This window comes from Abrus precatorius, unplaced genomic scaffold, assembly GCF_003935025.1.
Source record: "Abrus precatorius isolate BTA unplaced genomic scaffold, Abrus_2018 Scaffold3, whole genome shotgun sequence".
In the NCBI taxonomy this organism is placed as follows: domain Eukaryota; kingdom Viridiplantae; phylum Streptophyta; class Magnoliopsida; order Fabales; family Fabaceae; genus Abrus; species Abrus precatorius.
This window is the reverse complement of record NW_020874373.1, coordinates 11,852,264-11,996,442: the sequence shown is the minus strand read 5'-3', so window position 1 is coordinate 11,996,442 and position 144,179 is coordinate 11,852,264. Positions and strand designations below refer to the sequence as shown.

Sequence of the window (144,179 nt, the reverse complement as noted above, 5' to 3'; positions counted from 1 at the left end):
GAGATATACACGGGCAGATACACGCCCGTGTATATGAGCGTGTATATCACTGGATGCAAAAGTCAAGCACAAAATCAAGCCAGAGATATAGACGGGCATATACACGCTCGTGTATATGAACGTGTATATCACTGGTGTTGTCAATTGAAAGGCATCATCTGAACCAGAGATGTACATGGCCGTGTACATGAGCGTGTACTTTTCAAAAAAACTTTGAAGGACATCCATTAGAAAATAGAGATGTACACAGCCAAAGTACATGACCGTGTACTTAGACGTATACTTTCACGTACGTCAGAGTTTAAACTTATGCGAGAAAATAAGCCCTAGGACGACTCCTATAAAAGGGAAAACTGGACACAGAATTAAGAAACAATGTTTTGAGGAGAAGAAAGACTCAGAGACGGCTGGAGGATGGGATCAAGCACTTTTATTCATCTCTTTTGTAATTTGAGTTTTAAGATGTTTAGGTTCTAATTCTCCTTTGAGTATCTAGACGTAATGAATCCTAATTGACCAAATTTTCTAGAATTCTTCTAATGCTGTTTCATGTTCTTTTCTCTTGAGTTTAATTGAGTAGTATCAATTTTCTTTTATCTTGTTTTCTTGTTTGAATTTGAGTAAAATTCTTGCATGAAATTAACATTGCTCAATTAAAAAGACTTAAATTTATTTCTAGAGATAGAAAGACGTAAGTTTTCTGTATTAGGATTAACCATAATTATGGAATTCATAATGAACTTAATGCAACCTAGGGGTATTAATTAAAGAAGAGATTCTGATTGATCAACTGATGGTTAGGAATCGTTATCCTTGAGAAAGGTATTGATTTAATTCAGAATCTCCAGCAGTGATAAGGGTTTAGAACTAAAATAGTTGAAAAAGAATTTCAGTTATTTGGACACTTAGGAGGATTTACATTCTAAATACTTGCCTATTTCCCTTGAATACCTTTAGTCATACTTTTTTTATAATTTATTATCATAAGAAATATGTTCTTTTCAATTTATTATTCTTTTAATTTTAGCAATTTTATCAACAAAATTTATTTTTCATATTCATCAACAATTGCGTAATTAAGGAAGTAATTCTTAATAATAGTCCCTGTGGATATGACACTTGGTACTCTATTTTTTACAATACTACCTTGACAGTGGGTACACTTGTCCAGTAATCGATTTTTACACACCACAGATCTAGATCTAAGTAGTATCTTTTCAAATATTACTCATATCTGAACTCCAGAAACCATGAAGTAGCTAGATTTAACCATTACAACGGATTGAAATCACTAAATCAATAGAAATGAAGAAGAAACAGCTATATTTATATAAATTACTGAGAATACATCAGGTTTAAAGATTTACATTCAATCCCATACAAGATTTAGCTGCTCATGACAACCATAGCAACAAGAATTGAGATACAAACAGAATAGAACATCAAAAACCGAGTATTCATACTCTTTTTCTATGCCTTGCGCTACTCTAGGCCTCTGGAAATGGTTTTGGAATAGTAACTTCCCTCTTGAACATAAAAGTCGCCTTTTATACTGGTCTGCTCGAACTTCTCTCGCTACAGCGAAAACTCCTCGTTATAGTAAGATATGGAGATAGAAATTAGGTTATTCTGTTTGCCTCTCTCTGCAGCTATGTTTCTCGCTACAGTGACACAATGGTCTCTCGCTATAGCGAAAATGTTCTCGCTGTAGCGAGAGGAGTACAAATTCACCTTCTTCTCAGTAAGCATTCTCGTTGCAGCGAGAAACTTTTAGAAGCTAACTTTTATGTAACTTCATGCTTCACATACTCCTTCTCTGACTTTTTCTAATCTTCTTCAACTTTAAATGATGTTTCTCTTTTGATTCCAGCTACAAAATAGATAAAAAAAAAAAGGGATCAAAACACTAAAATTGCATTCATTTCTAAAAAATATACAAGTATTTGTAAAAATTTCAAAGTTAAGGAGAATTTAACAAAATAATCCAACTTGTAACATGAAAAGTGCTCAAATCATTATTTCAAATCACTTATTTTATACAATTATCATGTACTGGCATGTATTCATAAGATTTTTTATTCAATGTTCCAAAATAGATGTCAAAGGATGCATTGACATCAGTAGCTGTGCACAAAAAATAAGCTATGGCTAGATTAAAAAAATTAAGGCTTTGTTTAGTGTGATGGTTTGTTTTAAGTTTTAAAAATTAAAATTAATTTTTAGTTTTAAATTAATGTAATTTTTAATATTAAATTTTAAACTTGATTTATATGAATTATTATAGTAATAATAAACTTATAACAACAATAATAATTATACAAGGAATTCACACCAATGATAGTAACAATTATATGAATTATCATAGTTAAAAATGATAAATATTGTAATAATAAAAACAATATAATAACAATTATATCAACATTTATAATAATACAAATTATATTAATAATGATGGTAATTGTGGTAATAATAATCAGTATGAGTAATAATTAACTAATGACGATAATAAATATTATATACATATTAAGAGGCGTAAGAGTTAGATGATACATTTTATTATTAAAAAATATTTTATTATTATTTTAAAAATTAATATAAAACAATTTTAAAATAAAGCTAAATATTAATTCAGCTTCATTTAGTCGAATATATTTTATTTTAAAATTTATATTAATAAAAAGTTATCATCATTCCAAATAAGACACAAGAGTAAGCAAATTTAAATAGGGTATCAATAAAACTACCATATATATGTTAAGAAAAATCCAAAAATTATAATTTACAGGAGCAACATATCCATATATTAAGAAAAATAAAATATTTGTGGAGGCAACTGCTCCTAAAAAGCTACTACATAGCTCGTTTCCTATATGTACGTATAAGTATAAATGTGTATTTGATAATTTTGTTGTAAGTGAAGAGTCCATATTTCCACTTCCATTTCAACGTTCTCAACAATTACATTTCATTGAGAAAAAAATGGGGAAGTGACATAAGTTTGGGCCTAAAGAAAGGTAAAGAAAAGCAGAAAAGGACAAAAGAAAAAGAAGTAGGATGAAACTTTGTCTTTGACGCCATAGGGCACGTAGGATTTTTCTATATTAATTGTTCAAAGTTAAAACAAAAAATTTAAATTTAAATATAATTTAAATAATTAAATTGATAACAAGAAAATAATTAAACTAAATCTCTGAATAAATATAAAAAACTAAATTTCAATAAAAATAGTTGGAAAATAGGTTTTAGGGTATTCTTTCTTATCATCCGAGAAAATCACTAAACACGTGTTTCAGTAAAAGCAAATGAGCACCCAAAAATCAAAACCATTTGTCACTGAAAATTTCAAACATACAACACCATTTGTCAATACGAGAAGTTGCCAATTTTGGTGACCAAAATCGTCAAAAGCTGACGAAAAGTTGAAAAAATCTTTCTGTAATTATTAATTTTGCGGCTGATAGAATACGGATATGTTTAGGTATAGCTTTCATTAGAATGAATTAATTTTCTATACATTGAAGGCATGTTATTAAATTAAAATATTTTTTTAATAAAAATGAAAATTTATATTATATAATTATTTTTAAATTTAATTTATTTAATTTTACAAAATTATTGTTGCTAATAAATGTTTTATTAGATTAAATTAAAGAGATATTTTTTAAATTAAGAATAAATTATCAAAAATTTTAAATTTTAAATTAAACTAAAAAATTAATTTCTCAACATATAAAAAGTCACGTGACACAATAATTTTTAAATATTTTTATTTAAGATAATTCTTAAAAATACATTCATTTAAGAGTGAACTCACAATGAATATACAGAAGCAAATTAGTTTTAAAAATATTAGTTTGTGTATTTGAGAATAATATATTAAAACACAGAAGAGTTTATATTGTTGAGATAGAATGATAAATTTATTTCTCAAGCATAAATATAATTTTTTTATTTTGTAAGCCCAACACATTAAATAAAAAATTTAACTTAAATATATTAATAGGAAAAAAATATTGTCACTTAATTATAAATTATTATATTTTTAAGAATGTAGAATAATTAATATATTTTAATTTACTATATTAAATGGGTTTCCATTGCAAAATAAATATGCTGCAATGAAAAAGGTGGAAAGGAATATAAAAAGAAGAGAAGAAAAAAATGAGGAAACTTTAAACTTGTTTAGATTAATAAAAAAAAAAGAAGTAAAAGAAATACAAGAGAGAAAATATTTTGACCCCTTATATAAAACTAGTGATTTTTCTGTATAAGAAACTGATATTATCAAATTAAAAATAAATTTAACCAAATTATACAATTATTTTATAATTTAATAAATTTTAAAATAGCGAATGTTGTAATTATTAATATAAACATTTACTATATTAAATAAAATGATTAATTTAAAATTAAAAACTCAATAGTAAAATTTTCAAAACTTATATTTATGTTAAAATAAAAAAAATGTTAACATATAAAAAAACACTTAGTATAACGAGAAAATAAATAACTCTTAAATTTAGTGTTGTTTATAAAATTTATATCAACGGAAGTGCGCGACCAAATTCATTTATTTTTTTACAAATTATAATGATTAATAATTCATCATTTATTTTATTGTAAGAAAAAAATTATATAATTAAATGATAAAATGAGCATCTACAAATTTTGCTAATAAATTGATCTAAAATTTTAGGTCGATGTGGTAATATTTTTTGGACTCCACTTGATTTTTATCGCTGCAGTTTTTCCTTCTGTCAAACAACTTATTAGTCGATCTTAATTTCTCATTTATCATCATCCTCTTACTTCCATGGAAACAAATGAAGCTTCGTCACTCTCGATCTCGACCTCAACCTCATTTTCTCAGTCTCTCCTCCAATCTTACTGTAACTTTGTCAATGCCAATCTCATTGTGAGTTTCCTTCGATTGTTATTGCATTTGGTTGCTATTAACTTCATTGTGAGATTTCAGTGAGCTGTGAAGGTAAACTTGAAATATCAATAATTATCAACAAGCCTTAAATTATTTAAAATAAAACTAAATGTGATGTAATATATTATTATTTATTTTTTCTTCCTTTTAAATTAAGAAATCTGAATGGAATTAATCAATCATTTTGTTCTTTCGTTATAAAATACCTAAAAAATTAGTTCTTTTATCATATTCACCAGGGGGGAAAGTTATTTAAAGAATTAAAAAGATAAAAAAACATAATATTTTTATTATTAACATAATAACTTTTTTTTTGGGATAAAATCTCTCTTTTTAATACATTAACTAATGCACCTAATAAGATGTAAGTTTGAAATTTGTTTATAAAGAAACTGTTCAGTAAAAATATTAGCTTCGTTATTACTGTCAATGTTCCCCAATTGAGTAAAAATTGCTTCTTAGCAAGCCTATTACAATCTAAATAAATAAAATAATTAAAAACTGTCCAAGGATTGTTTCAGTTCACGAGTACCAAATCTCGATGCTTTTGCGATCTGAAACGCAACATAGCCATAGGTGGCCAAAATTGACGCACCAAAGTACGTGGGTGTGAAGGAAGATGAAAACCTACATTTTCCAAGCGCACCGTTTTATCTTTGAAATAGGGCCAACGTTCTTCTTGCTCAGAGGAACGCTATTTTGTTAGAAATTCTTTTACATAAATTGATGTGACTGAACCTTCATTTGAGAAAAAGTTAAAAATCATGGAAGGAAAAAGATTATAACATTAAATAGTGATGATCTTGATCATTAACCAATCAGAAGTAAGTATGAATTTGTGTTCGTATTATTTAACCAAATTCTTTTGTAATAAGCTGAACGCACACTTATATTTTTGGAATTTTTTAAATTTAAGTTGAATTAAATTGATATATATTTTCTTGTGCCCTAACAGACTCATTGATCAGTGAGTATACCAGTGTTCTGCTTCTGCAACCGTACGTGCTCTTTCCCCCGCGTAGAGCATGAGACCCTATGACTAGTTTATTCATAGCAAAACGTTACAAAAGAAGGGATATTAAAGATAATGTCGCTTAATTAAGTTCAAGGAATAAGCATCTAATTTGGTAAAAAAATGCAAAATATTTAAAAATATATTTTATATAAATTGAAATTTGATGTAAGAAGCGGAAAGAGAATTAAAAAAAGAATTATCTGCTTTAAAGCTAAAAAATGTGGAAAAAAGTATATCCATCCATTGAGCGTAGTTATTCTCGTACCAGGAAATCAGAAGGCGTCAAATCGTGTCCAATGGAAAGTTAGTTCAGTGTATGGGCCAATGTCTTCAACTTGTGCTGGCTGCAACTTGCATGGCGGCAATATGTGCAAATTGATGGAGAGGCGACTAGGCATTTGGTACCCAAGTGGGGTTCATTATTATGATTTCTGATTTACTAGTGCTAACCAACTTCTTATTTCTTATTAGGAATTATTTTATTTTAGATCATTTTTTTATTTTTTTTATTTTTAAAGGTTTATTATGAAACAATAATTTTTTTAACTTATTTGAGAGTTTTATTTACTTATCCATCTCTTATTTTTACGCATTTAAATAATATTTTTATCTTATTTTAACCGTCCCTCGTTTAAATAGAGTGCGGAAGAATTTGTATTCTTTTTATTCTCCTTCATTTGTTGCCGTCAAAAGCGTTTGTGCTCAACCTAATGCTGTAGCTTTCTGATGGATATATCATGAAAAAAGTCATACACACATTCTAAATGAAATTAAATAGTTCAGCCTGAGTTTAAAATGTTATATAAATATCTTTTTTATCTTTTCCAAATAATTTTAGGAAAATAGCGATTATATGTTTTGAAAAAAATAATTTTCCGAATGTACACTAAATTTCATGGCTTCATAGAAACCTTTAAATTTCATATACAAAGTAACTATGCTTAAGAAGAATGTAGCTTCAAAACAAGGGCATCTCAGTGTTAGACTCATAGCCTCAGCCTGAGATCTTTTGCCCAAAAGCTGTTGCCCTTTCTCTCTTTCGCAGGGGTCTCTCTCACTCTGTGACTGTGAGTGCCCTATCCTTTTCTCTGTACTCTGCCAGGGCCAGCTTACTCATTTAGTCGGCTTGGCTCCTAAGCCTATACGTACTACTTGTCTGTAGCGTCGTTCGCATTCAAGTTTTCAGTGCAAAATATGTCATCATGAAAAAAAAAAAAAAAGGTAAGATTAAAAGGAATATATTAATATTTAACTCCGAGTTATTTGCCTTTAAATTCAAATATTTTTATAAACGTGTATTATTTTAAGGGCCTTGTTAATTGATATTTTAAGACACTAATTAAAAACAGTAAACTTACATTAAAATGTATAAAAATTATATGAAGAGTACTTATTGTATTTTCAATATTTTTTATTTTTTAACTAATGCTCTGACTTCTGAGTGCTAGAGCAACACATAGTTAATGGAAGGTCATGGACCCTTTATGAAAATGGGAAAGTAGAGTTAGAATTTGTCCAACAAATATGGAACCTAATATAGTCACAAAAGTCTAACATTTTTTTTTCCCTTTTTCAATCATTTTTGGACTTGAATACAAGGGATGAAAGATTTATGGACTGACTTTGTAAACATAATTGTTGTTCTTATTGGTAGTAGTATGTGAAAAAAGAAGAAAAAGTAAATCAAGAAAGGGGAAAAGTTTTAGTGGTGAACAATAATTTTAGTGATAGTGATAGTGATAGAAGGAGATAACTTAATATAACCTAATAAAGATCTTTGTATTTAACCAACCTGCTACTTGAAGAACTTAAAGTCAAACAAAAGCAAACTTATTTATCCAACAATTATCTTTGGATTGAGTTATTAAAATTAGAACTAGATTATACATCAATGATAAAACATTAACCCTAATTTAAACTAGTTTAGTTAGATAGACCCTTTTTTTTTTACACTATTAGTGCTATGTGTATGCTTTTTATAATGGTGCTATATATTATAGGTATTTGTGTTATGATTTATCTCTAGTTATATGAAAAAAAAAGTGAAAATTATTCGCTAAAAAATTACATGAGGCCAAATCTCAATGATATTATTATTTGTTTGGACGTGAAAAATGAAACAAAAAAATTGGATAGAAAGTGGGCAAGAAGAAGTGAGTACTTTTTAAAATTTTGTGAATTAAAAGAAAAAAAAAAGAAAAAGAGTATATGAGAAAGAAAAAACATTGTTTTGCCTTCTTGGTTGAATACACTAAAAAATGTTATTAATTATTAATTTAAATTTAAATCACTCTATTAATATAATTTGTTTAACAAAAATTAAGCTGTTGGTCTTTGCATTATGAGTTTATATTAACATTATGATATAGTATATTAATAAATATTTTGCTAATCTTATATATATATATATATATATATAATTTTAGTATACTTCATATTATTAAATAGTGTAAACTTTTAAATTCTACGTCATCATTCTATTTTGTTTTAAATTATATTAATGAAAATAACTTGAAGGCTTGATAATGTTTGTAATAATAAAAATTAAGGTGAAAATATCAACATTTTCTTACAAAGAAATTTCTATTCTCATAAGAAATAAAAAAAAATTGCCATATTTTACTTGTAAGGAATACAATGAGAATAAAGGCATTCCTTCGTTTGTTCTCTTGGTTTACTTTCCTCACGAACAAAAAATGTTTCTGGAGAAAAATGAATGAAACGTTAAAAAGAATTTAAGAAAATAAAAAAAAATTATATTTTAAAAAATAATATATATTATACTTTTATTTAGTGCAATGAATGTATATTTGTAAAAAAAATTATTTTTTTAGATGTTTAAACTCAATTTGAAAGAATAAAGTTAACAAATTATTTAGAAAAATCTTTTCAAAATAAATCACTTGATTTTTAATTAAAATAAATTTTAGAAGTGTCTAAACAAAACAGACATTCAAAACGGTGCAAAGGTGTGTACTATGAGAAATTTTGGTGTGGTTGAGCAGTGTCGTGACTTTATGTTATTTTATTGATAACATTTTCGCACCAAATTTCCAATTACACAGACTTTAGTCAACATGCAAATAATTATATGTGAAATGAATTTTAAAATGATGAAATCCCAAAGCTCTCAGATGTAACCATGCAACAGGTACGTGGTGCTCTTTATGCCACGACAACACCCTTATCTTTTCTCGTACCAAGGATAAAACTAATACTGTGACCAACGGATAAACATTTTTAAAACAATAAAAATTAACAATTAATTTCTATTTTGCTTTTCTTAAACGTAATCGAGTTAATCGATAGTTTCATTGGGTGTAATATAAAATACGTAACATCATGTAATTTTTGGATTCAAATGAAGTCAATGCACGTGGAGTAGAAAACTTATATCTGATGCTTTAAATTACACTTTCCCGTCGACACAGACCTCGCCTCATTCAAAAGCCTATTTTTTCTTTCCTTCAAGAAATCCTCAATAATTGTTTGTTGATTTTACTTTCTAACTTTGTTTTTCAATTACTTTCTTGTTTAATTTTTTCTTTTGTTTCTATTATATATAAACTACACTTAATTCCCCCATAGCGCGGATATATAAAATAATTGTTAATTATATATATATATATAAAATAATTTTATGATGTTATTTAGTCACAATTATTATTTTAGTGAATAATTTTTTATAATAATTATTTTCAAAGATATATTTATTATATAGTTTAATTAATTGATAACCTAGAAAAAATTACATTAATAATACATTACAATTGTACTCGTATTGTTTTATATTTATTTTTTGAAATGGTTATGAAGTTAATTTTGTAATATTAAAATACGTTAATTATATATGAAAGAAATATATTTAAAATGTTAATTTTTAAATTTTAAAACAAAAATTAATTTATATTATATTTAAATAAATATATACTAATTTTCTTATTATTCATTTAATTAACTAATTTTTATGTTGTAGTAAATATTTTAATTATTTTATTACAAACAAATATTTTATTTTTAATATTATAATTGCATTGTAATATTATATTTATATGTATGATAATTAAATAGTATATATTATAATTACAGAAAATATATAAAGAAGCGGATAAAATAGTAGTCAAAATAAATTATAAAAAATGCAAATCAAAATCAAAATTTAATTTTCTAAATTAAAGATTTGAATATATATACACTTTTCTGTGGGATGTTTATACTTTGGGGTTGTCCTCCTACTTTTGTAAATGTTGTGACAGTCTGACAGACTGATGGAAAGCACGCAACATTAATTAGAAGGTTAAATTTGAAAGTTTGTCCTTATACGTTGATGATGAAATTTTATAATTGTTTTTTAATAAAATATTCACAATACATTGTTTAGTATTATACTCACTTGTGCAGTTTTTTAATACATCTCAAGTTATTTTTAATAGAAGTTTAGTATTTATTAATTTTTTAATCTGTATTCTTATTTTCAAAAAAATAAATAAAAATAAAAGTAATATTATTTATAGGCTTTCTGATTAACACTTTTCTATTATTAGTAAAGTTCATTCAGTTTTAAATTTAAAATTTATTAGTATTATATATTGTATAAAGAAAAGATTAATTAAAAATAGTAAATCAATCAATTACAATTGATTTGAATGATAAGTGGTTTAGTATAATTTAAGTAAAATCTTAATTTGAGTCTTTATGTATAAAAAATATTTAATAATAAATTCACCTATTATATTTGACTTATATCATATTTAAATTAAATTAATAAAAAAATAAATTAAAATAAAAAAAGATAAAAATAATTTTTTTAAAAACTTGATGACTAAAAATAATAGACAAAAATAAAAATAAAAACAAGAATAAATAATGACAAAAAAGAATTAAAAAATTATTAAAACTTAACTATAAAATTTTTTTAGTTAAGATTCATCTGAAAGAATTTATAAACAAATTATTAAAAATAACTTACAATTTTTATGAATTATTTTTAACATATTTTAATAATTTCTATAATTAAATAAAATAATATGTTTTAAATTTATTTTAAAACAAATTCATATTAAATTTATAATAAAAATAATCATTTGAAAAAAATAGTTAATAAACGCGTACTAAACAATTGGAAACGGAAGAGGGTGCATTGATCGCAAAGCGGAGCCAGCTTGGGTGGTCGACGTCTTGCGAGCCGCGCTTGCAAAAGTGGGCCTTATGACGTCATCATGCATCCCTTCTATGACCTCACCACATCTATCCGCTCCCTTCCTTGCGTGCCACGTGGGATATTTTGATCCCTTGCTCGCATTATTTCACTCGCAGCGGCGCGTGCATGATACCTCATTTATGTTGCTCCTATTTTACACTCGCAAGATAGCCTTTGCATTGAATGCTCACCAAATTTGGATTCAAACTAGCCAATAAAAAGCCTTTATTTTTTTTGGGAAACATTTTTAATTAAAAATACAATCTTATTTTAGCAAGTGATGATGATTTTAAATACAATTAAAAATAGAATTTTAATTAAAAATGAAAAAAATATTCAAGAAATTTCATCTAAATTTTATATTTTACAAATGGGAAAGCATTCCCCCATTTAATAAAAATATGAAATGTAAAATGTAAACTCAATCTTTTCAAACTGATTCTTTTAAAATCAATTATTTTAAAATTAATTATATTAAAATTTAAAATAAACAGACCCTATCTATATCCTTTAAACCGAAGTTTGGATTCCTATTGCTGAACAAAACACAAAATTAGGCTCACCTGTTAGATGTATTTAATATCCTTATACTTTTAGTAATGTCCATCTTATTTCACCAAAGCTACGTTTAATGGGTTTAAATTTTAGAAGTCATACTTGACGTGTTCCAAAAACAGATTTAGGTTATACGTTTAATGATCCCAATGTGACTATTAAATTTATACTTTTTTAATAATAATATATTAATAGTTAATATTAAATTAAAATAATAATATTTGAAATACAATATTATTATATTAATTTACATCCATACATTTAATTTAAAAACACATTACAAAATACATTGTAATTTAAATTTTATATTTCTTAAATGTTATGATTTTAACGCAATATTAAGATTTAGTGTAAGAGAAAAGGTAGAGAGGCGCGTAGTGTCGGCTGGGAGTGGCATAACGCGATCCATATATGAATGTATCTGAAATCTCCATTACCTACTTACCTTTTCTTCCTTTTAACTTTTCCATTTGCCCAAACACAACACAACATCATTTTCTCTCTTCTTCCCGGAAACGCCCCTCCTTTTAATTTCCCCAAAAAATCAAAGACCCATTATTCTTCCTTCCATGTACAGGTGTTATCTTTAGCACCCACCCAACCCACAGTGTCGTACAACGTTGTTATCCTTTTGTCAGGCATGGACACCATCACCAACTCACTCCTCAGAAACACTACTACTACTACTACAACTAGGAGTAGCGTTCACCAAACAACGCCCACCAAAAAAGCCAAACCCAAGAAAAAACCCATCAAGGTTGTCTACATATCCAACCCCATGAAGATCAAGACCAGTGCCTCCGAGTTCAGAGCCCTCGTCCAAGAACTCACCGGCCAGGACGCCGAATCGCCGCCGGACCCTTCCCGTTTCCCCGCCGCCGGCGCTCTTCAGGTCGATTCCGATGACTCTTCTTTCAAAAATGATGAAAATGACCACCTTAAGTGCGTGGTGCCTCCCCCAGTGGATCCCACTATTTGTGAAGGCCAACCCTCTTCTATTGAGAGTTTTGAGCCTTTTGACGACGACGTCTTCACTCCTCAGATGATAGAGAACATTTCCGGTCTGTTTCCCGCAAGTGTATTCTATGAATCTCCCCATCTTGGTCAGTGGTGATGCAGTGTAATTATTAAGCTCAAGCTTAATTATTCTCTCCAAGGCAAGTTAATTATTATCTATGTATGTATGTATAGTTTATATATACATAGATAGATTGATAATTGCATTTAATTGTCAATTTCGGACCTATGTGAGGTATATTGCTTGTCTATATAAGTATTATATATGATAATTACTTTTTGCGACACAACTTGATGATTGATTAATTATTAACTGTACCTTATAAATGTTCAAATTGAATGTGTTTCTTATGTTTATTTGGTTGTCACGAAAATGATGACGAGGCAATGGATGGAATTTGGGGTGTGATAGGAGTTAAAGTTAATTGGTTCAGGAATGCGCATGCTTAGCTTGCTTGATCAGAACTCTTGCAGCAACTGCGGTTAGAGTGGTTTTGTTCTTTACTCTTATGGAGATAAATAAGTAACGGTTCTAGGTGCAAGAATTGATTGATTTGTTTTGGTAGTTGGACTTGAATTTATGTGAAAAAAAAAATGTGTGGATGGAGAAATGGGGACCCGAGTTATGAAAAAAACTTCAATGACCACTTATTTAGTACATTTAATGATTCAAATGTTAGAGCAGTGGTATTTGGATGGGAGAAAACCTCTTCCTGTTTACCTAACGAGAGTCCTTCTCCTTAATTAGGATTTTAATGAACGACATTATAGATTCACTTCCCTTATTTGAATATAAAAAAAAAAATAATAATGCCGTGTATAATATTTTATATTGTTTTTTCAATATACATATGCACATTTTAAAAATATAATTAGAGAGAGCGACAACTTTTTATTGTTTCATATGAAATATTTTGCTTATTAATTTTAGATAAACTTGATTTTATAAAATTAATTTTAATTAAATTTTGTTTGAGCATTAATTTATATTTAAAAGTATTTGTTGAAAAGTGATTTTGACATTACATTATTTGGACATCAATAAAAGCTACTTTTTAGATATATAATTCTAAAAAGTAACGTAATTTTTCTTATTTGATATCATTAGCATAGTAATATGATGTTGAGTTAAAAGAATATTTTTGTCTCTACTTACAGACAAAATTTTACTTAACGAAAAAGTAACAAAATATTACTTTCATGTTAAGGGAGTTAAAACCAAATCTCAAACCCATCCTTGATTTTTCCTAAAATTATTAAACAATACATGCATGCATAAATTTTGAAACAAAATACGTTGACTTTTCTAAACACCGAACAACACACAGCCAGACATTGCTGCAGTGGCTGTTTCTTTTCAAAGTTTTGTGAACACAGAACAACCTAATTGATGATTTAAATCGAAAGTTAGATCCTTATATATACAAATGTCTTATATTCCTTTCTTTCTTTTGCTAGCCTGATAAATATTGATACATTCTGTCACTACTTCAACAACATTTTCTGAAGTTATGTAACTTTTATCAAAACGGGAATCAATCATATATATATCTAGCTCCCAAGGACAATTAGAACTTTTGAATTTCTAATAAGCAATTAAGACAAATAGTCAATATATAAGACAACCAAGCTTTTTATATATGTGACTTCATAAAACAAAAAGTAGTTAATTAGTTCATTAAACATTATTGATATCTAATATGGGGATGAGAGAGGATATATAGTTATTAGATAGGGGCTAAAAAACTGCGTATGTTGGATATGAACCCTTATATAACTTGCATAGACACTGTAGAACCAGAATTAATCTACAGCCGGTATGGGCGTGTGGCCAGCTTTCCAACTTCCATATATCTATTTATAGAAAAGTTATTAGCAGTACCAACTAGGACTTCTGTAATTACTGTGGGAGGACATATGAGACAGTCACTTTAGATAATGAGACAACATGGGTTGAGAAAGACTTAATTATTCAGTTTCCTCTGAATATGATTATATAATAACACAAGGCCAAACATGGGAGAAAGCGAACCCAATATATGTTCATGAATATTCTTGTACAATATATATATATATATATAGCAAATTAATTTTTAATCGGTGTATGAACAACGAGTGTTGATCTGCATACCGATTTCATTGTTTCATGCAAATTAACTAAGACACCATGAGTATCATGAGAACTAATTGACGATATATATATATAGCAAATGACAATGGGTACGGTATTTGTTCGTGTGATTGTCTTGTTTTAACAGATTATCTGTTTCTTGATGTATGCATTTCTCTGAAATAGCGTACATTAATTTGAGAGATGTAAAGGAAAACACACTGATTTTGTTGTTGCACTCCTTTTCTGGAGAGGTATTGTACTGTTAGATAATAAAACTTCCAATATATATTAAAATATTTAATTAAATTAGTCATTTAGATACATCTTAATTTTTTCTCTTGAGTTTTTAAAATATATATTAATCGTTAAATTAAGTACATGTGACACTTTGACAACATAGGACGGGTTTCATTAAAAAGGTATTGGAAGTATGAGAGAAAAGGAAGTTCTATGCAACAAACGGATGCAAACGGGACCAATCAAAATTGAAGGACAAAACTCCGATTATTTCTTGCAACTTGCACTACTTATGGATCCTCAGTGCTAATGGTGGGGGCAAACCTTTTCTTCTCACTATCTCTCAACTTGCTCGGCTCATTATTCACTTTATCAGATTATATATTTCATGGTCATGTGAAAGGACTTTATGCGTCAGTTTCGTGGGGTGCTTCTTTTTCCGATTATTATGTCTTATAAGTGTTTTTTTAAGTATTATTTTTAATTAAAATTCATTTTTATTTTAATAATTTATAATAATATTAAATATAATTATTTTAAACTAAAATTCTAATTTAAATCAGTAAATCATATTATTTTTTCTGACAAATATGTGAAAGATGAACAAATACTATTATTTTTTCGGAAAAATCTCACCTGCCTATGTATTTTGGTAATTTCTTCTTATTTTTTTTTGGGGAGGGAGACACTAATATTTTATGTTTTTAATAATTGGAGAGAAACGGAAAAAACAAATGGTTACACATATTTTCATTCCCGTTGTGTATGTCTGTTGTGTTTAGTATGATCACTTTATATATAGGAAGACAATAGAATAAGAAAAGCATAGTTAGAAACATGAATTTAATTATGATCAAAATTCACAAATGACTGTTGAACTTTATAGACATAAAAAAATGATCAGGCAGTTTATTTAAAAAATATTTAACCCTTTCTACTATTATTGAACATATTATTTCCTAAATTTCACCCACAAAACCATATGCATGCTTTACATGATTGCACATTTTGCAAAAATTTAGGAATGAATTGTGTTTACAAATGAAGTATTAAATTTTAACGTGTGTTTATATAAAACTACAAAAAGGTGTCATATAATACATACACACATATAATTTAATTTTTATTACATAAAAATATATTAATAGAAATATATTTTTAGCTCTTAATATTAATTTTAGTACATATATATGACATCTGTTCTATAATATTGTGTATAAGTTATGTTATTTTGAACGAATGGATTTGAAATGTTAATTAAAGATTAAACCTTTCAGTTTATAATTTCATGTAAGTAGACGGCTATGAGCAAAAGATGATAAATCTTTTTAATGTCCTAAATAGAGCTTAACTATTAGATAATTACATTATTATTGGTTCTATTAGTTTTTCTTAATCTCCTTGGTGTGTGTATATGTATACAAGTATAGTCGAGTAAAAAATGTTCTTACATACTATTATGATAATAATAAAAATCGACCATCTTTATATTACTGCCAGAACTTGTTATTCTTAATATTATAAATGAAAATGATTTTCCCTTGATACACCTTATACCTAATCTTATACCTAATGTGTACGCACTCCCCCTAAATTTAATATACTTCAATTCATAAGTAGACATCATCATCTCATCTAAAGGGTACATTATAGGTTTTCAGTCACTTTAAAGCAATCTTTCCTAATTTAAGAAATTGGATTTTAGATATCAAGACTACAATATTCATAGTTTATATACCAAGACAACGTTAAAGACCAGTATCGGGTTGATAAATTGTAAGCGACAGAAAAAAAAAAAGAAGCCATAGAATGTCAAAAAACTTTCTTATATATATACCATGACAAATTAATCATACAAGTCAAAATTTGAGTTGTTCATTAGACTTCTCTTGGAGCATGTTGTTTTTGTTTCTTTTACGTGATATGAGTGGTAATAGAGAACAGGAATGGCTACTGAAAAACTCTTTAACACTAACTTTGCGATTATTTAGTATTTAGAAATATTTTTTATTCATGCGCATTATATTTTTTAAGAATTATATTTTTGTGAAAATCATAATTTTTAAGAATATTATAAATACATTTGATATGTTTAAAAAGATTATATATATATATATATATATATAATTTTAAAAAAATGTTTTTATTAAAAATATAATTAAACTTGAAATTTCATTTTCATGATTTTTTAAAAACATATCTATACGAACATTAAAATAAAAAATTCTGAAAAAACTTAAAAGATTTCTTTTCAGCTTAATCATCCAGTCAAGTCAATAAAATTTCTAATAAAGCATTAAGGTAAACCTAAGTTTACATACACCTAATTTTACAGCGACCATGCCATTAACGAGGAGGCTTAACAGCACAAGTTTGTAATATATTTTTAAATATGATTTAATTATTAATTAACATTTATTAAAAATTATAAAAATATAACAATAATTATTAAATTAAGTTAAAAAAATAAGGTGACTTACATATAATTTTTTAATTTTTAATAAAATTTAACTAATAATTAAATATCATAAATTGTGTTATTGACCAATTTTTCTTTGTATCGTTGAAGAGTGGATGGATTACCGACTACCGTTAAAGTGTATGAGGGGGAATTGGTGGAAGCTCGGTCAAAAAACCAAGAAGGTATATCTTATATCTTAAGGTAAACATTTGGATCTAGTTCAAATTAATCCCAATTTCTTGGGAAAATTTTGAATCTAGATTGGCTGAGTAACATACAAATCTTAAGTATAATTCACTTTGTAATTTATTATTATTAAATTTAAATCTTCAAGTATATTTGCATTTATATATAATGTTAGGCAAATAGCTAAATTTCTTACTATTAATCTACTCCTAGATTAGGGTAATTTTAAAAAATTATTTAATGATTTAAAATATTTTAATAACTTTTGGATAAACTTCTTCCTTTGAACTACCTTTAGAGAGTAAGTTAGCCTTATTTTTAAATATAATATCAATATTTGAATGTTGGATTTCACTTGCAAATGTTTAGTATTACAAGCTTTAAGCAATAAATGTCTAGTCTTTAGTATTAGGGTGAGAATCGAATCCTTCTATTATTTGAATTTTAAAAAATTGATACTGTATATATGATATTATTATAATTTTTTATCTTTTATTTCTTTTTTAAAATTTTGGTGTATATGTTTCAAAAATACAAATTCAAATAACAAAAATAATTTTTTGTTTTCCTAGATGTTATATTAAAATATTGTCCTTTAAAGTTTTTTTATCCAAAACTTAATTTCGGTTGTACCTAGATTTTTTTTGCACAAAGTGAGGATATTTACTAAACTATTTAAGAATCACCACATTGTGATGTGACAAAAAAGTTTTATGTAATTAATCATTTAATATAAAGTGATAAAGTATAAGGGACTTATAGTTAGTCCTATTTATATAAACCGAATTTTAAACTTTTTACCCGTGTTTCTTCTGGATTGCTTGCGTACTTCGAGGGCCTTTTGACATTGTTTAGAATTTGTAACCAAAAAAAAAAGTTGAATGTGATTGTGTGCTGCTCACTCAAAGTTAATGTCCATTCTTTCTAAAAAAGAAAAATTCGATTCTGAACATAAACATTTCTCTCAAATAGGACTATAGGAGTAGCACACTACACGACTTTTTGTCATGGGATTTGACATTGACCTTCAATTCGGTTCAATTTTCTATGAACGCGACAAATCCGCCAAAATTCTTGATTTTACCCTCAAAAGTTTCAGGAAAGTGTCTCTGGTGTCCTCGTGATCTGGTTGTTCTGCACAATGTTTATAAGTGATGAATGGATTTGTCCAAGTTACTGTAGAGGATAAATAATTTTATTTTATATAGATACATGAAGTTAAAATACTAAATTAAATATTATATCAATTTTTATCTAATTTTCAAAAATAAAACTTACATAAAATAGAATTATTTACCGGTAGTCCAAATCAATCAAATCCCAGATGAATATGTTCCAAAGAGAAGGAAAACCTGATAACGGTGAGATAACCTGATGGTCCCAGAAAAAGAAATAGGAAGAAGAATGATAGGAATATTGCAGAGTAAACTGCACTGTGGGAAAACATTTAATTTAAATACACAGATAATAAAATTATAATTTTTATAATGATTAATATAAAAATTATATCTATAGTATATTATTGTTGATGGGTAATGTAAAATATTTTATACTAACAATATACTAAAACAAAACTTAGAAAAAAAAACTAATAAATGGGCATTGGTACGGCAGATACAGTTTAAGGTTATGTTATCTGAGTCTCCGAAGTGAGAAACAAGGATTTGAAATTATTTTTGTTTTATAAAAGGAAAAAACAAATAATGCAGATGGTCTTTTGGATGGTTTTCCTATTGTCAGTTGCTACTAATGTCAAGATTCAAGAATCTGACAAATCTGACTAAAATGACAGTCACGGGAAGACATGATCATGAAAGCATATGCATTTGGTCATGGGGCGTGGATGAGTGATCTTACACGGAACCAAAACCAAATCCCTCTTGTTCCTCGTAATTTGTCTTATTTCTTTTCTCTTTACTTAAAATTTGACATTTTATTAAAAAATTAAAAATAAATTTGACTTTAGGTTTTTAATTTTTTTAACAGCTTTCATTACCATAAATCTTAATTTTTTGAAAACGACCTTCATTATCACTTTATGATGATAAATGTGGTATAAATTTAGTAATTTAATTATTTAAATATAAGATTTGAAAAATATATACTAAAATATAATTTTTAAAAAAAAATTAAAAATTATCACCAATTTAGATAACCCATTTTTAAAAATTAAAATTGACGACGTAAAAATTTGTCATCTATATTAAAATAAAGTGAAAGCAAGTAATCTTTGAACATCTCCGGTGGACAATGACTCATTTTAAGTTAAGTTTATCATTAAGATACCTTAGTAAAGTGAGATTTAACCGTTGGAGACGTGATGTGGTATAAAAATATAAGAAACTAAATCTATTACAATCAAGCAATTGTTGCTAACCCAGATAAGTGGGCCAACCTAGTTTATATTGGAATAAAATTGCAGAATAATTATAAATAAATAAATTTTGATGAGGCATAAAATATGAGATAGTAATTCGTAAAACCTATTTAAATAACTTTTTAGAATTATATGATTGAAAATGAGAGTTTCTTTTGTAAAAAAGTAAACAAAATAAGTTTTTATGGGTTACGAATTTTAAATATAAAATTGAAACAACTTTAAAGAATTATACCATGAATAATTACTTATTCATGATTATAACTCCGAATCAACATCTATTCAACAATTACTTTTACAGCCAAAAGGTTTCCCTTTTGAAATTAACAAACAAATCATACCCCAACCAAATAGAATTATTACCCTGAAATCTATTCATATGATAAATAATGTCGGGAAAAGAAGTTAACAACACTGAGTATTGTTCATAGAACATAAAGTTGGCAATACCATAAAAGTTGGGTAAACACTAAGTAGATCACTCCTCACCAAAGCGAGACTCTTTCGAAGAAAATTTCAATTTTTGGATAAACTTCAGACACTATAATCTTCTCTATTCACATATTTTCCCTTCTTCCCTTGTTTTTAAATGTTAAGATAAACTTCACTGTAATGCCCTCCATCCCTCACGTGAGGGGCATTATTATTTTTTGTACCCATATTTTCAAAATTAAAACCATGCCTATTATCAGTCAATAGCCATGTTGTACTTTAGCCAAAAAAACAAGATCATGTGTGTAAAGTAGCCAAGAATCGTTGAGTATAAGGCAGGTAACTTCACCTATGACATGAAACAGGTAATGTGTTATGAATGATTGCTACCAAGAAAAAGGTTAAATTAGAGAATGGACAAGAATTGAAGACAAATTAATCTTTTATGTTCATCTTACATTTTCTCGACCTCTGCAGTTCTAAAATAATGTTTCGTTTTAGCTGTTTATAAGAAAAAAATTGACAATCCATGTTATTTCCCATCATGTTAAGAGATTAAGAGACTTTTTTTTGCGTAAAATTAATTGTGGTAAAAATTTATTAGCTGCTTGGTGAGTTTAAGTTAAGCATACGTGTTAACAATATAAAAAATTGCTGATTTTAGTGGCGATTAAATTTTTTAATTAGCAGCAGCGATTTATACTTGCCTCTAAATCATTTTTCAATGGTTAAGAAATTAACGTTAAAATTGAAAAATTAAATAATGGTGGTTTTATGAGACTATTAAAAAAAATCTTACAGCTTTTTAATAAGAGTTAGTCAATTATAAATCACCAATATTTAAAAAAAAATAAATTAAAGAGATATTAGTAGAAATTCAAAACTACCTCTAAATTTTGAGAAAATTTTTATAAAAAGATTGTGGCTGTTTTGAACTACTGCTAAGTTTTGAAAATGTTTAGAATGATTGGTAGTAGTTAGATATCTACCAGTAATTTACATGACTTTCGTGGCAGTTTTGAATTGCTACTAAATTTTAGAATAAAAAATAATAATTTTAATATGATTGTTGTGGTTACGACATTGAGATTTTATATTATAAAATTCATAAATAACATGATTGATTTATGCAATGAAAGTATCTGGTATGAAGAATGAAATTAAGTTTATGGAGATATTTTTACAAAATTGAATTTGCACCACAGCTTAAAGTTTGTAAAAAAATTGGTGGGAGAATAATTAATTACAGTAAACAAATGGTGCGAATTTAAAATAAAAAAGCATAAAAACTCAATTAATGGTGGTTCAATAATGACTGAAGCTAAACTCCTTAATTTTTCTAACGGTTATTAAAATTGACGTTAAATGTTTTTTTTTAAGTATTTTCTTGATGATTATTGGAACCATCATTAATGAACTGACTCTAAATGCTACAATTCTTGTAGTGGAAAGAATTATGTATTCTATTGTATAAACTAATAAGAGTAAAAAATAAAATTAGCACAAAACTCAATTAGTGGCGATTCAATAATAACTGACATTAAACTTCTTAATTTTACCAACAGTTATTAAAAATGATGTTAAATGTTCTTTTTTGACTATTTTCTTGGTGATTATTAGAACAGTTATTAATGAACAGACTCTAGATGCTACAAATTTTGTAGTAAAAAGAGTTATGTATTCGACTATACAAATTAATATAGATTAGTTGAATACTGAACATAAATGATACCTTTCAAAGATATTAGACATTACATGAAATGTGGGGATTTGTCCTTTCGTTGTGAATTCTCAAGATATTTAAGAAAGTTTTTAATTACGTGTAATTCAGAGTAAAGATTGTAATTAATTAAAGAACATAAAGATAAAATACTCGAAATAAATATAAAAAAAGTGTAAATAAATATAATGGTTAAAATTGTAAAAGAAATAAGTAAAAATGAAAGTAAAATACAAAAAAAATATAAAAATAAATTATAATATGTTTGATTGATTAGTCATTCGATATTTTCTTCAATATATACAAATGCAGCTTATATAGTAAATGCAAAACAACTATTTCGCCTGAAAAATTACTAGCTATGTTTCTATCCCATTACCATACTTGAAGCACATAGTGCTGATTTGCTTAGTCAATAGCCTTAGGCATTAATTAATCATCTTCTGCTAACTTTCATTTTCAATCAATGAAATTGCTTCAAGTACGATAGTTAGATAGTAAAGAGTTGTGATGCACACATTTATGTAAAATTAAAGATAAATTTAAAATATCTCCTCAATATGATCAAGCCATATGGGTCATTAATAAACAAGTATTTTATGAAAAATAAAAAGACATTAAGTGAACGGGCTAGTTACTTGAAGTAAGTAAAATCAATAAAAATTAAAAACATGGTAAATATTCACTAGAAAGAGAGGGAAAAAATGGCAGAGACCCACAAAATCTCTAGTTTCTTACGATTGTCCGCATCCAGCAACGCTTCCATATATGCATAAAATTAACTTGCAGACAAATAAGTGAGTAATTGAGTGGACAATTATGAGCTTAGGTCAGTGACTCTTTTGCTCATATATTCTTTAATTTACTTCTTTGAAAATTCCTTGTCAGAGATGGACTAATAAATATTTAGAACAACTGAATCTCCTGCAAAGCAAACAGAATGCTACTCCGATTCAGCAATGAAGCAGTGATGGTATCCAACAGCATCTGTTGTCCCAACAATAAACGCTAGTAATCACAGATTCAAAGCTGTAGCTGAATCCTTACACATGACACAGACAGTGCTTGCTAAATATGGATTAAAAACAAAGCTCATTCAACCAAACAGTTGGGAGAACAACAACCGCAGTCAAAACTCCAAACAAGTCCAAATGGAAACTGCCCCAATTAAGGTTGTCTCCTTCCATGACGATAAATTCCACTATGACAGATAGTTTAGAATGGTAAAATAGAGTGATTGCTAAAGGAAACAAAAGAAATGGAAACAACGTAGCATATAATTCAGTATATAAAATAATCTGCCACAAAGATTAAAAAACATTAATGTCAGCAAACACTGATTATTAAAACCACCAATGTATGTATGGACCACTGCATTAAAACATTATAGTTTATATATCAGCTTTCTTTCTCACTCCTATTATTAGGAATTTATATGAAACAACAATAAATGGATAAAAATCATCTTATAATTTTGGTAGATTTCATTAGGATCTTAATATGTAAAATAAAAAGATCAAAGAGAAGGATGAACCTACAACATCTAGGAACATGTTGAAGAATTAGAATGAACATCTAGCATTAGTCAAACAGAATTTGAGATCCAGAGTCAAATCCTAGAACCGAAAAGAGGAAATAAAACAAAGATAATGAGGCATGAAAAATTTTAGGGAAACAAAGGTCCAGTTGACACTTCATTTTCCCAAGTAACGAGAACTATTCAACAATGTGAATTTGATTTGCATAAACAAGGAAGCATAGTAAGTGTTAGGATTTGTTTATTTTTCATTCAAATCAGCTTACAGTGAAAATCTGAGTATGAGAGCTTCAGGGGGGAAATATGAAGCAACTTTTTCGCAGTATACATTGCCTGATTAAATGTCTAGTTAGCTATATGAAGAAATATGGTATGGCTTAGACATTTATAGGTAAATAACAGTTTTAAGGGGCAGGGGATGAATCATATCTGTCAACAAAATTTCAATCCAAAAATCAACCTTTCGTTTCAACCCCTTGTATTTATTATTAAGTATTCAGCATAAGATATAAATAAATGTACCTATTTTATGTGACATTAAAGCAACATCCAATATTGTCCCCCGGCAATTGAACTTAAAATGCTTATTTAGCTCATGTACATATAAAATAGAATGTTCAGGTCTATGGCAACAAATATTATTGATTTGCTTAATGAAATATTAAATCGTTCAAGGAAAGATATTATTGATCTCCATTCTCGAAATACCATACTATTAAATATTGTTTGAGTTATGCTATATCCACAACCAACTGTTAATTCTTCATGAATTTGCATTTTGATAAAAACAGAGAAGAAAAGAAGAGAAAAGAAATTGTATATTATTTTTAATGAATTTATAAGAGGCTAATTAAACCCACATATACAAAACTACATATGAGAAAGAAAAATTATGAAATAAGAAAGTCACAATCATAATAATTACAAATAATGAAAGAATCTTCTAATAATGAAAACTTGTCAACACATTTGAATTGAAGCTTTCCCCTTTCTCCCACTACATTGATTGTCTTCTCGGGATCCTTGGTCGAAATTAACTAGTGATTTACAGATGGAAAAGAAGATTAACTCTTAGAAAATCCAACAAAGCTGAATGCTTGTAGAATCGATTCAAGATTTGGAGCAGCAGCAACAGCGTAAGAATCAATGGCCTCTGTGTCATGTATGAAAGAAAGAAATAAAAATAGTAGTCACAAGAAAAATATTTATAGTGTATTCCCACAGGTTATTGGGAAAAAGGAAGAGCCAAAAAAGCTATATTACACGCAATTTCTGCGTAGCTTAATGAGCACACCAAAACTATTGAAGGGAAAAAAGGAATCATCTACGTTCTCTATATAATTATTTCTTGGAAAGAAATCAAGGAACAATTCCTTAAATGGAGTTCCGTTACACTCAAAGGGGACACAAATCTTAGTTAAAATTGTAGATTTAAATTAGGGTAAAATATTTTTTTTTAACTCATTCTAATTTAAATTGATCTACAATTTTAAAAAAATTGGGACAGTTAGTGAATTATAATCATCGGTAAATGACCAAAGTTTAAAATTAAAAAAAATAATGAAAGAAAATCTAAAAAAATTGTTGATTAATTAAAAAAAAAACTAAAATAACGATTAGGGATATTTGTCGATGTGGCCAATGTTTTCAAAATTCAAACTATTTTTTCTCGTTACATGATGATGATGATGCAAGAGAAAGTTTATGATGTTAAGCTTTTGTAGTATTTTACCTAATAAAAGGCCGTATTAATTATTTTGTCTCCTTTTTTATTGAAAATTGCTTTGAGCCCTTAAGCCATGAATTGTTTGTCGTTTAAAATTAGTATTGATCAGAGCAAGAAGTCAAGAACAATATGAAATGGATAAGATTCATTTCTTGGTTGACAAATTTGCCTATTCTAGTTGTCACGTCCTGGGTTTTATAAACTACCTTTGCTTATAACCTAAGGGATGCAATGTTCTCTGCCGACCATGCAAGTTTTATTGCAGCTTTTATTCTTTATAAAAGTCCTATAATTTTGTTAATTTCTTTATACCACTTCCATCTACCTCATTGTCACAAAGCCAAAGAAAAAATAAAATAAAATGGGCCAATCTCTGCAGAAATTAGCTCCTGGTTCCACACCTTACTCTCATCTTATTCTTCAATGTTAGCTAACGATTGTGAAATACGATATTTTCTCATGCATGCAACTCTAGCTCATGATTTTGACTATGAAAATGCATGGATATGATGAAAGCAACCTTGATTATTTTACGGATTAAACAATAATTACATACGTCCGTGTTATTGTAATTTCTAATAACACGTTCATCTTTTATTAGGCGGTTTCTTGTTTTGTCTCATGTAGTTTATACTACGCACCAGGTGCAAAGTTATGTTTCTTACATCAGTTTTAATTGTTCCCTTTTTCTGAAAATTTGTGGCAGGAACTGACGAGAAAAAACTTAAAGAACTTGAGCAAATTGTAGAAAAATTCTATGAAGATTATGTCAAAGAAGCCAATACTTTCGTAGATTTCTACCGTGCAGTATGCGAGATAGTCGAGTACGTACCATTTTCATATTAAAAGCTTGCCTAACTAATTAATTAAATAGTCAGCATACGTAAATTGACATGATTGTTATATCTATATATAAACACTAGTCCATCACAAATTTTGATTATGATTTGTCAGGGAACTCAATCACAGGCTTGGAAACACACAGATCACACTCCCAAAGATCGACAACCTGCAGAGGGAATTCGATGTAGGTGTATGTATATCTCTATCACAGTGAGAAATGTTTTAACAATTATGTTTTGTTTATTAAAATTGATTACAAATCACAGAATAGTAAATTTGTTGGAATGGGATGTGTAGGATAATCATCGAGGGAAGGGCAGGGCGCTGACAAAATCAGAATTTCAAGATATAATGAAAAATTTGGTGAAAGACTCAGGATTCACTGGAATAGGGGCAAAGGAAACATTGTTGTGTATCTTTGGTGTTCCATTGGCTACTCTCTTTATCAAAGATAGAGTGATGCCTCAGGCAATTCCCAATGAATTTTTCATTCCAGGCATCACTTCTCTCACGGTTTTCACTCTTGCTGCTCTTAACAAGATTTGATATACTGTCACCAACCTATAATTAATGTATTGGTTGTGCCCTTCAGGATTATTACTTTACTTTGTACTTTTGCAAGTGCATAACATTAATATATCTTTGTACTAATTTATCAGTTTTATCAACTTCCACTCATCTCTTTGCATATACATATAGCTATAGTCAACTTTCTAGCACTTGAAATAACGGGTTTTTTTTTCTACACTTCTGAGAAAGCAATTTTTTATTAGTTTTTTAAGGTTTACTTAAAGACACATGATAAGAATTTATTCATACACGAATTTTTTTTCTCTCGAGCACTTGAAATAACGGGTTTTTGTTTTTCCCTACACTTCTGAGAATGCAATTTTTTTTTTCAGTTTTTAAAGGTGTGTTTAAAGATATATAACAAGAACTAATGGATAGTAAATTTTTATTAAAAATTCATAGCATATCGCACAATTTAACTTATTAATAATGTTAAATATTATAACTTTCAATAATTTTTTTTATTGTTTTCCTTAAATATATAATATAAAAATTATTTTTTTAATGAATCACAATCTTTGTAAACTAGTTAATCTACCTTAGAATGTAAAAGTAAAACTAAAAATCCAAAATAACCAAAAACATACAAATCAAAGAAACGAAAAAAATAAAATCTAATTTAATTAGATTAGATTAGATTTGATAACGTCTTGTGTTTACAAGTTGTATGTTTGAATCTTTACTCAATTTCTTAAGAGGAAATTAATGTAAGTTTTTAATAAATACTTTTTGAAATTGGAGATTACTCTTACCACTACTGATTGCGATTTTGTATATGTTCACATTTCGCAATTTGAATATGAAATGAGATATTTCAAGCTTATTAGAACTGACTTATGGGATAAGATATTTGTTACTTAGAAATATCTTTTTATTATATTTGTCATGCATTTGAAGGTTTATTATTGTTTCTTAAAAATACAAAACTAAAATCGACGACTTCGTCCAATCTAAAATACATTAAGTTTGATTGAATTGCATTGGATTTGAAATTAAAATTTGTGTGAAAGGATTATATACAAATTGAGTATCAAATTTAAGGAGAACTCAAAATCCATATACACAGAGAAAAAATCTAATACTTAATCAGAAAAATAAAAAGTAAAAACATACTTATACAAAAAGCTAAGACGGATATAATTTTTTGGGTTTAAATACCAATTAACTAACAAAATAGTTTCTTCCTTACTGACAAGTGATAGCCATTTCTAGGATCTCAGAATAATAGAATTTAGGACTTTCCTCTCATCCAAAACACTATTGGAAAACACAATTCTATTTCTATGTAACCATAAAGACAACATTATACTTACTCAAAAAATTAACAATCATATCCCTTCTCTTTTACTATAACCAACATCAACTCAAGAAAGTAAATGAATTGATAAATCTGAAGGCAAAACCAGTGAGAATTCAAGCCAACGCGCAATAAAATACTATATTTGAGATAAAACTGAGCACGTTAAAAACAAATGAGTTGGAACTTCCTCCAAACCATGACAGAAGTAACAAGTTCTATCATCAATTTGAACACCATAATCAATCAGCAAATATTTATAAGGAAGTGTATTCAACAACAATTGCCAAGTAAATACCAGACACTTAAGAGGGACCTTTCCTCTCCACAGCCTTTGCAAGGTATCCTCCATACATTGATCTACACTATTAGGATCATCAAAAAGTTCAAATAACCATGAATACGCAATTGCATTGAATAATAACCTGAAGAATATGCCCTCCATACTCATTTATCTTCTTGTAGTACTTTAATAGAAACTCCATCTACAATCTCCAATAAAAAATTAAAGTTTGAAATCTCATGTTGAAAGAATTCTCTTCGCCAACTAACATCCCAGACCCACCTAGTGCTATCATGAAAACCATTCTCCAATACACAAGATTCAATATTTCTCACAACTGCAAACAATCGCAGAAATGTCTCACACAATTGCACCCGACCTACCTACTTATCTCTCCAAAAAAGAGTGTGCAAACCTGCACTCATACTTCTATCTAACTTCTCATCCAGCCATGAATTCCCTTGATGAATATTCTCTAGCAAACCACGCCACCACAAAGAACACATATTGTGGACTGATGGACGCTGAATATAAAAAGCTAATATGTCATACCTAGCTTCCAACACCCACACCTACAAAGAACTAAAACAATTAACATCTCGCCACAACCATTTATCAAGAAGTATCTAGTTAAATCACTGCACATTCCTAATGCCCAAGCCACCATTCTTCCGTGGTATACAAACCGTTTCCTATTTCACCCAGGGTATTTTAGATCCATCTTTAACATCCTTCCATAAAAAATTTCGTTGGATAGTGACAATCTCCTTTATTACCGACTTCAGCGCCTTAAAAAAGGATAGCGAGTACAATGACATAGAATTAAGAACGACAATAATCAAAGTTACCCTGGCTCCAATCGATAAATATCTATGCTTCCATGATGCCAATCTCTTTTTATGAGCCTTTAATACACCCTTCCATGCATTAGGCTTCCTCAGATTAACACCTAACTATAACCCGAAATACTTTAATGGAAAACTACCAATCTTACAATGTAGTAACTCTCTAATACACAACTTTTATGAAAGTTAATTTTCACAGTTGACATTAACTCAAAGCTACACAATACTGCTTTCAAAGTCCACAAGTTCTGAACCAAAGCCTTTCCCATAATCATTGTGTCATCTACAAACTGCAACAAAGAAATATTCAGTCCCCCTATCCCAATCTTCACACCAGAGAATAACCCACAAGCCATTGTCTTTCGCATAAGAACTCCTAACCCTTCCGCTGCCACAAGAAAAAGAAAAGGGACAAAAGGATCCCTCTGTTTTAGGCCCCGCCCAATATAAACCTCCAATGTAGGACAACCATTAATCAAAGCTGACAGGCTACCACCACACACACACAAGCTTCCATTCAACTGACCCATTTTTTTGAAAATCCAAAGCTACATAGCATAAACAAAAGATATCTCCACTCTACAAAATTATAAGCCTTCTTATAATCAAGCTTTAACACAAAACACCTCCTGTTATGCCTTCACACATAATCAACTGCCTCATTAGCCACAATCACACTATCTAACATGTTCCTTCCTAGGATAAAGGCTGATTGTTAAATCCAGAACCCTTTTCAACTTAGCTAGGAAATAATCTTATAAAGGCAACCTAATAATGAGATAGGCCAAAAATTAGATATCTGTTGTGGGCAAGACACTTTTGGCACAAGTGCTACAAAGTAAGATAATAAAAACTTAGGTAGTTTCCTATTTCTAAAAAATTCAGTAAGCATACTCATCACTTCTTCCTTGATCACTCACCAAAACCTCTTAATAAGCACAAAATTAAAACCATTAGGCCCCGGACTCTTATCTCCCTCACACTCCAAAATCATCCTCCCCACTTCCTCCTCTGAAAAAGCATGAATAATTCCCTCATTCTGTTGAACATGGACTCTTGGTAACTCATTAACATCAATAGTAGGTCGAAGCTGACCTCTACTACTAAAATGATCAGCAAAATAAGACATCACATCTAAAGACTTTTTATTGAGTAATTATAAATGATGAAAGAACGAGTAAATCTCTTCATTTTTTGTATGACTTCTTTAAAACCTTAACCCTTCCAATTAGGGATGTCTACTAACTTGTTTATTTTTGTTTGATGTTTAAAGTCATTGGTAGTTATCACAATTACTTCTCACACAATTGTCATGAGCAATTAGATTAATTTCTAATAGGTGTTAATGAATAATTTATTTCGTATAATTTTATATAAATAATATTTTCTTTATGAGAGGAATGTATTTTTTAAGATATGCATTTTTTCTTCAACAAACTTTTGTTTCTATTTAAGGAAAAGTGTATCTATTAAAAATTAATAAAAGAAGTTCTCAAATTGAGTCTTTAGAATATCGTTCTATAGAAATTATTTTCAACTACCGAGAATATCGTAATTTAATTATTTTAGTTTAAATAGTGTATAAGAGAATTTTATAAGACTTAAACTAAGAAGATTAATAAAATGAAAAGAAAGCAGCACAATTTTTAACACACAACTATTCGAGATGAACCAAGAACTTGTGATTCCACTTTTACATTCTTTACGTTCACTTTTAGTTCAACCCTCAGTCTCGGTCTCTCTATGATTGTTAATAATTCATATCAAAACTACTATTACTCAATGATCATGTAATGTTAATATTCTTTTCTCTAAATTATTATCCCTAATAGTCATGCAAGACAAAAAAAAGAGAAAAATATAAAGAGCTTATGAGTTTATTAATTTAATAATCAATTAAAAGAGAAAAAGTTTAATCCACTTAATTCTTTATCTTATTTTGTCTTATAGTTTCATTAATTATATATAGTACAATCGTCTACAATGCAATCAATTATGATATGTTAAGAGTGATCAATTCTAAACATATAAATATAAACACATTAGAGTAACACCAATATAAAAAGAAAATCGCAATTGTTATTAAACTGCAAGTTCACTTAAATTATGTAAAGGATTCATCATAACTTTAACTATGAATTTAGCTACTTATAATAAAATAAGAAGAGAAAAATATTGTAAAAAAAATCATATTCATTTGAAAAGGAATGCAAATCAAAGGAATCACAAGGGAAATGAGATAAGAAGATTTTTTATCCCCATAAGCGCTCTTAATTACTTGTTCAAACTCCAAAAGAATATCATTTGTCTTCACAAATTATCTCCACTAAACAGCTCTAAAAGTTGTCAAAAGTTGGCTAAAAAAGTGTTTCTAAGTGTCAAAGTGTGTCCACAAGGTTTCTTTTGACAGGCCTTAATTGTTTATTAAATAGAGTTCTCAAAACTCTTAAAAATCTTTAAATTTGAATTATCAGGCAATCAACACATTTGTGCATACCATCTAACATGATAAGTAATGTCATATTTCTTGTTAAACGTGACATTGTTTTTTATCAAAAATTTTTTAGTTGCGGCCAAAATAGTGAAATACTTTCTCAATTCACTTGTGATTTTCTTATACTAAACTATAGTATATAGTCATAAAATTAGTGTAAAATCCTTATCATATAAGAGTCAATTATATAAAAATAAGATATAAAAGCACACTAAAATATAGATTTATTTATTTTTTGGAGAAAAAAATTAGATTATTGTTTGTTTTTTTACTAGCATTTGCTTATATTTCCTTATAATTTCATGTTTCAGGAGTATCATTTATTCTAAATTCATAGGAAATGATTTCTCTAAAAGGATTAAAGGCTAAATAAAGTTTTATGGAGTTAGTGGGTTTTGTAGTTTCAAGAGAACATAGCTTAAGTGTTATTTTGAAAGAATTTGGGAATGAGAATATCATTTTGATGGATTAAATTTAATTGTTGCTTTCAAATGTTGTTTTAAGATATTCATACAGTGGATTATATGTTACAAAGCCTTTTCTTTTTTAATAATAAAAACCTATATCCACACAATATGTTTAATTAATAATATTATGCTTGGTGAGTGAGCTTGTTGATCGAGACATGGTCCTAAATATGAGTTTCGTGAACTAAGCTTGTTAGTTGAAGCATGGTCTCAAATATGTAATTTCATAGGTTTCCTTGACAATTAAGCCATGATTCCATTTGTGTAACTTGTGAGATTGAACTAAGGTTGTCCCGTCTCCAATTTTAATTTACTTAGTTCTTAGTTGCAAAAAAAATCCTGAAATTAAGTTGGCATTGTAAAAATAGTATTCAAAATAGGTAAAGTCTAGTTTTTCTTTATTTTCTTTGGAGGCTTTCTTTATTTGTGGTGTTTTCTTATTTTCCTAAGGCTTTCTCTAGACGTCTAAATGATAAGTAATTAACATTATTAAATTTACTTTGGGTGTTAAAGTAATTTTTAGAAAGGTACACATTTTTACTAATTAATATTTGGTATTTTGAGAGCAACACAATGCTAATACTTAATAAGTTTTTTTAAATAAATAAATTAATTTCATAGTGGTTATCAAGATAAATGTTACAAATATCTATTTAGCTAAAACACAATTTTGTAAGTACATATAAATAGTTGTTCTTACAAATAATTTGAATGATATTTCAGCAATAGAATATAACTTAGTTTCAAGAAGGGATTGAACTTGTGTGTATTTTAACACTTACAGGTAAAACACAATGAATAAAATGATAGAGATGACATTAGTATTAACTTTTAATATAATAAATGTTTAATATATTTAAGAAGTATTTAAAATATTTTTAATGAAAATATTATGCTTAAATGATGAATTAAGCATGTTTTTAGTACAAGTATCTCTATATAGGAAAAAATATAGTTATCTTATACATGGACAACCTTCAATATTTTAGTGTCCTTACTCATAAGATATTTTGGAATAAACTAAAATAAGTAATATACAAAAGTAACCTCTTAATGAATGTAAGCTAGATTCATCAATATCAAAATAAATAGTTTAATAAGCATAAATAGTCCGTCTAATAAAAATTGACTTTATTTAAAGACGATGGTTTTAAAAGATTTATTTTAATATTTTTACAAGTGTCAACTAAATAAATATTGACTCTATAATTCACACACTTAAATAATTTTTTTAATTTAATAAATACTTACTTCCTTAAATATTTAAAAATAAGTATTTTTCATTCTCTTATAAATTATTCTACTAGTTAAAATTCATTTTTGAGAAATGGGATCCATAGACCTTGATAAAAGAATGATGATTAATTTAACATATTAAAAAATATAAATAGCAAAAAATAAAATAAATACTCAAGTAAAATAATATTATTTATTTTATATTTAATAAATCAAAGTTTTCCTTAAAACTTATGAATTATATTTTTCATAATTTTATAGAAACATTACCATTATTATCATCAATTTATTGACTATTTACTTTGATAAATGCACGTACAATATGATGTTTTATACATTTTTTAAAAAATATTGGTTATTAAAGTACGTTGAAAGAGCATTTGATTAAAAGGAGAAGTTTAATTATAAAAGTCAATTAGAAGATAAAATTATAATTGTACCAAAGTTTTATATAGGCATATAAAATATAAGTATATAATTAAAATAAATAATAAAAAATGTAATTATAAAGAAGTGAGAAAGGATGGTATAATATGGATTGAACGAGATGATTGCTTTTTCAATGTGTCTATTGCGACTTCCAAATGTCTATTACGTACCATGCATTCTCTCTAAGTGACTTCTGTCTAAATATTTTACTCTTTCTAAATCATATCAATATAATAAAGATATTTTACATAAGAAAAAAACTTTTTAAATAAGTGATACTAGATACATGAGAGTTATGAGAGACATGCCTATGTTTTTCTTATGTACTAAAAATATCCTCTAACGGATAGTCGGAACTAATTCAGCTAATTCATGTGAGATATATCTAAATGAAATATATTTCTCTCAATTAATAACTACTTTATCTACTTTATTATTCGTTTTTCATTTTTTATTAGTCTTAATTAAAATACATATATTCTATATTTAATATTGTAAAATATTGAAATAAAGTAATATATAGATTGTCATACTCATGAATGTCATTTTAATTAATTTAAAATGATATATTTTAAAATTTGTCAAAGATTGACTGGTTAATAACACATTTTTTAGTATTTTTCATTCTCTTTATTATTAAAAAAATTGTGAGTATTACTAAATAAAAGATGTGATATAAATCACAATTTTCACTCTATAGTAAAAGCATGATGATTAAAAAAAGTGTGTAAAAAAATATTAATAAATCACATAATTTAAAAGAGGGAAACAAAGTCCTAACACAAATTCATTAGAAATATTTAAAATATAAGTTCACCATAAAATATGCATTAATTGCACAAAGATATATGTATTTATATTGAGTAGTGGATCTTATGAATTTTTGGTATGATAAGATAACGAAAGATAGCCTTGCAATTTTTATTTTTATTTTTGCTACAAAGGCCTTGCAAATTTTAATATAGGATTCTGGTCTATTATTATTATTATTATTAACAAGACTAATAAGTAAATAGACATGTTATATAAGCTAGAAATAGTTATACTAAAATTAGCTACTATATAATGAGTGACTTTATTTCATATTGACTATTTACTTTGATAAATGCACACGCATAATATAATGTCTTATAAACATTTTTTTGGGTCAAAATCGGTTGTCAGAATACGTTGGAAGAGCATGATTCGATGAAAAGGAAAAGTTTAATTATAAAATTCAATTAGAGGATAAAATTATAATTGTACCAAAGTTTTATTATATAAGCATATAAAATATAAATATCTAATTAAAATAAATAATACAAAATGTAATTATAAAGAAGTGAGAGAGGATGGTATATATGGATTGAATGAAATAATCACTGTTTTTTTGGGTCTCTCCATTGTCACTTGTAAAATCTCTATCACCGTTCTCTTTAAGTGATTTTTGTCTAAAATATTTTCTCTTTCTAAATCATATCAATACGGCGAAGATATTTTACATAAAAAAACTTCTAAATTGAAATGATAATAGATACATGAGAGCTGTAATAGACATTCCTATGTTTTTCTTATGTGCTAAAATATCCTTTAACTGATAGCCAGAAACTAATTCATGTAAGATATATAAATTTTATCTCTTTTAATAATTTTTTTAAATATATAATCTTGGGAGTTAAAAACATTGATTAAGGAAGACGATGGTATAAAATTTTCCCCTCAAATGGATGCTCCCAAAAAAGACAAAATATGTGCGGGTCAAGGACACTTCAATTTGCCATTGAGTCAACTATTACATGAATCAGAATTATTGAAAATTCATGGTTACTATCTATACTTTGTAATTGAAAAAAAAGAAAAAGAAAAAGAAAAAAGTTAAACCATTGTCAATGCATCAAATCGAGTAATAAAATACCAACGGCTTGACAGTGATTCCGCACATTAAACAAACACAAAATGAAAATTTTGTTAAATAGCCTAAGAATAGCATGCAAACACCATGATTTTAGCTCTCGTCTCCACATGTCTTGGTTCTTAGAGGTTGTAGGAAATGAAGGAGCCGCTCTCTCTCAATCGCCAAAAAAATAATTCAAACTTGGGTAGCAAAAACTACACCTCTGATCCATAGAGGCACAGACTTTTCAAGATTTCATTCATCAATATCACAACACACCTTCCTTAATTAATTACACGGTACATGCACCAAATTAGGGACGTGTCCTCTAACTCACTTTGCAAGTGACGGCTATCGGTAGTTTGACACAATTTGACGACATTGTAGCATGATCACGTCCCCTAACTCTTTGGAAACATGAGAAAACAAAAAAATGTTTACCACAAGATCAAAAGGTTTTCTTAGTTGGTAAAAAACAAAACACATCAAAATTGTTGTCTCCATCCCCTTCTTTACATGTTACACAAAAACATATTCTTCAAGGATGCAAAATATCATTCTTTGAATTCATTTCTTCATGTGGGGTGTCAATGATTTTTCTTAAACAAGTTCAAATGGAGAAAGGTTTGCAAATGTGAAGAGTATAAAGAAGGAAGAAGAAAGAGAGCAAAATGATTGGTAAAGATAGCGGTGTTTTGAAGGCATGGGAGGCAACAATGAGAAAGACGCATGCGGTTGCCAAGAAGCGTGCAAATAGCATATTTGGGACGATAACTCTAGCACATGTAGAAGAGGAAGAGAACAACCTCAACTACGATGATGATGATAACGATGAAAATGGAAATGAGATATATGACTTATACATTGAAGAGAAGGTGTTGCCAAATGGTGATTACTATACGGGGCAATGGGCAAATAACTTTCCACATGGGATGGGGAAATACCTATGGGTCGATGGGTGCATGTATGTTGGAGAATGGTTCAAAGGAAAAACTAAGGGAAAGGGTAGGTTTAGTTGGCCTTCAGGGGCTACTTATGAAGGGGATTTCAAGAGTGGTTTCATGGATGGGACCGGCACGTACACAGGGTGTAATGGGGAGACTTATAAGGGGCAATGGGTGATGAATTCGAAACAAGGTCATGGTTTGAAGAGTTATGTGAATGGAGATTGGTATGATGGGGAGTGGAAAAGGGATTTGCAAGATGGGCAAGGGAGGTATGAGTGGAAGGATGAGAGTCATTATGTTGGAGAATGGAGGAATGGGACTATTTGGGGTAAAGGGTCTTTTGTTTGGGCTAATGGGAAAATGTATGAAGGGTTTTGGGAAGATGGTTTGCCAAAAGGAAGTGGAACTTTCAAATGGCCCGATGGAAGTTTCTATGAGGGGAATTTTAGCAAAGATGGTAAGGATCAAAGTGGAACTTACCATCCATCTGAGTCATCAGAGGAGGGGAATTGTGAGTGGGATCCTCAAGAGTTGTACAACGAGTTAAGTGGGTATGTGGTTTGTCCTGGGGAGAAAGTTCAGGTTATGCCATCACAAAAGAGGCTTGCAGTTTGGAGGTCTACAAAGGGAGGGGATAGTAATAAGCCTAGGAGAATGTCAGTGGATGGGAGGGTGAGTGTTGCCGTGGAGAGGCCTAGTGATAGATTTCATTTATGGGATTGTGGGGAGGGTGATGTTAGTGGTGCTAGAACTCCTACAATGGGGACTGATCTAGATGATTGTTTGACGGGTTCACGTGTAGATGATCCAAATGAAATCCTATCTCAACTCCAACCTCTGAAAGCACCAAAGAAATCAAAGAGGCAGGGAGAGATCATATGCAAAGGGCACAAAAATTATGAGCTCATGCTTAATTTGCAACTGGGAATCAGGTGCGTGTATATATATATGTGTATTCGAATTTTTATAAAACTTTCCTAAGCTTTTCATCATTGTTAGATATCTAGATTTATTTACCTTCTGTCAATGTAATTTATGCTAATTAATTGCTCTGGTTATGTCGCTTATGCGCCAAAAATATTACATTATTCCATTAACTTTAAAAAACTAAATAGCATAAAGGCCAAAAAAAAAAAAAAAAAAACCCAAATGAAAGAGTTAAAATGACATATAGTGCGAGTCTACATATTTCATGTGACTCATACTAAAAGGAATGCTGACTAAAATTTGCTTTAATTTTGCTCTATTATTTCTTTTATCTTCTTGTCTGCCAAAACTGCATTTCATTATCTCTTAATTATATTAAGTCAAAGAGTGATACAACATCTCAAGTGTTAACCACCCCTCAACAGAAAGGAAACACGACTTCTATGGTTCATTCTGTTTCCTTCAAGAATAAATTGATATCCTCTTATTTATTTGAATTTAGTCATATATATTCTGCTCATCCAAGTTTACAGGTAATAACTGTAGTTGTCCCTCCCCTCCAAAAAAATTTGGGCTTTCTGTTTGCTTTTATTTTATTCTTGCCCATAACTTAATTCTGTTTCACATTTTATAATTTCTTGAACTTCATAGGCATTCGGTTGCAAGGCCTGCTCCCACAGCATCACTTGATCTTAAGCCTTCAGCTTTTGATCCCAAGGAGAAAGTGTGGACAAGATTTCCACCTGAAGGATCTAAATACACCCCACCACATCCATCGTGTGACTTCAAGTGGAAGGACTATTGCCCGGTAGTTTTTAGGTTAGCCCCATTAATAACTTAACCATTGTTGATTCTTGTCATGTCATATTATATAATTCATTCAATGAATACAACCCTTTTGGCATTAAGACTCTTGTTTTTCGCATTAAGTAGTCCTTTTGTGAAAAAGCTACTTATGGTTTCCTCATGCCATAATCCAAGTTTTTATAATACTATTGCATGTAGTCAATTAACCAAGTAACTAGTGAATACCATTAAGTAATAGGGGTTTCATAAACCAATATTGTAGTTAATATAACTTTGGATGAGTAGCATTTTCCTCAACCTAATTACATTGCACTCTGTCCTCAGAACACTTAGGAAGCTATTCAAGGTGGATCCAGCAGATTATATGTTATCCCTATGTGGAAATGAAGCCCTCCGTGAACTTTGCTCTCCTGGAAAAAGTGGAAGCTTCTTTTACTTGACCAATGACGATCGTTACATGATTAAGACAATGAAGAAAGCCGAAGTGAAAGTTAGTTCCCCGTTTGTCTTGATATATTTGAAATTTCTTAGGAATCATGACATGTTTCTTAAAAATTGGCAATCTGGTTTTATGTTACAGGTTCTCTTGAGAATGCTTCCATCCTATTACAATCATTTTAGAGACCATGAAAATACTCTAGTGACAAAGTATTATGGCCTGCATTGTGTAAAGTTAAATGGACCTATTCAGAGGAAGGTACATTTCCTATCCTGAGTGTCAACATATAAAATCCCATCTGAAAGAAATTTGTATGAAATAAGGAGGCCACTTTTTTTCTGCTCTAAAATTTTATTATTATAATTATTTTTGTATAAACTTTCAATTTTTTTTACATTAACTAGTGTTTATTCTTATGGGGAGATAGAAATTTCAAGGATGTTTTATAGTTTGAGTATAATACGCTTTTTAATGTTTGATTTTCTAGGTTCGATTTATCATAATGGGCAATCTCTTCTGTTCTGGGTATATCACCCATAGACGCTATGATTTGAAGGGTTCTTCGCTTGGCCGCACCTCAGATAAACCCGAGACAGAAATTAGTGAAACTACCATCCTTAAAGATCTTGATCTTAATTTTATATTTCGACTGGAAAAGTCTTGGTTTCAAGATTTTTGCAGGTAATAATGATTTTCATTCCTTAATTTGAAATTTTATATTTAAAAGTTCAATTAGGACAGGGAGTGCACATTTGATGAAAAAGTGAAGAATTATAATATTTGTAAAATTTTTAAAATAATGGTTTAAATCGTGATAAAATACATGCGTTCAACAAAGTTAAAATTCACTCTCTTCACTTTTTAATAATTGATTATAATTTTGTACTTTTTCTTTGAAGTGCTCTCTCTTTGAAGAAGCCTAATAATAGGGCTAAGTTTTGAACAACTGTGAATCAAATTAACTTTTGCAATTTTAATTTATTGTCTTATGTCAAATTAAACTAAGTATGTCAAGCACATATTTGTTCTCCAGACAAGTTGATAAGGACTGTGAGCTTCTGGAACAGGAGGGAATCATGGACTATAGTTTGCTGTTGGGAATTTATTTCAAGAATATATCACCAGATGGAGATATTATTCCTTCACAATCTCGGACTCCTACTGGTAATTTCTTATGATATATGAAGTAGTCTATAGCCTCAATGATTATGTGTGTGTGCATATATATATATATATGCACACTAGTGTGTGTGTGCTTTGAAAACTCAAAGAATCCTTTTGCTTTCCAACTTCAGGTGAATTAGGAAATGAACTCACTCCCCAAACTTCAAGTGAAGACACAGATCAACTTCCTTTTGATCCCTCCAGGTACAATGTCTTTCTAAAGTTGTTTTGGTTTAAGAGTATAATATTAGATGTGCGCAAATTTATGCTGCTTAGAAACACATACCATAACAAACTAGATTAATTAACCGAGACAATAAACATAGACTTCACATCTCACTCCCATGCAGCCGTGGATCAACATGCAATGAACGAACCTTACCACTAGTAACTCGGCTGTATAGTGGAAAATACACTTAGCACTTAACACTTAGCACTTGGCAAATTAGTCATGTTGTTAGCTACATAATATTTGTTATTAGTTTGTTCGTGTAAAAAGAGAAGAGAGGTCTTATGACCTGCAGCAATTAGTTCAAAAACAATTGAACCTTTTTTAATTACTATGCCATAGTTCACTATCTTTTGCTCCCTTTGGCTTTATCCCTTTTCCTGTCTCTAAGAATATGTTTTTTGTGAGTGAGATATTGGAGAAAATAGAAAAGAAAGAAAAGAAAGGATAATTTTTTGTTTCTATTATAAATATTATATAATTTAATAAATTTTTAAAATAAAAATAATAATAAAGTATCATAAACTTAATGTGTTGCTTTTCTATAAATATTATGTAACTCTTATAATTTAAAAATTATATATCCTCTCTTTCCTTCTGCTCTAAAGCCTCACTTCCAAAGAGCCCTAATGCATTTCTAATACTTAAGCCTAATGGTTACGGTAGCTTAGAATGTTAACTACACTAGCGGCAGCGGTAGCTTAGAATTTCAACTGCTTACTTTCTATACTTAGAATTTTTCTTTCAAATCAAGCACTTCCCCTCGATATTTTTCTTGCATAACTTTTTTCAGTTAAGGTATTATATTTTGATTTAGTTTGCAGTTAATAAGAATTGGACTATACAACATTTTTCAAGAAATCTAGATTTGTTTTATTCTATGGTACTCTCCATGTCTTCGTGAAAGCATACATAATCCTAAACCAGCATTCGGTGAAAATGATATTCACAAGAATTTATCATTCCAACAACACGAAAAGCACAAATCTTAATACGGTTTTCTATGCCTATTTGGGTATATGCAGTATCGTCCTGGGTAAAAATATGCCAGCAAAGATTGAAAGGACAGTTAGAAGAGGTGACCTCGAATTACAGCTTGTAGGAGACCCAATTGGAGAGTTCTATGATGTCGTGTTGACTTTTGGCATCATAGACATACTTCAAGACTATGACATTAGCAAGAAGCTTGAGCATGCTTACAAGTCCATTCAATATGACCCGACCTCAATATCAGCTGTTGATCCTAGACAATACTCAAGGCGTTTTCGTGATTTCATATTTAGAATATTTACTGAAGACTCTTGAAAGGTATTCGTGATTCTACATTTTCTTATTTGGATATAGCATGGTTACGAATATCCCATTCAGTGTTGGGTTGCTGCAACTTACACGTACCCCTCCTGATCTGACTTAGTACACTTACAAAATTTCAATATTGAGAAGGTTAATTTTGGTTATACAATTGAGATCCACATGACTTCGGGTTTTAATTCAAACCTTTTCTTTATTTTTCGTTCTTAAATCTTAATTACCTTCATACTTTGTATAACACAGTATATATAGTATGCGTGTACTTTGAACACAATGGTTATGGAGAATGCTGAAAGCAAGAGCGACTATGTATATGCATCTTGTACACATTTGCTAGAATAGAATACTGATCCTTATAAGTTTTTCTTTTCTAAGAGATGGAGAGAGGTGACATATGGAACTCCAACTTTTTTTATCAGATTGAGATGTATATAGGTGAATGGAAATGAATCAAATGCATTTGTTCACTTTTTCACTTTTCTCCTCCTCCTTGATGCCATCGGTTATCCCATTCACTGGATATAATACATTTGTCATTTAGTTCACGATTTCAATATCCGATCAAATTAATGGGAATCCATTCAAAGAATTAAGTTGCTTCTTCTACCGAGATAAAATTTCGTTTATAAACTTTCCTAATTTAGGTTAAGAGATCTATAATTTAACTATGGACTTGATTTTCGAATAACATTTCCACACTGGGTTATTGTCAAATCCATGAAAATACCATAGCTATTTTATGTGTTAAAAAAATTTTAAACATGTGAAATGATTTTTTTACTAAAAAATATTTTTAAAACATGTTGATAATATTAAATAATATAATTTATAGTAAAAAATTTATTATTTATTAATTGTTTAGTGTGCATATTCTTGAACACATTAAAAAAATTATCATAAAAAATGGTGTAAGGTATATTGATTCTGGAGTGATGGTTGGAGTAGGGGGATAGAGAAAATTATGAAAAGAACTCTTGCGGCTGGTATTATATCTGTCAAGTATGGCTTGCATCAAATTATGCAAAGGCGAAAGGTTGAATAGGGACTTGATGAATCAGTCATATTTATTTTGAGGATTTTAATAAAATAAAACCCAAAAAATTGGGTACCCCTAATTTTTAGGCTTCAAAAGAATGGGTTAGCAGAAACTTAATTTGGCAGGAATAGAAAATAAGAGGACAGGGTCGATCAGCTTGCTGTCCCAATAGAACAAAAGGACAAATCGGTTGGCTTTAGGATGCTGGAAAAGCCATTCTTTTTACAATTTTGTATATTAATACAATTTCATAAAAATGCTTTAGCTGAGACTGTATAAAATAATATAATTTTTTTTAGTATTTGACATATATAAATATATTTCTGAACATAAGCGTATTTTGATCGTAGACTCCACTACTATATATACATATGTCAAATAATGATTAAAGATTTAAATGAATATGATAAAGTGTATCTAAGTTACAATTTTACATTATAAAAAAAAAAAACACAAGAGAACATAAATAATAACGTAGTTATAAACATAAATTTATAACTATTTAAATGTGACGCATCAAATGTTCATCAAACAATTTGTAATTCCTTTGATGGAGTATATCATATTCTTCGCATACCAATTTACAAGCGTCATAATCACTTATGTATTTAATTCGAAAGCATTCTAACCCCACAATGTTTAGAAAATTCTGTCTGCACACGTTTGTTTCGTAAGGAATGGGGATATCCTTTCGACGTGTTTAAACTTAAAAATCACTTGTCTAAAGAAATTCCTTTGAGAGCTCTTAATATTTTCCTTTGCATCCGATTCTAGTCAAAAGTGATTTCAAAACAGGAAGCGAAAATCTCTTACAAATGCATTTTTGTATTATGTTTCATTAACAGCTTGTTATTCTCTTAATATTTTTTCATGATAAACTCTACGGTGTTCCTAAAAATGAAAAAATATTTTATATTATTATATATAAAAAACAATCATAATTATTAATTTTAGTAATAAAGTTAATAATAAATTTCAAAAAATATAAAAATTCTTTAATATTTTAGTATAATCTAAAAAAATATTTAATGTCTTTTTAAGTTTAAAAGTACTTTAGCAAACACGATAAAAAAATTATTTTATTTTAATATAAATTGAGAAATTACTAACAAACTAAATATATAACATTAATTACAACATGGAAGTATAAACTAACCGAAAATACTCGACCCATTAACTTTATGCCACACAACCACTTTTGGCATTTAGCCGTAATTGTCCTTTTATTGGTATTTGAAGAAGTTCTTCAACCACTAATTAAACCACGTCCACACCTTTTTTGGGTTGAAAAACTAGAGGAATATTACTTTCATTAGTATTTTTCAAAGAACTCAAATATATTTTTAATTTTTTTAAAATTTTAATTCTAATTGTTTCAAATTTTTTATATAATTTGTTTTTAAATTTTAAAATTAATATTTTCAATTTTTAATAATGATATGAAATGTAAAAATTGACATGTAATAATTGTTTTATTGATCATGTCATTATCAAGAATAAAAAATGATAATTTTTAAAAATTAAATAACAAACATAGAAAATATATTTAAATATTCTTTTTACATGTACAATTAAAAAAGATATGTTGGGTGCTTGTTTAATTCTCAAATGGCGTTTATAAATATTAAACATATCGCTCAAGTACGAAAGCCATGGGACCAGACCCTTTTTTAACTTCTCATGTGAATGTTAAACAATTAAAAGGTTTTATTAGCTTGAGCTCTTAATCTCTGTTCGTTAGAGTAGAAAGAAACGGAAGAAAATAATAAATAAATTAATAAATTTCTTTTTAAACTTTTGTTTTTAGAAGTCAATTTTTATTTAAATTACATAAAAATATTGTATTCATATTTTTACAATTTTTTAAAGTAAATGAAGATATAAAATATAATAAATATTTTATTTTTAAATATTTTTATTATTAAATAATTACACTAAATTTTAAATATTTAAGGAAATAAAATAAAAGTTAAATTAATTGAGGATGACAATAATATGTGGGTGCTCTAGGAGAATATAAGATTCATACCAAAATAAGTAAATTTTCAAATTTCTAAATTTTTTAATATTTGTTGCACGATATGTTTTTGAAAGCATCCTCTATTATTTTGAAGAGTTGATGCGGTGTAAAGTTTTATTGCATTTATATGTGTTAAATTAATTTGTTTAATAAAAAATTTTGCATTTAAATTTTACTGTGTACAATTTTTTTTAGCCTGTTATAATTTTAAATTGTTGGCGGGGAAATTAATTTTGTATTCTTTTATAGTTGAAAACATATTTTAATCTTTAGCTCTGAAATTTATAGTGTTTGTTTTACATTATTTGAATTCCTCAAACGTCTACAGATTTTTAAAAATGACGTTGAAAAAAAAAAGCAATTTAAAAACGTTTAATTTGTTTAAGTGCATCGTGGAAACCCTTAAAAGGTGACATCGTCGCGATTAAAAATGATATTAATAGTGTCAACCATTTTTCTTACAAATGACGGTGCTAATCAGAGAACAGTCCATTATCTTCTCACTCACAATTAAAAAAAACTTTGGTAATTTTGTCTTTATAGTGAATCTATTCTGTCATATCAAAACAAAAATATTACTTTAAATTATTTTCAAATGCAAATTAATTCATAAAAAATAAAAATAATTTTTATATAATTTATTTTATTAAAGTATAAAAATATAATAATTTTTTAAATAGAAATTTATTATCTTTTAATATTTAAAATTAATATAAAAAAATCCTTAAAAAATAAATGGAAGAGTCAAAGATGTGAAGCTCCCAAACTGAGCAGCCTTTGCGGTAAACCTCTAAAAACACAAGTCGTATATATCCAAAGCACTGCAGAACTTTTTGCCTCCACCATGTCAGTGTTACGTGTCTAATCTAACGGTTACCGGGAAATACCGGTCATTCCCGCGCGGTTTTTTCTATCAACAGAACTGGAAGTTGCCAGTTAAAGTTCAGCGCGCTTTTTATAGTTTTATTCTTCTTATGATGTCACCCAAAATTTCAAGATAAATTTAATGGAAAAAAATAGTCAAAAACTTCAAAATATAGCAATAAAAAATATGTGATCGACAGAGATTCTCTGATTGAAGACTCTTCTTTAGGGGAAACAATTCGGTGCATCCGATATCATCGTGTTTTGAGCTCCCCGGATACGGAGAATCATGATTCCTGCTTCTGCAATACTTATCCACTCAGTATTACAAAATTAAATTCTCACCTTTGAAATGGCATTTTTATAAGGTTAATTAATATATTACTTTTTAAGTTAGCATTCATCATATTTATATTTTTTTATTGAGATATCCTACTTTTTTTTATTTCATATATTATTTTCTATGGTAATATCAATAATTTCTAATAATGTAAAAAGATTTTATTAGAAGAAATTTCTTTCTAATAATTTTTTGCCATGAAAAAAATAATGTTTGATTATTGGTTAGAAAATAATGTTGACAGAAGAAGAAAACACATCTCTGTCTCTCAACATTAAGTACAAACCATACATACAATACTCTTACAATAACAAAATGAGAGAAGTACAATAAAAATAAGTCGGATTTTTAATAAGAAATAATACAAGCGTAATTAGCATTAATATAAAAAAGGTCAATATCATTAATTTTTTCTATATTTAATTAATAATCCATTCAGTGTAGGATTTTTTAAAATTTTTGTATGAATAAGTTATTTGCTTTGTTATCATTTAATTTTAAAAAACCTACCCAAAAATAAACGATGATCGTTAATACTTTATTATAAAGGTTATACATGTAATGTAAATAAATAGTTAATACTTTATTATAATGTGATTTGAAAAAAGATGATCGTTATTCAAATAGTTAGATAAATGATACTAGAAGATCGCATCTCATATTTAAAGAAAAAACCTTTTTAAAACAAAGAAATAAATAAATATATAAATAAATGTTAAAGAATTTAATTGATATATATTTTATATTATCATCCAATTATTAATTATCATATTGTTAAATTTATTAAATTTTATAATAACTAATTAAAAATTACATTTATGATATTTTCTAATCAATTAATAATGTAAAATTTTTATACTCAAATGCATGAAAATTATTTTTAATGATACTTTAGCAATATAAAATAATGAAACGGTATTTCTTTAAATCATAAATACAAAAAAAAAAAATCATATATTAATCACCCCTCGTGTTCTAATGGGGCTATTACAAAGTATGAATAGTCGGATACATTTTCAGTAGAAAAATTACTAGTAGGTTTATAAGAAGGGAAGCAACAACAAAAGAAATTGGAGCAATTAATAAAATTGGTGGGAAAGGAAAGACTCCCAGATCCGTGTTCCTCCATACACTTGTTTAGTTGAGAGTGAACATTCACATAAAAACAGTGTTGTGAAACTTCACTCTTTAAAGTAGATATTTTAATCTATATAATAAAGGTTGATGATGTATTTTTATTCTAAATGATTATTTTTTCCTTTATCTTTTATATGTGGGTAAAATTATTTTCATATTTAGTTAATTTTTAAAAAGAAATATTTACATTATTTATCACTGAGTGTATGAAACCGTTAGTATGAAATTATGTTAATTTACAAAATAATCTCAATTTTGAGTTTAGTTATGAAATTATATTAAATTTTCAAAGAATAAATTTGCAACTCAAATAAATAATTTGCTTTGTGTAAAAACTGCATGTAATTTAAATAAAAAGTTATACAACACTTAATCATAAATAAAAACAATAAATTTTCATATTGCTTGATCTTATTTAAAAATACATTTAATAAACATGAATTAAGGATAATTTATCATATATTTAATAACCTAAAATAAGTTTAATATGCCGAAGTTAAAAGGTTTACAACTATAAAAAGTATGAATTGTGTTAAATATAATATTGTGTTTAAAATTTATCTTTTTATACTAATAATATCAAATGTATTAAATATCTCAGGACACGTGAAATCAATTCGTAAATAATTGTTTCATCTTAACTTAATCACTGCTCAATAATCATACTCAAAAGACATAGTATCATGTCATTATATTAATTTGGAAGATTTGCATGAGTTGAAAAAAATGAATGATATGAAATATAATGTTTCATAAGTCTGAGAAATGTAATTTTTTTAATATATTTACATTAATAATCTTACTTAAAAAATAAGATCATATATTTTTAATGGGATTTATAAATTTTATTTAGTAATAACAAATTACATAAAAAGTATTATTAATTTAAAATGTTATTTTCTCAATCAGTCATAATTATGGAAATGTTTATGGATATGTGCAACATATGTTCATTGCTAAAAGTGGATTTATTGAATCCATAGGTTTAGTCTTCATTTACCACTAATCTCTGATTCCATGAACATTAGCAGCCATTATTCAGGATTTTCTAAACGCTAGCTAGCGAATAAACAATCGACTAGCTTTTTATTTTCTCCACATAAAGAATTTGAATTTGTTGGAATGAAAAGTAAAAAGGGCATAAATTCCGGTAACGGTAACGTGTGATGATCACGTACCTCCACCAAGACGGGAATCTTAACGTGTTCCCACACGCACTGTAAGGGATGCAGCTTGTAAGCATAGACCGCAGCACAGAGTAGAGAAACCCGGAGTGGCGCAGAGTGTGCACGCATTAACATCAGGTCCACAGACGAAGACGAGAGTGAGGTGAGGTGAAGTGAGAGTTGGTGGTGTATGTGAGTCAGGCTCTTCCTGACCTCTGCCTCTTCTACCCTTTATCTTCATTCTCACTCACCCACTCCATTCTACTTCTCTTCTCCACACACATACACACACTCTCCCTCTCTATGGCGTTGCACTCTGTGTCTTCCGTTTCTCAAGTGCTCCGTCTCTCCGAGCCATTCCCTTCCATCCATAGCTCTCACTTGCTTGTTCACTTCGCTCCTCTCCGCCGCAAACCTAAGCGTCGCAACCGTAGATTGACGGCGTTTCCCTCTCCCTCTTCCCTTCCTCATTCATCCGTCCAAGCCGTTCTTCACCACAATAACCGTCTCCATCATTCGCATGTGTCTCCTTCTTCCGATTCCAAGTCTCAGGTCTGGTTTCTTCGTGACAAATATTTTTCTTACTTCTGTTTTTTTTTTTTTATTATTATTGATTTTCCGTTTCGTGATGTGTTGTGTGAGGTCGTGGGTTGGAAGATAGAACGGTAGAAGAAACGCTAACTATCGAGTTCGTTACCGTTAATCACGTTAACATAACACTGTAAATTCTTAAAATGAATCTGGATTTTGTATTGTAGAGAGGTGAGTAAATGAAAATCACAAGTTGAACGCAGATGAAATGATTGTGAACAACAATATGTAACTTGATCATAGTGTCATACACCTTAACTATGCTTGATATATCCTTCTTTGCCGCTGGAGTCATACACCTAGAGTTGAATATCTTGTCATTAGGTTAGAACTATCCAATACACTATGACATTGATCTTTTAAGAAATTCCAATAATGTCGGAAGAAGGCAACAGTGCAGCTGCCTGGCCCTAGAGTTTGCCAATTATGAAGTTTTTTATACCTTATTAAGGAATGGATTCTACAATATCAGATTACCAAATTCATCTTTTATAAAAATGCATTGGAGGCCAAAATCATATCATATGTAGAATGATAACAAACTAATAATTGAGCGTGTCTTTTTAAACATTCACTTGTTTGTTTGTTCTTTCAATTTTGTTTGAATGATGCTTGAGCAAATTTACAACGGGACAAGTCTCATGCGATTTAAGTGTGATTCTCATTTAATTATTTCATTGAATATCTATAATTACCAAATGACTTTAGAGGCCATAATCCAATCCCTGCATAGAATGGTGGCTATTGGTTGTCTTTGATTGCGCCCTTGTTAGTTTGCTCTTTCAATTTTTTTATTTCTTTTTGGTCTTGAACCCTTGTTATTTGGAAGCTACACCGGACATTGACTAATCTGAGGCCAGCCAGGTGAATCCATTTAAGAGAGCCAAGCATCTTGCCAGTTGGACCAACAAGAATTGTTCCTCTGAAATATTTTTTAAATGATGCTTCAGCAATGAACAAGTGTCATCTGGTTTAAGTATGAGTTTCATTTAACTGTTATATGAAACTTCATAAATCCTAAATGAACTTGAATAGAAAATGTATTTTACATCTGTTTCTCATTGAATTTCTGTCCACAATTAGCACTTTGTGTTGCAATTAATTTAAGGGAACCCCATCGCACAAGCTTCCCACTATTCTTGGGTCTGATTTATTTTAGAAAATCATTTCTCAATGATTGTGGCATGTAATCTGCATGATAGCATATTGAGTGATTTCAGTCACTTGTTGGTCAGGTTGCAAACTTGGAGGACATTATATCAGAAAGAGGGGCCTGTGGTGTTGGATTCATTGCCAATTTAGAAAATAAGGCATCACATGAGATTGTTAAGGATGCTTTAAATGCTTTAAGTTGTATGGAACATCGTGGTGGCTGTGGAGCCGATAATGACTCTGGTGATGGTTCTGGACTGATGACTGCAGTTCCATGGGATCTATTTGACAATTGGGCCAACAAACAAGGGATTGCTTCCTTTGATAAGTTGCACACTGGTGTTGGAATGGTTTTCTTACCCAACGATGCACAACTTCTCAATGAAGCAAAGAAAGGTAATAATGTTCTTATTTTGAAGTTCTTGGCTGAGCTCCTAAAATGTCTTTATATTTCGAGGTTTCATTGAGATAAGCATGTTTAACTGTTTGTGATAAACTCTGTTGACTCCTGTTGCATCGTTCATACTGCATGATGCTCTCCCTTTTTTGTAAGGTAGTTTTTTTAATTCCTCATTGATCACTGTACCATTCTTTTACTTTGCTTAGTTATTAACATTCCATCCAAGCCTATGAACCACTAGCTTTGTAGAACTTGTAGCTTAAGCATATGTTTTAAATAAAACATTAAAGAAAACAAATGATAAGATTAAGTGCATTATAAAACCTTTGTTCTGTTCTTGTCATCATAGCTTGTACAGTAAAGTATATGCCATGTGATACTTCTTTTCTTTATCATGTAGCTAGCTTCATATTTCAGTTTCATTTTTATATTGAAGAGGAACTGAATTTCTCTAGGAGCTTTATTTTCCTTGTTAAAGATGTAGTTGTCTCAGACCCCATGTTTATCATGTGTGGTGCCTTGCTGTATCGTGTCATATTTCTTACAATATACTTAATAGTTCAGTTTGTTATGAATGTGTTAAAAAAGTTCAGTTCAAATCAACACCTTTTTTTTCTTTTTGAATTTTATCAGAAAAATAAATATTATAGTATTATACACAATGCACAAATGGAGGGGGGTGAGCACATATATCATTTCATTTCAACGATAAGTCTTGCTTTTAAACTTAGTAGTCTATAGTTAAATTTTTTTATCTGGAAATTATAATTTACAGCTGACTTGCTTTCTAGATTTTTTTAAGCACAAGGGTATTTATCATTTTAGTTTACAGAAATTGTATGTTCTAAGGAGGAATATAGTGACTTGGTTTTTCTATAGAGTTCCATTGGTAGAATTGTGAAGGGATTGGAGAGATCCTCTATTTTGTTGTCTTTGCTTGCTTTTAGAAACTGCATCATTTTTGTAGCTTTTGTAAGGAGAATATCTTATCGTTTTCTTCGTTATTCTTGTTACTAGCAAAATTTCTTCCATCATCTAGAAAAGCAAGAGAAAAGGTTGAAACTAGGGGTGTGAATGAGCTGAGATATTCATGAATTATTTGAGTTTGGTTCTTTAAAATGTTTGGTCAAGCTTATTTATTTAATTGAATGAACAAGTTCAAACTTAAAGTTAGAGTCAATTATTTAAATGAGTTAAGCCTAAGCTTTAGAAGATTAACATTAATAGCTTAAATATATATGTATACTTAAATAATTATAATTTTATTTATTGTATTTACTTGAAAATGAATTTTTTTATTGTTATCATCTTATATATACAGATAACATTACTTAATTTCAATATTTAAGAGTTTTATTTTAAACGAATGATTATAATTATTTTTTAAAGAAATCTACTATATTCATAGTAAAAGATTCTACTTTTTATCTCATGACATGTTTTTAAATTATATTTTATTATTATTTTACTTTACTTTTTAGCTTAAAAAAATCTATTAAATGCTAAATTAGTAAATAATATTTATTAAAAAATTTAATCAACCTAAACTCAAGCTTTTAATTTGACTCATTTAAATAAATTAGTCAAGTTTGAACATTCATTTTTCTCAACAAGTCAAGTTTGAAGTTTAAATACTTGGCTTGACTCGCTTATACTCCTAGCTGAAACCAAATATGAAAGGGTTTGATATATCCTAGCATAGTATAGGTTTTTGTCTATTAGGTCAATATGGTCAAATTGTAAATACTTTTAAGGATTGGGGTTAACATTTTCTTTAATAGAATACTTTAACTTTGGTTGCATAAAACATGTTTTGGGGTTAAGGTACAAAGGGTAAGAGAGAAGAGAAATGTCAAGACCCAAAAAAGGAGTTGTGACTAGTTTACAGGCTAAGTTAACTGAAGCACCACTTCGGGTATATTTTACACTCTAATACAGTAGTTTGTAATCTGACTTGTATTTTAATTTTTTGTTTAGTGATTGTAAATACTTTTCGGCAAGAAGGTCTTGAAGTTCTTGGTTGGAGGCCTGTCCCTGTAAATACTTCTGTAGTAGGTTATTATGCCAAGGAGACCATGCCTAATATACAACAGGTATTTGTTAAGATTGTGAAAGAAGAAAATGTTGATGACATTGAACGAGAACTGTACATCTGCCGGAAATTGATTGAAAAAGCAGTAAGCTCAGAAAGTTGGGGAAATGAGCTTTATTTCTGTTCTTTATCCAATCAAACCATAGTATACAAGGGGATGCTTCGCTCAGAAGTGCTTGGGTTATTTTATTCTGACCTTCAGAATGATATTTATAAGTCCCCATTTGCCATTTATCATCGAAGGTACAGCACAAATACTAGTCCCAGATGGCCTCTTGCACAACCAATGAGGCTTCTTGGTCATAATGGAGAGATTAACACCATACAGGTTGGGTTTTCTTTGACATTTAAAATATTTCCATGAAATTTTACTTTAGATGGATATATGAAATGGCCACATATTTGTGCAGGGGAACTTGAATTGGATGCAATCACGAGAACCATCATTAAGGTCATCTGTATGGCGAGGTCGTGAAAATGAAATTCGACCATATGGAAATCCAAAGGCATCAGACTCGGCAAATCTTGACAGTACTGCAGAAGTATGTCAATAACTGAATATAAAGCTATTAATTCCTTCAACTTGAGGGTCTTGATAGTGATTTCATTTTGGAATTATTTGTTGAAATTTGAAAATATATGATTCTCTTACTCATGGAGTTAGGGTTCCTGTACATGTAATGTAACCTTTGAAATGAGCTCTTTGAAATTACTTTTCTTCTGTTCTTTTTAATTTTTGGTTTGCTCTAGGAGAGTTTCTTATGCTTCTTTGTTTGTGTTACTATTTTTCCGCTTAGAAGTATTTCTTCTTTTATTAGAGTAAAAAAATACTGTTAAACAGAAAAATTGATAGTAAGAAACTGATGGTCCACACAACAATGGTTACTCTGAATAGATTTTCTCATAAGTTTTATTTGATCGACTCTTTCTCTTTAATCGATTTGTTTCCTACTTTAGGATATACAAGTACTTCAATTTTATTGTTTTTTCTAACCTTTGTTTTGAGATTATTTTTTGTTTTCACTATTATTATTATTATTCTTAGTTGTTATCAAATTCTCTTGACATGATTTGTGTTAATGGTCATGTTATATTTTAATATATATGATTTCCTATGGTTTAGTTATTGATAAGAAGTGGTCGCAGTCCTGAGGAAGCTATGATGATTCTTGTTCCAGAGGCTTACAAAAATCATCCAACTCTGACAATCAAATATCCTGAGGTATTTTTTTTTTGTGTAGCTGACATTTTATGAACATTTATGTATATCCCCAATGTCATGGATATAAATCCTTGCTTGTTATCTCATGTTTTGTCTTCTTCTTTGGTCTAAATAAGAGCATATTCTATCTCAAATTTTATATAAATTTTTACAGAAGTGATGTGTGGTTAGGGAACAACTTTGGTTGCTTGGAATATGAGCTTGTTTTCTTTTTAATTTTAAAAAAGGTGATTTTGTTCAGAGAGTGGTAAATTGTTAGTTTCTTTCTCTAAACGAAATAAGTTTGAAACTCACTTAATGACTGTGGCATGGTTTTGACTTTATGGAAGGGAAAAGTAGTAAGGACTGTTACAACAGTGAAGTGGTTAGTTAGAAGGGATCATTTACATAAATAGGGGGGATATAGAGGGAAGGATTTGGTAAGAGAATTAGAATATTTGTAAGGGGTAACCCTTTGTGAGAGGGAAACCCTTGAAGGAGAGTTCCATCTCCTATTCTCAGTTCAATAAAATTGTTCATCTTCTGTTTGTATTTATTAAATTTGAGCTTGGGTCTAACTCACCTCCAAAAGCTAGGGTATAAGGTAAGGATTGTTTTAGTCTTTATAAGCTCTACTTTAGCTATATCCGTATTTGATATGGAATCTCAACCCTAAAAGTTTCTCATTTTTCTTTTCTGCTTTCAAAATCAACAACCTTGATCATTTTTCTTTCTAAAAAACTGAATATCTTGATTTTTCAAATGTTCATCAACATTTGATAGTCAAGGATCTGATGAAGTAATGATTGTCAAACCTGAGTTAAATATAGTTTGATCTACCATTATGCAATTAAGTCATAACTGAATGCTGAGAAATAAAAGGACTGAGTAATTACTAGAATAGCTCATCTAGAGTTGTTAAGTGTTTGCATCTTTAAGATGAATGGTGTCAGCACTCACTTTTCATCCGTCCTATGCAAAATGCAAATTCTGTTGTTTTTTGCTTCTTATCTTTTATTTCTTACATTCTGAACTGTTTCTCTTCAATTTCTGCATGAAAGTGTCCTTAATGCTGTTTTTACTTCTTAGGCGGTTGACTTCTATGATTACTACAAGGGTCAGATGGAAGCTTGGGATGGACCAGCCTTGCTTTTGTTCAGGTATCAATACTAAAAGAAATCAAAAGGAACCCGATTGCTTGTTGGTATCACTCTACTGATTTATATGAGGTAGCTTTAATTTTAAGAATTTGAGCAGCAGTATTCAGCAAAGCTTGGTCATTAGAAGAAACTGATAGTGAAAACATAATTCAATTGTGCTAAATACTGTGTATGCCTGTGGTGTTTTAACCGGAAGGAAGGGGGTGAGAGGCCCAAGAAAAAGTTTCCAATGTGATTCTTGATTTACAGTTTCTTAATAACTCTTCTTTCATGAACTAATTGTTCTTGGTACATGTTTCACCCCCAATGTGATTCTTGATTTTTTTTATTGTCTTGGGCTAAAGTAAAATTTAAAGTAACTATTTTTATTCTCTTTTTGTACTACAATTTCGTTACACTATACAATTATTTACCATTGTTTCTGTATTGTTTAGAGAAAATCACTCTATTAATTTGAATTTAATTAATCATGGGCTACTCATTTTCCTTAGCAAACAGTTTTTTCATTGTTTAGTAAATGTACCTGTAGTAAATAGTATAATATATATATATATAATTTCTCCCAAAGTTCTCATTTTTTCTGTGATTGTTTGTAATCCAACTGATGTGCTACAGTGATGGGAAAACTGTTGGTGCATGCCTTGACCGTAATGGACTTCGACCTGCTAGATATTGGCGAACATCGGACAATATGGTCTATGTTGCCTCTGAGGTGAAGTCCCAAACTTTTTACCCTTGTTTATGAATACCATATAGTTGATTCAATGTTATATGATTTCACTGGTCACATGACAGTTCTACTTAATTGTCTGATTCCAGAACTTATAGGAGATGTCTTGGCTGCATTTTGACTTTGAAAAACTAAGATCTGATAAACTTTATTTTACTAAATCTTCTATTATCTCAGCTTGTGTTGTTTTGGTACATGAAAATGAAACTTTTAACTCTTTTAAGTCCCTTATGCTAGTTGCTTTGAAATTAGCTTAATATTAAGTGTTTAGAATTAAATAGACTGACATTCACCCAGATATGCATTCACAAGAACGGTATTTCAGATATTATTATCTGACCATTCTTTTCTTCTTTTCTTTGTGCACCCTCTGTGAATATGGTCTTACTTTACCTTTGCCTCTGATGTCTTTTTAATGGTCTTTACTTATAGTTCTGATGCCATTGATTCAGTTTCATGACTTCCAATAATTGTATTTAGGATATTTAATCTTTCTTGTCTCATTCACTTTTAGGTTGGTGTTGTTCCGGTAGATGAGTCAAAGGTTATCTTGAAAGGCCGATTAGGTCCAGGCATGATGATAACGGTTGATTTACCTGGCGGTCAGGTTTGTACTCCCCAACATATTCTTGTTTTGCTTGGTAGGCTCTAGAACACAGGCATATTATATTTTATAGCTTTTTATTCATACAAATTTGTTTTGATTTATTGATTTAAATATTTGTCCAACTTTGAATTTTTCTTTATTTGCTTCAGTGTTCCTTGTCCCCCAATGTGACATAAATTTGTTCATTGAATCACATAGTTTACTTGGAATTTCTCTGTAGAAAAACACATTGCCATCCCTTCCTTATGGCCTTTTCCATTCATACTGAAATTTTGTTAATGAAGATGAGTTTTCTTTCTTCTCTGTATTTGACCAAAAGTCTTTGGGTTCATAGCCCCTTTAAAAGAAGAGAGAAAATGTAGTCAAGAATAAAGGAAAATGGTTGTTGTAGCAGACATTGTAGGCAAAATTGTGGCATTTGGTGTGCTGTAGCTGTGCAACTCTGATGGGTTTCAGAAACCTTGTTTGAAGCTTTATTCACACAACTTGCACTGCTTTCTCATCTAATTCAACTCAAACCACCAACACCAATGCTCATTGGCATTGTTTCTGGTGAAGCTTAGGCATACACAGGCACTTCTCTTTTTTGTTTGCACTGTGTTATTTTGATTGTTTGCACATCCTCTACTCATTTTAGTTGTCACAAATTTTGTGTCTATCTGCCTGTGCATTGTCACTCACCCTCCAGTTTCTTTTTTTTTTTGTGTGTGCGTGTCCTAAGTCCTCATTCTGTTCTATTACTCACCACATCCCTTCTATATATTTGTTCTGTTCCTTTTTTTTTTTAACTTTGTTTGTCACCATTGAAGCAGTCCTGGATCACCCACTTGGAGGCTTATTCTTATTTAATTTCTTGATTTTTGTTGTTATTGACTTGTGTGTTTAGTTTAGCTTAAGAATGTGACTTTTGGTTATTAACTAATAAATGTATCTTTCACTTTATACCATTTTCCTTTGAATAGTATTCAATATAACATCATTTTTTCTTGTTGGGAGATGTTTGAATGACATAAAATTGATTTATATCACTATCAAGAAAGTAATAATATATGCCTGGCAAGGGTCATGGTCTGTGAATTTGAAATTGTGGTTGCTGATGCCTGAGTTCTTATTGACATTTTTGTTTATAATAATGTTTTATTTTTGCTGTCAAAGTATGTACTTTCTCATGGGATTATTTTACATTGCAAACATTTTATGTGGTAGGTCTTTGAGAATACAGAGGTTAAAAAACGAGTAGCCTTATCAAACCCATATGGGAATTGGGTCAAGGAAAATCTGCGGTCTTTGACACCTGGGAACTTCCTTTCAGCCTCTGTGATGGACAATGATGCAGTATTAAGACAACAACAGTGAGAGTTCTATGTAGATTTTACTGTTAGTTTTATCCATGATGAGTGTTTGTGTTTTTATGTTTTGTTTATAAATCCTATATAACCCATTGCTTTACTTATTGCTATTGCTTAAATATTCTATTTAGTTTTCTATTCCCTTTCTTGATTTTTGTGAGGATTATGAATTGCAGTTTTGGATGAACATTGTGATTTAAACAATGAAAGGTACTCTTTTTGGAGTTAAACATTCTTCTCTTGGAAGTGGTAAAAAGGATCCTTTTACATTTTTTCTCTTGTTTTTCAATATTGAGAGCTTGATTACCCAATTCAGAGTCTTGGTCAAGAATAAAATTCAGAAATCACGTAATGTGAAATTATAAGAAAGGGTGATTAAGTGGGTATTGTGACAAGAGACTTACTTTACTCAAAATCAAATTGGTTTTATGCCCAAGAGGTTTATCATGAAAGCAATATACTCATTATGATGTTTAATGAGGAAATACTGGAGTAAAAAATGATTTACATGTGGTCTTCATTGATTTGGAAAAGGTGTATGATTGGGTGCCAAGAGAGGTATCGTGGAAAGTCCTGGAGAAGGAAGTAATTTGTACTTTGTATTGCACATGTTCAAGCAATTAAATATATGTATGAGGGTGTCACAACTAGGGTGAGTTTAGGTTTCAGCATTGAGAAGAATTAAGAAGTCAATAATTTATCTATAAACATGATTTATAGTCGGGTACTGTGGCCAGGCTTGCTTCATTTAGCAAACTTCACTACGTGGGAAAAGGCTTGGTTATTGTTGTTCTTAATTTCACATTTTACTAGATTAACTTAAGTGGATTTGTCTGGTTCCATAAGTTGACATTGACTGTTCTATAAACTAATGTTCTATGGCATGTTGATGGGAAATTTTGTTTGCTTTTTATTCTTGCTGTATGACATCTTATATGGTTGTTATTTAACTTCTCTTTGGTGCTACCAGGGCATTTGGGTACTCCAGTGAAGATGTCCAAATGGTGATTGAGACTATGGCTTCTCAAGGAAAGGAGCCCACATTTTGCATGGGAGATGATATTCCATTGGCAGCGTTGTCTCAAAAACCTCACATGCTTTTTGATTATTTTAAGCAACGATTTGCACAGGTAAGCCAGAGTACTTTTCTACAATATATTCTGTAAAGTAATTTCCTCTGTTCTCTGACATAGTTTTGCTATGATACTGCCAAGTCACTTATCTGATTGCATCTAGACCATTTTCACTATAAAATGTGTTATTGTTTGTTCACAATTGCATGAGATACATGATGTTGGTGGTATTCATTGTATGCCACTGCTTAGGCTCTATGCATAACCCTATCTGTTTGTAAGTCTATATATCTCTGGACTCATGCACATATGGTTCATTTCTTTGTCAAATGGGCCCAGGCAATATATGCTTTCTTGCTCTCACAGACTATTACACTTTTTTTCTCATGCTTTCTTTGTACATTGGTTTGAGAAGGATCTATTGTCCTTTTGCTCCTTTCTTTTGTTTGAGGGTGCTGGGGGAACACAAAAATCTGTTTAGATGCAAGGTCCCTCTATTATTCATCAATTAAACCATGAGCAGTGTATGTTGAATGTTTCATCGATGATCTTATATTATTAATTGAAGAGTCACAAACATTGTGACTGAGATTTGGATGCCTTGGCATTTGGGTATAGTTTATGCAAAGAAGCATGTAGTGTAAAAAGATAATGACTGGTTGCATTTGCATGTATGCACATGTGTAGATGGCATGAACAAATTCTGATGTACTTTGTTGATGCAGCCTAGAAATTTATTTAGAATTATGATAAGAAGGAAAGGGGAAAGGGTTTGTGTGGGATGAGTCTGCCTATGTTATTTGAATTGACAAAATTTAATCCAATGTTGAAAAGAAACACCAGAAGATATCTTTTGAATATACTTTACTGAATATTGTTCTGTTCTGAACAAAGAGAGTGACTATTGAGATACTCCACTAAAATCTTGAACTGACTGGATTTGGTGGACTAAATTTAAGACTTTTGACTCACTATTGGATTACCCATAATTAATTAGACCCCAAATAAAGGTGGACTTTGCTAGGCTTCATTAACTTATCAAATACAGAAACCATAACTCTAGCAGCGATAGACTTTAAAATAAACAGTGACTTTCCTGTAATCAAATATGTGTAACACTTAAAATAACATTTATTTTTCTGCATCATTCTTAGATATAGTAAATCTCCAAATTATTGAGCAAGGTTTACTAGATCTGTTCAAAAGATAAGTCTTGCTTGCATCCTGTCTCTGTTGCTTGTTTATATTGATGGCAGATCCAAAAAATGTTGCTTGTTTATATTTTTGAAAATAATGCTAGGCATTGTTGTATGAGCTTTTGGTCTTAATTTTACTGTCCAATTTACTATTCTTGTTCATATTGGAATGTAAAACTCTTTATAATGTCTTTAATTCACTCTAACGCTATACTACCCCACTTTTATTCATTTTCAAAAGTACAGGTTACAAATCCTGCAATTGATCCTCTTCGAGAAGGATTGGTTATGTCTCTAGAAGTGAATATAGGGAAGCGAGGGAATATACTGGAAATTGGACCAGACAATGCTTCGCAGGTATTTTGGCATACATTTGTAATATTTAGTCTGTCATTGTCAAATAGCACCTGTGATTTTGTTTCCTTTTCCTCCTCACAAGATGATGTTGTGTTTTGGAGCAGGTTATATTATCCAGTCCAGTATTGAATGAAGGGGATCTTGAGTCATTACTAAAAGACTCCCACTTAAAATCTCAAGTATTACCCACATTTTTTGACATAACTAAGGGCATTGATGGTTCCCTCGAGAAAGCATTAAATAAGCTTTGTGAAGCTGCAGATGAAGCTGTTAGAAATGGTTCCCAGCTTCTTATTCTCTCAGACCGTTCAGAAGCACTGGTAAGGACCATCTAGTAGCACCTGTATCTTTCCAAAAATGTATTTGTTATATCTCTTTAGGGTAGAAGCAATAATTTGATTTGATTAGAGACCACGAAACCTGATATGCTCTTTTTTGCAATGATCATAGGTCTTCCTCATTTCTTAATTTAACTATCAATTCAAATTTGTTGAATTTGTGAACTACAGTGTTTTCTCACATGCATTATGGAGTTTTTTTTTTTTCTTTTTGATGAAAGACAAAAAAATATTAGGTGAAGTTATTTATTGATAGGAGAACCAGATGGCCTCCTTCTCCTTACAGTTACTAAAAATGTAAGCAAAGGAAAACAAACAAAATACGTTTGTAGAAAAGAGCTTTCGAATCTCTCTGCATGTCTACCAAATAAACTCGCTCCCAGAAATACCTTTTGAAAGATGCTTCCCTAAAGACCTAGATGATCTTTAACGCCAGAATGTGGAAGATGTACTTGGTGTAAGATACCACCTTGTGCTCTACAAAGGAAGTCACTTCCTTTGCCTTAGGGAACTAATCGTTCTGTGCCTTAGCATGCTTCTAATTGAGAAAAGCCTCTTCAATGCTTCAGCACCTTGATAAGGCCTCTATAGAGAATCAGATATAAGTAGCCTCTACACTTCACATAACTTGAAGCAGCATGCAGGTAGCACCTTCCTCCCTCACTCAACATTCCATGACTAGTCACTGTCATCTCTCATTAATACTTTCTGTCTTCTTAGCAGTGATAACAGCCATCTTTGACTGTTGAGACACACTACACCTTGGTTTGACACCTACCTAAATGATCTCTCCATGTCAAATGGTGGAGCCACGTGGTCACAACTCATCTTCTCCGACCTTCCTCCTATAAAATACACCCCAGTCCATCCCTGCATGCATTAGAAATACCATATGATACATATTTCCTCTCTTCATTCCAAACAGATTTTCCTTCTCCTTCATCCTTGATCATCACTTAAACACTATTATTCACTATTATTATCTGCAAACACAATCCCTTGCTGCTCCATGCACAAGAACCCCATTCTCTTCATCCTTTCCTTCTCCTTCACCTTAGAGCTCATTACTTCTAACTAAGCTATAACCTTCTATGACCTTGGCCCAGCTAATACCTCCCAAAACCTACCATTAGAGCTTCCTACTTGCTGCTTCACAAAGAAAGCTCTACTGATTTCACTTGAATGGCCTCAAAGATGTTTCAATCTCCTAGCCACTCTAATTGGCTATTTAAGATGTCCTACCCAATCATTGTTCATCTCTCTACCATTCACAGATGACTTTCTGTATCTACGTTTCCAAGGCACAAAGAATCTACTCTGAAACACTGTCTAGCTTTTCCCTACTCAAACTTAGAATAATAGTTTTATCTAGGAGAATGTGATCTTACTAGCGAGAATAAAGGGAATTGAATATCACATTATTGCACGGAGAAGTCCTGGAAATTCAATTTTTTACATTCTATTATTGGGTGAAATTCCATGTGTAACTGTATAACCTAGTCCTTTAGTGGAAGCCACATGAGATTTCACCTAATAAATAGAAAGGGTGTCAGAGTGTGTTTCCAACATTCCTTTTATTACATGAACCATTATTCTTTTGATCTGTCTTCATTGATTTTGCATTTATGATGAGAATGGATAATATTTGAAGCTGGTGATTAGCTGCCAACTATTGTCATTCTTTAAGATTGCATTTGTACAGTTCAATATTTAGTCAACTTTCACATGTAGGGTGTATATAGAGAGTGGAGATAATATTGACGATAAATGGATGATGGATGGTCAAGATTGCTTTGTTTGAATCTAAGAGTCAAGATTGCTTTGTTTGAATCTAAAAGTCAAGATTGCTTTGTTTGAATCTAAGTTTGACCATCCATTATGATTGTATGATCATGATTATCTCCTTTAATGAGAGCATGAACTCTGATACACTTCTTATTTAGTATATATTTGTGTGTTTGAGCTAATAATCCTTATTTTGGCCCTAGGAACCAACTCATCCTTCAATCCCAATACTTCTTGCTGTTGGTACAGTTCATCAGCATCTAATCCAGAATGGCCTGCGGACGTCAGCTTCAATTATAGCAGATACTGCTCAGTGCTTTAGCACTCACCAGTTTGCCTGTTTAATAGGATATGGTGCAAGGTTATTTAATGCCTCCACTTAAGTCTTTGTTAGCCTTGATGTTTTACTTTCTTGTTTCTTCCTTGCTTTAGGATTTGTGTTTGGTGATCTAATTTTCATTTATTTATTATTTTCTAATTCTGTGATAGGCCTAGTATAAATTAAAGATTTTTTCTGTTACCTTAGTTTGCTAGTTTATAATGCAGGTGTATTTTTATCCTTGTCAAGAAGCCATTTTCTCATTTAAACTTGAATAAATCTGAATTTCTTGTTTTCCGACTGAACAATTGTTTTCTGGTGTTATTGGAATCAATTCTACCTTGCATAAGTTGTTTGCAGTAATGGAAACTGAGAATCATGCCTAGTGAAAATCACTTACCTCTCTCTTCTTGAGCATAGCGTGATATGGCTGTTTTGTTTGGTTTAGTGCTGTGTGTCCATACTTGGCACTCGAGACATGTCGGCAGTGGCGTTTGAGTAATAAAACTGTAAATATGATGAGGAATGGAAAGATGCCTACTGTGTCGATTGAACAGGCACAAAAGAACTATTGCAAGGTTAGTACTAAACTTCAAACAACTTTTCAGACTTTATGCTTATGTGAATTGCACCTTCCCTTGGTACTCATAAAATGAGTAAGAGCAAATTATTGGTTACAAATCCTGGTCTGAACTGTATAAACCCAAAAGTTACCAAATGAACAAGTTCCATATTTTGGGAACTTGGAAGCCCAAAATAACGATGGGATCAAGTCATGAAAAATGCTTAACTTTGATTCCATGTTGAAATCAGTAGGAAAAGATGAAAAATTAAAATATGTGAAAAAATGTTCTATGAATCTGAATGATTGATATTATTATTAGGCAAAAGTGGAAAGTTTTTTTTTTTTGAAAATGTTATTAATGCACCTTCTCCCAGAATTTCCAATGCAGTCCAATGTAATTTCCAATAAAAACTTGTCATTTTTTATTCCTCAACCCCAGTGCTAGTTAGCAAGACCCTTATTATTATGACACTATCTGAGTTGACATTGCACAAATCTATTGTCTATTTTTTAGACTAATTATCTAGGTCAAATATGAGTGTAGTACAAGTAATACTAGCCTAACCCTGTAAGACTACTAACATAACAAGACTCAAAAAGCAAGATTTGTATATTCAAACTGACCTTTAAGTAATGTTTTTGTACCTCCTTCACTGTGTTTTTTTTTTCCCCTTGTTATTGAATCCTCTTCAATTTTTTTTTTAAAATATAACTAGTGATGAATGGTTTGTATTTTTGTCTGCATATCAGGCTGTAAAAGCAGGTCTTCTTAAAATTCTGTCCAAAATGGGCATTTCATTGCTTTCGAGGTACGTGATTTATGCATTAAAGTAGTTATAGAAGTAAAATAAAGCCAGAGAATGCTGTCATAATTTTTTTTCTAATAAATTGGTAGTTTGTCTAATGTTTTACTTAGTTTCTCTCTTAATTTATTCCTTACTGATGTTATGCTTTTGACAAATTAATTTGTCAATTCCTTGTATATAGTTACTGTGGTGCACAGATATTTGAAGTCTATGGATTAGGGCAGGAAGTTGTTGACCTTGCATTCAGAGGAAGTGTATCAAAAATTGGTGGATTAACTTTTGATGAGGTGAGGAACAATGCAGACTCAAGACTGTGAATAAAAATGATGTCCCAATACTCTAGTAGCAATAAGCTAGGACTGGCTCAGTGAGGAAAGAGAAAATATTGAATTGTATTACTGAGAATGAATAAGAACACAGTTTTGTACCCAATGTAGGACTGTTATCATACAATGCCAGAAATATTTGAGAGATTTTTGCTACTCTCCTACACAAGCTTTCCCACTCACAAATGAACAGAATGCAAGAGAGACGTTAAAAGAAATAAAAGGAAGGATTAAATGTTTTTGGTTCCTACATTTTTCAATTTTTGGTTCTAGTCACTTCAAATTTTGCTTTTGGTTTTGGTCTCTATATTTCTGAGTTGTGGGGATGTTGTTTTGGTCCTTTTCACTGACATGGTCCTGCAAAAAATTGCGTGACTATTTAGCCATGTCATCATGTTAAAGTCATTGGCGACCAAAACTGCTGAAATTAGAAAAATCAAGGACCAAAACCAAAATAAAAATTGTGTAGTCTAAAACCAAAAATTCACGATAATGTAGGGATTAAAAATATATTTAAGCCTTAACAGAAACTGCTCAGAGAATCTTATTACTGAAAATAATTCAGAAACTGTTAAGTACATTTATAGCCAAAAGCAGATGCGAGAATGAACCAAGTTCTGTATCAGTTACAGCAGCCACCTAACTGACTGATAACTGAAGTCTGATGCAGACTGTGATAGCTACTCAGTACTCATGCAGTAGCTACTCTAACAGCTAGACTTTATACTTACCTTTCACCTTCTCTGGGCTTATGACATCTTATGTATGTTAACACCATGGGTGCAGTTACACACTTTCTTTTGCACAAGAATTTGTCTTGCAATTAAGTTTCACTCTTGCTTCTGACATGATGCAGGTGGCAAGAGAGACTTTGTCTTTCTGGGTGAAGGCATTCTCTGAAGATACGGCTAAAAGGTTGGAAAATTTTGGATTTATACAGTTCAGACCTGGAGGTATGACTTTGCTGCTCTTTAAGATTGAAGGATCAGTTGATTCTTTGTTATGCTTTTAGAAAAAATTGAATGAATTTGATTTGCATTTTCAAAGGGGAGTATCATGCAAATAACCCAGAGATGTCAAAGTTGCTGCACAAAGCTGTTCGTCAAAAAAGTCAAAGTGCCTTTTCAGTTTATCAGCAGTATTTGGCTAATCGACCTGTGAATGTGAGTCTTGAAGATCCTATTTTCATACTGTTATAGATTTTATTACAGTTATGTGAGATATCTCTTGTTCATTTTAGGTTCTTCGTGACCTCCTTGAATTCAAAAGTAATCGTGCTCCAATACCTGTGGGGAAGGTTGAACCTGCTTCATCTATTGTGCAACGGTTTTGTACAGGGGGCATGTCACTTGGAGCTATTTCAAGAGAAACCCATGAAGCAATTGCAATTGCAATGAATAGATTAGGTGGAAAATCAAATTCTGGGGAAGGTGGTGAGGTAATATAACTTTTATCCCAACTGTTGGTAAAGATGCATTCATATTCAGTTATAAGCATTGCTTTTTTTATTTTCTTAACTTATTTGCATTTCAACTGTAACATAATGTATTCCAATATTGCGTTCAGGATCCCATTCGCTGGAAACCACTTACAGATGTTGTAGATGGTTATTCTCCAACTCTTCCACACCTTAAAGGTCTTCAAAATGGTGATACTGCTACTAGTGCCATCAAGCAGGTTATTGCACTGAAATTTTAGGAAATACCTTCATTAACATTGTTGACCGTTCTAGCATTATTATGTTAATTGTGGAGTGGTGGAAGATTCTTTAGGCAAACTATTTTAGTATATAGGCTTAATTTTTTTCTTTCTCTAGTCAAACTATTTGACCATTTTATACAATACAATCCTTATATCATGCAGCTTCCCAGAAACTATTATTCTCCATTAATTTTGGCCTTTCAATTCACCATATTAAATATTGTTTGGAGAAACAAGTAGAACAGATTTGCAAGATTAATAAGGAAATAAGGTGATTCAATTCCATTCTGACCATCATTGTTTATGAACAATAGGAAATTCAATCATGGACTTTTGCATAAATTCAAAGGAAAATTGATAGTTTGTTTGAAATGCAGTCTTTATTGAGGAATTCATGATGCAGAAGGATCCAGAGATGGAGAGAAGAAAGATGCAAAAAGTTCAACTTCTATCCATTTTAGAATTACCATATCTCATGATCCACGTCTCATGAATGTTCACTCAACCAATTATACAAATTAATATTCTAAAACAGTCAAGAGAGTGGAATTGCCTAATTTTGATGGGAATGATCCTATTGGATGGTTGGCTACGGCTGAGAAATTTTTAAAATCCAAAATACCAAACTAGAACTAAAAGTGCTACTAGTTTTTTGTGTGTATGGTAGGAGCAGAAGTAGTGCCTGGTTTTCAGATATTTGAGGAACAGGATACCCAAGACTCTTGACTTGGGAAACACGAAAAACAGAATTAAAGAATTTTCATGTAGCAGTGCTGCAAACCTGTACAAGCTACTTGAATCCTTGCATCAGAATGGTTGGGTTGAAGATTATGTTTGAAAGTTTGAGATGTTATTGGTGCAACTTCCAGAAATTCTTCGAGAGTCATCCTTATTGGTAGGGGTTCCGGTCCTTTTCATGGTCGATCTTCTTTCTTTGAAAGAAAGATAATAGGGAGTATTCGAAATAAGACAATACTCTCTCCCCCCCCCCCCCCCCCCGGCGGGGCGGGCGGGCAAGACTCAAGAAGTCATTTTGTGGGGAAGGGTGGTGTATCCAAGGCTGGAGTATCGAAGGCGAACTTGAGAAGAAAAAGAATTGGGATACTTTATGAATGGCTTCAGTGAGGTGAGGAGCCATAGGATGTTCCAAAAGCCATCGTCTTAGCAAAGTATGGGGTTTGAATCAGATCATGCTGTGAAAGCCAATTCTGTTAGTCCAAATCAGTTAGTTCATGGAGCAATTACTGAACATAGCAAGGTCATTTTTTCAAGTTGGGGCACTGATTCGTGGTATAACCCAGCCATAGAGGATTCAAGCCAAATGGGAGATACCTGCCTAAATTGAACCCAATTAGCCAAACAAGCTGCTTCTTCTGCAAATTCAAAATAACAGTGTGGGTGGAAATATCCAAACCAGGACCCAATTCAGAAACAGAGACATGAGACATTTTCCATAACTAGAGTATATTTAGAAGGAAGGATGCTGCTTCCATTTGGTCCTTTCTGTAGATGACTAGATGTCCAAAGAGAAACCTTTGGATTCTTGTTTTGGGGGGTAGATGAAAATACTTGAAGGTGAAATTGAAGTTGCCAAACTGGTGCAGCCATTGTTTTCAACTGGTGTGTGGGTTTCACGCATGCATTCCAGTCATTGGATCTTTGAAGTTCAAATTAGTTGTAGCTAGTCCTCTTGTCCTCCCTCTTACCAATCTCTGAAACCTTAAGTATTGAACCTTAAAATTTCTGTGCTATTTCTTTAAGTGCAATAAGCATGGAGGGGCTGCCAACATATTATCACCTTCCTTCTGTATTAGCTTAGTTTAGAGTTCTGATGCATGAAGGGAAACCAGCTACAAAAGTCTTAAATAGGTTAGGTTAGAAATCACATCATACATAATTCGAATTCTTTGGAGATGTGATTTACATTTGATACTCCAAATAAATATTCATTCTTTATAAATACATGATCACAAATTGAGTTATTAATCCAGTTGGATGATGAGCTGACCTCTGTATTCAATAAACATAGCTGATTAAAAATGTATTTAATCTAAAACTGGTTAGACAGCTCTAGTCATATAGAAATTGCAATAGGCAATGGTAATCTGACAAAATATTTTCCATTTTTTCAGGTTGCTTCAGGAAGGTTTGGCGTCACCCCAACATTCTTGGCAAATGCTGATCAGTTAGAAATCAAAATTGCACAAGGTGCAAAACCTGGTGAAGGTGGACAATTGCCTGGGAAAAAAGTTAGCATGTATATAGCAAGGTTGAGAAATTCAAAACCAGGAGTTCCTCTTATATCTCCGCCACCTCATCATGACATTTATTCTATTGAGGACCTTGCTCAATTAATCTTTGATCTTCATCAGGTGACTCTCTTGTTTTATTTGGTTGTTTCCTTTGAATGAAAAGTAGTATATGGAAGGAAAAATATCCATGGTTCTCTGCTTGAACAGGTGAACCCTAAGGCCAAGGTGTCAGTAAAACTGGTGGCTGAAGCTGGAATTGGCACTGTTGCATCTGGGGTTGCAAAGGGCAATGCCGACATTATACAGGTGTCTACTGTGACCTGTAATTCATATATTTTTTTGAGATTCTTTGTGAAACATAACATATCATAATATGATCAACTTACAGATTTCAGGACATGATGGGGGTACAGGAGCAAGCCCTATAAGTTCCATCAAACATGCAGGAGGTCCTTGGGAACTTGGGCTTACAGAATCTCACCAGGTTATAATTGAACATGAAGCTGTGTGATTACAATTTATTCTCATCATTTCTACATTTAAAAGTTATATGCTATTTGATTGTGGACTATTTCTCTTTCAGACACTTATTGAAAATGGACTTAGAGAAAGGGTTATTCTCAGAGTTGATGGTGGATTTAGAAGTGGAGTTGATGTCATGATGGCAGCAATAATGGGTGCTGATGAATATGGGTTTGGTTCAGTAGCGATGATTGCTACTGGATGTGTTATGGCCCGCATTTGCCACACCAATAATTGCCCAGTTGGTGTTGCCAGTCAGGTATTTTTAAGGCCAATTTGTAATGTGCTTTAATATAATGATTACTTGTCCTTTATCTAATAAGAATTTATTATTACATTTCAGAGGGAAGAGCTGCGTGCCCGCTTTCCGGGTGTTCCTGGTGATCTTGTCAACTACTTTTTGTATGTAGCTGAAGAGGTATTTTGGGGATGCCATCGATATCTTTCATGTTCATCTTAATGTTCCTTATTTTGGAGTTGCTGTTATTTATTCTAATTTTCATGTGCCACTTTGAAATTTGAATTAAGTAGTGTTATCCTCATCCTGGCTGGATTAAACATTGTTATTTGACCAGGTGAGGGGCATATTGGCCCAGCTGGGGTATGAAAAGTTGGATGATGTAATTGGCCGGACAGATTTGTTGCAACCAAGAGACATATCTCTTGCAAAAACTCAGCATCTAGATCTGAATTATGTCCTCTCGGTACAAATTTCCTATAATCATATATTTCTTTATTTCCCTTTGTCTTTCTGAGTTGAATTACCTGCTTCCCTGGCTTTTGTGTGATCAACCTTTCATTTTCAGAGTGTTGGGTTACCTAAATGGAGCAGTACCGAAATCAGGAATCAGGACCCTCATACCAATGGTCCTGTTCTTGATGATGTTTTGCTAGCAGACCCAGAGGTAAAACAACTATAGGTGTTGATATTAAAATTACTATGGCATATCCTTTGCAATTTATCTTCTTAGACTGGTTTTTATGTCAGATGTATTCAATGCTCAGATACTAGGACACTGTAGTTTCATGTTGATTTAACCCACAAGTCTCCTGTGCATAAAGTCACTTACAATCTTAAGTTTGTAAATATAATCAGGAATTTTCAGAGTTTACACTTGTTATCATTCTAAAATTTACATTTTTTATTAGTCACTTATATTTCTATCTTCTTAGTTTTACTCGTGAAATTTCTGAGAATAAGCTTTGACCAATCATATTCAGCTCCCAAAGGTGTTTTGCCTCTTTACTAATTGTTGTCTCAAGGGAAAAAAGGGTCCAGAAATAATTCAAATTTATCTCCCTTCTAATAATAGTATATGTTAAGAGAGTGAATAGGGATGAGGAGGGGAGTAGAAAACACTGGATCCCTATTAGTGATTTTTGAGATGTTCGATTTATCTATTTTCAGTATCATTTTTCCCTGAAGTTGATTGCATAGTTCTCAAAATTTCTTGATTCAGATAAATGTTATTCTTTGATTGAAAAAAAAAATACACCCTTCAATTAATGCCTTTCCTAAGTTAACTCAATCCAAGAAAAGGATAAAAAAAGATGCAATCTGAGAGTATGAGGTGATGGATGGGAGAGAAAAAAAAACCTACATCGCTAACCCATCGAGCCAAATTCCTGACAGTTTAATTTAGGCAAGTGGCTGTTTTTCCCTTTTTGATTAACTTCGACTATTGGTTTTGATAAAATATGGAATGAAACAGTAAAGTGGTTGTATGTGCTTTATAGGAAAATGTCATACAGGAGGCAGCGATCTAAAATATGTTTTTTTCAGATTGCAGATGCCATTGAAAATGAAAAGGTGGTTAGTAAGACCATAAAAATATACAACATTGATCGAGCTGTTTGTGGACGTGTAGCTGGTGTCATTGCAAAGAAGTATGGTGACACTGGTTTTGCTGGACAGTTGAATATAACGTAAGAGGTCTTAATATGGAGTTTGAAATTTAATATCTTAAAGGATGCATTTAATTGAAAGCTAAACATTTTTTTCCATGCTTCCAGATTTACAGGAAGTGCCGGGCAGTCATTTGCATGTTTTCTGACGCCTGGAATGAACATTCGCCTGATAGGAGAGGCTAATGATTATGTTGGGAAGGTATCTTGTTAACTCCACTGTTGCACATTACCTAAAAACTTCTTTAGGAAATTAAACATGAAATGTGTGACTATGATTCATTTATTTAGTGATAAAGAGTGTGATGCCTGGTTACTTGATTATTTTATCCTAGTATGCTTCTTTATTCACTGGTGTACTGTACTTATTTGATAAAAAAACTTAACAAAATTCTTCTAGATGCTTGTCCCTGCTTTTCCTAGGTTTTGACAAAATTACTTTTCGCCAATGATAATCAAGTTGTGCAATATAATGTGATCTTGTTGAATTAAGACACCCCTTCTGTTACTATAGTGAATGGAATGGATGTTTTCGTTTTGTGATATCTGTTCTAACCTGTTTTAGTTAGATACATCAAGTTGAGGCACATTGTTATGATGTTTATTTGTGACTATTGGCAGGGCATTGCTGGAGGTGAGTTGGTTATCACCCCAGTTGACAAGACTGGATTTGAACCTGAGGATGCAACTATTGTAGGGAACACTTGCTTGTATGGGGCAACTGGTGGACAGGTCTTTGTTAGGGGGAGAGCTGGTGAAAGATTTGCTGTCAGAAACTCACTTACTGAAGCTGTGGTTGAAGGCACAGGAGATCATTGTTGTGAGTACATGACGGGTGGATGTGTGGTTGTCTTGGGAAAGTGAGTAATATTTCTTTATCAATGCTGTACTGTTCTCCTCATCCTCCACCCTCCACCCCCCCTCCCCCCACGTAATTGTTCCTTGAAGGGATTGGAGTAAACTGAGGCAATAACACATTTTATACCTTGACAGAGTGGGTAGAAATGTAGCTGCTGGAATGACAGGAGGATTGGCTTACATTCTTGATGAGGATAATACTCTAATACCAAAGGTTTGTGCCTGTGACCCATTTCTCTGTCCTTTCTCTGTTTTTCATTAAAAATGAGTGTATGCATGGATTATTGCGATTCTATTTTCTGATTTTGTGGATCTGGATTTGCTTAATTTCCCTCTTAACATAAGCAAAAGGAGAGAATGATAGAAAATCTATCGTTTGAGAAGCATTTTCAACAGTTCGAGAAATAAAAATACATTATTCTGTTTACTATACCTACAGTTTTAAGATTTTTCCAATCTCACTAGTGCCTTTGCATAAAACACCAACTGCCTTTAAAAATTGCTTCTAAATACAGCTTGTAATAGTAGTTATCTGGGTTACCTAGGCTTCTTACTCTAGTTGTGGTTGTCTGTCATCAAGAGGTTCACAAGTACTTGTCATAAAGCATGTAAAATTTTCTCAACCACAGTTTTAGAATCCCCCAACCCATCAAAAAATAAGATGCATGTAAAAGATAATCATAATAACCTTGAAAGCTTTTATGTATGCCACTGGAAAGAAAACCATGCTATTGTTTTGTTATGCTTATGTCTGGAGCCTATTACAGGTAAACCGAGAAATTGTAAAAATCCAACGGGTGTCAGCACCTGTTGGGCAGATGCAGCTGAAGAACCTTATTGAAGCTCATGTTGTAAGCCTCCCTATTTACATTAACCAGAATTTATGCATGTGAAATTAACATTGGCAGAAATGTTTTTGCGGCTTTAATCTTTCTTATGGGGGTTGATTATCCTAAATCCTAATGCACAAATAAACTTTTATCCTCTCTGTATGAAGGAAAAAACTGGTAGCAACAAAGGTGCGGCTATTCTGAAGGACTGGGATAAGTATTTATCATTATTTTGGCAGCTAGTTCCACCTAGTGAAGAAGATACCCCTGAAGCTAGCGCCAAGTATGACACGACTACAGCAGAGCAGGTCACTTTGCAGTCTGCTTAGAGTAACAGTGCAAAGTTCGATTGATTATTCCAGGCTATGGAGCCATACATGTGTCCCTGCTTTGTACAGGAGTGGAAGAGCTGTCAATAGGGTGGAAATGCTAACCAAAATATGGGATTAAACTATCCCTTGAAACCACGGCACTGCATTCAATCTAAAGATCATTTTTACCAACAGTATGAGGCCTCCTTTATACTTCCATCAGAAGCATCAGCTTTCTCTTACCTCAGCTTTTTGTATAGCCATTTGCAAGACAAACTGTAAATAAAATGCAGTTGATTTAAATCTTATTGGAGGATTTTGTTGACGGAGAAAATAAATTAGTTGGGGCTTGATACGCGTGGTCATCTCTGTTCTCATCTGATCAAATTATCAATTTTAGTTTTTTCACTTGCACGTTCAAAATGCATTCTTTCTTTGCACAATCAAAACCCCTATATATTGCTGATCGCTGATTCCCTGTGATGAGTTTACAATATCTTACGAGCAATAATTTTAACATGCCATGTATCGGTAATGAATAATATCAATGTGGAGATCATGATTGAATTCAAAGTCATAGGAGTTTTTACAAGCATGTTTACAGGTTTCAAGACACTAAACACATCATAGTGTCTTGTAATATACAGCTGAGACATAAAATATGTGTTGGTTTTGAAATTGTATGATGCAATGACATTTATATATTTATTTGTTTATTTAAGGACTTCAATTTTTTATTCTTCGTCGTAGAACTTTGGAAAGAATTAACGGATTATTCGATGAATAATCTGATTTAATAAATGCAATGTCATACTCTTCTGTAGTCACGGTTGTCTTTAGTAGAACTCACAATTTTAACACGCAACATCCAATAGTATTAATTTAAGTTGCATAATAAATTTGAGGGCGGGTTTATTACGTTATTAAACTCACAACTCTAGCGCAGCATCAATGTATGTGACAATGGAATGGAATTCATCTGTAGCCACTTATCCAGCTGTAAGATCCAATCAGGTGGAGGCCAGCGACCAACAACAAGTGTTGCACCAAAATAGCGGGCGCTCCAATTCCTCTGGTGATGAACAGCAACAACAGTCTCCCGGGATATCCATATTTTGTTTTACCAACGCATGTTTAATAAGGAGAATATTTTTTTATAGTCCTCCACAAGAAATGCTTATAACTTTCTAGGATACTAGTTTTCCAGTTATAGCTATTAAAAAATTCAGTCCTTCAAAAAATGTTTGGTAAAACAACCAAAGTGATTAAAAAATTATTAATTTTTTGTTATAAGCAAAATTTTAAAGCTTATTGAAAGTTTTTGGATCATTTCTGAACTCTTATAATTCTATTTTTATTTAACTGTAATTTTAGTTCTTATACTTTAACGGCGTATGATTTTGGTTTCTAATAATTTTAATTGCTCGTGTTTCATTTTTCTAATTTTTTAAATACTCAAATTAAATTTTTTATCCTTAATTTTTGTCAAGTAATTCATAAAAATTACGGTGGAAGTATGAAATTTTATTAACTTATACAAATAAATAAAAATATATAAAATATTTAAATAAAAATATATAATAAAAGTCTTAATTTTGGGGTAGAGGACTTAATCTGGGCATTTGAACAACTAAAAAAATTAAATATGAGCAATTAAAGTTATGAGAACCAAACTCACGTATACATTATAGTATAAGGATTAAACGTTCAATTTTATTCATAGTAGTTTCAAACACAAAAATAATTATTAGAAATAACTTTATAGCCTTTTTTTAATATCAATATTCAGGGTTTGATTGAGTCTCTTGTAAGCATTCTGTCAAGAGTAAATTACAATTAATTTTATTTAAATAAAAACATTTCGTAATATAAATTTCTTGTAATTTATATTTAAACAAAAAGTATTACTTTATAAAAGATTTTATTTTATTATCACTTTCGACCCATAATTATATGAAGAATTATTTCAAAAAGAAAGAAAATAAATATAAAAAAAGGCACCATAGACAACATTGTATAAACACTTCACAACACAATGCTAATAGATATCTCATTTAGATTTGTCAATCCATACTACTCGGCCAGGCCAAGCACCAAATAATGGGCTAAAGCGGACCTGGTTTAAAATGTCTGAAATAATTTGGGCCTTTATGAATAACAAACTTATGTGAATGACTGTTTTTGTAATATTTTTAAAATTTTAATGTGTATTAAAAATAAAAATAAAAAATTAGTTATTTGCGTGTTTTTGCTCAAGTCATCACCTAATTTTTCATGTATGAATGGCCGAAGCTTCCTACTTCACATCAATTGTACTCCACTGGAGGATATAACAAACCTTTAATTTGCTTTGTTTGCTTGTGGCTAAATCCTACATGGAATCAAAACCAAGCTATATTCCATGCTCCAATCAATTCGTCACTTCCTCTTGTACTTATTTCAAGTTTCAGCTAATGAATTTTTTAAAACGTGAGAATGACGCATGGTAACTTTAAGGTGTAACAAGGTTGTCTTTTTCTGTTTTTTACCCATTTGTGTTTTACCAAACGAATGGGATAAGCTTTTCTCACCAACCCAATTATTGTCAAGCCACCCCTTTTTAGTGTTCTTTACACAAGAAACTGAATATAGGTACATTCAGATAATAATATAATTAAGCATTTATTCAATTAATTCTTATTGTACAAAAGATTTATACTATAAACTACATCATTAAACTAAATAACATAAGTTAACCAAAAAAAAAAACTTATTTTGATAAGATACACGAATAAACTTATTAAAACAAATTTATAAAATTTATTAAAAATATAAATTATCTTTATAAACCCTTCATATGTGTTCTGTATATATTCCAAACTCATCCTGTAATCATCACTCACTGTAAATATTTTTTTTTTTCTCCACAACGCTCCCTCCCTCCCTTATCTATGTTGAAAGAAAAGTTAATCTTAAAGTTCAATACAACAAAACCGGAAATGGCATGTACCAACTTGTTGATCGCTGGTATGAGATGGGTTATAATTAAGATACGCAAGGGAAATTTTTGAAAATGACAGAGTCAAATTAAGGTGTTGGACTTTAAGGAAAGGAAAGATAATGATTAATGATAACAAGGGTAAATTTGTGTGTAGTTGCAATCACGCCTCTCTTTCCTTTATTTTCCCTTTTCTTGGAAAACAAAAACAAAGCAACCAAATGCTACTTATACCCACCTAAGTGTTGGCATGTCGGTGTTGAAATCTCTGAGCAACAAACAAATATAAAGAACGAAATAGAAGGGTTTCTCTCTCTCTTTCCGCTTGTTTCTGGTGAGAAAAATCTACACACTTGATTGAATTGAACCACTATATGTATTGAATTAAGGAAGAGGTTAGCAACACGTCTTCTGATTAGATAAACTTTATCACTCCACTAAATACTAAAACCTTATTCTCATTTTAGTGGGAGTTAAATGAAATTAATATAACAACAATAATAATAAAATATGTTGTTAAACTTCTTGTTCTTTCATTTCCTTTTCATTCCAACACAATATATGTCTACATACATACATTCATATTATTGAAACAAATATTAATTGCTTCCTTTTGGATAAATTTGCCTACATTGATCTGATTTTCCGGGTTAAAGAAGGTCAGATAGCAGAACGAATGAGAAGGGAAGAACACATAAAGTTGTAAGAAGAAAACACTACTCAGAAATTCAAAAAATTATTAGTTATCACTAAGCATGCATGCAACATTATGCACAAAAAAGGGGGCCATGCATGGACAACTGACAAGCATGCCTAGCCTGTGTCTAAGATCAAGTAAAGAGAGAATTGCAAAGTTAGCTAAGAGTTACATTGGCATATGACGTGGTCAGTGCCATGTTTGGAAGACAAGGCCAACATCACCAGAGGCAGAATTATGACAAGAGGAACGAACATGAGTATCATTGGTGGTGGAGGCAGAGGTGGCAACACCAATGGTAGAACCAAGAGTGCTATGGTCAGCACCACCATAAACACGATTGATTTAAACCCAAGAAGCTTTATCATTAATGCTAATTAGATGCTTATCTATCTCCTGATACAGTGAATCAACCAAATGCTCATCAATGTTGATCTCCCTCCTCCGTTGTGGCCATAATTCTGATCAATCAAAACCCAGATGGTGTTTTATAATTTTGAATATGAAAAGGGCAAAAAGATGAGATTTTGTTGCAGCCTCTCCTACTCTCTCTCTCTCTCTCTCTCTCTCTCTCTCTCTTTATTTTCTTATAGCACTGTGGCACTGTCTTGATCCAACCAAAGAGGCTTAAATTTGTAGTTATAGGTAAAGTATGGCAGCCATCTATTTTCTTTTCTTTTCTCAGACTTTCCTGTTACTATGGCATTCTCCAATATGCCAGCCAAACTCCCTTTGATGGTAAAACGATTATCATGTGTATTTTCTCGACACGCGTTAATTGAAATTGCGAATATGCATCCTTCTAGTCTTCATTTTTTCTCCATGGCAAGAACATGCATCGATTAATGCCAAAACATAGTGATGAAGCTAACACAACTTATAGAATTAGCAGTTACCAAAATTGTTGTGTTACAAGTTATGAAGGGGTTGAGAGATACATTGCACCGTCCAATAGATAGAAATCCTCTACCCCATTCATTTCATGTCTCGTTCCATGTCCTTCCAATAAATAGTTCAAGTGTCATTTTTCATTGGGATGTATTCGAATAAATAGTTTAATTAAATGCTTATTTAATAAATTATTATTACATAAAAATATATAAGCTATATTTAATTATAAAATTTATTAGAATAAGTTAAAAAAATATTTTAATAAATTATAAAAAAACTTATTAAAATAAGTTAAGATGAGATTACAAAAATTTAAATTCTTTTCAAAAACTTTTTTGAAAACCTTCTTAAAAGAAAAGAAAGAAGAGCATACAAAAAAAAAATGTGATTTATATTTTTATATAATATAGTTGTTTTTTATTGAAAAAAATATTTATATGTGTTAAAAAAATTGATTACATCTATTTAATATTTTATGCATTTATAATAAAATTCATCATCACACTTAATTCATAACTATTAAAAATTGTAAAAAGTAACAGTAGACCAAATTATGAGAGTTAAATATATTTATTTCATAATTATTAATATTAAAAATTAAAGTATCATTTTATTTATAAATTTATATGAAATATATAATTATGCATTTCAATTTATAGTAAAGTTAATATATTATTTGATGTTATATTAATGTTTTTACATATATTTATTGATTCAGAATTATTTTATTAATAAATAAATATTTTAAAATATATATCTAAAACAAAAATAATTAATATAAATTCACATAAATCAGAAATAAAATTAAAATTTATATTTATTTTTATTTATTAATTTATAAGTAATATATATAATTAAGCATTTCAACTTATAACGAAGTTAATATATTACTTAATGCAATATTAATACTATCATGTAATTAATTATATACAATTTTATAAAATGTATTTTTTTTTCATGTGTATCTTATTTACTTTTATTATAATTATTAAGTGTCAGATTTATTAAAAATAATTTTATTTTTAATAAATTTATAAAATCATACTTTTATCTCAATTATTAAATTTAATTTATCATTTATTTTTATATTTTATTGTTCTAATATATAATAATTTTATGCAACATATTTTATATATTTAAATTAAATTTTATAAATAAAATAAACCCGTGTGTCACCGGTATTATAACTGGTTAGAGCAATTGAGTGAAGAAAATAAACTCTAACTTGTATTAATATCTCATTTAAACTTAATCATCGCTTAATTAAAGAATTACCAATGTTTATGCTATAAATGCAATTTGACCTGATATAATGTTTTTACAATAACTAAATGACAATACATAAACTATGAAATAAATATACAATATAATTTGCTTTTAAACTTATACTTGCCAAGTTATTTGAGTGAGAACCAGTAAATATTAGAAAGCATAACTTTTAACAAATGATTTATTTAATGAAAAGGAAAGAAAAAGCTAAAAAGGTCAATTTTTCATCTTTTAAGAAAAGAAAAGACTTAAAAATGAGTTTTTCTTATCTTTTATCTTTAACAAAAATTAAAATAAGTAATTTTGTTTAAAAATTTGATAAAATACTTAAAATATTGTTTAAAAATTTTATTCTGATAAGCATAGTCCACTACTCAATGCAAGCCAACTCAACTCAAGTCTTAACACTGTCCTTTTTGTACTTGGTTTGCACTTTGTTGGACAAATGTATTGACACTCTAAATTTCATTGCAATGTTAGTAATATACTATTAGCTTAATTATGTTTTTGATCCCTATAAATATAGACATTTTTGTGATTAGTCCCTACAAATATTTTTGTTAGGAAGTGATCCTTATAAAATAGAAAATTAAGAAATGATCCCTATCGTCAACCCCTTTCTGTTGAGTGCTGAGCTAACTAACATAACGACACATAACTATCTTAAGACTTTACGTGACATGCCACATCATTAATTAATTATTATTTTTATTTAAAATTAAAATGTACAAATAAACCCCTAAACTTATTTTATATAATTACATACACGTCTTTCTAATTTTCTTTCTTTCTTCACGACAGTCCCTCCCTCCCCCCCCTCCCCCTCATTATTAATTGGATTCCTTACACAACTAAGTCCCAAATTTGATGTTTCGTAAAAAGGTTGGACTGGTCCTGCCTGGTGCTTCTATGGCCCTACTATGTTTTAGAACCAAATGTCTTGGGCTATGAATCCATTGTCCACTGCCGCTGCAAAGCAAGATCTTCATAAGGTCAATACTGAAAGGGCCCAAAGCCATTACTTGGCTTTATATATAATATTATAATCACAACGAATGAGTTCTTTTGTTGAGCGAAAAAAATGATAAGCTTGTTTAAGACTCGATATTTGGGAATACATTCTAGTTCAATTTGCAAAGAGAAAGCATGAAAAACACAAAGGGAAGACTTGAGCTTAATTCTTCTTCTTCAATCAACTCCTCTCCTGCAGCCCCACCTCCCCCACCCCTAACCTCTACCACCACCCTCACTCATCATCTATTAACACACCCTTGAAAAAGATACACTAGCGCACCACAAGAATTTGGAATTATAGCTCAACTTTATATTAAATTAAAACATTTAACATTGCCTTTCCACTAAATTAACCCTAATGTTATTGCCCTCTACCATTCCAGGGAAACCCCAACCCAATCTCTCTATTCCAAAGCTCATGTCTTCAAACCTATGTCCAAGCCTAAGGGGTGTTGTTCAACAACGAAGTAAGCTCCCACAAACGTTCACATTTTGTTTGACGTCACTATCAACTCCACCCCCAAACCCTTGTGTTGCCGCCATAGGGGCCATTGCCAGCAAGGGGTGCTCCTGCGCCGACATCACGACGGAGGAGGATGAAGAGGCGGCAGCGTGGTGGGTGCGAGAGCGCTTTGCGTTCTTCCGGCTACCGCTGCCGACGAGGATGTTCCAGAGGGTGCCGCCGTGAGTCCAGTATCGGCGGCAGGACTTGCAAAAATGGCGGGGTTGGAAGTAGTTGTAGTAGCAGAACTTGGTGTTGGTGGAGTCATAGCGTGGGCACGGTAGGTTCTCTTACTCTAGCGGAGGTGGAGCTCTGGTAGAGTTCTAAGACGGATGGGGAAGGGAAAGGGAAAAAGGTTGTAGATGGAGGGAGAGGGGAAGAGAGGGACTGCGGAGGTGAAAGAAAGAAACTTAGAAGGTTATTTATGCAATTATATAAAATTATTCAGGAGTTTATTTGTAAATTTTAATTTTAAATAAAAAATAAAAAATGATATGGCATGCCATGTAAGATGTGACTGAGCTTCAAAATGGCCACGTGACACCACATGGAGTGCTGAGCTGACTTTTCGTTAGCTAACTCAGCACTTAACAGAAGAGGGATTAACAGCAGGGACCAATTTCAAAATTACCAACTTTAGAAGTATCACTTCTTAACAAAAATATTTGTAGGGACTAATTACAAAAACACCTATATTTATAGAGACTAAAAATATAATTAAGCTTATACTATTTAACATATATTTTATTTGTTAAATTTTATTAAAAATTAAAAAAATATATAAAAGAGAAATATCAATTTAGAAATGAAAAAATGTATAATTCATGTAATGTAATTTTTAATAACTTTTAACCAATAATAAAGAGTGTATTACAAAAAATATGAAATGCATTGTTAACTTTAAAAAAAAAAAATTTATAGCATAACTGCTCTTTAAGTGTTATCTTAGTAATGTTGACAATATTTTTCTTTCAAAATTATGCTTAGTATTTTATTAATAATAATATTTATATGATATGTATTTTATCTTACATTATATAATAGAATTAATTTAAAATATATTGATAATATAAAAGTAAGTCTACTTTATAAATTGTCATATTGTTGAATTTTGTTTTACTTTTGTAATACATAGTTAAAGCGTTATTTGATAATAGACATCATTATAAATTTATATAATAAAAGGCGAAAATATGGACCGTGAAAAGCCTACCGGAGAGTAAAATTAAAATTAAGAAAAGTAAAATTTTTGGTTGGGTCTGTCAGACAACCGAGTGACAATCCCAGGCAGAAGATTCTGTCTGAGAACGATCCTCTACAGCTCAAGATGAGCCTTCTCCTAAGAGTGGGTTCACCGAGCCGTTAATCACGCTCTGATCACACGGTCATGATTCATCCACCAGACGTAGGTTCCTGTCTCCTTAGAACTCAAGGAAACAGAGGTACGAGCCTATAGAACAGATCCTGTTCAAGTAAGGTCGTAACCGTTCGATTCACGCTTAATATTATAAAGGCTTGTCTCTAATTAAACCTGTTCGATGTGGGCTTAATATAAGTTGGTGTCAGTGTCAGAATGGTAACAATCTTGTGGCTTTTTGATACAGAATGGCAGTTTGATTCTCATGGTGTGTGAATCTTGGAGGAGTTTGAACAAGAAGATTAATTTTGTTTGAGAGTTCAGAACTTGAAACCCAGTAGAACTAAAACTAAAATTGAGGGGTAAATCGGTAAAACTTTGTGGCAAGTGTTTGTTACAGCATTGTGGGTTCTCCGTACAAAACCATGCCCAATCCGAAAATGAATGCAAACAATAATTGTCCTCGATTGAGATCATTAAAAAAACTTAACGCAACCTAGTGAATTGGTTTTTTTGAATTTAATAATCATTATACTTTATTTATACATAGATTTTGTTGTTTGATAATTTATTTAAGTAGGTTGATCTATCTGCGGTTGTTAACATTGGCATATTCAATAAAATATTGTATAACAATTTTTATCAAGGTGAAGATTACTAATAAACTCCGATGAATTATGTTTATTAAGACTTACAATGGCTGCACTCAAGCTTCTTATTCAATTAGTTCTCAAATCTCGATAGACAAGGGTTTAGGGATTCATTGGCTTTATAATATGAAAAGTGAAAACAAGTGCTCTGTCATTTACACTTTCCTCATATTTTGACAATCAGTGTTTGTGTATTTCTCTTGTCATTGTAATACTTTACAGTCCCACACTTAAGAAGCATGAAATAGTAATACTTCAACCAGCTATAAAATGAATAATTTCTTCCTTTCAAAAGCATACCTTTCTCGGCCTTTTGGCTAAGATCAAGTGTAGTATCTGTTCTTATCAGTTTAATATCTGATAGGTGAACCATTGGCTCACATGATATTAAATTTATTTTTGAAGGGAGAGTACCCTTAAACGTAGCTTGCTAATGGGGGTTCTCATGCATCACCATGCCTTGCACTACAGCGTGGACATGGTGCATCCCACCCAATTCAGTTTAAATAATTTATTTTCAACAATCTATATTCAAGAAGAGTCTCCTACAATGTGTATTTGGGAGTATGAGATCCCCTTCAGAATCTTGCCTTTGCATCTGACAGCGTGCAGGAATTTAGGTCCCCTATATTTGTTTGGGAATGCTTAACTTTTGTGAAGCCCTTTTTTGATTTTTTCAAAAGCTAAGTTGGTAAAAACAATATCCTTCTATTAATCCTCTTGAGAAACAAGTTCAACCATAATTGCATGTATTTTCACAACTGTAGAAAATTCAATTACCAAATTGTTAATTGCTCTAGATAACACTGTCCACTGTACAAACAGAACTTTAAGGGCTGCCAAAGTTAATAACTGTTCTAGATTGGCTCATTAAACATAAATGGTCCATCAAAGTTAATGCTCTAGGAGATTGGTTGGAAATCTATGCCAGAACCGCAATGTCAGTTAAGTGCCTCAGTATCGTAAGGCAATGCCAAACGGATTTAGTTGTGAAAACTGAAAATTGGAACAATGCCCCTTTTGAAGTACAAGATAACAAAGGAATGTTTGTGGGGATTTGCTCAAGATAGCTCATGTGATATTCCAGAAATTTATGTTGTCAGACTATAAATATAGCCCCCTCTTGTGCTTAATTTTAATTACAGGTTTGGTAGTGTACTAGAAGACCAATATTCAATTTTAGGAAGGTAGAATTGTTCTATTTATGAGATGCAATTGCACCAAAAGATGCATACTATGTACAGATACATCAAAGACTATTCTGAAAATATCCGAACAAATTAGCAGTCTAATATCAGCACTCTTCAAGATATTATCTTTGTCCTGCCCTTCTGTTTTCAATGCTTAACAAGTGGTCTTCTTTTGGATCAATTTGTAGGATTTCTATTCATTGGAGAATCTTCAATATCAGGATAAATAATTATATATAGGAAACATTTTTAGGGCATACAAAAAGTATAACATTTCCCCTTTCTTTTGAAATTTGAAAGGGTTATGAGTAAATTAAAAAAATAGATGAGACAGCTACTCTATCAGCTCAGATCCGCATAGGAACAATGGAATTGTGGTCTGGGTGTTGCCAGCCCTGGGTTGGGTGCCTTGTGGTCCTACTCATTTATGAAATGTCTGTTTCAATCTATATTGAGGATGGAAAATTATCCCAATTTCTTTCAAAATCTTTAGTTTGTTTCCATCATTTCTAATCACGCCACAATGCAATTTTGTCATTAGTCTAAAAGCATTTGCTTCGTTCAAGGGAACTGGCGTTACTTTAGAGGTTGCAGTAGTATGCAGTTATGATAATTGATACCTGATATCAACGGATTCCAACTATATATATAGTTTTAAATTGTTAAATATAATTAAGATGTGTATAAATTAAGGTAGTTCACATATTTTTGTTGAAATATATATTATTAAAATAAAAAAATGATTTTCTAAAAGCTTAATAGATAAGGCTTTAGTCTCATAAGATTACAAACCAGTTGTTAACAGGCAGCTTAACATGCTAATATAGTAAGATTCCCTTAACAGGGCATTGGCATGTGATTTCCCTATCAGCATACTTTGATGTTGATAGATGTTACCGGTTGACGATTATAATGCTAAACCAACATGAGAATTAAATCATTCACGATTAATAGGATGGGAAGCGTAATTAAAAGGACGATGACCGTTAGTTATAACATACGGTTCACGTCATAATCTTATTTGTATTCACCTAATGCCGTCTAATTATCATGAAATATAACTCTTCTCTTAACACATTGTTGCCCGAACTCAACAAAGTAAGCCATTTGCGTGAAAAATGAAAAGAAACAGGTAACTTTTTTTAATATTGCCACCCACTCGATGAATTGAGATAATCTCTTCATTCCCTTCCCAATTTTTTTGGGTACATATATATTTTAATCTTGCTATGTAACCGTAATGAGGTAATATGCACCTTCTAATATGTGCATAAATCATCATTCAACTCGCATCTCCCATTTTGGCTATTGAAAACCAACGTGATTATTTCATCATCGTTCTTCCCCTTATATCACCCATAAAGTGATATTAAAGAAGAAAATAAGACACTCATCCTCTCCTCATCAAACTTAATGTTTAAGTAGTTTATGAAATCATAAACTACTAAGCTTTCAGATGGGCTAACCTTTGGATGCTTGTATTGGCTAATGAACATATATATTTGGCTTTAAAGGTGAAGTTGCCAACTGCCTGCACTATTGGCTAGAGGATTGATGGTTCAAGTCAAGCTCACCACCAAAATGAAAATCAATGCTAATGAATATGATAAACAGCTTGTGGACTAACCGATCCATGAATATTTTATGATTTTCTTCAATTGGAATTGACTCATTCTTTCCATTAAATAAAGAAAAAATGTAACACTTCACATGGGAGTTGAGGATAACCTCACCAATATTAATCTAGTCAGACAGAGCGTGCCGAAAACAGAAGGCATGATATTTAGTTCCACTTTATAATAACATGATTTTTTGCATCCAAATTTTAATATTTACCTTACTTTTTTTTAGAGGTTAACTTTGATACGTTGTTCATACATATTATATTATTAACGAATCAAAATGACTTTAAATTAATGATCTTTTATTTATTTGAACACTAAATTTAACTTTGAAAATCAGTAAAGCTAAAAGAAACTGAACAATTTTAAAAAATAAATAAAATTGACATTAGTTCATATGCTAACAAGTGTGTTAGGAATGTTCGTTGCAAGAGTGTCTGAATTTAAAATGAAATAAAATGTTTAACAGCATTACTCAAAGCCAAAAAATATTATAGTTTAATTTAGACAAATTTCTCATTAAGTACAAAGACAAAAATAAGAAAGTAAAATGAATAAAATTTTACTTATAATTTAATATCAACTTATGTGTTTCTATTTTTTAGAAGTATACTTATTTAATTTTAAAAAAAATTAAAATATATGTTAATTTTAACAGAAAAAGTTTATTTGTATTATCTTTTATTTTCTTCTCTTATAAGTAGTTATCTAAGATTTTTCTTAATATGGCTTACGTATATTTAGTTTAACTTATTTCGGATTATAAAAAAAAAAAAACTGTTTGTAAAATAAAATGAATAGTTTTGCGTAAATTGAGGAGGCCTGGGTGCATGACTTATTTTCATTTTTGGATAAAAAGGAAAGGCAAAATAGTCGTTTATCGTATATGGTACCTGAAAAATGGTTATGAAGTTAACGCCATATTCTGCTCAACTCAAAATGAAAAAGCAATTTTAGTCTGTCAGACAACCGAATGACCATCCCAGGCAGATGAATCTGTCTGAGAACGATCCTCTGCAGCCCAGGATGAGCCTTTTCCTAAGAAAGGGTTCACCGAGCCAATAATCACGCTCTGATCAAACGGTCTTGATTCATCCACCGGACGTAGGTTCCTGTCTCCTTAGAACTCAAGGAAACAGAGGTACGAGCCTATAGAACAGATCCTGTTCAAGTAAGGTCGTGACAGCATGTTTCATTCTTAACAATATAAACCCTTTTCTTTATCTAAATCCATTCAATGTGGGACTATGTTCATGTTGGTGTCGGTGCCGGTGTCAGTGTCAGATTAGTAACGTAGTTGTGACTTTTGTTACAGGATGACGGTGTGATTATCATGGTGTATGTAAGAATTCTTAGGGGAATTTGAACTGCAAGATTTATTGTGTATAGAGTTCAGAACTTGAAACCTGTGGAACATGGACAAAATTTGAGTGGTAAATTAGGAAGACATTGTTGCTAGTATTGGTTACAGCATTGTGGGTTCACTACACAAATCCGAAAATGAATGGAAACAATAATTGTCTTTGATTGTTTGTGATCATTAAAAAAACCGAGCCCAACATGTTCCCAGCCATGATATCCAATTAGTAACTAATGTCTCAGTGCACATGAAAATAGTATATTCAATGAGGTAGTATAACTATAACTAATTCTAGCAAGAAGGTGAGTTACTAATCAAATTCGAAGAATTATGTTATTTAGACTTACAATGGCTGCAATCATGCCGCTTAATTCCATAATAGCTATCACTTTTCTTGAAATATCAACGATGAATCAAGAGAATGAATAGAACCATTTGCAACTTTGTTAATGTACAAAGGGAAAATAATCTTATGGCTTATGAGATGATGGACCATCTTTTGGGCACCAAAAAGTAAATTACATGAAAAGGAAAATTGCATAATAAAATAAAACTACTTTTAATTAATAAAAAATTGACACGGTTAATTGACCGTTGTGACCCTTAAACTTTGTTTGAGAATTTAATAAGGAAGAGGAAAGAAGACTCTTTTTTTTATGTTTCATATTAATTGAGAGTCGTGTTTTTTGATTTTGTTTGAAAATTTAATGAAAAAGTGAAAATGAGAAATCCTAAAAGGAAAATAGATGATTAATTATTAAAATGACTCTTATTCTTTTTTGTTAATTTTTAAAAAAGGTCGAAAATTGTTTTTATTTTTTCAAAAAAATCCTAAAAAATAAATAATTTGTCTTCTATCTAAAAATTAATACTTTTGAATTTATATTTCTAATTTCGTTCTCTTTATTTTTAATAATTGTCTTCTAAATTAATATCTTCAAAATTATTTTTCAAGTTTCTCTCTCTAAAATTAATTTTATAATTATTAAATGGTTTCGTAGAAAAAGGTCTTGAATGGCAATTCAAGGCATCTCACACCTACAATGATGTATAATGTCTCTACTGTCTTCTGAAATTATGTGTGAATGTGAACATTCGAAAATCTTTACTTTAGAGAAATTTAAAAAAAAAAAACTTAATGAGAGTTTTGGAGGGTAAAGGAAAATCTCCAAATCCTTTTCTCCATTTTTCTTAAACTTTCAAACAAGGATTGATTTCAAATAAACAATTTTCTTCCCTTCCTTCTCATTTTAAACAAAGCTTTAAGCATGCTGACAAGGGCTTGATTTCTAGTTATGTGTATAGGAAAGACTTTGTTAAAAGAGACAAATTCACTTCAGTGATCCCTATTCCTTAGTCTTCAGTTGTCGACTACTGGAGGATTAGTGGGGGTTGAGTTGTAGACTTGATTATTCCTATACCATTTTTATATTGTTATATACTTATATTAACCTCAACTGCTACATTGTTGCCTTTTTTTTTTCTAATCATCTAATAAAAACAAAATTTAACTATAAAGCTTAGAAAAATAAACTCCCAAGATAGTGTACTTAAGATGCATAAATAAAAAAAAATAAAAATATTACAATCAAGAGGCTCCTTATGAACCATTTAAACTAACATGTTAGCATAATAACACATGCATGATAGATTTAGGTGCAAAATGACACCTTGAATGAAATATACTCTCTGAATTCTTTTTTCATTTGTTAATAACTTATCATGAACAACTTTCCAAAAAAACAATTCAATTTTTGGAGGACCACGTCACTTTCAAGTCAATTTAAACAATCAAACACCTGACTAGTAAAAAACTCACCATTCTTTGCAGTTAAAGATCAACCAAAAACATCATTCACAACTCCAAAATTAGGTGAGATGAACATGAGACATCTATATTTGTATTATCTCTTGGATGTGCCTCCATCCTATTGTTCCTCTTGGATAAAAGTTGTTCCTAAACATTAAACAAGTCAAATTAATTTCATTTATTTTTCAAGAGATAGGCAGAGGAGTTTGGGGTTCCATTGGCTTTATAAGATGAAAACCAGTTCTCTGCCGTTTACAAATTACCCATTTTATTTTAACAATCAGTCTTGTTTATTTGTCTCCTCTTTGTTAAGTCCCACACAGAAGAAGTATGAACCAATAATGCTTAAGCCAGCTATAAAATGAATCATCAGTTATCTTGCTAAGCATACCTTTCTCGGCCTTTTGGCTAAGATCAAGTGTAGTATCTGTTCTTATCAGTTTAATATCTGATACGTGAACCATTGGTTTACATGATATTAAATTTATTTTTTAGGGAGAGGACCCTTCATTGTAGCTTGCTACTGGTGTGTCCTCGTGCATCGCCCCTGCCTTGCACTACAGCATGGGGCAGGTGCATCCCACCCAATTCAGTTCAAGTTCTTTGTGATTTGTATTTAATTAATCTTATTTTAATTACAATATTCCATGTTTAAGTCATTTCGGTGAATTTGTAGTATGTACTTCTCTTGTTTTTAGATTATAATGTTCCCACTTTAATTGGTCCTATTTTTATTAGCTTCCTATACTCGCCTCCGGCAACAATGTCATTGAAATTCAAGTTTTTCTTACTATTCTATGTCCTTGCAATTATATTCTTAAGTGGTATGGTGATGAGAGATGCATGAACTATTTGATTGTATGAAGTATTACATCCTCTGTAGACTGAAAGGATCACAGATTCAATGTTCATCTATCCCTTAGAAGATGTGATGTGTTTCCTTTTCATCTTTCTAACATGTAGGCACTCGAGCACTTTCCATAAACTTTTAACAATTGTTCGACCAAATACTCCAATAAAATTCTCAACTGGTAAACATAGCATCATAAAATTATATTTAATATGCTATTCAGGATACCAGTCTATTGATAACAATAGAGATCGTATAAAATTATAAAATTCAACAAAATGAACATTCAAATTAACTGTTAACTAAAGTAGGTCTCTTCTTCAATTCAAGTTCGATAGGTGTGGACTTGAATCCGATATATGATGTGAATTAAGCTTAAAAATTCACGTCCAGTTTTAAGATGGCATGCCCAAAATTTGGTTAGTCCATCTGGGCAAACAAGTTTTTGAGATTAAAAACCTAAATACGATAAAAAGGGATAGGTAATGGTAGAATATTAACAACTTCATGTAAATAGGGAGATATTTGTTTTAAGAAAAGGAAAATCTATGGGATCCTGCAACTGCAATAAGTTAGTATTTTACTTTTTTATTCCTGATATTTTCTTTCTTTTTGATGGGTATGTATGATTTGTGGCTATAATATCTCGATTATCTTTTAAAATTTTCCGTACTTTCAGGTACTATTAAGATTATACTTCTTTCTAGATTTGTATTGATTACTTGACAGGGAGCTGAAGGTGTTTTAAAATATTAGGCTTCTTGATTACTCATTGTCACTAGAGCATTATGTAAGAGTTTTCTATCATATCATAACATTATAATCCTGTCGCTTAAAATAAACTGTACCTTTTCTTCATTTCATATTTTCCCTATATTTCAGCTGAAATGATGTCTATCTCAAGTAAAAGAAATGGAGGGGAAAAACGCAATTGAGTAGGGTCATTATCTTTTCTTAAAATGAAGTTAAATCATTAAGCTTTGAGATGGTCTGATCCTAATAATTCTCACCATAAGCATGGTTTGCTGGTTAAACTTTATAGGTCATACCTGAATGGTGCAATCCATACATGTCAAAGCTACTAATATTCAATGAGTTAGCCTTGCCTACTTTTATGATCTGATGATGGGATTTTTCTGAATGAGATGAGTCACATCTGCTCATAGAAAAGATAAACGTGCTCATATCAATATTGTGCTTAAGATTTAAGACATGGTTCTGGAAAAATACAGTGATATGGGTTCACAAAAATAATTAGTCATGTCTCATGCAAAATGCACAACAAAAAAGCTTATGTCTGTGATGCTGTTGGTGATTCTAAACCTTCAACCTCTTAGGATTTGTGCATTACTAGAAATTCTGAAAGACAATACAAGTTCTTTTTAAAGACCTGAGCATGAACAAGATAGGTCCCACACAAGCATGTCTACACACACAGCAGAGACATCTGGCGACACTGGTTTTTGGTTCAAGTGGTCTTTAATAGTGCACTTGGTTCCTGATCTCAGACAGCCAATCATGAGCTTTCTCAGCATTTATTGCATTGGTTTCCTAAGTGTGTGTTTGATGCATAAACATTTTTAATATCAAGATGTTCTTAGGAATGGGCCATTGGCCATTGATATTCATGCCTAGCTTATAATCAAAGGAACAAACTTCAAGAGAGCAGAAGGAAATGATAATAGCACCCCTATGACAAGTGCTCTTGATATTTTTTTCTGTATAAAAAATTGTATGTATTGGACAGATATTTAGCTGATAGTTTCCCCAAATAGTATCTGATGGATGTGTTCTCAAAGGATCGCGCACAGTTTGGTATCCATACGATGGAAAGATTTTACAACCGAAATCTAACAAGTTTGATGATGATTTTAGGAAAAATAAGTAATCGTTTAAAAAAAACAAAATTATTAAGCTGTGAAAAATAAGAAATTATCTATCTAAAATTAACTAAACTAAATTCCATTTATCCTTAGTGGCAGTGAGCTTTAGCACATTCATCGTGTCTTTGCATCGGGTGTAGACCATTTTCAAGTTTATCATGTTGGACCTTCTAATTCCGGATTACATAGTCATACAAATTTACACATAAACCATACAAAAAATTTTATACTGAAATACAATCTAAACTAACTAAATTGTAAACACTCCTATGACTTCTATAGCCCATCAAATCTACGGATAAATATTTTATTACATTAAAAAATATAAAAAAATAATCTTTTATAAAAGATTATTACTTTTAAATATTTTAAATTAGTCTCAAAAATAAGTTTTATCGCTCATAGTAGTTTTATCTAGCTGAAAGAGGATTATCTCTAATAGAATATACATACGATATAAACTAAAAAACTAGTTCTAAGACAACCGTTTATAAAAAAGCATACAAGAAAGAAATGTCATATCAAAGCAAATAGCTTAAGTTCAAGTGTTTGGTCAATGAAACAAGAATTTGGTTCAAATCTTATAAAACTTATCCAAATTTTAACTTATTTTCGCCCCTAGTTTCATACGAGAATATCTAATTCTTTTCTAAGTAGTGATAAAAGCTTCAACCATTCTGATGTTAGTATGTTATTAACTATTATGGTTGAGTTGAACTAAATTCTTGTTGACTATTTAGTTTTAGCTACTTTGTTCACTTAGTTAAATCGTTATTCTTACATTAATTAAACTTATTGAGAATATATATATTATGAGAATAATTGCTAGTGTTATAATTTTCAATAGTTTAATTAAATAATATTTTTGTACTTTTATATTTTTAATTAGATATAGGAAACTCAATTGGTCATACACCAATTAAACAAGTGATTTACTAATTCTATCTATGTTGATATAGGTTGGGTTCTATGCAAGATTCCTAATCAACTCAAATACCCGATGTTAAATCCAAATAGTCTATTATACACCTACTAACTTTAAAAATAATAGTAAGTTGTACATTTTGGTATATTATAAAATAATTAATTATAATTTGCCAAGATACTAAAAAAAAATTAAGTGGGTTATATCGTTTTTAAGAGTATATTAGTAAATTAAAATATCCATGAAATTTATTATAAGAAAATGTTTAGTTTTTGTGTTTTACTTATGTCTTATATATATATATATATATATATATATATATATATATAATTTATTTTTAAAATTTTTTAAAAAAACATTGTCGCAGATCTTTTTAAATTACATCATATTTAACTTCAAATCACTTTTTTTTTTAATCCTAGTACTGGGCAACGTCATTTTGCATTATATTTTCACACCCTGCAACATTAACAAATTCATTGATTTTTTTTTTTAACGATGTTTACTATTAGGATAAATTTTAGCATATTTTATAAATTTTTGGGATAAAAAAAAATAGTGTGCCAAAATTTAAACCTAAAAGATATTAAAAAGTAATTAGAGCTGACAAAATAAGCTACCTGATCTAATTCAAGCCTGTAAAAATAGTACTTAAATGGGTAAAGGATAATTTTTTTGCAAATTTTTACGGGATTATCTGGCATTAGGCTAGATAAGATAAAAAGCTCAAATTTAATTCGAATTTAAGATGTAAAATTCAAGGCTTATAATTCATGAACAGGCCCACGTTGACAGTTTAAGCGTACTCCTTGGACAAATCACTTAGACCCAACATGGTTAGTTCACTCACAACCTCTTATCTTCATTGGGCCCAATTTCTACATACACTTCAACACAAAAAGATTACAACAATAGATCATCATACTAATTACGATTACAACAGTACCATAATATTTGACAATTATGTCACGCTACCACATCACCTGCACTCATGCATTCTATAACCAACAATATTTCACTTGATAAGGTATCAATTCTCTATTGTTATTCTCCCAATACAACATATTTACCCAACTTTAGAATGACTTTACAGGCACATAACTCTTTGAGCTCACAAAAGAAACACTAAATCATAAAATATTTTCTAGACTATAACCGAGTTAATTTCTAGTGTCTTAATTAATATTTATCAGTTTGAACAAGTTTAGTCAATAGAAATAATGTTTTTATTTGCTTTCTCATTTTTAATATTTTTTAAATAAGTTCCCAAGAATACTTTTTTAATTCTCAAATGATTTCTCTGTTGATAATTTATTTTTTATTATTTACTTACATAATATTTGAGTTGTCTCATATAATATGACCAAAAAAACCATTAACATCAGTGATATGATCTCGGCATATTAATGCTCTTACATTTCCAAATCTTAATATAAAAACTCCCTACCCTATAATCTAAAGCTTCATTTAAAAAATATGAAGAATCCATTGTTAATAATACATTTTATATATATCATATTCTAGTCAATGTATATAAGTTAATTCAAATGCTCTGTAACAAAAAATAACAAAACAAATAATAAGTAAGAAGAGGGACAAAATAAAAATTGTAAACTTTTAGAAAATTCAAATTAAATTCACACGATGTACAAGACATGATAGACGAAAACTACAAAGTAACAATTATATTCATGTCAAACAGGTATTTGTGTCTACTAATTATATATATATATATATATATATATATATATATATATAGTGAAAGAAATGTTATAATTAATAATTAAATAAATAACGATACTTTATTATGTATGTACTGATTCATGCTAAGTTTTAAGACATTAATTATCGCTTGTGTTTTATACTTATTTTATAGATAGATGGTCTATATGCTTGTAATCTTTTTGGCGTGTTGTCCATGTTTATGCCTACACTCAACGATTCAAATCAACTAGTATGTAATTACATCTTTTTAAATCTGATCAAATGTGACAAGAAGTACATGGATAAGAAAATTGCCTCTAGTCTAGAGTGCAGATAACCTGATTCATATAGCAAAGGAATCTCATTTGACCTCAAAAGCTGATTGTTCTGGCTCCATGTTGGAAAAATGCATTCAGACAAATCCTCTATTTTCCCATCTCTTATCTGAGGCTAAACAGCTGACAGGGTTAAGCTTGTTCACATAGATAAACGTAAGGAAGGGTAAGTTTGATTTTCCCATAAAGGAATATATATAGTCTAAGATCAACAAAGTAGAGGAGAGGGTAACAAGGTAAATAAAAGGCTCAGCAACGTAAGCAAGACTTTGTAACATGGGAGACAAAAACGAAGTTGATATGACAAGACACCACCGACCTTGTCTCCCCAATCCACCTCTCATCACTGCCATTCTTTCAATTCAATTAGAAGGTTGATGCATGCATGGCACTTCTTTCCTGTTCAAGGGTTTTAAGGATTAATTCAGTACTTCACTCTTTGTGTTGTCAAGTCTCACTACACATTAGGAAACACAACCAGTTACCTTATATTGTTAAATCTGTGTTTATATGCCAATAACTGACCTTACAACATCATCAGTGTGTTCATCAGATCGTGCTTGACTAGTCATCATTTTGTACAAAATTGTTGATTTCCGCGCAGGAGGGAATTCAATCGTGCTCAATTTCATGATCCATTGGATTTGGGTTTGCACCTTTCACAATTCCTAGTTAAGACTAAAAGAAGGGAATCTCTTCTTACTTCTATTCATAATCTGTGAATAAATCTAAAGCCAGGTATGAGTCAATGACCCACCAGAAGAAAGAAGCCTTCAATGCATGTTAAAGTGTCGAATTTGAAGTTATTATTCGAATGGATATAATCAGTACACTTTTTTTTGGGTGCAACCAAGCATATGAATTACTCAAATAATGGAAGATCCACTACTGTTTCTGTAAATTTTGTTGAATTTAGGGGCGTATCACGTAAAATCCATACTTGTTATTATAATAATCTTATATTTTAAAAATAATAAATCATGTCAAAATTAATAATCATTATAATATGAAATAAAAACAATACTCACTTAATATATTTATGCGTTTATACAACTTTTTTAACATTAATTTTATGTTTTTACACACACACACACACACACACACACACACACACACACACACACACACACATATATATATATATATATATATATATATATATATATATATATCACCTACATAATTAAATTAGAATTATACTATTTATACAGTATTATTTTATTTCACACTATTTTCCTTCTTACTTTTTTATATCTGTCTTTATTGTATAAAAATATATACGAATGAAATATAATTCTTATTGAACAATATATGCAAAATATTCCTCACCGCCTGCCAGTTTATTTAATTCTTGCTTTTCTTGAATGATTTCATATCATCGCAAAATACAGGTAAAGTCCAGTCTTTCCTATTTTGGGACATCAAAAGCATTGTGCTTTGTAAAAGAGATTGGGAAAAGATAATATAATTACCTCCAATAAATTGCAAAGAAAAGATTCATTGTGGCCTGTGTCTGGCAAGAAAGGTCCAGTGTCAAGTCAGCAAAATATTAGAATCTCTTAATAAAGATGTATGATGTTGATTGCTATAATTAGGATATTTGAACAGTAAGATATTTCACTATATTTGTTTTCTGTTTTCATAGTTTTTTTTATAAATATTGTAAATAATGATTTATCCATATTACGAATATCAAGTCAAGCAAAGTTACTGCGGTAAAATATATTATATATATTTTTAATTATGTATACTTGTTTATAAAACATATTTTTTTTAAAAAAATTGTGATGCCTAATAAGATATTTTATATTTTTCATAAAAAATTATTGTATTTTTGCATTTATCTAATAGATAAAGTTGGTGAAAACATAAATTAAATTGAATAAAAAAATGATTTAATAGTAGAATTAAGTAAATATATTAAATAAAAATAAAATTATCATAATCAGAATATTTTTAAAAAATATTAAAAATTAACTAATTTTAATTATTTTTATTGATTTTCGGAATTTATTTAAATGTATTTTATTAAAATGATCAGAAAAGGCATTTTAAGGGCATGATTGGTTCAATTGAAAATGGAATTTATAGGAATTAAAAAATTTCTCTTCCTATTAAATGTGCTATATGCTTGAAATTGATTTCAACCATTAATTTTATATCATCACGCAAGTTTTGTTAGAATTTTTTATTAATATTTTATAGGCTACTGTATTGCTGACGAAATCACATAAATTGAATCAGCTGGACAAGCATGATGATAATTAATTTATGTCGGAATTTTGAAGAATAAAAATAAAAAGAAAAACTATTTTGGGATTATAATAATAATTCGTAAAGACGATGACTTTAAAAATATTAATACATTATATATGTGTTAAATTTCTCGCGATGGGAGTATTAAATATCTATCACATATTTTTTTTAATTATTAATGACTGTGGCATATATTTCTCAACGTAAATATTGATGTTGTGTTATTTATTTTTGATTAAATATTGAAAGCATTTAACTAAAATTGTGAGGGTAGGGTGGAATTCAGTTTCATGATGCAGAGTGATTTTTTTTTTCATGTTTTATTTTAATTTAATTTATTAATTGTAAAGGAAAATGTTATAATTTACCCAAAAATAGTGGTAAAAAAGTTCATAATTAATAAACCAAACTAAAAATAACAAACAAAAATTAAAAAAAATAAAATTGAAAAAAAAAAATCAGAAGATTAAATGTATGCATTTTTCAACTTTTTTATAATAACTTATTACATTTTGAACATTTTCTCTTTCCCATATTGGATTCAAGTAATTGTTAAGAATAGAATTAACTTTCTTCTCAAAAATAATTTTTTATAAGTTAAAAGCATAATCAATTTTATAAACTACAGTACTTTTTTTTTATTGAAATAGACTATATAAACTACATTATTTAATTATAGTTAGATGCTATAGTTAAATACTATATAAACTATATAAATACTTAAGAACATAATATTCTTTCAACAAGAATGACAAAGTATAAAACCTATTTTTCTACTGTTATAGCAAAAAAAAATTATGTTAAAGGGAAATTACCGTATGCTAAAATCAGAACAAATTAACAACAGCAACGCTTCAACGACAGCACAGCTTAGATCGTATTACTTAACCTTTTATTCAACAGTTGGTTGGTGTCACCAAATTCAAAATACTACTTATCTTTCCATATAATTCCCAGAAGCGTATGTTTGTGTGTAATTTTTAGTGTCTGCACACTCACATGCATAATCATTAGGCATCCTAATCACACATAATTTAATATCAAATAACATAACTTTTGCAATGATTCATCAATTAACTTTATAAGAAATAAGAACAACAAAGATAAAGACACTTTTCAGCTAAACCCAGTAAGTTTGTTTACGTCTCTGCCTTCTGATAATAGCTGTTCCCTCCTATCCCTTTTCTAAAAGCTCCCTGAAACTTTGGGGTCGATTTTGCTTCTTTAAATACTATTAGGTAAAAGAATATCATGTTCCAAAAGCCGTGGACAAGCTTCAAACAACATGTAATGTCACCTACTCATCTATTACTTTCATATTTTGATAAGCTCGTATCTTTCTTTAAGCTCCAAAAGACAATAAAGTTGGTCTTAAACTTCTATTTGACTCATTGAAGCTAAAAAACAATTCCATTCTAATATGCTTTTTCCGCACCATAGATTAAAATAGAATCGTAATCAGTTATAAAGGTAAAAAGGGGGGCCATAATTTCAAGGATTAGGCGTGTGCGAGAAGATTCTGTGACGTGGCAAATCATGCAAAGTTGTTTGCTTAACTGGTCAGGCGATCATTTCTCATCTGTATACTGATACTGATATATGTTGGAAGTTGATATGCAAATCAAGCGGAGAGATATGTATAGAATCTAAGTTAGGGAGAAAAAGTAAATTAAATTTAACAATTCATTTTGTAAGAATTATAACTTGTATATGCTTTAAAAAGTTGAAGAGAAAGGAGTTGAGACCCACTTTACATACCCTTCTCTAATTTAGTTTATTCCTTACAACTGAGAGAAAACAATTAATGATCAATTAACACATTGCTATTTAGTACAAGATCTCTATGAAACTAATATCTATCAATCAAGATGTGGGCTCCAAGTTTACAGTAAGAGACCAACACATGCTAGTATGAATTTTGTGTTAACACTTTGACTAAGGAACATATAATTACAATTAATGAATACTTAAATCATTGTAAAAATAATAATATTAATTCCCTTTGGTGTCAACATTTGTACATTAACTTGACCGTATATAAACTCCTTTGTGACAACCCTTGGAGAACTAATGAGCGTCTTTAACTCCCTCTAAAAACTTTATTAATTAATAATTTAATATTAAATTAGCTTTCATTAATATAAGTTTTTTTAACAGAAATTATATTATTAATATATAGATATTGTGTATTTATATAAAATGTTAGCATAATATTTTTTTTAGAAAAAAAAATATATTGATAAAATACTTCTTAATTCTTGATAATTAATTTTTATTTATTGTCAAATGACAACTTTTTATGGTGAAAATTAACATAACATGGAGAGAGCCTCCTTCTTGAAAATGTTATAGTCTATACACCATGATGTCAAACATTTTAAAGGATAAGCCCGTAGATTCTAGATTTCTTCCTTCTAGTAGTAGTTTGGGCATAAAAGTATTTAATGTTAGAATTCTAAATTTCATCCTTTGTTCTCTTGACTTTTAATATCATAGTATCTCCTATTTGGAAAGGATCATTATACTCCTACTGACGATCTCTTTGAAGATTGATGAGGCCTAGGAAACTGTGTAGTCATAAGATCGTCTAATCAACCCATTCAAGGCAAGTTTCCATCTTTTTATGCTGAGAAACATTCCCTATTACTTCATAAAGTGAGTGTATTCTTTTGATAAGTCATCATTTTCCCATATTATCAAGGGTGAAATTGCGGGAATTATAATGTCTTATTGCAAATCTTATTTTGATTTTCACCCATATTTCCCTGTTTTGTTACAGGATTGATAATATCGTAGAAATATTAAAGAAACATGTAGTTTTAAAGTAGTTTAGATCCCTTAAGCCTCACTCATATTCCATGTATCAAAGAAACTTTCTCATAGACGTCAACACATGAGAGATCGAAGGAACGCAAAAAGGGTTTTTCTCTAGCCTCAGAAGATTTACACAATCCTAACCACTACATAAGTGATGATATTTGTCCAAACAATTGGGGAGACAAGTCATTATGATATCTACATAGATCGAGTCTTGAGCATTGTCTATGCCGTTGCTTATCTGCTTTATCTGTATCTAAATGTTTGGAGATGAAGTAGTAACCATTGACATTGTGATTAAATGGTATCTTCCATGTCACTCTTGTCTAGGACTTGCTTGAAATGATTGGCTTTGATATATTAAAAGAAGTTCCTTGTTACTAGGAGGCTAGATCTAACAAAATTGACACATCACATAAAAAAAAATGTTAATAATGTGTTCGCAAGAACACTCTGTGGAAAATTAATCTAGAAAATATGAGACAAAATTCAGTATGGATTAAAAATTCACAATAATATATTTCGGGATAGGAATTATTTTATCTAAAATTGATATTGAATCTAAAACATGTGGGTAATTCATATCAAATTCATGTAAAATCCGCACAAAATTGCGAGTTTCTAGAAGTATAATTAGGCAATTAAAAACGCTAAATCCTTTTTAGTTGCAATCCCTGACATTTTATTTGTTACATGTGATTCAGGGAGGAGGGATTTGCCATGACAGAAAGGATGAGAAAAAACAAACTTTAGCTGATTGGGTCTCTTTGTCATGTAGTAGAGGAAATGAAATAAGAGCTTGGGCATATACTTTTATTTTCTTTGCTCCATTCCATGATTATCTAGTTGAGACAATAAACCACGTTTGCCCACTTTGCCCCTTTACCTCTTTCGTGTTGGGTAAAAAATAGTACTTAAGGACAATTTTGTCATTCACAAATTTGTAATCTTTCTTCATTTTTCTACTCGACTATAAAGGAGAAAGAAATTTCATTTTTCTTCTTTTATTTTATCTTCTCTTTAGTTTTGTTCCTCTTATTTCTTCATTTCTATCTTTTCCTTTCTTTTTCTTCATAATCTTTTCTCATTTCCAAACGAAGTGTCGAAGAGAACCACTGATTCAAATCTATTTTTTCAAAAGCAATTACTAAATACTGAAATCAGATCAGCTTGTGTGACTCAACCAATTTTAACCAACCAATTCTTCATGAGTTGGTTTAGCGAAACAAATTTTAAAAAATTGGCGAGGTTTTCGCTACAATCCCATATTCTCCAAGAGAGGAATCGGTTTTGATTCCTTGAAGAATGGTTAATCAACTGATCAAGTGACTCAAGTGTTTTTTCTTTTTCTTTTCTGATGCAAGTGAAACCAACAATTTTTTATTTGAAAAATTGTATTTTCACACTCTTTTTTTCTTAATTACATTCATTCATTACCATCTCTTTCTTTATATCTCTCTTCTTGTTCTATTACGTAAATCTTTTACTCTCTCTCTCTCAAGAATGATCAAGTAAAACGAATTTTAAAAGACCGTCTTTTGGGTTAATTACAAAGCCAACCTCTAAAAGAGAATCAAAGAAAAACTAAAGAAAGAAAGGATATATATATATATATATATATATATATATTGGACAAGATCTAATCTGTGGCGACTATGAATCTTAATTAACTAATGGAAAAGATTCCAACTTCCAATTGCTTTTCCTGCAAATATTTGGAAGAGAGAATTTTACTCTCACAGTTTCTTATGTTGTATGATTAAGATGCGAGGGTAGCCTATCAAGTGAAGTCACCTGAACTTCAAATCGCCCTTTTTTTTAACAAGTTTGGATTCTAAAAGTAAAAAATTTAGGGGAATGCAACAGATGATCTGATTCTCAACGATAAGATCATTATGGTTGTATTGGTACCAAATTATCTTGAAAGAAGGAACGCTGAATATTGTAAGAAACTTGCTTAAACAAGAATAAACTTAAGCAAAGGTGAATGAAGTTGACACAATTAAAGTTGAGCCTTTATTAATTTAGTCAAAACTCAATTCTTATGAGAAAACTGTGTTGAAAGAGAAAAAATTCTCTTCAATAATCGCTACATTTGAAAAAGAACTAGTTTCTAATTAAATCTCACATTAAATTATTGATAAATATTATACCTTTTATGTTACAGAATTCCTTATTTAAGGAGAATAAAATATAAGGAAAATTATGTGTATATTCCTTTATAACAATCTTTACAATATATTTTTTTATAAATTTTTATATAATTTAAAAGATAGATAAAAAAAAAAGAAGAAGAGAAAGAAATGCTAGAAAAAAGTATTATAAAAATCATAGAAATACTAATACCCTTTTTTAATATCTTTTTCTCGTATTGTGTTATTTTTTACATTCTATTTCTCTTTTCATCCCAATTATATTTATTTTTACTCTCCCTTTCTTTTCATTTTTTTTCTATCACATTATCAATCACAATTTTTATTTTCTTTCTTTCTTTCTTTTTTTTCCCTAACACCCTTTTTACGTCATGGAGTGATATAAGAAAAGTTACGTATTGACACCTATTTTTTGAATATAAAGTAGGTGAGAGAAAAAAAGAGATAAAAAAATAAGAAAAATAAAAGATAGAGAGAGAGAGAGAATAAGATATGATTAATGAAGTAATTAAAAAATAAAAAATAAGAAAAAATTTAAAAAAATATATAAAAAAAAATGAGTTTGAAGATATAAGAGTTTATCGTACAAATATTACTCTAATGAATATATTTTGCAATGTTGTTGGAAAATAAAATGTGCATAAGTAGTTACTTCCTTTTATTCATTTATAAAGTAAGTAATTAAGTAAGTAATTAACAAAAAAAATACACTATTTATTATTTTTAAAGTATGAATGATATTTAATAATTAAAATGATTTGTAGCCATAAAAGGCAAGAGGATTTAAATTTATTCTTTACCTTCATATCATTTCATTCGATAATAAAATTGAAAAATATTTCATTAATGTCTCTTTTTTTAAAAAATTTATATGCATCCTTTATTGAAAATAGATAAAGTCATTATAAATAACAAATTTCTTATTTCAAGTATTTAACATGGACTGAAAATTATGACTAAGCCATAGATTATATATAAAAGTAAAGATAATAAAAAGAGATTAATGATGTTAAATGCTACTAATTGAATTTAATTTATTTTAATTATTAAAATATACATTTTTATTTAAAATGATAATTACATTAAAAATATAAAAGCATGATAAAAGAATTTAAGAAAAATTCATTATTATTAATTATTTAATTTAAATTTAAGAATCAAAGTTAATATTTTCTATATTAATAATATTGAGATGTTTATAAGTATTGAAAAAAAAAAAACAATAATCACTGGCCTTTATTTCTTTTTAATATTCATTCTCTTAAACTATTTGTATTGTATCGTTCTTATCAACAACGTCTTCTCCTGCACACTTTGTCTCATTTCTGTTAAAATTGATGTAAAAGTAACTTTTTTTCCGTTTGTAAAGAATTGGATCAGAAAAGGAGATAATGGCGCTTGTATGGATAATAATTAAGATGGAAAACGATATTTCTGTCTGAATACTGAACAGTAGGTAGTAGTAGCGAATGGCTACGTACTCTTAACTGCAGTTAACACTGTGGGGTCTATAGAAGGGAGGGAGGGAGGGAGGGAGGGAGAGAGAGAGAGGGAAGATGGATGAATTGAATGATGTAGTCTGAGAGTAAGTTAAGGGCAAAAGGAATGAGAGAGAGTTGAAATTGATAGAGAGGAAGAGACGTGTGAGAGAAATGTGTAATTGTATGGATGAAGATCTCTAAAGTCTCATGTGAAGTAAACGGTGGTTGCCCCCACAGATTGTTAAATTTGCAATATGAAAGAGTGGTACTAGTTTGGGAAGGGCCAAGGGGGCATGGCATGGGATGGCATGGGATGGCACAGGGTCTGATGAATGATCAGTGATCACTGATGGTAGAAAAGAGAGAATGCACGTGGAAGTCAGTGCCATGCATGAGAGACCCCCCAAAACGTATAAATGCTTGCCCTCCTCCAAAATAGTACTTTGTCCTTAACACAAGTAAGCAAAGACTGTTGAATATCAGAGAAGGGTCGAAGCAAGAGAGTGAATGAACCGTCGACACGTGTCCCCATTTGGAAGGGGAATGGTACGGATGGTATAGCCGTTTTCAGGTGGAAAGGCTAGTCTCTCACAGGCATGCACTGTGTACGTGATGGTCTTTCACAACGCATCCATCAGACTCTCAGACCTCAGAACTCAGAATGCAGAGTGAGTGAGTGAATGGGTGAGTGAGTGAGACAGTGGACTCGTCTCTCTCCTTTGCCATTAACCTTATTATAATTATTTATTATCATAGCCTTTGCTCGAAAGGTCAGTTCAAATGTCTGCATCCAATCCTTCACATGCACTCATTGTCTTGTCAAATCATTTGGAATCATTAAACATCATCATCCAATACTTTTAACTGCTTACCTTCCCACACCATGCATCCTTTACAATTACGGCCCCCTCTTCTCTCTTCTGATTTTTTGTTCTCCTACGCCATTTCATTCAATTCAAACACCCCCCCCCCCTTCTAAAAATCCCTTTCTTTTTAGGCCTATTCTAATTTAATTATAATTTTTAAGAATGTAATAACATTAGAGACTCAAAAGAAAAACTTTATCATCAAATGACAAAGTTATCTAACTTGATCCAAAATAGTCAAATACTTAATATGGCATCCCAAATGTCAATAATTTCTTGACAAACACAAATTTAGTTATTATATCAATGAAATATAAACGTATAATGAAAATTTAAAATGATATCTACTTGTTGAGATAGTACACAGTAAATAAAATAAAATATAGAGTTTGTTCTTATTTCAAAACCCACAAAAATCTCATATATTATTTGCAAACAAAAAGGGGAGATTTATATTACTCTTGTTCATTATTCCTATGAATTTTTCTTTTCTATATCACCTCTCCTCTCCCCCCCCCCCTCCCTTTCTATTTTATTAATGAGAATAAAGACATTTTCAAATAATTTTTTAAAAAGGGTGTTTTCATAGTGTTTAATTATTTATTTTTATTTTAACGCATAATTACAAGTAAATTGTTGCATAACATATATTATTCTAAACGTAATGTTTTTTATATAGTGTTGATAAGTTTATTTTGAAATTTATAAATATTTGTAAGTATAAAACAGGTAAGAATGTTTAAATGTTAAAGAAAATATTATGTTTGAATTAGTATATTCTATCTAAAATAATTATTAAATATTTAAGGTAGAATTTTGAACTATATTTTAAAACAATAAAAATATAAACATACACTAAATACATCATTTAGATATATTATAATAAATGAAATAATTATTTAAATTTAATTTAATTTTTATAATTTAAACTAATAATAATTATAAGTGATTTGTTAGTTTATTATTGCAACTATAGATCATTTCAAAGAGTTTCTTGTATATATATCTCTTTATTATGTTGCCATTAATACAAAAGTTTGTTGTAATTATAAATGAATCATTATGCTTTTCATGAGAGTTCAGGGGATTATCTTCTGATTGAGCTGTGATGGATATTAAAAGAAATTATGAACAATGTTATATTTTCTTTTAATTATGTGAAGACAAAATAAATAATCATAAATTTTAGAAGCAACAAGTTAAATTATTCTCTTTAAAATATTTCCTCAGTTAAAGTTTTAGTTAACTTTTTCTCTAACTAAACGTAGCGTAAAAGCTAAGCATTCGAGAAGTTTTGTTTGTAAACTTATTTAATCACTATTGATTACAATAATTGAGGCATGAATCTAAATGCATATCTAATGGTAAAAACCTCAGCTCTCCTACAAAATCTAACCCTTCAAATATTACAATATTGGTTGAATACAAAGTGAAAAAATTAGAAAAAAACGAAAAGCAAATTGCCCACTAAAGTTCAAATTTACTTTGGAAAAAGTATATAAGTACATAATGCTATTATTGGTTCCTTGTCAGCTCTGACTCATACGGTAGGCGGAAAACCAAAATGAATCTAAAAATATTACCACCGTAAAAATTGGACAAAAGCAAAAACATGTTATATAGAGATCGAAGAATAAATATTTGGGGAAAAAGAAGAAGAAGAGGAAGAGTAAATATACATATCATCTAAAGAAAAAGATTAATAGTACAAGGAATATCGAAAAACACTGACCTAATATCGTTCATGGATTCTTCTGATAATCCGAAAGTTGACAAGCTTGCTATGTTTACAATCCTCAGGGTTGCAATGAATGTTACGAGCGTTGTAAGATTTTTTTTTTAAATTTTATCATTTAATTAGTTTGTTTCTAAATTTGAATACGATTTTATCTATTTTAAGTTTCTTTGGATGCATTTTCATTTTAAAAAGAGTAAATAAATCTTAAAATACACAATAAATCTGATTTAAATTCATTCAGAGTATAAAATATTTCTTATGACAAGCTAATCATTATTATATGTTAAGGGATGGTTAGTTGAAGCAAAATATATCCCTCTTTAAAAGAATCTCTGATTGAATTTCTGTACATGAAAAAAGAATTCGAGTAAGAAGAGTTAGTTCTACCTTTTCACTCTCTGATATTTTTATAAAATACATTTAACTAAATTACATAAATTAATTAAAATTGATTATATTTTTAAATATTATCATAACATGATAACTTTTTTTTTAATGTTTGAATTAATATTAGACTCCTCCTTTCTTTTATTCTTCATCTCTTATTTCTATTTTTTTTATTCTACTTTGTTTTTTTCATAACTCTTTTATTGGTCTTATCTTACACTGAAGTCTATTAAATAAGAGATTTTAGAGAATTTTAATTTGTTCTTAAAATCACCCTTGTAAAATTACACGTAAAGTATATCAAACAAACTTATAAATTAATCACAGTATTATATATTGATTAAAATAACTATTTAAGCATTATTTAAATAATGTCAAAGGCGAAAATGGACCAAATAATTATTCTCTCTTACTCTCAATATCCTTTCTTGAATTTCACTTCTTCTTCTTCCTTCAATATATCTATAATCTTAGGCAGTAACATGCATATTTATTGTAAATTAAAAAATATATATTTATTAACTAAAAAAATTGTCAATTGTTAAAGCTACCCTTGTTAGTATAGTTATTTACTTAATAAAGATAAATTAATAGTATAATATTGAAAAATTAATATCAAGGGTATAATATATTAAACCAATCAATCATTTTGTTGGTAAAACTATTAATGTATACTATCAATCAATCAAATATTAGATAAAGATTTTTTGTTAATATAAACTTTTAAAATGTAGGAATAGCATTTTGCTATTTGTTAGATAAGACTATGTTAAAAAAAGTTATTTACTTTTTTAATAAATAATTTTTTTTGTAGTCGTGAATCTTAATAAATTTCTGATTTGTTTTTTTTTTTTTTTTGTGATATGTTAGTTAAATTAGTTCTTTATTTATTAATAGAGTTTCCAAAAAAAATCTTAAATTCCTTCTCTTTAAATTATGAATGAATTTTGATATATTAAGTCACATAAATCAAATGTTAACTTTCTCTCTAAGTTTCTTTAGTTATATTTTAAATTATTAAATTTTTTTAATTTAAGTACTTTATTCTTGTGTTGTGTTTATTGAATTATCACGCTTCGACTTTATTAACAAATATTAATCCATAATATTATGCTAGGGTCATTTTATATCTGAAGATAATTTAAGATGGTGTGGAAAAAATGGTAATGCTTTGTATTTTTTTTAATCTCTAAATTTTAAAAGTTTAAGTCTAATTTCCCTACTAAACAAATTAATTACACATATATAAACATAAGAAAACTTTACGCCGTTACACTAACTCTTTAGATTATGCTCTATATCTTTTAGTAGAAATAAGATATTTCACATATATAATTTTATGTCTCATTCTATTTTATTTTTAAAATATGCCAAATATAAAATCAAATAACGTATTATATTTCTTAATTTTATTCTGACACTACTATCAAACGATATCTAGTTCTTTACAACTTTCCCAATACAAATCATTTCAAAATATTTAGACAGGCTGGGATAAGTAGAAGTGGTGTTCGAATTTGGCCCATTGAGGCTAAACCTTCACCGATGGGTGGGTTCCCAATAAAACATGTAAATAACTTCACGATTCCTCAGATATCTCATTTCTCTGGTGCATTATGTGTGCCCTTTTTAAAATTATTATTATATAAATGATGCATTTATTATCAACTTCAATATAAAAATTTTAATTTCTTCAAAAGCTGAAACTAATTCTTCCCACCTCGTATACATTATATTCATTTACACATGTATATATAAATAAAGCTAACAACTTTATGCTTCACTCTCTGGTGAAAAATAAAGCTAATTTTTATGTGTTTACTTTAATCATGCCAAGTTCCTTGATGCGAAGGATCTATTATATTATGCTAACTGTAATTCACTGTAGTTATTGAGATAGAGCATGGCACAAAAACCAAATTTCCGATGTATCTATTTGTGCTGATATAATTTGAAAAAAAAAAAAAACTGATGTCTCTCTATAATTGTTATAGATAGATAGCCTTTCCAAACCAAAAATAATAGAAGATTTTACTCACTTGCCTAACCAAATCCTATAATTAAAGTTAGTTTTATTTTTGGACCTTTTGTTTTAAATTAATAAAAAATATTAACCTTTATTCTTAGAACAAAATTTAAACAATTAGTAATAATACAGTTTTCATAAAAAAATACTTATCACATTTTTATAACTTCAATAAAATAAAAGTATTTTTTTTAATAAAACTATACAGTTTTTATATGTTTAAATTGTGATATAAAGATTAACAAAATTCTTAATTAATAATGGCATGCATGCATCCCTGACAAATAAACACTGCTGTTATGAACTAAGCATATGATTTGTTAGGAGATTCTTTAATTGGGCAGAATTAGGGAAAGTGAGACGCAAAGACCCTCCTTTGTCAGACGACCATGTTTATACGGGACCCTTTTTGGGTGCTTTCCTGTTTACACCTGAAACTGAAAGCCATCTCATAAATTCCCATGTTTAGTCTTCTCCTGCAGCTAGCCAATGGTTCTGATTATGCTGCTGATTCTAATTGAGAAAAGTCCCAAAACAAAGGCCATGTAATGCAGATCTGCTTTCTAACATTAACATCAAATGTGGTGAATCTAGGAAGACAATCCACCAATCTAGAAATTTAAGTGGGGCCCAGAAAATTTTGTGGTCATGTGGTATGGAGAAAGAGTTCATGACACCTGCTATCCCACTTTCATAGCCCCACCCAAGCAAGTGTTTGTTGTGTTGTGGCCATTTAATGTAATGATGACTTCGTTGCCCTAATTGGTGGAGGTCAAAGGGATGGGAGGTTAGAGGAAGTGGGTTTTTGGTTTGCTAGGATTTCTTTCCGAAAAATTGTATAATGATTTTGAAACAAGGGAAATTCTTTTTTGGTAGATTGTTAAATGTTAATTTATCACATTAATTATATGGCTATTCTAATGTTTTAATTTAACTATATTTATATATTATCCTTGAGGTGGTAATTAGTAAAGCCAAAAAAGAAATAAAAAATCTCCTTTTGATGTGAGGGAGCACGAAATAATTCCTCTTGCTTTCCTATCACCTTTGATAGGTGGATCGTGGTCTCCTGAAGTCCTACAAGGTCACTCAAGCCAATAATTAATTTACTTTCATCTTGCACTCTCCACTGCAACTTCTACACAATGCTAAGTAATTATATAATGTATGACTCACTCTAGATACTTAATTTGCACCCTCTAAAACATTCTTACGTAAATATTTTGTCTATACGTGACATAGGATTCCACCTTTGTATTTTTTTTAAAAGTAAATACATATGTTAATTGAATATTTGGTTTATATTGGTTCAGTTTAAACTCATTTATATACCCAGCACAAAAAAAATAGTAAATAACTAGTAAATTATCACTTTAATATATTAATGCTTTAAATTGATATTAAGGTTAAAAAGTGAATAATTTTATTAAAAAAAGAGAGGAAATAATATTTTTATTTTGTATATAATAAACACTTTTAATAAAAAATTACTGTTGCGTCCTTATTAAACATTTGCATAAGATTAATATTAACAAAATGAATAAATTATACATTCAAAATGACAATAAAATGAATGCCAAGAAAATATTTCAAAACAAAAATAAGGTGAAGATAGATATTATTCTTCAAGTTTCATTGTGAAAAAAAAGAAGAAGAAAGAAGCATTAGAAATATAGGACCTTTTCTATTACTAATTAAAAAAATTGTTTTGAAAACTACAAAAGAAATGTTTGATGAAGTTGTTTTTATTTGAAGCTTCTAAAAACATGTGAAAATCTGGTTTTAAAAACAAAAGGCAGAATGATTTATCATGTTTCATAATCCACAATGCAAAGCACATTCTATTTGTCATGTTGACCGGTTAAATGAAAACAATTAAAAGGGGCATGGATGTTAGTTTGATTGGTGGTTATGTGATCAATCTAGATCCGAAGAAATGTGCTATGTAGGGGTGAAAACAATTAAAAGTGTTAATGGATCTTATCAAGATTCGATCTTTGCTGTGATTATTCTCTAAACTAGGAAGACATTATCTGTTTTTTAAGTGGTATATTAATCCTTACAATGCATGAAAAGCTATTGTCATTTATGATGTAAATGGCCACTTTGTATTTCGAGCTAAAGTGCTTGTATACTTTCTCAATAGTTTATTGTCCTTTGCTAACAAAAAAAAAATATCATGCTTTTAAAACCTAAAAACTTTTTCACGGTAGCCCCAACATCTTCTTTGCCTTGTTTCATCGTTTCATCTCATCTTCAATTCACTATTTCATCTCCTATCCCTTTGGACCGCATCTTCTATTCCTTGTTTCTTTTCTTATTGCTATGCAAAACCAAGGAGGAGAATGGGAGCTTGGTCTGACGATACGGTGGTTCAGTTTTGAATTGATTAGGGGATGGAACAGGTAATTGGGCTATTAATGTCTTGGTTGTAGCCACAAGAGAGATGGCTTGCAACGTTAATGGTTAGGTTGGAGATGGTGGGAGTGACTACGTTTTCTATTTTCTTGCCGTTGACCATGAGAAGCTCCATGATTAAACACTGTTTTCAAAATCATGATCATAAGCAACTTTTTTTAAATTTTTTATTCTCAGAAACAATTCTTAGAAATACTTTACTAAACAGTTTTACAAACCAAAACATAAAGACCATTACCTAAATAAATGTAATTTATTCAGAAAAGAAAAACGTTTGCATTATGATTATCACTGTTAATATAATTTTTAATTAACAGAAATTAAACTACTAGTATAAGTGTTGTAAGTACGTACAAACAATATAATACATTATATATATTAATAAGCAAATATTAGTATAACATGTTATTTTGTTAATTAATATCATGTGTATTAATATATATATATATATATATATATATATATATATATTATACCTATAATTTGTTTAGCAATATGACGTATTATATTATGAGAATAAATTTATAATGTCTACGTTAATAATTTTGTTTTTATTAGATAAAAATTACATTAACAGATATTAAATTAACATCAAAGAGTTAATATATATATTGTAATGAACGCAATCAAATAAGGCGAAAAATGAACTCTCTGAAATTTGAACAGAATGGATGTCTGCACATTAATTTGATCATGGTGACATACACCTAATCATACACAATCGACGAAACAAACAGGTTTATTGGAGGTGGACCCAAAAGGCGATAGGGGTTTGATTGCAAATAAAAGTTCATACTCTAGCTATGTGAAAGCATTTTGCATGCTATCTAATTGAGCTATGTGGGTCATGGGTGACTCGACTATCACATTACTTATTTTTTTCAAAAACTTCAAAGATAATTATTACCTATTGACATGGTCAGCATAAATAGAACATGGATGGTTCAAGTGCTTTATTTAATGATTTATCTGCGTGAGTAGCAGCAATTAGTTACCTTTTTCTTCATAATTATGTTCAGAGGTTGTCTCCCTCTTCTTGCTCATGGACTAGTGTAAACTATACTCCATTTCGGCCTTTCCCATATGGTGAAAAGTGAACACGTTTTACCCAAGAAGGCAAATCATTCCCGTAATAGTAAACTAATCAACTTTAATTTCCTTTTGCAAGATATGAACTAAAAGTTAATCAGAATCAACTTTTTTATGTAAGTATCTCATTCCGGATCTCCTTCCTCACGTTTATATATATCTCTCAGTCACGCTCAAAGCTGTAACGCATTATTAATTAATTCAAGAATTGGAATCCAAATGAACCTTGACGTACGTAAAACTATTATGGAGTCGCTTTCATTCAAGCTAAACCAGCTCGGATTAAATTTTACAGTAATTAAATATTGGCTTACTCAGTTAAGATATTGAAATATCTATAAATATGATTAAATTTAATTTTTTATTAGTCTTATTTTTCCTAAACTTTGAAAATTTTAAAAATCTCCATTATTGTTTATAAATGATGTGACATATTTTCAGACATATAATATTATATGCTATCTTAAAATGTCAATGACATAATATGATTAAATATATGTCACATCATCATTAAATAAAAGTAATGGCTTTTTTCAAAAAAAGCATACACCAAAATAATAATAATAAATTAATAAACCAAAACTAAATTGAGCTATTTATTAAGACTAAACATATATTTAATTTGAATATATATACATATGTTCATTTCGAATGCTACTTCTCGGCTTGAGGTAACTTATATATATTTCTTAGGTCACTTTCACATTCAAGGGATCATAGGTAACTTGGCTTACTAAACAAACCAACTGCACAAGACAAGAATCCAAGTAATTAAATTGGGGTTTGTTACTATAAAAAAAAATAGTGGGTTGCTACTAATTAAATTCACGAGTGTTTGCAAAATCAATGCGTTGAGAAACATTTATTCCTTTTGTTGATAAAACAATTACAATTGATTGAGTCGCGCAAATATTTTAATTCTCTCCGTTCCATGAATTAAGGTGGTAGATTGATGGAACAATTTTAAATTCAATCCAGAAAGACAAAGAAGAAAGGAAAAGAAGATTAAAAGTTCACAACAAACGTATACTATCAGCAGAACATTGATAGAGATCATTCATGTAAATACGGTTATTTAATCTAAACAAAATAACATTATAAAATACAAGGCGTACTATTGCTCGTATATCATAATGCAAATGTGTCTAAATTGAGCAAAATTACTAAATAGAGCGTAAAATTACACACCAATCCGAAAAAGAAGGAAAAATCTTATCTTTGGTACTAAACCACCTACAAGATCTAACTTTATGATTTTAATTATAATGGTCGTTTAATCACATTCATAAGTATTCATTTGTATAATTATCCAATGTGACAATTCAAAAACAAGATTTATCCGCTTGTTCCAAATTAAAAAACTGTCGTCTTTTGTACATACTGAACATGCAAAATTTATAGAACTACAAATTTGTTGGATATTATATATGTAAATCCTTTCCCCGTGAAGAGATAAAACATACTGAACTTTCAGGATTAAAGTACTTGTAAATAAATTAAGTTAATCCAATTAATCCAGCATGTTCTCAAATAGGTTCAGGGTTCCACTTTTAGCCACATTTTTTTTAATGATTGGTATCTTGTACTCGAGAATATTTCAACATGCTTATTAATCAATATGATTGCATATTACTTGCAAGCAAGGGGAAGTGATCATTCATGGCACTTTGGGTATTTCCACATATATGGTTGTGTGTGGTTGTTGGATTTAGCTCATCAGAGGTTTGTCAGATGAGTCAATGAGCAATAATATTCATCAAGACCAATGCAAAAATCGATGGCTGAGAATCCACGAGGCGAAGACAAACAACATTGTCAAGTCATGACGTTCTCCATCTTTAATTTTTAGGTCTATCATATATCACCAAGTCAGAAACTCGCCGACCCTCCATTGAAAAATATAACAATAAATAATTATCTTCCAAATAGACCCAAAACCAAAGTGCTATTGTAAACAAGATAGTATGAAGAGGGATGCTTTTAGGAAAGAAGGGATACGATTTGCAAAATGGATGGGAAGTGCTTAATATGAATTGACCACAATAGTATTCCACCACCACATAGCATATATGGCAATTTTCATTGTGAAATTTTTGACCTTATACCCTCCACACAAAAACCTCAATGAATTGTATGGAATTCCCGTCGTCTCCCAATAACATGATATCTAACCACTATCTTACCAAACACACACGCACACAAGCTTAACATGTTTTTTTCTTCGCGTAATGTCACCCAATAATACATAAATCTAATCATTAAAAAGTTTAAATGCAAGTCATTACCTTAAAAATACCGAGTAATAAATTAAAAGTGAAAAATATTATTAATGTACTGTTTTATTACAACTTTTTTAAAATGATTATTTATCAATATATTAAAAGTATAAAATGTTAGGGATAACTGGTTTTAGTATAATCTTTTGCCTACCAAAAAAATTGAGAGCATAAATTTTAAAAATACATTAAAAAAGTAATATCTAAAAAGTTTCCCCTAATTAATTGGCATTACTCTTTTGATAAAGAGGACAAAGAATGATAATGGATAACACCTGTGGGTCAGAGTCAAAGGTCAACTAGATCCCGTCATTGTTAACCATCCAAACGCACATATAGTCAGACAATCTACCTGTATTACCAATTCCCTTTGTCCCTTAACTTAGAGGAGAAAGTACTAGAAGGAAAATAATCAATCAATTGTTTTGCGATATGACTTTCCTCAATTGCATGAAGTTGGTACTCAAAAACGATCTTGAATTTCAGTCTACTTGATTAGGCAGTTGCCAGCTTAGAGGAGATGGGGAATTGGACAGCGCGCGTCGCAAGAAGACAAGTGCCTCAAGCTTCCAACATGGGAAATCAAATCCAATTCATTCAAAAGACAATGATAGCTCACTGTTTTCATGCTGCCTTGACTTCTACAGTTCCACATCTCAAGTGCTATATACCTACAAATTAAATTAATTAGTTACCTATGCAATTATGCGTTAGCTAGACTTAATTATATCACTTCCTAGCTTAACATGCATGAATTTGAGCATCGCGTAAAGGTTCGATTCAAATTAAATCACATTAATTTCTTACCATGATCTCTTCATTATATATAAAGTAGTATAGGCATGTACTTTCAGCTTTGATTTGCAAGTGTCGTTGTCACATTTTCATTAAGACAACAATCAAGCTTATTCTCTACATAAATCTTAATAAGTAATTATCCCTTTGTAGTAGTTTCTTTCAATGAGTGATGCGTTACATCATTTGCGAAAAAGTTCCATTGGCACAAACAGTGTTTCAGGTAAAGAAAATTGATAAAGTACTTTGAAGGGACTACTCAATAGACAAAAAGGTTGAAGGGCCATCTCCTTTATGGGATGCCTGCGATGATTTTTCCCATGTTATATCAAACACCTACAAATCTAGCTAATAGCCTAATGCTTTGAAAGTCATAGAGAGTAATTAATAATATTGTCAGCCTATTCAACCCAACACAACCCCAACCAGGGAGAAGAGAAGAAGTAGTGCCAAATTAAATTGCCAATGTCATACGCCAAAGCCAGTTCATACGCTCTCAGTTGAAGGAAAACACGTGAAGTAAATTAGGCCATGTCGAACCTAAGTTGGTTTAGGTAAGGCAGGCACAAGATGCGTCTCATGTGGTACACTCAACCTTAAAACTAGAACGTGCATCATTTCGTTTGTCACAGTCCCAGAGTCTCTCACTGCGAAATTTTCTAAGACTTGACCATCCCCACCCCCCCCTCTGTTTGTTATCTATCTATCCCCATCAAGTGGAAATTTAAGGACGATTCATCATTTCTTCACATCTAAATTCTACTCATCCCACTTCAAATCCCTCGTGCAAGAAACTAACTTGTCAGAACAATTCATCAATCACCGGTTATTTGCCGGTGGAAAATGCTTTTCTAACTATTTCAAATTACATGAAATATTCATTTTTAATAATTTAAATATCAAAATTATTTTATGATATGTGGACTGCTTTGAATTTATTTATAACTTAAAAATGTAAATTTAAAATGCATAGACGTATGTTCAACTTATTAAAATTAAACTAGTTAATTAATTCTATAGCATATAAAATCAAAATTGTAATGAAATAGTGTTTTACTTTCCAACTTTAATACACAAAAAAAGGTATACAACGTAGATTATTATGACGCATAAAAACAAAATAAAATTTGACATTAGATTTTGTACATAACAGACCATCTTTTTTTTACGTACATAACAAACAATCATTGATTAAAGGAAAAATGTTTCTTGAATGTAAAGATAGAATGACAAAAGGTTTACCTGTGTAATTTTAAACTGTGTTTTTAAATATACAAGTATAAAAATTTCAAAAAGGAAAAAATTAAATGCATTGTTATATATAATATCAATTCTTTGATGTTTTGAATATTAAAATTATGGGTTGAAGTGAGTTCGTTTAAATGAAATTTTTATGTTGAAATTTTTATAAGAATATGTATAAAGTAAGAGTTTAATTTTAGTACACGATAAGTATAGATTTTTGTATATTATCAACTAATAAAAAATTATTTAATTGATTATTATAAAAGTTAATGATTTTATATAATAATGTATAATTAAATATCAATATGGAAATTACATTATTAATCTTTTTAAATTAAATTTATAAAGTGATCCACTCATAACTAAATAATGATAATAATTATGTAAACGTATAACACGTACCTCGCTTTTCATACAGCATAGATAGGGAAAAAAAGGTTTTATTTTTTGATGTTAAAGAATTGATATTATATTTATTAATTTATATTTTTAACTGAAAAATACTCCACAAAATAAACAATCTATTTCTTTAATTATAATTTTTGGCAACATAGAAAAAATATATAAGTAAATATAAGTCTTGTATACGAGTACGTGTTCTCTCTCTTATTTTTATGCTATACCAAAAAAAACATTAAAATATGTTTTCCTTGGTAATTTTATATATATAGTTTTTGAGATTTCAAACAAAACATTGTTTGGTTAAAATTCTTGGCAAATAATGTACTTATAGAAAAGCAAAAGCTGCTAAAAATTGAAATGTTGTGCAACCGTGTATTCAGTTTGCAGATACAGAGAGAGAGTGAAAAGACAAGTCAAATGTCAAATCGGGAGTCTTTGAAATCATAAGACAGTCAGTGGGCTGTGCTGTCAATCCATGCGATTTTTTCTTTCCTTCTGCTTTTTTTTTTTCTTTCTAAATTTAAATTAATTCCAATGGTTCTTAATTTCAATTTAAATATCGAAAAGGGCAAGGAGCATAGGCAGAGAAGGCAAAACAACAGCATCGACTCTTTTAAACAAATGCAATTATCAATTAATTGGAGCTTACACAAGCGATTGTAATAACAAAAAAAAGAGAATAATAACAGCATCACTCTTGTCACGTGCACTGCCTCTTGTCTACCTTGGATATAGAAACAAATATCATAATGAAAGGAAGAATTAGTTAATAAACAGTTACAGTTAGACGTAAATGTGTGTCGGTATTTAGGAACGATTCCCGATGGATGAAACATGTCCGAACCGGTTAATTAAACCCGGCCGACACGCTTTCCCATGCTTTCAAGCTCCACTCTTCTACTTACATTATTATACTATTATTTTAGCATTTTAATTCAAAAATCTAAATATACTCAATGTTTTATTCAAAATATGTTAATAATATTTTTAATACATTTATTCATAGGATTTTATTAACCAATGTCCAAAATACTTTATAAAAACATTTTAATTATTACTATTTTTAATAAAACGAATAATGATTAACTTATATACACTTTTTTCCTATTTCCTATTTTAAGAATAATTCAGTCTTTCAAGGACACTGATTCGGACGCTTTATCTATTTCCATATTTAAATATGCAACTGCTAATTTATAGTTTATACGTAATTAATTCTGGAATGGACCAATGAAACCCATTATCTCAGTGTTTGTTTGTAAAATTAATTACATTAATCAGCATTTTATTTATTTTACAATAAAAAAAATTCAAAAAACATAGTTCTTGATCCAGGTTGATAATTCTTTTTCCCAAATTTGACATTTTACCAAATTAACCCTAAAATATATCAGATATCGTTTGGTCAAAACAAAAATCATTCCATACACTTTTTAGTACTTTATCGTGTAAAGGTGATTTTTTATTTAAAAAATAAAAATATAGTAATTTTAAAATATTTACAGTTGACATATTTAAATATGCAATGAATATAATCATATAATCAATTGTTATATTAAACTTATCAAAACAAAAATTAATTTAAATACACAAACAGTATTGTATTATACTTAATCATAGATGATTATATAAATAAAAATCTTTAATTTTTATAATAAATAAAATAAAATATTTATAATATTCTTATATTCAATCCATGCATATTATAAAAGATATATTTATTATCAATTTTATTGAGACTGTTTTCTCAATTCAATCATTCAAAGTTTTGTTTTTTATTTTTTTTTAAAAGCTTAATTAGTTACATTGTAAGATACTTATTTTCTTGTTTTTGTTGTTTTATTCTCTCGCATTACGCCTTTTTTTTTTTTTTTCATTCATCTATTTCTTCTCTTCTTTTCCTTATAAAGCTTATAATGAATATTTCAATAACTTTTCAATATACTTTAATTTTTCTATTTAAAACTGAAGTTAATAATATTCACTGTATTTCATAAAATAGTAACAATTAAGAATGAAAGTAAGTTAAGTTAAATTAGAAATAAATATTTTTAATCTATTTAATAATTTTAAAATTTAAGATAGATCTATTTATTATAAAATTTGTTATTAATTTTTTTTAAAGACTACTTTGGCTTTTAGTATTTTAATATCCTACTTTGTATTGAAAATTTTTTAAGTTATTAAACTTTTTTGTAAAAAAAATTATTAAATTATTTAAATAAATATGTCTTTATAAAAAAATAATATTCATATTTAAATAAATTACAAAAAAATAGTTTAACACTTGAAATACATGCAATAAAATCACATATTTATTTTATTAAAATACGTAATCAAGACGCCACGAGTAATAAATCAAACAGTAATACAAAATATTTTAACAAGTTGAACTCTTTTTTTTAGAGGATAAATAATGAGAACCCTCTGTAACTCCATAAAAAAAATTAAAGTTTATATTTAAGATTTTATTTATTTTAAAATTTAATTTATTTAATGTAATATTATATTATAATTTTGATATAAAAATATTTAATATATTATTATAAATTTTATGAGTTTTAAATATATCATTCTAATAAATTTAATAGATTTTTTTAAATTCACATATAATCTATTCAATTAATAAAATATTTTAAAAAATTTAAATTTAAATAAAATAAAACTAAACTTTAAAAAGGTTAAAACATAAATTTCAGTCGAACAACAACGTAACCTATTTACATCTCAGCAACAATATAGTTAAATTTTATTTATAGTTATTAAAAAATTGTTTTATTTTTCATAGATTTTAATTTTTAATATAGTTATATTATCATTTAATTAATTTAATTCAAAATTTAAAAGCTCAATAAAACGTAGTAAAAAAACCAATTAAGATTGCATTAACTTTTTCCTTTTTATTTTATTTTCTAGACTGAGTAATAAACCTTAAATATACATATTACATGTAATAAAAACTAATTAAAAGATATAAAATATATTGTTCTGATTAGGGAAAATATATATATACATTGTTCTGTTAGTTAATTGTTAAAATCTTGAAGTGCATTTCCGTTTGTAGCTTTGCTATGTATTTATTTTATGTAACCAATAAACTCAAATAGCAATATATTGATTTTGTTTATCGTCGTAGGCAGAAAAATATTAATAAATTTTTTAATTTTTTTAGTTATTAATTAAAATTTATTTTCTTTTCTTGTTCATAAGAAACAATCACTATTTTTTTCAAGATATAAAAAGAAAAAGCTTATTTTTAGATGCATTTATTGTTAAATTTTTATAATTTAGTTATTATCATATTTATATTAAAATTCAATTAAAACATGGGTTACCAATTTAACCAATTATTAGTATGAATATTTTTTTTTACTGTACTATAAATTTTTTTTATACATTCACTATAAATTTATAACAACTATTTTTTATTAATAATAATTTTTACTCCTTAATTAATTACCTTCATTAATATTTTTATAATTTTTAATAAATTTTAACCAATAATTGAGAATATATTAAAAAGAGTGTCTTATCTTGCAAAAAGGACTGGTACTTTTCTCAAAGCATCCTAGGTGCTTAAACATAAAATAATAAATATTTAAAATTTTCCATTTAAAATTAAATATTCCATTATATTAATTTTTAAGTTTTTTTAAATTTTAAAATAAGCTTTGAAATATATATTTTTATCCATCACTATATAAATTTTATAAAGTAATTAATAAGTAAATTTAATGTTCTCAATTTTATTAAAATTATTATTTAATTCCCTGTTATATTATTTATTATTTTAGATAAGTTCATCAACATTTCAGACTAATTAAAAAATCAAGTATTGCAAAATCACACTTTTAGTGGAAATTCAAAAGCTATGAAAAATCAAAGAACTCAAAACAGTTCTGTTGAGTTCAAATAGAAAAGGTTAATCATATAAAGTTATGTATGAGATTAGTCGCAAAACCATTTCCTTTTCTGCTTACATGTGGACGACAGTTTTTTATTTTGAAAAAATTGCAGTCTCTTATATCATTTAATTTTTTCACCAATATTAATAAAGGCTTAGGCAGAGATCGCGTTTATTTATTTGAACTAATGATAATCTGTGACACACATGCGTGTAAGTTTAGTTATTTACAAATAATAATCGATAGGATACTTCACAAAAAGAAAGATCAATAAATTTTAATTTTTAATTTGTAACCGCTTTACAGTGACATATTAGAAGAATATTTTATCATTAATACAGAACAACGATGCTAATTTTAAATAAAAAATAAAAAACCTAAAACATATTTTCATATGTCTATCATATGGTATGATACAAGTAAAATCATACGAAAATGTTAACGGTGAAAAAATATTAGTCGATGTGAAAAACATGGTGGCAAGGATTTAATGAATTTAGGTTGGTCAAGCATTCAGGTTAACTAGTGAATAAAATTGTACTTATATTAATTCAAGTAATTGAGTTACGTTGATTGAAAGTACGACTTAGACTGTTAATACTATTAATTATTGATATGCTCTCGTTTTATGCGAAAAGCCACTGCTAACCAATTCTTTAACTAAATATGTAAAAATAATAATTATAAGAAAAAAGAAAAACAGCTCATTAATATGTAACTAAGGAAACAAACGTGTGTATACATCAAAAAATGCGGAGACCACGTACAAGTGCACAGTCAACACATTAGGCCCCCAAAGACTGGTATTATATTATGTAAATTTGTCTATTTATAGAGAGTTGGATCAATTGCTTTGTTTAGATCGTTAAGCATGTATACAAGCAAAGTCTGAACTCTTGTTTTCTTTATCCACACATCGTTTTCAATCTTTCTCTTACATGCTTCTACTTTCTTTCTTTTTTAATATTATTTTTATTATCTCTGTTACACTATATGCTTCTACTCTACTCTCAGTACTCTGTATCTGTATTCTGTGTAGACAACAAAGCATATAAAAAGGAAGAAGCAGAAATTAAAAACATATTTTATTTAATAATTTACCCTTTTTAAAACCCCCAGCCGCCCAGAATAGCCACCCAAATTGCAATCTTTGTTTCTCTCTCTTCTCCCACTCTCTCTCAAAAAATATCTAACAAATTACACAAAATTTCTCATCCTAACAGTCATGCCCCTCCATTCACCGTTCACCCAGAGAATCCCATAAAAACAACCACAGTACCATCATCAACAACAACAACACAAAAAACGTCAAAAACAGATTAATCCAATAGCCTCCTTCCTTGGCTCCTCCTCCTCCTCCTCCTCCTCCTCCTCCTCACCACTATTTCATCTCTTCTAACTCTCTCTCTCCTTGGAGTTATTGTCATAGCCAGGAATCAGTTATAACCAACAACCCTAAAGTGTTGAGGAGACAGCACAGTAGAGGAGGAACAGCAAAGGGTATAGAGAGGTAACAGTAGAACACAGGAGAGCACCATGTCCCTTGAAGAGTCTCTAGGAACTCTATCCCGGGACTACCTCAACCTTCTCATCAACGGCCAAGCCTTCAGCGACGTCACTTTCAGCGTGGAGGGACGTTTGGTCCACGCGCACCGCTGCATACTCGCGGCCAGAAGCCTCTTCTTCAGGAAATTCTTCTGTGGGCCGGACCCCCCATCTGGGCTGGACCCGGCTGGGCCCCGTGTGAACTCGGGCGCGTCGAGGTCCGGGGTCATCCCTGTTAACTCGGTGGGCTACGAGGTGTTCTTGCTCATGTTGCAGTTCCTCTACAGTGGACAAGTCTGTATCGTTCCCCAGAAGCACGAGGCAAGGCCTAATTGCGGGGAGCGAGGCTGCTGGCACACGCATTGCACCTCAGCCGTTGATCTCGCACTCGACACCCTCGCTGCCGCTAGATACTTTGGCGTTGAACAGCTCGCATCGCTCACTCAGGTTTTTCATTTCTAACTAATTTCTTTGTTGTTACCCGTACGAGTAGCATCACCCTATCGGCACCATCACCAACCCACTGTTTTTTTCACTCTCTCTCTTGCTTTGCTTCCGTTTATGGGATGAGTGTGAGCAGTGGTATGTTTTGTGGGTCTTGGGAATTTGGACAATTACTGCAAGGTTTTTGGGAAGTGGGAAGGGGTGTATATATATTTTAATTGAAATTCATTAATTCCGAGTCATGTGTGGGTTAGATTTGGGTTCTGAATTTGTTTTTCCATCTATCCCATCACCACTTCCTTCTATTCTATGATCTCGCGTCACCGCTCTTCTGCTCTCTCTTGTCAGCCACTGAATGCCTCATTCTCTCTCTCTCTCTCTCACATTAATTTCTTTTTCCTTCAGCTCCTCAAATTCTATTCTAACCGCAATATTATTACTTTCACTGCCTTCCTCGCTTGCTTCTTATTGCTACTATTTCTTTTGGATTCGTGAGGGTATCAATTATGTAGTGTTTGACCTACTTGATTTCATGTAGTCTAAATCATAGAGACAGTTTCTCGAATTGGCGTTCTTCTACCCTCTACGATGCACTCGCAGGAATTTCTAAATTTAGACGATGATATGCAGTCTTGTCTTCAACACAGTAGACGGACGAAATTTTTCCCAAACATTCACTTTCCTCATTTGGGTTCGGACTCGAAAAGAGAACAAACCACCGCAAAACAAAAAGCCTCCTTTCATTTCCCAAACATCCCATCCCCTTTTATTATTTCATTTTCTTCCGCCAAATTAAATATATAAAAGAGAACCATCGGACTACTCGCCTTACATTATAAGCATGTTTGCAATGCAATGCAAATTCCGATTCTCACTCTTAACACATTTTGATATTTTTTGTTTGTTAGAAACAACTAGCGAGCATGGTGGAGAAGGCTTCAATCGAGGATGTAATGAAAGTGCTGCTAGCGTCGAGAAAGCAAGACATGCAGCAACTGTGGACCACTTGTTCTCACCTCGTAGCAAAGTCAGGTCTTCCCCCTGAGGTTCTCGCCAAGCACCTCCCAATAGACATTGTCGCAAAGATCGAAGAGCTTCGTCTCAAATCCTCCCTAGCACGCCGCTCCTTAATGCCCCACCATCACTCACACCACCACCACCACTCCCACTACCACCACCACGACCTCGGCGCCGCCGCCGACCTCGAAGATCAAAAAATCCGTCGAATGAGAAGAGCCTTGGACTCCTCCGATGTCGAACTGGTAAAACTCATGCTAATGGGGGAAGGCCTCAACCTCGACGAAGCATTGGCCCTACCCTATGCGGTTGAGAATTGCAGCAGAGAAGTGGTGAAAGCGTTGCTAGAACTTGGTGCAGCTGATGTTAACTACCCCGCTGGACCCAACGGAAAAACCCCACTTCACATTGCGGCGGAGATGGTGTCGCCGGATATGGTGGCGGTGCTGCTTGACCATCACGCCGACCCCAATGTCCGAACAGTGGACGGTGTTACCCCTTTGGACATCCTCAGAACCCTAACCTCGGATTTCCTCTTCAAAGGTGCTGTCCCTGGACTAACCCACATCGAACCCAACAAGCTTAGGTTGTGCTTGGAGCTTGTTCAATCCGCTGCTCTAGTCATGTCACGTGAAGAAGGCAATGCCAACAACAACAATGTTCCTACTTCTACAACGCCCATATACCCTCCTCCCATGAACGAGGAGCACAATAGCAGTAGTAGCAGTGGCAACAACAACAACATTGGTAACCTCAACTTGGATTCCAGGTTGGTGTATCTCAACCTGGGTGCCACGGTGGGTTCGGCTCAAATGAGTTCCAGGTTGGACGGTGCTGATGATGACAGAGAAGCCTTGAACCCAACCATGTACCACCACTCTCATGACTTCTAGTCTAGCTAGCTTCCCCAAAACTTTCATATAGATATTACTGATTTATAATTTAAACTTGTTTCAATTGCCTTGAGTGATGGGAAATGGAAAATTTTAAGGAGAAGGAGAGGGAGGTTAATTGCTCGTGAAGGATGCTTGATAATGGACACTATCGGATGGGTGGGTGAATTTGAAGCATAAGAAAAGAAGACTCTTCTTTTGTCAGTTGAAATAGACTGGTATTCACTGCACTTCTGAATTTTCTGTTTTGGGTCTCTAGTATTTTGTTGGGTTTTTCCATTTTTCTTTCTGGGATTTGTTTTTAGGCCTTTGAAATGGTCACCATTTGAAGTGCGGTTTCATGGGAGATTGGGATAAGAGACAGGGCGAATCTAATCGGTTTAATTTTATTTTATATTTTTTTTTCTGTGAACGAAAGGGTGCATGGAGGAGACGCAGGTCAATCTTTTCAAATCCTCCTTCACCTGTCAACTCCTTAATTTGTATTTACTGATCCGTAGCTAATATCACGGCCTATTTATTGTGATCCCTTTGCAATTTCAAATTATCTTGTCCCACCCCCACTTTTCTCATAACCCCCAATTATTTACATTTTGTTTACCATCTTCCTGTGATGTGGGGGGTTTCTTGTGTTTTTTTTTTTCCTGATTTAATTTTTCGAAGGTTTGTTTGAATTTCTCTTCCTTCGGATGCATATTCGTTAGTTAAGAGATGATATAGGGCTGTCCCTTCTCTTCTGCTCCCACCTAATATATTATGTTCTATTCCTTCTAACATTTTGTAGTCCTTTGGAGCGATTCATTGGCTATTTGTTTTGGGCTTTATTATTCTAATAAAAATCATGTGGCTGTGGACAAATTGATTGGTTGTCTTGCATGAATGCAACAATGAGTGTGACTACACATGTCAAGTTAAAAAATTGGCACTATCACCTTCCATGTAATCCTCTTCTTGTCCCCCTTGCCCTTTTTAGGTCTCCTTTAGACAAAACAAAAATGAAAACTTACAGCTAAAACCATATTATATTACTAATCATTTCTTTAATTATTACCATATGTTGTGTCTAAATTCATCGGATGTTGGTTACGGAAGATTCTTGGAGATTAATCTATATTTCCTTCTTGAACGTATGTTATACATCCAGGGTCTTAAACACACGTTACTTTAAAAACATCGTTCCAAATAAAACCTATTATTGCTTGAAAATTTAATGCTCAGCATTTCTAATATTAATGTGTGATTGAAACTATAAAAATTGAAGTTAAAGGGAAAGTGTTTTATATGAAAAAATTTATATTATTTTAGAGTTATATGATTTTTTTAAAATTATTATATTATTTTTATGCTTTATTTTTAATCATTCATGATAAAATTTGGTTATCTTACTCTCACACAAATTCTATTAATTGGCAATAGATATAAGTCTTTCCAAGTATACCTTAATTGACTTTTAATACATGATTAATTTTATCAATTCAACAAATAAACTAAATTTTCTCATAAAATAAATTAAAGGTATAAAATATTTTAAAATTCAATTTAGACTTTATTACACTATTTTATTTTATCATATATATAATTAGTAAATTTTTACAAGTTATTATTACTTATCTACAAATGTTTAAATTATTTTTTTTTAATATATATAATCATTAAAATAATATTTCATAATTTAATAATTGGTTTGATAAAAATTTATTATTTATAAAAAATAATTTATATATGTGTGTATGTAAAGAAATAGAGAATTTTAGGTGAGATGGGAAATAAGAACACTGTATCTTAACTATATAATCATATTTAAATAGTTAAAATTACATGAGTATAATCAAATATAATATATGTACAATTTTGTAGTTAAATATGAAAATTTCTCGTTTCTCACATGGTACTGATTATACCTCCGCATCTAACACTGATCCAACAATATTTATGTTAGTAATACACGTTCTCAAATGCCTAGTCTAAATTAGATTGCTAAGAAATAAAGCTTCAATATATTACAAATATTTGCTCATAAACTGTGAAATTAACATGATTGTTTTTTAAGTAGAAGTTTTACTACACGCTTAGCATAAAATGGCAGTAATACTTCCAATATACGCATTTACAAAATATTTTGTTGGAAGAAAGCAAACAACTGAGAACTCAAGTACACTTATGCCGTAATAGGACTAGCTCTTGTTCTTACGAAGTCACTCTCACCCAAAATCTTACTCCTGCCCTTTAAAGGATATTAGCACATGACAATTATTAGTTCCTTCCATTCTTGTTCCTACTCTCTTGCTTCTCAGCCATATTATAAACATTTGACTAAAAGTTTTGCAAGTTATTTTCTCTAACGAGAAATCCGTACCGAAATACCATAGGAGAAAGGAATTAAATTACCAAAGTTGTGGGGATTTGACATTTGAGTTGAAATTGTGATCATTTAATAATACACTAATAATATAGTGTCTAGTTATCGTTGGCCATTACATGCATACTATTCTATATGCGAGAAATGTTAATGAGTGCTTCAGAGGTCATTGATTAATAACTTGGAAGTATTTTTTTTCTATAAAAAAAGTGTTAGTAATACATTGAATTATAATTTATGATACATTTGTAACTTACTTCTTTTTATAAAAAAAAATATTTATTAAGTTTTTAATCGGTGTCTTTAAAATGTTGATTAACAAGATCCTTTACATCCACTTGTTTATGCTTTGATAGTAGGAAAACTTGCATACTAAAGAAGATTTAATACATGTTCTTATATAATAACCGAAAAACCTAAGATGGGCTCGCCTAGCATTAACTTATTTTGGATATGAAAAGTAAGGAAGTGACTACTCATTAAGATACTGTGCTATATCTGAGTTTTAGCTAGTCGTGATTCACCTGCAGAAGCCCAAATTAATGTCTTCCTGATCGATATCCAAAAGGTAAAGAAATAAACTCCTTTGTCTTGTTGCCTCGAGGCGAGGGATAATTTGGAGAACTAACCTTTGCTGGTGAAGATGATGGAACCTATCAATGGTAGAAAGAGATTCTAATGTCGTTCCTCCTTCCAAAATGCCTGTCTTTTTCACCCTCTTTTTTATTAAACATATATATTGTGTGCATTATTTCGATTCATTTGTTCTTGCTCACAATATACTTGATGGAAACTTGACCCCTTTGCCACGAGAGAGGCTTCATCTTATACCCGAATTCAATAAAGTCATGATTTTTCTATCGACATGCATAAATATATCTTTATTTAATTTGATGAATGAGGATATACTTTTCACAAAATACTACTCAAATTATGGGAAAAAGATATTGCCCGTTATTTTGAATTTTATTTGTCCCATACCCATCGATTGCTTAATTTATAGGTTTTCTCTGCACAAATGTGTTTGCTTTTCAATATGAGCATATCTATTATCAGAATGCTCACAATTGTTTACAAATAATAATAAGTTTATCCTATTTAATGTAGACATCGTGTATTATATTACTAAATAATTAACAATGCTAATATAAAAATATATTACCAATACATTGTTAATATATTATATATGATACATTTTTTAATAGAAACTCATAAACTGTTAGTAAATGGATTTCTCTTCTTTCTCTTTTCTTTGGGTAAAAATTCCTCACCTTAATTGACTAATTTATCTAAAAGTATTTAACAAGTGTTTTCCAGTAGGGAAATAATTGTAGCGGCCATTATAGGTGGCTAGTGAACTGAAGCAGATAGACAATGACAATCAATTACCTTATAAAATACATATATGTATCCGTGTCATAGATTGGCATTTCTAGGTCTTTGGTTTAGTAACACCTTGTCCTTAATGGTCACCCAAAGTAGTAACACAAGTTGAAAGCATATAATCAAAATATCTTCTTATATATATACCCAATCTTTCTACGCTATTCTCCCTTCTTCCCCCGGGCGCCCTTTTATTCTCTGCAAAGCAAAAGATGTGGTTTTCCCACTTCCACATCTCTCTTTCAATAATTCTCCACAAAAAAATATGTGACAATTTTAAATGGGTTTGATCAATGCTGATCTGTAAATGCAACACATGTCTTGCTTCATAATTATCGTTGGTAATCTATATTATCAAGTTTGTGTGTTAGCTTGCCTTAAATTAGTGGTGTCCACTACTTTTTTTTCCCTCCATAAAGATATCTTGAAAATTTAGTTATATATTTAATGGGTTTGTCTACCGGACAAAAGAAAATAACTCACTAGCAATATTCGTTTTAAGAAGTTGCAACGTTTTGATATAGTTTTATTTTTTTAAAAGGAGTCAATATATTCTGTCAGAATCTTTTTTATATATAAAATTTTAATTTCTAAAAAATGGTTTTAGTTTATTATTTTTTTTAAAATTCATCACATTTGATCATTTTTTTAACATGACCCAATCAAAATTAACATGTGACACAAATTATAATGTAGCGATTTCTTATTAATTATCTCATCATTTCTTATTTAGAAAAATCACTCAAAATTAAAATACCATAAAAATAATATATATATATATATATATATATATATATATATATGTTTATATAACATTGATTTTTACTTGTAAGAGTAAAAATATGTTTTTCGTTTTTAATAAGAGTAGCTTTATTTCTATAGAGAACAGTGCTTGTTTATAAGTCAAAGAAATTTTTTTTTCGTGAAGGACAAAGAATTCTTCAAATCCAAATAAATATAAATGAAGTAGCAAGATTAGGAACAAGTATAATCAACATGCATGTTCGTTTGAGATTCTTGTGACTGTAAACGGGTATAAGCTGATATAACTACATAGATGTTGGAAGAGTCAACCATCCAAAGCCATCTATCTGTTGTTTTGTGAGCTTTCTGATTCACACTACACCTACAATGCATCAAACCAGAATCTAAATATTATATATTTCCATTTCCAAATTATACTACTCCAATCCTCCATCAGCTCCACCGTTTCTTCCCAATAAAGCTATTGATTAAGAAATTTAAAATTATGCTTTAAAATAAATTAAATATTATGAGATGTGTATCCTTTTTATATTTTTAGAAATAAATGAATCTTTTATTCTTATACCAGACTTTTTTTTAATTTAGTCTTTATAAATAATATATATATATATATATATATATATCAATTTTTATATAAAAATTATTTTTAATTTCATTTTTATTATTACGATATATTATAACACCTTAGTTTTCTCTTTTAATTAACAAAGAATTATGTAATATGACAAGTTTCAATTGTCTTTAATTTTTATATAATATTTCTTTTGTAATTTAGCTTTTACAGATAAAAAAAATTTATATATAGATCTTTATAAAAAAATTTATTTTATTTTTATCATTATAATAATATTTTCATATCAGTCTCTATATAAAATTAAACACTCGTATAAAAATTGATATATAAATTATTTATCTGACTAAATTATATATAAAAAGTTTATAGGAATTAAAAGTTTATTTATTCTTATTTTTTAATAATAATTTTTATTATTTTTATTCTTTAACTAGTATTCTCAATATACTTAATAACTTTTTTAAAAGTCTTTTAAAATTATTTTGTAAATCTTTGCCCCCCATCCACTTGTCTTTCCCAGAACTTTGTATCCCTTCCATTTCCCATTCTTCTGCTAATCTCTCTTTATACACTCTTTTTCAATTAACAATCTCCACTTCCATTCCTTAATTATACCACCTTAAATTTTCCTAAAATCTTTAATTCCCCAACCCATGTCTGATTCAACCTTACACACAGGTTCTCGTTGAATCCAATTTATGTTTTATCAGTTACTTCCATCCTAAAGAAACTCTGAATTTATTAAGACACTCTGTAACTTTTCTAGATACTTTGTAGAAAGATGGTACAAAGTAGACACGAGAGGGTAGAAATCAACAAAATAACAAGACTACCAAAGGAAATGGGCTCGCTAATCCATCTTGAAAGACTTGATTTCATTTGCACAAATAGTGGTTTGCAAGGAATGGTAACTCTTCTATTTAATTCTCACTAACCGAGACACCCAAATATTTGAATAGAGTTTGCCCCACCTTCATTACAGTTCATAAACTCAACCATCTTTTGAGGAAGTTCACTTTTTATCTCCCTGAGGCCATTTCAAAAAAGACAAAATTTAGTTACATTTCTTAAATATCATAAATATTAATTATCAATTAAAATAAGAATTTTATTTTAATAACATGCGATAATATTAAATATAGATATTTTATTAAAAAAATAAATTTTTATTAATAAACAACACTTAAAAAATAATGTATAAGTTTTCACCTTTCAAAAGCTCTTAACATCTTTTTCATAGATTTCAGATTTTTACTGCTAAAGTCTCTGATTATAATTGAGTCTTCTCCATATATTGTAAGATAGAGAGACGTGCCTACCTTATCAAACCTTTATAGCCATCAAACAAAATTTTTTCTATTATTAATTTTGTCAAAGACAAAACAAGTAACTTTTTATTTTTTTAAAAATAATTAAAATTTTATTTTGATTATTTACATAATAAAATTTAATAATAAGAATTGACATACTACTAAATTAAAATCCTATTTTTTTTTAATTAAAAAACAACACCAAAAATATCTATGGCACAATTTGTCTTTCATCAAATCATAAAGACCATTTGCGACAAAGAAAAATAAGAAAAGAGATTTTCCTTATTTGAATCCTCTCTATAACGAGAGAACCCCTTACCTTTTAACATATACCAAGATACACATCAAGTAGTCCAGCACTCTTTTCCATCTTCACCCATATTTTACAAAACTTCATTCTCTTCATCATCAAGTTTACCAATTTAATAATTTATCCGATGTTTTTGAGGTTAAGTTCAACATATTCTTCAATCGTTTAAACTAAAATTGAGAATTGGATGGTCTAATTAATGCTATACTATATAGCTTACTAGCCAATTTTAGAGTAGTAGAGAGAGAGAGAGAGAGAGGGATTGCTTTCATGAGTAGAATTCCTCTTTGGTCATGTACCAAACTCGAAGCTTTTTTACACGGAAATATAGTCTTGCTGTAAGAAATGGCAACAATTCACGTAAAATAGTGTAGCTGTCGGAAATGTTACTTTCACTATGATCAAATTGGGATGACCAAAACAAGCAGCGACACGTTTATTTGATCTTGATTTTAGTTAATTTGAAAGAAGTTTGAGAGCTGCTTACATAAGTTAATTGATGAACTCATAAAATTTTTGTCTCTATGCATTCCAAGCCATTTCAAAACATTTTAAAAGGTTCTAAAGCATCTTATACTCTCATTTCTCTAGTTAGCAAAAAAGTACACTGATATATATTTTTGTTTGAACTAAAAGTATTTTTGATATAAAATAATCATCTTTAAATTAAATAGAAATATTATAAATGACAAAGTTTCCTTTTTCCAAGTAATGAATTAATAGAATTGTAGAAAATTATTGATTAAACTGAAATAATTCCACTTCAGTTTAGGTGGTTAATGAAAATTATTTTAATTTTTAAAGTAATAAATAAAATTTTTTCCTATAGTATATTTATTAGTTAATAAAGGATGATCAATTTTTTTGAAAAAAGAGAATGATACTTTTTTTCCAGACACAAAAGTTAAATGGTTACAGAAATAAATAAAAAATAGTAAAATGAATCAAAGTTTTTTATAAGCTAAAATTTACTTTTACTTTTCTATTTTCTTTAAAATGTTATCATTTAATTTTTCTGAAGTTAAAGAAAAGCAAGTTATTTTTACATTATGTAATGATATTTATTTATTTATTTTTATATTAATTTTTTGTAATGTTTTTTCTAAAAACTCACTCAAACTAAATTTATATATAAAATCTTATTGTATAACGTAAGACACCCGTTCAAAAAATAAAATACTAAATTATTTATTTATGAGAAACTTGTTGGTGGTCTTATATAGTTTAACTCATTTTGAAGTGGAAGTAGAATACTAGATTCATTCCCCTTGGTGTTCTTGCCAACACACAACGTGATTGGTCTTGGCTGAATAGACACACACAAACGTGATTAGGATATATAGTAAATATAGCAAAATGTTTTTCCCCTGGTGTGTACATCCATCCTTTAACGATCAGATAATAAAGAGTAAATTGTAATATTATTTTTTTCAATTTTTTTTATTTTCTTCTTAATTTAACAAAAAAACATTTTAATTTTTAACTAGTTTAAATACTATTCGAGTTAATTTCTACAATCAACTAACATTAATAAAAAGGGTATTGCATAACTCTTAGAATAATTATTAGAATTTAACATTTAAATTTACTCTTCAATAAAACCATAAAATAGTTATTTTTCTCATTTTTCAAAATTTAAATTTATATTCGTTGTCTAACAACCAATATTAATTTAGTTATCAATTAACATTGTCTTTATTAAATTAGAGACGGAACTAAAAAAAATTAAAGACTAATAACTTATTCTAGTAACAAACGTTTTTACGGTCTTTTTAACTATGTTGTTTTAATTGTGTCATTTTAATTTGTAAAATTATTAAATTTAAAAATTTAGTCCTTTTAATATATTTTTATCTAAATTTTAATATGATATAATGATCTCAGTAAATTTCGATGAAGAATTTTAAAATTATAAAAAATAATATAACACACTTCAAATAAAAGTTAAGAAAAAGAGGAGTTATAAATGATAAATACTTAAATTTTAAATATAATAGAAAATTTTTTAAATTTACTTTAAAAATAAGACATTTAAAATTATTTTTTATTAATTAAATACATAAATTATAGTAATTTTAAAATATTTTACCAAATATTCAAATATAACGTTGATGTCACTTAGCAAGTAACATAAACATTCTTTTAAGAATAATTAAATTTAAAAAACGAGAGGAATAAAACCTCACATCTTCCCGATTCTCCCGTATGTGATCTCTTTTTATAAGTTTAATTGAATTATGCTTAAAGAATGAACACATTATTATTAATATTATTATATTTTGTTCAATTTTAAATAAAAATGTAACTAAGGACCAATATTTTAAAAAATAAAGAGCAAAATCATACAATTGAAAGTAAGATTATTGGAATAATTAACTTAAATTGTATAATTAAGAACACTAAAAATATAACTAAATTAAATATAACAAATTAGAATACATGGATGAGAGAGAGAGAATGCCACTCTTAATTGGTAGTTGGGGTGCTATTTTCAAGGGATATAAAAGGTTTGGTGATTCATTTTTTGAGGATCCTACATGTTTGGCACCATTCCTTTCCTGAATGGATTGACAGCAAAAGGAAATTGTTATTTTTAGACATATCGTATTTCTTAATTTCTAACCTTATGTATTACAAAAATTTAATTAAAATAATAAAATGGTCATGATTTTGTATTTCTTCTTAATAAAAGCAAACATATAACTTTTTTTTAATTATATCAAAGGTTACTTTCATTCAATTTTATAAAAAAAAATGTTATTATTTTTTCTTATTTATAAGAAATAAAAAATATTTTTAGATATATTACTTATAATTTTTTTATATTTTTATTTATTATAAAAATATTTTAAGAAACTACTCAAACAAGTAATTAAGTGAATATATCTATTTATTTAACATATAAGTCATTAATTTAATAATTTAATATTATAAATATAAGATAAATTTATGATATATAATATTTTTTATAAAATAAAAGAATAAGTATCTGGATAGATTTTTTTTTCTCACTTCATTGAGTTAATTTTTTTTTAATAATGGTTGTGCCTTGCTTTTTTTTTTTTTATTATTATTAAATTTCTCTTTTCAAATGATACTAAGCTTTTGATAATGATTATTCTTAAAACTACTACGAGTAAAGGTAATTTTAGTAATATATTTTTAAAAACACTTCTTTAATACATATTTTATTTTAACTAAAATTTATTAATTTAAAAGCAAGAAAGAATAATTAAAAAAAAAGTGTTAGAGAGTATAGAGGTTTTATTTAAACTTTTAATAATGATTCTAAATTTCATTATTATTAAAATTTATGCAAAACGAAGTTATTTAATAGCGTAGTTTTAACTGAAATTATTATTAAAAGTGTCTCTTTGATAAAGGTAAAGATATATTTGCCATTATTAGTTTAAAAATTAAATTTTGTTATATTATATAAATTTTTAAGAATATTATATTTACTGAATGAAGTAAATATTATAAAAACCATATATATTCCTTACTTTAAATTAAAAAAATTAACAATTTATTTCTTATTACATAAAATCATAACTTTAAAAATATTTTTAAAAAAATACAATTAACTTCTATATTATAAATGAATGTCTACTTTTTACGAAATGAATTATTTTTAGAGTTGCTCTTTTTCACAATTTTTCACCTGTATATTTATAGATTAAAATTGACTCAAAATGATGTGTAATAATTTTACTTTTTGCACACTTCTTTGTTAATTTTGTTCTATATTTTATAGATTAAAATTGATATTTTATCTTTTCTTTATTACCTTATATAAACTTTTATATTTATAAACAATTATTTATTATTTTAGATTTTTTTAGAAATTTGAAGAGAGAAAAAAAAAGGAATAATTTCAAAGGTAAAGGTGGAGAGGAGATGGTAGAAGAAAGAAGATTAATACAAAACTTTTCAATTAAAAAGTAAGGTAAATACAATTCTCAAATCGATCATATTTAAACATATGATATTAGAAGAGTTTATAAACTATTCTCTTTTTATTATAAACAAAAAAGTTTATTTTGTTCAGAAATGAATTAGTTCAAATATTTTTGAAAATTCTTTCTTAAAAATTCTTACTCCCTTTAGACTATTTGTATCTACGTGGAATCTTGATTAAATGATTTTTCTTTTCAAGAAATTAAAATAAGAAGATTGAATCATTTATTTTAATTTTTTAAAATTTGATAAATATTAAATTATATTTTTATTATAATTTTATGATTTAGAACATTTGAATTTTATATTTAAATTTGTGATGGAATGGATTTTTTTAATAAATTGATTCAATACATTTATTATGTAATCAAAGATGTTATATTGAATCAATTTATCTTGATTAACAACCCTAAAGATAACAATTATGAATACTTTTCTTTTCCTTTCATTCTCTTAAAATCAATTTTCAAACAAATTTTTATATAAAATTTTAAATTTTTTATAAATATTTATGCATATTTTGATATTTTATATTTGGAATTTTTTTAATTATTAAATTATATATATTTATTTTAAAATAAATTAATTGTTAGTTCTACGTGCTATTGAACTAATTATTCTTAAAAAAATTGACTAAACTTGCGTTTCTAGACACCAATACAAAAGTAACATAGGAAGTTTATCCATGTACCTTAAGATTTAAAACTAACACGCTTATCCACTCTCCTCCTCGCACAAGCACACACTTGTCTCCGTCTCTTTGTGGATCATGTTTCCTAAACATTCCACACTAAAACTGTTTCATTTCCACGATCTTTAGCTTTTAAATAATTACTATCTTTCCCTTTTCATTAATAGTTACAAAGATAATAAACCTAATTTGGTCCTAACTTTAAAATAAGGGTATTTTTAAAATTATTTTAAATAAGAATAATTTGAAAAATAGTACATCATTTTTATATTATTTTATTTTAATTTTTAGTTATTTTTTCTATTTTATTTTATCTAATGCAATATTCTTTTTTGTAATTTCATTTACACCTTTGTCAAGAGAGAGGAAAAGAAACAAGATAAATAATATGCATTGATCAACCATCGTTAAAATGAATTATTTTTACTATAATGTATGCTTTATCATAAAATTATGTTTAATAATTTAAAATTTAGATATAACAAATGCGTATTGCATTAAATTTTAAAAGGATGAATTATAAGTATTTATTTATTTATTGTCAAAATAAGATATTACAAATGTGTATTTAAATTCATATTAAATAAATATAAAATTATTTTAATACTAATAATATAACAATACTTACCTTTTCCACGCGCTGATTAGACCAACTGAAATCACTCTCGCATTCACGTTTTCTTCCAAATAACGTGTAAATGGTCTACTTGCTAGCAAATAATCAAATTCACCTCACTTATCTAACAACACACGAGTTGGGTACATGAATGTCCGAACCATAAAGCTTGACGGATATGACAATTTTGCAATTAGTTATAGAGTTTGTGAAAAGGGTGGATGGACGGTACTGATCGATGTGGGGCATCTGAGTCATTATCGATGTACTTATTGTCTATAAACATAATCAAAAGGCTAGGGATACTGATGGCCACAGACAATAGCTACCTATGCCTGTGTAGCTATATATAACTTTCCCAATGATAAAAACAGAAATGTTTATCAACCACCGAAAGGAACAATTTTGGATTTTTTTTATTGATATATGATATTTAAAAACAATATATTTTAAAATATAAAAAATTTTAGAAAAATTATATAAATATACAAATTCAAAAGACATTATTGACAATTTTTGGTTCACTTGCTAAGAGTTTTGAAAAATTATGTATCACAGATGGCTAATAGCAATTTTAAAAAAAATTAAAAATTTAAAAATGAGAAATATAAATGACGTTTTTAAAAAAATTAAAATTAAAATACGAAAAAAATTCATTAAAATTTTTTAACAAATTTTGCTGGCATTTTTTTTTATGATTTCTCATATTTTCATAATTAATTTCTAAAATTTCATATTTTGGTATTTAATTTTTTTTCGTATAAAAATACAATTTTTGGTATTTTATTTTATATATTTTTAGTATTTTTTTGGATTATTTATTGGTTTAAAAATAAAGTATTTTTGTTTTTAAAAATTTAAAGTGATATTAATTATTATTTATTAATATATTTTATTTATAGTTTTTTGCTAAATAAATATATGAAATAATAATTTTTTTATTTTATTATATTTCAGACATTTGTTTGAATTAATGAATTATTATAAAAAAAATTTCTACCCTTATTTATTCATCTGTGAAGGCTTTTAAATTTAAAATAAATAAAATAGCATAATTATTTAATTTATTATTTTAGTAAGTATTAAATATTAAATATATATATTATTTTTATTCTACTATATTTTTATTTAATTCTTTTATATTATTAAATTTAATGTTATTATGTCAACTACATAATCCTTTTGATTAGTCTAAGAAAAAAATTCATTAATAAAAGATAAGTTAGTAGGTTGTTTGCTTTATATGAGTTTTTTTCTCACTAGATAAATAAAAAAAATAAAGATAGTACACTTTTTCAAACACAAACCTTTAGGAGTATTTAGGGGTATTAAAGCCGTTTGGTCCACTTTACTAACAGTTTATTATAAAATAAGTCAATTTGCTTGCCTTGATTTTAATGTGAGTTGAATTTTTAAATCCAGTTTATTTAAAAGTGGGCTGGGAGCTAATAAAAACATATAAATTAACGAGCCAATAAGTAGTAATTAAGTTAATTCGTCTAAAATTAACTTAAAAAAATTATAAATATCAATAAAAACTTTAAAAAGTATTTAAGAAATATTTTTATACTAATAAAAATTAACATTTAACAAATAAATAATTATATTTTTTAATTTTAAATTGGGCCCAACGATCTAACTTGCTATTGAACTACATTTTGGTATAGGGCTAAACAAATCGATGAATGCAAAACAATCTCACTTCTAATTTAACGAGTCACACTTTTTTTTTTTAGTTTTAAATAAATTTAAATAAAACAAATTATCTTATTAGTATCTATTATTTTTAGGAACTACCATATACTACTCAAGCTAAAACAAAATAGTAATGTTAATATCTAAAGTAATTAATGAAATCCTAGTAGGTGCTTCTCTTCAGGATGAACTTCCTTTATTTACTATGCGTTAACCATGAGGTAGGACCTAGTTTGCTAAGGAAATCCAGGATGAGCTTTGGAACAAGATTTGTAGTGTAGAGAGTACGATCAATAACGATATTTTGATGAAACTGTGAAGGTTGTACTTAGAGAGCGAAACACAAACATTCTTCATGACGGGTATGAGGAACTTTGTGATGTTGTTTGGGTCCCCGAACACTTCATTACCCCTGACTATAACTTTGATTTGGGTGCAAAGTAGTCTTTGGAGATGTTGTTTTGAACCCATGCATTGGTGAAGGATTGGTCTGCAACAGCATTTGAGAGACTTGTTTGGCATGGCGACCACCACCCTGATAGGAGTTCTAACGAATTGGTCGAAGGTGGTTCAAAGGAAAGTGACTTGTTGAAAGAGATGCAATGGTCACTGAAAAAGGTTAGAAGAAGGGTATGAAAACAATGGTTACTACAGTGACATGATTTTTTTTAGGGTTTAATGAACTAAATTAATAACTTTTAGAAACAATTTCTTTCACGTCTCACAACAGACATCAGACCACATGTATAAGAAAATTTGACGCTTACCCATGTTTATTTTTATTAATTATGTTACTGACATAAATTTTGAGACAACAATGGTGTTTATAAAATAATATTTTTACTTTTATTTATTTTTTCTACTCTCAAAAGGAGGGGGAAATGAATTTAAGAGAGAATTGCTTGTATCATTAAAATTGAATCATATTATGATAAATTATTTAAAAATTAAATTAAAAAATTAAAAATTGCAAGAATAAACAAATTAAAATAATTCTATAAATTAGTAAAAAATCATTATTAAGTCACAAATATTAAATTTAAGAAAGATATAAATGCGAAAAATGATTTTTTTTTTCTTTGGGGGTGGGGGGGGAGCATATGCAGAGGTTAAAAAAATAAAGGAAAAGCGAAGGCTAACAATTTATTATAATAAGATGTTACACGAATAGAATAATCTAATACTCCTGTATTTATTATATGCTAATAACTATATCAAGTGTAGTTTTATACTGGTACAAATTAAGTACAATAACAATAAACTAATAACCCTAATATTAAAGCTTAAGTACACAACATCTGCCATTAAGTTTCAGTTTATTAATTAGGTTTAAGCTTGTTACTAATATCAAACCCACGAATCAAAGAATTTTTTAACTTGTCCAAATTTATGCATGATAAGAATTTATGTACAATAAGTTTTATTAAAAATTCTAATATATAATATATTAAATTATCTTAATTTTATAATTTTTAATAAAAAATATTAGATAAAAATTCTTACCACATGTAATTTAAAAAAAAAAACTTAAAAGAAAAACAAAGAACACCGACCTGTCAAAACACAAACCTTACGCAATTAATACGCCCGGTGAATCACAAAACACAGCTTATTAATTTAATTAGATAGGTCCATGCTTCCCCTCAGTGTATACCCATGCACTGAGTTGGGTTTTTTTATACCGCCCAATGTATATAATCCCTAACAAAATATCCGTAACACTAAAGTGCGTTACCAATCAGTAACACAAAATTTGGAAGCTTTTGCCAGTGTCTAAGTCGTTAGGTAGCAAACCCTTGATATAAAAAGAAGGAGCCCATAAATAATAATGAGAGGTTGGACAGTCTCAATTTTTCATACCTTGCGTCAAGGAAAATTTCTGTTGATTTTCTTGCAAGCATGATAGTTTCAGCATATTAGACCTCCTCCTTCAGGTCTGCTTCAGTTGCTTCAAGCTGATTTTACTAGTCTTACTTAAGATTGTACTCTCTTGCCCTTTTCTTGTTTCTTTGTTTACTGCTTTTCTCATGAAACCAAATAAAATGGAAGATATTTTATTTCTCAAAATATTAGCATTTGAACTTGTCAAATTGTAACTCAAGATATAGGTTTTAGGTGACTCGACAAATATTCCAGTCACAATGGTAGGTCAAAACTTACTTATATTATACACACAAACAAAGAGAAAAAATAATTTTGTTTTGAATAAGTAAAATTTAAACAGTTTAAAACATTTTTATTATGATTTTCTTATATTTAAGTTACTATATAATAATTGAGTTTCACATATTTTTTTCTAGTTTTATAAAGTAAATTATGTCAAACCAGTTTCTTATTCTTATCGACTCAATACATAAATTGAAAACTTATGTACTTCAAACATATTGTATTATGTTGTCTTAGAAGTTTGAAGTTCAAATTCTATTGGCACTTGAGTGAAATTTATGAAACGAAATAGGCCACCCTGATTATAGCCCCTAATAAAAATAATAATAATATAAATATGTATTAAGAGAAAATCCTACCAAACAGAGATTTGAAAATTAACTTTTGTTTAAACTATGGGCAAACACAGGGACATTGGGTCATATCCGCGTATGAATGCGGACCACTAAAACAAACATGAACCGATATGTTTAAGTATCGTTACACGTCATGTACATTAAGAATGCATAAACAAAGTTAAGCACAACACGAAATTTGAAGGAATTAGATGAGCAAACGTGTGCATTACATCTGCACTGTAAATGATGTTACATTGTGCTAATCCCAAATCAGTTCCTTCTCAATTGGCCCCTCTCCAAAACACCTTCTCCAATTAAATCAAAACATCATGGCTTAATTATTGACTTATTCTTCCCACAGAAAATTCCATCACAAAGTGAAAGAATTCTTTCCAATAGATGTCAGGAATATATTCTTCACAATAATCGATTGTCCATCATAGTGGATGATTTGATACGCAAATAATTATAAAATGTTTTTTTATCCAAAAAAGGTCTAAATGTTTGACAAACAGAGTCTATGAGGCATTTATTGGTGCCTTTATTCTTCTATACCATATGCTTCATTGCTTTTTGTTATCCTCTGGGTTAAGCAAAGGATAAAAATTCAGATTCACAAAAAGGAATCAAAAGGGCTGATTTTATTTTGCTTCGTGATCAAATCAAGTGAAAAAATCCAAGTTGTCTTTCATTCAGGAATCAACATGTTACTCTGCTTTCTTTTTCCTATTAGGAATCCAATTATGGACTACAAAGATTTGAAAATTGAAAAGTTCCGAGTTCACATAATCCCGTGTGAATGGATTAGCCAACCGACCTTGAAAAATAAAATAAAATCCAAAAGATGAAGGTAGCTTCAAGAAAAGCATAGTCACAAGGTGAGACCAACCATATCAGGCAAAAATGAAAAAGGGTGTTTCTATGACAGTTCCTTACATGGTAAAACCCTCTTTCCCCTATATGTATACGTGTCACTTCTTGAGTTATATAAATATTGACAGGTAGAAGATCACCATTACAGTATCATTCAACACAGACACATACCTTGATACAAGTGCAATCAGGCATACATTTGACCTTCTCACTAAAAATCTTTAACACTTCACCTTTCATTCTACAACATGCAGAATCCAGAGACCCAGGGAAACCAGCCTCCCCCAGGTTCCGCTACACACACTGCATTTCTCTCTCTCTCTCTCTCTCTCTCTCTCTCTCTCCCTCTAATAAATAATGCACAAACACAAGCTACTTGATTTGAAGATCTTTCAAACTCACTTTTCGTTGTCCTATGATTTCAGGATACCCAACAAAGAATAATCCCCCCACCAAACGAAAGTTTTTCTCCAGTTCGAAGAAGAAAGGAGAGAGAGGCTTCATTGAGGGATGGTAAGCATCCATTGCATAGTGATTATATGTTAACACAAAAATACATATGTTAGTTATCCTGCAGGCTGCATGATTCATGAAGAGTACATGGCAGAGAAGAATATAATGATATGTACTGTGCATAATTGTTTAACTGGACATGAGAAAACAACACAAAATCAATGCATTTATTTGAATAGATATGAAGAAACTATTCACTAGAATCCTAGACGATGACTTGGATCAGCATATTCTTTTGCCATGGACATTAATATCCTTCTTTTTATGTTATAATTCTTATTGATGATGCAGCCTATTTGCTCTGTGCTGCTGCTGGCTTTGCGAAGAATGCTGCTGAACTGCTGTTCCGGCAGGAGAGCTATATTGGCATATTAGTGGCGAGTGTAACTGCTTATTTCCTAAGTTGTTTGGGTTTGATTTTAGTAGTTCTCACCAGGCATATGTTGTATTACTACCTTACCCTGTAATCATGTAATTTTTATATGTATACACTCATCTACTTACAGATTATTGTATTCACTAGATTCCTCGGTTTTTCCTACCTGCTTTGTTTTTTCACATGGCTCGGGGCTTTTGACCAATAATTTTCTGAGATGGAAACAAGTACAAAATATAATAGAGACAGGATCACGGGTGCATCATATAGATATTGTATCAAAATATAAATAGAAAAATAAAAAGCTTGTTTCATAATTTTCATATGCTAATTGAGAGATTTTTTAACCTAAAAAAGGCCTTGTTATCTAAATTGCAATGCTCTTTGAGCTCTAGTAATCATTACTGTCTCTTCTAGTTTCAAGACGAGCTATTCCATGGGTCCTGAGCTCGCCTTTCCTTGGTATTTTGAGCATCTTTGGCTTTAGCAACATATTTGACACTCAGTTATTACGAAAAGGAATAACAAGGCTATACTCAAAGTAAAGATAATACCTCAAAATACATATAATGATGACAGAAAACAAGCTTTGAGAAGACATCAGAAGTGGAGAATAATCACTTAAAAAGAAACGTTTTCAAGGTGAAAAAAAAAATATTTTTCTAAAATAAACGTTACAATAGTGTGGGAAGAAATCATGCACAGGCAGCACAGCAAACAAGTATGTCAAGGAATGTTCAAGAAAGTATGATCATGTGAGAACGCACACTTTGAACTTCCATAGATTAATACACTGAAATAAGTTTCTCTTGGCATGTAAAACATGTAGTTGTATACAGTCAAGTTTAATTCAATAAAAAAGAAACTCAAAGATGAGTACAAGAAATACAAATACAATATCAGAGCTACTCTGTACAACAGCTCGTGTTTCATAGAACAACTAAGCAATAACCATACTAGGATACAAAATCCCTTGCTGCCCACCTCTCCTCATACTTTCCAAACGAGAACGTAGTTGAAGGTATCCCAGTCAAGTGAAAGGGGTCAGGTTCAATGCCATAATCTGTGAGTGGTCTTTGCTCCAGAATATCATCATGACTTTTCACAAAATCTGGTATCTCAATATCTCCTTTCTTTATATCATCCCAAAGGTACTGAAGGCGGCTTACATATTTGATCTTCCAATATAATCTAAGAAAAGGCAAAAATCAGAACGAAAAAAATTATACAGTCAGTCAACCAATTGATTTGATGAAAATCAAAGCCACTGCAAGATCATCAAATGGTACTCCTAAATACAAAACTTTTCAATGTTTGTTTCTGCAAAGAAAGTAAGAATAAATAAAAACTAACCCTCCACTCAAGAAAAACCGGCCAAGGGTAGCCATGACTATCCTGGATCGAAGGCCAGGATGGACGAAATACACAGTTTGAAGCCTGTCCTTGAAATCACCAGGAAGTTCCTCATAAATCCACCTCAAGATGGTTAGGCCAGGGGAGTTATCCTCCTTCTGAACAGTGCTGTGCATGTAAACAATGCAGAATGGCCCCTCTGGCAACTCGCTGCAAATTTTGTGAATAACATACCTCTTCAGCCGCTCCGCACTCACAACCGTTGCTGCACACCATTCAAAAGCAGGTTTATCATTTAAGTGCCAAAGCAACAGAAGTAACTCATAATACAGGCCTCAATTTAAGCGTTGATTTTCTTCTAACATGTTTGGATTCAAGTTTACTTCAACTTTACTAATTATAGCTTCTACGTTGGATCTGCGTTTCAGGTTTTCAAATGTTTCCAAACATGCACGAACTTCACTTTTCTTTTATTGTTTGACTTTGAGACCTAGAGTTTTGTTTATTTATTTACATTTTTCCATGGCTCAAAAGAACATCGAAACGAGTACGAGAAGCAACAACAAAAACATGTAATATTAGCATAGTACAAGTACAACTAGAATATGAGTAGTGAGATAACGAGAGAACTTAAAGAGCAAGAATCCTAATACGATAATTAAAAGGAGAAAGTAACAATTAAAGATGCAAAGTAGAGTCCATAAACCCTATTTAAGTATCAATTAGCGAAAAATGAAAGAAAATAATAGGTTGAGTTGGGGAATACCGGGAAAGTACTTGCCGACGATGCGGAGAATGCGATGGGAGTTTTTGTCGGAACCTTGGAAGAGAAGGAATTGCAAGAGATCGAGATCTGAGAAGTCATCGTCGGGGGAGAGGTGTTGGGAACAGTCGTGCCATTTCTCTGCTTCTTCTTGTTGTTGGTGAGCGAGGAAGGGTCGTGCATCGACGCCGAGGTCCGATGCCAACACCACCACCGAGAAATCCTCCGATGAGTGACCCATCGCCGCCCCTAATCTAAATCCCTACCTATGTGTGTGGTTGTTTATCACTTGTTGGCTGTTGCTTTTGCTAATTTGCTATTGGTTGGTTGTGTCTTCACTCGTGCAACCGAGTCAGGGATAAAACAGGTTAAAAGCCAGACGGAGGATATTTTCTAAATAATGGAAAATAAGGGATTCTTTTAAAAACAAAATATTTGAGAATTATGTTTAGGGAATCACTTATCTAAATCTAATCTTGTTTATGTCATAGTATTCATTTAAATCTTGAGTTTTATTTAATCACTTCAATATTTTTTCCTCCAAAAACTAAGTTTATATGAAAATATTATTTTTAATTTTTTTAAACGTTATCTATTTTATTTTTTTATAAGTTACTTGCATCTACTTTTTTTGAGCTCTTTTCTAAATGATTTTATTAAAACATAAAGATATAGATATTTTT

General features: G+C 29.7%; 6 protein-coding genes and 4 non-coding genes across 12 annotated transcripts; 7 read left to right on the top strand and 3 right to left on the bottom strand.

Annotated features, from left to right (window-relative positions):
* The first annotated feature begins 12,173 nt into the window (after positions 1-12,173).
* Positions 12,174-12,943, top strand: LOC113863615 (sigma factor binding protein 2, chloroplastic). The gene has a single exon (XM_027497259.1). It carries the CDS (start codon positions 12,347-12,349, stop codon positions 12,818-12,820), a length of 474 nt encoding a protein of 157 aa, XP_027353060.1. The 5' UTR covers positions 12,174-12,346; the 3' UTR covers positions 12,821-12,943.
* A 12,817-nt stretch (positions 12,944-25,760) lies between these two features.
* On the top strand, positions 25,761-26,936 carry LOC113863729. Its single transcript, XM_027497407.1, has 4 exons — positions 25,761-25,904; positions 26,219-26,336; positions 26,467-26,539; positions 26,653-26,936. Exons 1-4 carry the CDS (start codon positions 25,874-25,876, stop codon positions 26,899-26,901), a joined length of 471 nt encoding a protein of 156 aa, XP_027353208.1. The 5' UTR covers positions 25,761-25,873; the 3' UTR covers positions 26,902-26,936.
* Positions 26,937-36,520: 9,584 nt separating this feature from the next.
* On the top strand, positions 36,521-41,667 carry LOC113863594 (phosphatidylinositol 4-phosphate 5-kinase 5-like). The gene is made up of 8 exons (XM_027497230.1): positions 36,521-37,728; positions 38,375-38,542; positions 38,855-39,020; positions 39,111-39,227; positions 39,457-39,650; positions 40,003-40,133; positions 40,274-40,337; positions 41,388-41,667. The coding sequence occupies exons 1-8, from the start codon at positions 36,521-36,523 to the stop codon at positions 41,665-41,667; spliced, it is 2,328 nt and encodes a 775-aa protein (XP_027353031.1).
* A 6,773-nt stretch (positions 41,668-48,440) lies between these two features.
* Positions 48,441-76,058, top strand: LOC113863103 (ferredoxin-dependent glutamate synthase, chloroplastic). Of its 3 annotated transcripts, XM_027496526.1 has the most exons (34): positions 48,441-48,788; positions 50,048-50,375; positions 52,357-52,799; positions 52,882-53,013; positions 53,595-53,693; positions 54,762-54,832; positions 55,448-55,544; positions 56,077-56,169; positions 57,376-57,521; positions 58,489-58,648; positions 60,034-60,144; positions 60,249-60,464; positions 62,471-62,628; positions 63,035-63,164; positions 63,902-63,960; positions 64,139-64,244; positions 65,140-65,236; positions 65,331-65,446; positions 65,524-65,721; positions 65,850-65,960; positions 68,117-68,356; positions 68,444-68,542; positions 68,625-68,720; positions 68,820-69,017; positions 69,102-69,176; positions 69,334-69,462; positions 69,565-69,663; positions 70,542-70,684; positions 70,772-70,865; positions 71,285-71,523; positions 71,657-71,735; positions 72,289-72,372; positions 72,519-72,659; positions 76,029-76,058. In XM_027496526.1, the coding sequence occupies exons 1-34, from the start codon at positions 48,540-48,542 to the stop codon at positions 76,056-76,058; spliced, it is 4,866 nt and encodes a 1,621-aa protein (XP_027352327.1). In that variant the 5' UTR covers positions 48,441-48,539. The 3 variants fall into 3 exon arrangements, with proteins under 3 accessions (XP_027352327.1, XP_027352326.1, XP_027352328.1); XM_027496525.1 differs by lacking the exon at positions 76,029-76,058 and having other exon boundaries at positions 48,443-48,788; positions 72,519-73,398; XM_027496527.1 differs by lacking the exon at positions 76,029-76,058 and having other exon boundaries at positions 48,540-48,788; positions 50,063-50,375; positions 72,519-73,131.
* Positions 76,059-81,268: 5,210 nt separating this feature from the next.
* Positions 81,269-81,494, bottom strand: LOC113864105. Its single transcript, XR_003504709.1, has one exon. It is a non-coding gene; the product is annotated as a small nucleolar RNA U3 (small nucleolar RNA).
* An 821-nt stretch (positions 81,495-82,315) lies between these two features.
* LOC113864044 lies at positions 82,316-82,511 on the top strand. The gene has a single exon (XR_003504651.1). It is a non-coding gene; the product is annotated as a U2 spliceosomal RNA (small nuclear RNA).
* A 3,275-nt stretch (positions 82,512-85,786) lies between these two features.
* LOC113864106 lies at positions 85,787-86,012 on the bottom strand. Its single transcript, XR_003504710.1, has one exon. It is a non-coding gene; the product is annotated as a small nucleolar RNA U3 (small nucleolar RNA).
* A 2,376-nt stretch (positions 86,013-88,388) lies between these two features.
* LOC113864056 lies at positions 88,389-88,585 on the top strand. Its single transcript, XR_003504662.1, has one exon. It is a non-coding gene; the product is annotated as a U2 spliceosomal RNA (small nuclear RNA).
* A 32,101-nt stretch (positions 88,586-120,686) lies between these two features.
* LOC113862797 (BTB/POZ domain and ankyrin repeat-containing protein COCH-like) lies at positions 120,687-124,535 on the top strand. Its single transcript, XM_027496000.1, has 2 exons — positions 120,687-121,544; positions 122,450-124,535. The coding sequence occupies exons 1-2, from the start codon at positions 121,089-121,091 to the stop codon at positions 123,449-123,451; spliced, it is 1,458 nt and encodes a 485-aa protein (XP_027351801.1). The 5' UTR covers positions 120,687-121,088; the 3' UTR covers positions 123,452-124,535.
* A 17,570-nt stretch (positions 124,536-142,105) lies between these two features.
* Positions 142,106-143,884, bottom strand: LOC113862970 (ganglioside-induced differentiation-associated protein 2). The gene is made up of 3 exons (XM_027496307.1): positions 143,500-143,884; positions 142,734-142,998; positions 142,106-142,571 (listed from the first exon to the last, which is right to left on the bottom strand). The coding sequence occupies exons 1-3, from the start codon at positions 143,735-143,737 to the stop codon at positions 142,337-142,339; spliced, it is 738 nt and encodes a 245-aa protein (XP_027352108.1). The 5' UTR covers positions 143,738-143,884; the 3' UTR covers positions 142,106-142,336.
* Between the last annotated feature and the right edge of the window lie 295 nt (positions 143,885-144,179).

Bases quoted from the DNA above. Each gene is read 5' to 3' on its own strand.
- LOC113863615 (XM_027497259.1), top strand. From the start codon at position 12,347: ATGGACACCATCACCAACTCACTCCTCAGAAACACTACTACTACTACT.
- LOC113863729 (XM_027497407.1), top strand. From the start codon at position 25,874: ATGGGCCAATCTCTGCAGAAATTAGCTCCTG. The intron at 25,905-26,218 runs GTTCCACACCTT...AATTTGTGGCAG, and splicing joins TCTGCAGAAATTAGCTCCTG to GAACTGACGAGAAAAAACTT. The intron at 26,337-26,466 runs GTACGTACCATT...ATGATTTGTCAG, and splicing joins GCAGTATGCGAGATAGTCGA to GGAACTCAATCACAGGCTTG.
- LOC113863594 (XM_027497230.1), top strand. From the start codon at position 36,521: ATGATTGGTAAAGATAGCGGTGTTTTGAAGGCATGGGAGGCAACAATG. The intron at 39,021-39,110 runs GTTAGTTCCCCG...TTTATGTTACAG, and splicing joins TGAAGAAAGCCGAAGTGAAA to GTTCTCTTGAGAATGCTTCC. The intron at 39,651-40,002 runs GTAATAATGATT...TTTGTTCTCCAG, and splicing joins TGGTTTCAAGATTTTTGCAG to ACAAGTTGATAAGGACTGTG.
- LOC113863103 (XM_027496526.1), top strand. From the start codon at position 48,540: ATGGCGTTGCACTCTGTGTCTTCCGTTTCTCAAGTGCTCCGTCTCTCC. The intron at 52,800-52,881 runs GTTGGGTTTTCT...ATATTTGTGCAG, and splicing joins GAGAGATTAACACCATACAG to GGGAACTTGAATTGGATGCA. The intron at 53,694-54,761 runs GTATTTTTTTTT...TTTACTTCTTAG, and splicing joins TGACAATCAAATATCCTGAG to GCGGTTGACTTCTATGATTA.
- LOC113862797 (XM_027496000.1), top strand. From the start codon at position 121,089: ATGTCCCTTGAAGAGTCTCTAGGAACTCTATCCCGGGACTACCTCAAC. The intron at 121,545-122,449 runs GTTTTTCATTTC...TTTGTTTGTTAG, and splicing joins AGCTCGCATCGCTCACTCAG to AAACAACTAGCGAGCATGGT.
- LOC113862970 (XM_027496307.1), bottom strand. From the start codon at position 143,737: ATGGGTCACTCATCGGAGGATTTCTCGGTGGTGGTGTTGGCATCGGAC. The intron at 142,999-143,499 runs GTATTCCCCAAC...AATGGTGTGCAG, and splicing joins CGTCGGCAAGTACTTTCCCG to CAACGGTTGTGAGTGCGGAG. The intron at 142,572-142,733 runs GTTAGTTTTTAT...GCCTTTTCTTAG, and splicing joins CGGTTTTTCTTGAGTGGAGG to ATTATATTGGAAGATCAAAT.